This window comes from Peromyscus leucopus, unplaced genomic scaffold, assembly GCF_004664715.2.
Source record: "Peromyscus leucopus breed LL Stock unplaced genomic scaffold, UCI_PerLeu_2.1 scaffold_32, whole genome shotgun sequence".
Taxonomy (NCBI): domain Eukaryota; kingdom Metazoa; phylum Chordata; class Mammalia; order Rodentia; family Cricetidae; genus Peromyscus; species Peromyscus leucopus.
In genome coordinates this window covers 1-103,000 of record NW_023505200.1, presented here as the reverse complement: position 1 = coordinate 103,000, position 103,000 = coordinate 1, and the positions used below count along the sequence as shown (strand labels likewise).

Sequence of the window (103,000 nt, the reverse complement as noted above, 5' to 3'; positions counted from 1 at the left end):
CCATGGCCTTGCTTCAGTTCCTGCTCCTGGTTCCTGCCTTAAGCTCCCGCTCTGACTTCCTTCAGTGATGGACTATGGGATGGAAGCATAAACCTTTCTCTCCAAGATGCTTTTGGTGTTTTAGTTTTATTACAGCAATAGAAACCCAAACTAATCTCCATGAAAGGATCTAAAAAATTGTCTTAAATGTCATAGTCAAGCCACCAACAAGCTCAAAGCTGTATGTATAGCATTGGCAGTCTCTATATTTTTTTGTTTTTGTTGTTTGTTTTGTTGGGGTTTTTGTTTTGTTTTGACAGTGTCTCTCTGTGTAGCCCTGGCTGTCCTGGAACTCCTATGTAGACCAGGCTGCCCTGGGACTCACAGAAATCCACCTGTTTATCTACCCAGTGCTGGAATTAAAGGCAGGCACTGCTACACCCATCTTAGAATCATATTTAAGTGTTAGTATAGACACATTAAAGAACCCAAAATCATTTTTTGTTTCCTTTCTGAAGCAGAATGGACAGAGAAAAACAGTAATTGATTTCAAAAGCCTTGAAAGGCTGTAATTCTGCAGACTGCAGAGAGATCGTGATCTGACAGTGTTGGCTGCCCTCTGCTGGTCATTTTGATAAAGCCCAGTTACTCCGAAATAATCATCCATTTGTCAAGAAGCAACCTAAGAGAGTTTCATTGGCTCACAGTGAAATGGGCAGTGTAGAGCTGTACTTAGAATTAAGAGACTAAATTGAGTTGCGAAGTTAGTCTAACATTAGACCTCTTTTACCTGCAGATAAAACAGCCCTTCTAGCCGGGCGTTGGTGGCGCACGCCTTTAATCCCAGCACTCGGGAGGCAGAGCCAGGCGGATCGCTGTGAGTTCGAGGCCAGCCTGGGCTACCAAGTGAGCTCCAGGAAAGGCACAAAGCTACACAGAGAAACCCTGTCTCGAAAAACAAAAAAAAAAAAAAAAAAAAACAGTCCTTCTGCTGAAAAATTCGATAGTAGTAGCAAGTTGGAATCTGGAAGTGTGTGGACTGGGCGTCACTACAGGCTCCATGTGATCTCACATGCTATGCTTAGTCAGTCTGCATCAGTGCTTGTGAGGTCCCTGACCACAAAACCCCAAGGTCTGAACACTCCTGTCCCTGCCGGTCTCTCAAGGCCCTCCCAGATGGACACAGCATGGTGGTGTACACTTGGAGTTCCAGTACTCAAGAGGCTAAGGCAGGAAGATCCCAAGTTCAAAACCAACTTGGACTATATAACGAGATTAAAGCCATTGTTGTTCTAGCAGAGGACCCAGGTTCGATTCCCAGCACCCATATGGTAGCTTATAGCCATCTGTGGCTCCAGTACTAGGGGATGCAACCTCTTCTTCTGGCCTCGGTGAAACCAGGCCTGCACATGTTGTACAGGCCTGCACATCCATGTAGGCGAAACACATATACATATGGGATAAGTAAATCTAAAAAATAAATCAATTAAACAAATAAATAAACATCCCTGGGGACTGGAGTGAAGGCTTAGTGGTTAAGAGCACTTACTGCTCTTGATGGGGACCCAGGTTCAACTTCCAGCACCTGCGTGGCAGCTCACAACTGTCAGGGACTCTAGTTCTAGTTTATTCAATGTCCTCGTCTGAGCTCCTTAGGCACCAGACACATATGGGCCACACATACAAGCAACAATTCATTCACATAAAAATAAATATATGGATCTCTTCAAAAATTAAAATAAAACAACTTAAAGTGCCAGGAAGAACTGACAGATGGGATTTCATCAAATTAAAAAGTTCTGCACAGCAATGGAAACAATTACCAGAGCGAAGAGAGGACATACAAAATGGGAGAGAATATTTGTTCATCAGTCAGGGGGTTAATACCCAGAATACACAAAGAAATTAAATATCAATAGAACAAACAATCCAACCAATATATGGCCAGATGAACTGAACAGAGAAAAGTCCAAGGAATCAATAACTACAGAGGGTGGGTGCTGCATTGGGTACGTACAAATCAAAACTACAAGATTCTGCCTTAAGCCCAGCCAGCATGGTCATCATCACAAAACATCAATGCTGATGAGAGCAGGCCAGGGGGACTGGCCATAGCAGAGTTCTAAGAACGGAGATCGGTACAGCCATTATGAAAACCAGTTTGGGAGCACTCCAAAGAGCTAGAAATGGAGCTTACAGATGCCCTAACCATATCCTATCCAGGCCTGCCCCACAAAGAACCAGCAGCAGACTGTCATGGGGATGCTGGAATACACATGCTCCTCCCAGCACTACTCACAACCATCAGATTATGGAAACAGCCTGGGTGGCCATCACTGGATGAACGGATAAAGGAAATGTAGTGTCTATACACGCAACCACAAAGAACAAAATAGTATCGTTTGTGAACAGGTAGATGGAACCGGAGAAGGTCATCTGGAGGAAATGAACTGGAGTCAGGAGAACAAACAGCACATTTTCTCTCACACTCAGTAAGCAGAGTTCAAGGTAGGAAAGAAAGGGGATGACTGGAGTAGACTTCAGAAAGACCAGAGAGGGGACTAGGCTGTGAACGTGACCAAAATACACCGTGCATATGTGTGACGACAATGTTATAATGACGTCTGTTATTTTGGGTAACTACTAAACACTATTTTTCCCTTCTGACTTTTTTGTTTTGTTTTGGTTTGGTTTGGTTTGGTTTTTCGAGACAGGGTTTCTCTGTGTAGCTTTGCACCTTCCCTTCTGACTTTTTTTGGGGTCAGGATTCTACTATATGGCCTAGGCTGGACTCAAATTCACCATCCTCCTGCTCTCCCTCCTGAGTGTCCTGAGATTGCAAGCATGAACCATCACACCCAGCTCAATATACACTAGTTTTTGTTTGTTTGTTTGTTTGTTTCTTTGTTGTTTACTTTTAAAGGATGGGATCTCATGCAGCCCAGAGGTGGTCTCAAACTCCCCGTGTAGCTGAGAAGTTACTTGAACTCCTCATCTTCTTTCCTTCACTTCGAATGCTGGGACTCACAGCATGCATCACTGTGTCCATCTGATACTGGTTTAAATGCTTAACGTTCCTTACCCTTTGAGTCTAAACTAAGGATGTGCACCTTCATTTCACTGTGCCACTAAACAAACAAGCAAAAATACTCAAATGATAAGGTTAACTGATGGCAGGTATTTAAGGCGTGAGGACCAAGAACTAGAGCTGGTTAAGCTTTCAGGCTTTTGAGCAGCAGTTCAGCTGAGATCATTTGGATGAGAACTCAAAAGCTTCCAGTCTGAGGAAACAGGATCAGCTGAGGAACTGGCCAGGTGAGAAAGCTGTGGCTTTTTCTGCTTCTCTGATCTTTCAGCGTTCACCCCAATACCTGGCTCCAGCTTTGTTTTTATTAATAAGATCTTTCAAGATTCGTGCTACAGTTAACCTAATAAAACTGTTGTTTCTCTATACTCTAGAGATGAAATTCAAAGGGCAAGCATAAGGTTGGCAGTGTATATGCAACCAAAGAAGGCTAGGTGTCTAACAGAAAAGGCTTCTGTACATGCCCACTCCACAAATAGCATATGTTCACCACACACAAGAAAGACATCCTATCACAAACAAACACTGCTAATTGCAGCTTTGTTTTGGTTTAGTTTGGACTGGTTTGGTTTTGTGTTTGAGAGGAGGTCTCAAATGCAGCCTAGGCTGACAAGTGAATTCTTTTCTAATATGCTGTTTAGTTATTTGCTTTTTGAAAACCCCAAACATGAGAGTACTGTGTTTACATCATTTCCCCTTCCTTCTCTCTCTAGCTCTTCCCATGTCCCATGAATTCCTCGCAAATGCATGGCCTCTTATTCTTTAGCTATCAGTGTTACATGTGCACATACACATACACATACAACCTCAGTGTTGCTTGTGTACACGCATGTTTAGGCTGACCCCTTGGACTGCATAACCTACCAGGGAGCTCATTCCTGGAGAAGGTTGACTTGACTCTCAGTCTATAGCTCTTCATCTAGGGGTGGGATCTAGTGAGATGTCTCCTACCCATGCTGACATGTAAACTGGTGTTACCGCTGTCCAAGTCTTGCTTAGGCAGCTGTTTGGTTGAGATTTCATGGGGGCAGCTTCCTCATCATACATAGAAGACACTACCTCTCAGCAGACGTCCGGGTCCCCTGCTTCTTACGATCTTTCTCCCATTCTTCCGAGAAGCTATAGATGCATCAATCAGGTACAGTACTTCACAATCAGCTGTTCTCAAATTCTCCCCAGTTGTGGTTTGCCGTAATGGTCTCCTGCTGCAAAGCCCAGCTTCTCTGACGAGGGGTGAGAGCTACAAGCACGTATCTGGGACTGATTTTAGAGCTACACGTGTCTGGGACTGATTCTTTGGCAGGCACTGAGATTACAGATGCGTACCTCCACGCCTGGCTTAGTGATGAGGGTTTTTGTTGTTGTTAAAGATTTAGTTTTGGTGTGTGTGTGTGTGTGTGCACACGAGTGTGTATTTGAATGCCATGTGTGTATGGGTACCCCAGATGCCAGGAAAGGGTGCCCTTGAGGTTGGAGTTTTGGGAGCCACCACACATGCATGCTGGGAACCAAACTCGGCTCCTCCAGAGGTACAGCAAATGCTCCTAACCACTGAGCTTTCTCTCCAGCCCAGTTGTGAGTTGTTTGAAATCCCAATACCCTAGATAGTTTTACCATCTTATTAATATCAACTTAATGGAATCTACACCAAGGAAGAGAAACAAAAGAAATGAAGAAAAAATAAAGTTCCTATGTTCACATTTGGTCTTAGCATTGCCTCTCCTTTCCATTGCTGGGAAATGGAAAACACAAAAAGTGGGCTGTTCTCTACATCTTACCTCTGCATCTGACAAAGTTGCCAAATCCATTCATAGGTCAGGGTACCCTGGAGGCTCTGAACCATAATCCTGGGTCTCATCTTAGTTGGCTGGTAAGGGTTAGTTCAAAATCCATTGCTTCCCTAGTGCAGACTAGAAACTGGTTAATCAAGTGACATCATTCATTACTGAATGTTTTTCTCTGTCTCTCTCACCTCTCTCTCTCTCTCTTCTCTCTCTCTCTTCTCTCTCTCTCTCTCTTCTCTCCTCCCTCCCTCCCTCCTCCCTCCCTTTCTTTCTCTCTCGCTCTTTTATTGTATGTGTATGAGTGTTTTTTCTGCTTTTATGCTTATACCCATATCGTTAGGAGGATGGTTAGGAGCCATCATATGGATACTGGGAACCAAACCCCGAGTCCTGTCGGAGCAGCAGGTGCTCTTGACCACTGAGACATCTTCCAGCCCTGCTAAAGCTTTCAAGGTGACACCATAAAATAAATGAAAAGGAGATGTACAAATGGCCCGCAGCACACTGGGCTAACCTGTCTCCCTCTCCCGTGTTTTCATGTTCTGGTTTCATGTACACAATAAGAACAAGTGTAAAGACAAGGACACAGTTTTACTGCTGAGCTGTCAGCAGCCATCAAAGGCAATGATAGTAATTCCAGCAAGCCTTGATGAAAATAAGGCCATGCGCTTTGAACACCGCACATGCACCTGCCACACATTACAGCAGATCTGCTGGCTCCAGTTGCTGCCAGCTAGGGACATTTCCAGGAAGTTCTCCTTCGTGGGCCACCGAGCATTGTATCAACATCAGTAACAAAATATCTGGATCTTGTTCTTGTAGCATTAACTGGAGTAAATGGAGTCCCAGGGTTCACTTAGACAATGTGTTTACTTAAGATAATGTCCATGCAATGTCAAGGGTGAGTTGAAAACACAAAGTAGCTCTGAGCTTCCTGGGCACAACTGAGTCCAGAACTCAGGACTAGGGCTGATGAAAGCCTTAGACTTCTGGCTGCACGCAGCTGAATTTAGATGACAGTTCAGTGTGGCTAGAGATACTGCATTCCAGCTTCCTGTCCCTTATTTATCACTATCTAACTAGGCATCTAAGGCTACTTATTTAAATTACCAGAGTTTACAATTTTATAACTTAAAAGCAGCCAATTATTAATTACAAATTCCCACAAACATAAAAATCGTAATTTGAAAGTAACGACGTATAATAAGATCCACAAGAAACACCTGTGTGTTTAAGGGAAACAACAAGAAAAAACAAAAACAAAAAACAAAACAAAACAAAAACAAAAAAACCTGTCCTTGTTAACTGAAAACTGAACACCGATTGATGGCTTGTTTCTACCAACCACCAGAGGGCAGTGTTGGGCTATTTGTCTAAAACATCCGGCATGAAGGTTGAAGCACTGAGAATTCCTGGAATCATTTGCCCCATGTGTTCCGCAAGACTCTCTCACCAGTGAGATCCGGCAAAGTTAAAGAATAAAAGGCTCAAGGTCAGTCTTGCTCTGTTTTCACTGATGTCATAAGATCCTATTCTCAGTGATACCATTTTGAGTTCAATCGTCAATTCATTATTCAAATTATCTTATATAGTCTTTAAAACCTGCAATTGTTAAAAATAGGTTAAACTGCCGGGCGGTGGTGGCGCACGCCTTTAATCCCAGCACTCGGGAGGCAGAGCCAGGCGGATCTCTGTGAGTTCGAGGCCAGCCTGGGCTACCAAGTGAGTTCCAGAAAGGCGCAAAGCTACACAGAGAAACCCTGTCTCGAAAAACCAAAAAAAAAAAAAAAAAAAAAAAAAAATAGGTTAAACTGAGCCAGGCGGTGGTGACACACACTTTAATCCCAGCACTTGGGAGGCAGAGGCAGGTGGATCTCACTGAGTTCGAGGCCAGCCTGGTCTACAATGTGAGTTCCAGGACAGCCGGACTGTTACATAGAGAAACCCTGTCTCGAAAACAAACAAACAAACAATGGTAGTGTACACCTTCAATCCTGGCACTTGAGAGGCAGAGGAGGAAGATTTCTATGAGTTCAGGGTCAGCCAAGACTGCATAGTGAGACCCTCCCAAGAGACAGGACAACAAAACAGCACCCGGAAACATAGCTCCAGGAGGAAGCAGTTTAGGGGTTAAGAAAAGAAAAGTGGTACACTTACACAATGGAGCATTACTCAGCTGTTAAAAACAATGACATCATGAAATTTGCTGGCAAATGGATGGAACTAGAAAAAAAATCATCCTGAGTGAGGTAACCCAGACTCACTCATATCCACTAACATCCACACTCGGGGGCAGATATTAGCTGTAAAATAAAGGATATAACCATGCTACAATTCACAGACCCAGAGAGACTAGGTAATGAGGAGGGTTCAGGGGAACGCATGAATCTCAGTGTGAAGGGGAAATAGAATAGACATTGCTGATGGGGGGGGGGTGTTTGGATGGGGGTGTGGGATGGGAACAGAAGGGATGGGGGAGGATGGAGGGAGAGTACAGGGAGAGACCACTGGAATCAAGAGCATCTCAGGGAAAGCTAGAAACTCGAGCGCAGAAACTCCAGGAATCTATGAAGATGACCCTAGCTAAGATCCTAGCAATGGGGAATATGGGAGCCTGAACCGGCCATCTCTGGTAACCAGGCAAAACTTCCAGTGGAAGGATTGGGACCACCCAACCACAAACCCTTCAATCTACAATTTGCCCTGCCTACAAGATATATTAGGTCTGGGCGGTGGTGGCGTACCCCTTTAATCCAGCACTTGGGAGGCAGAGGCAGGCGGATCTCTGTGAGTTCCAGGCCACCTAGTCTATAGACAGAGATCCAGACAGGCACCAAAACTACACAGAGAAACCCTGTCTTGAAAAACAAAAACAAACAAGACAAAAACAAACAACAAAACCCAAGATGTATTAGGATAGAGGTGGCGCAGAAATTGTGGGAGTGGCCAATCTTGAATTGACTGGTCCAGCTTGAAATTCATACCATGAGAGGGAGCCCACCTGACACTGCCTGGAGGGCCAGGACCCATAGGCTGGACCACCAGACACCTAGGATAGAACCAACTATGACTAGCAAAAAGAAAAAAAAGTCAAAATGACTACACTCATAGACTGGTGCCTAGCCCAACTGTCATCAGAGAGGCTTCACCCAACAACTGATGGGAACAGTTGCAGACCCCAGCCAAACTTTAGGAGAAGCTCAGGGAATCCTGCCAAAGAGGAGGAGGAAAGGATTGTAGGAGTTAAGAAGGGTCAAGGACACCACAAGAAAACCACAGAATCAACTAATCTGGTCATTAAGGGCTCCCAGAGACTGAACCGACAACCAGGGAGCCTGCACGGGACTGACCTAGGTGTTGCTACATGACCGCACATGCGCCGTCCAGTAGCCAAGCAAGAGGCTTAGTCATCCCGGGGCCTTACATCCTAAATAATCCATGTGCTGCATGGTCACGTAATTTGAGCACATTGTGATCACGTAATCTATGCGCATGTATGGCACAGCTACATAAGCCCATGTGCACATATGAGGGGAAATCCATAATAATGGAGTCAGTCCTTCTCCTAGCACGACCTAAACACAACACACACACACACACACACACACACAACCACACACACAACCCTTCTTTTCCCTATTAAACTCTTATAGTGGGTTTTGTTGTGCTCATGGCTTTTCTCGCATGATGAACAGCGGCTGCTTAATGAGTAACACAGTACCACATAATAATAACGCTAGGCCCTCTGTACACATGTGACAGTTGTGTAGCGTGGTCCTTTGGTGGGACTCCTAACAGTGGGAGCTTGGGGTTGTCTCTGATTCTCTGGCTGGCTTTTGGGACCTATTCCTCCTACCTGGATTGCCTCATCCAGCCTTAATAGAAGAGGGGGCGCCTAGTCTCACTGCAACTTGATATACCGTGGCTGGCTGCTGTCCATGGGAGGCCTGCCCTTTTCTGAAGAGACATGGAGGAGGAGTGATGCTTGGCGGGGAGGAAGGGGACTGGGAGGGAAGAGGGAGGGCAAACTGTAGTTGGGATGTAAAATCAACAACAAACAAAATAAAACAAACAACAATAACAAAAAGAAGAGAGGCCTGGGGTGCAGAGACAGGAGTTCTGTGAGTCTGAGGCCAGCCTAGTCTACACAGTGAAACCCAGTCTTACACAGACAGAGGGAGTGCAGGGGAGGGAGGGAGGGAGAACAGAATGTGCAAAGAGGAGAGAGAAACGCTATGAACTGCATTGTGATGCAGTCACTCCGGACATCAGGACAGGTTAAACCTGGGATTGTGCCTTCTGCATTTCCAACAAGTACGCTTAGCTTAGCTTCCCTGAAACGTGAGCATGTGGTACACGCGATTATTATCTGATAAAAACCTTTGTGTTTTTTTTTAAAGTTGCATCTCTAAAGGGAAAAGGCGTCCCCAGTTGAGGTGGCAGGACCGATGGGGAGCTAGCTAAAACGCAGTGGCTGCATCAGAACCAGCATGGCTGGCCGCCTGTGGTGAGGAGCAGGGGAAAGGCCATGCTGCCTAGGTTGGGTGCCGGTTAATAGAGCAGCTGAAGGTATTTGCCAGAGCACAACGTGGTTGCCATGAGGGAGGCGTGCAAAGTAAGGGCACTGAACAAGAAGGACAGGTTTCTCAAGCCACGGATGGAAAAGGATTTCTCTCAACCCCTCGGGTAGATTTGATTTTTGATGCACTTTATTTTACTATTTTGTTGTATGTATTTCGTTTCAGTGCGTGTGTGGTGTGCACGTGGGAGGGAAGCATATTCATGCCATGGCATGTATGTGGTGGTAGGAGCCTTCTCCTGCCATCTGGGTTCGGGGATCAGGCTTGGTGACAAACACCTTTACCTGCAGCGTCATCTCACTAGGCAATGGGATAGATTTTAAGCATTGTGAAATAAGCTACGAAGCCCCCCGGTTTTCACAGATTCTGTTTCTAATATTCTCATCCTCAGAAGCATCCATTATTCACAGATGTTCAAGAAAGCTTGGGGTTATGATGAGAATAAACGTGTTAAAGTTTTAATTGTACAAAAGTCAGAGCATGCAGGAATATGTACTTAGGTATACTTTGTGTTACATTTTAGAGTATATAGTTTGTATAGAAGAGAAAACCAAGGCCAAATTAAATGCAACATTGCCTTCAGAGATTTCTGTCTAAGGCAAAAACAATCGTAATTGCCTTATCGGAGACACAGAACAAAAGCATGCCTGTGATATCTCTAAACACTGAAATTAGGAATTTTCCCATAGTAACCTGTCTTAAAGGATATTTTCGGCCCTTTGAAGTCTAGCAGTGACACAAACCTCTTTGTTTTTTCCTTCAATAAAACAATAGGGGTTGGTTTCTTCCTTGGAACATTTACTTTCAGTTTTATTTCATGTTTTCTGCCAATGTTTTTGTTCCCAAACACCCAGAAGTCCTGCTTTTCTGAAACAAGACCAGCGGCCTAGGCCTAAGTCATCACAGGCAGAGTCCGGACTGTCCGGGAGGCACAGGGAGACTGCATGCAGCAGTCCACTGCTGTTCTCTTAGACCAGTTACATCAACGGGGCCTCACATTCAGTCACACCAAGCGTGAAGTTAGTGTTTTGAGCAGTAGGTGAGGCAGGTGGAGGAAATGGCTTCTTTAGTTTAACATAGGTGATTGCTAACACTTGGGTTTACACGGCCACTCTCTGTCTGAAAAAAAAAAGTAATATGCAGATGCAGGTTTTATAGTTTTTAGGGCTATCCGTCATCACGATCAAATGGCTTTTATATATAGTTTTTAACTGGGATGGCAGAAAGCCACACACAACAGATGTAAACGTAGGCTCTCTGAGCCTAGAATCACAGACCACGTAGAAGGACTCTCTAGTGGGATTAATCCTTTTCCTCTGGCGCCATCCCTAAAAAACAGGAAGAGCAAGAAACCTTGACTTCTTTAGCCTGATCTCTATGACATCAAGAAATTGTGAAACGGAAATATCTCCAATATGATCTTCTGGTGGTTTCTATAAAGGAATCTGTGATGGCCACACAAACAATACACATAACCATTAACCTGACAACAAAATGCTCAAAAACAAGAGCAATTGAATTATTGAAGTTCCATTTTTTTCTAACTCCTTTACCTTTGCAATGAATTCCTCTAGTGACCTTCAGTGAAGGTCACTGGGCCCCAGGATGTCCAAGTGGGGCTCTGCTGCTGTCGGCTGGTGGCCTCTTGGCTTACTTGCTTGAATTTGCTACTCGCTGGCTTTTTGCTGACTCTAGGCTCTGCACATGGAAGAGCTGGAGAGAGGAAAGGCTCACTTCACTCTGATGGGAAACACCATTGGCACTTCATTATGTAGACCTGACTGGCTTGGCCTAGAACTTGCTAGGATACCAAACTGGTTCCAAACTCAAGAGATTTGCCTGGCTCTGCCTTCCCAGTGCTAGGACAGATGTGCACTACCTACCACACTCACCTCAGTTTTGGGTTAACTGTGTGTGTGTGTGTGTGTGGTGTGTGTGTGTGTGTGTGTGCATTATTTATCTGTACATGAGTTTTTGCTTATTGCACGTTTGTATGCGCACACCAGGAGGTGTCAGACCCTGGAAAAGCAGCAAGTACTCTCAACTATTGAACCATTCTCCAGCCCTACTTCTGTTACTTTTTGAGGGTCTCATATATCTCTGGCTGACCTCGAACTTGCTTCGGGGCTGAGGCTAGCCTTGAGATTCTGCTGTCCCTTGCCTCCAGCTCCCAAGTATGGCCACCACCTGGCTTGTGGTTAATTTGTGATGTTTCCTCCTTCTCAGAATTCACCTAGATAAAACACCTCACCAGCACTCAGTTTTGGTCTGAAGCTTGAAGCCTCTACATGCTGTCTCTACAGGGAGACCTCTACCTTGCCCCAGTTTTTTTTTGTTTTTTGTTTTTTTTTTTTTTTTTTTTTTTTTTTTTGAGACAGGGTTTCTCAGTGTAGTTTTGGTGGATCTCGCTCCATAGACCAGGCTGGCCTCAAACTCACAGAGATCCACCCATCTCTGCTTCCCAAGTGCTAGGATTAAAGGCATGTGCCACCCACCCCACCCCCGCCTGGCTTTGCCCCAGTTTTTGTTACCCACAAACAAACAAACAAACAACAAATAAATAAATTTAGTTCTTGGACTCACCCAGAATGTCAACAAGAACATTTATGATCTACAGATAAGAATTCTGGTATAATATAATAAAGTACCACAGAATGCCTGGATGTCTTAAGAACTTGCTTCTGGATCAGGGAGAGGGCTGAGTTGGTAAAGGCACCTGTTACCAAAGCACATGACCTGAGTTCAACCTCCAGGAGTCACATGGTGGAAGGAGGGACTCAACTCCTGAAAGGTGTTCTCTGTGGTATAGACAGACAGACACACAGACAGACAGACACACACACACATACACTGAATTTTTTTAAAAAATCAATAAAAAGGAACTTGCTGTTAGCCAGGACTGGGAAGGTAGAAGATGGAGGATCAGAAGTTCAAGACCATCCTCATCTACCCAGTGATTTCAAAGCTGGCTGGGGCCACATGAGACATCCACACTCCCCACACTTTTATTTTTTTTTTTATATTTTTTATTTGTTTTGGTTTTTTTGAGACAGTATTTCTCTGAGTAGCTTTGGCCTGTCCTGGCTCTCGCTCTGTAGACCAGGGTGGCCTGGAACTCACAGAGATCCGCCTGCTCTGCCTCCCAAGTGCTGGATTAAAGGCATGCGCCATCACCTCTCGGCCACTCACACACTTTTAAAATGCTGTTATTTTTATTTGTGATGATTATTTATATTTTATCAATACACACTTTTCTTCCAAGCCTAGAAGTTTAAGGAAAAGGGGGAAGACATTCATTTTAGAGTACAGTTTTTTGTTTTTTTAAATTCCAGATTCTAAGGGCAAGGGATGCTGCTCAGTCGGTACGTTTTGTCTAGTGTGTCCCACGTGCTGGACATCACGTAAGAGGGGGTAGTGGCCTCCCCAGTCATCTAGCACTGTCATCCTAGCACTCAGAAGGCAGAAACAAGGATCTGTAAATCAATGTTACCTTCAATCTAAAAAAAAAAAAAATCCAGACCTGGGTGTGGTGACACACTCCAGCACTCAGGCAGAGGCAGAGGCAGGTGCATCTCTGTGAGTTCTAGGCAGCCAGGGCTACATTGTGAGACCCTGTCTCCAAAAAAAAATAAAAATAAATAAAAATCAATCAATCAATCAATCCACACTATCAGAAGAAAATTTCATCATACAAATGACAGAGTTTGGGGGTCAGGCATGGTGGTGCTTTCCTATAAACCCTTCACTCAGGAAGCAGAGGAAAGACTGAATTCAAGGCCAGGTAAGTCATAACCTTAACACCTTAACAAAACAAACAAAATACCAATACCCTTTTTAGCCTTTTAAGCAAACAGAGACATGAAGGTGGTCTGCTTCCTGAGACCTGGCACATACCCCAAAGTAAAACTATGTGAACTTTATAAAACTAACTTATACTCTGATTGTTCTTAAAGTTCACAAGTCCAAGCATTTAATTTTTTAAAAAGCTTTTCTTGGGGTCAAAGAGATGGCTCAGTGGTTAAGAGCACTGGCTGCTCTTGCAGAGGACCTGAATTCCAGTTCCCAGCATCTACACGGTGGCTCACAACTCTGTGACCTGCAGGTCCAGGGGATCCAATGCCTCTGGCCCCTGCGGGCACTACACTCATGTCTACACACACGCACTTCAAAATAATAAAGAATAAAGATTTTAGCGGGGTGCACACCTTTATTCCCAGCACTCAGGAGGCGAGTTCCAGGACAGCCAGGACCGTTTCAGAGAATCCCCATCTCAGAAAACAAACAAACAAAAAATCACAATTTTATTACTAACACTCCGTAAATTCCAGAGGCTTACTAGTTCTGTCAGGAAAGGGAAGACCACGGACATCTTTGGCAGTAGCTAGCTACAGAACTCCTTCAGGTTTTGCACTTTGGAAAGTTACAAGTAGTAGAGAAAGGGTCGATGTCCCTCATCCTGAGAAAAATGACAGCACCAGGACCTAGTGATGTCACAGCAAGGACCGAATTGTCTGTTGCTGAGACTTGCAGCAGCCCGAGTGTTCCGCTACCCCCTCGGCTCTTTACTACACATCGCACATATTTCTGTTTCCTCGATTGCATGCAAACACAGACAGCTGCTGGTTTATAATAACTCAGCACCTGATTTTCCAATTTTGTTAAATAAAAACTGTATTTGGGATTTTTAATTTAACAGTTTTCCTAGGAAGTTGGTCTTGGATTTGTGGCAGTCCTGTGCCGGGGAATAATTCTTCTGTACACTGTGAAGAGGTGTTGCTCTCATTGTTAATAAAGAACTGAGTGGCCAATAGCTAGGCAAGAAGAAGTTAGGCAGGACAGCCAGACTGAGAAGAGTGTAATCTTCAGAGTTGCCAGGTGTAGCTAGAGTTTTCCTGCCTTGCCCACAGTCAGGACAAATCTTTGCCACCCGCCAGTCCCACAGCCGCTCAGACCCGACCAAGTAAACACAGACTTATTTTTGCTTACAAACTGTATGGCCGTGGCAGGCTTTTTGTTAACTGCTCTTATATCTTAAATTAATCCATTTTTATAAATCTTGCCACGTGGCTGGTGGCTTACCGGCATCTTCACATGCTACTGGTCATGGCAGTAGCTGGCAGTGTCTTTGGAAGATCATCAGTTATTGTGCCCTGTTCTTGTATAATATGGATGGCTGGTGACCACTCATTAGAACAATATCTTCTAATATTTCTTTCAGTAACATGTGCTAGTTTATGATTTGTTTCTGAGATTGGAGGGATGTTAATCTGAGTATTCCATTGTTGCAACAAGTCTTGACCCCACAGGTTCATAGTTATGTTAGCCACATATGGTTTTAATTTTCCTCTCTGTCCTTCTGGACCTATACATTCGAGCCATCTTGTACTCTGTTTCACCTGAGATAATGTCCCAATTCCTAACAGTTGAACGTTTACCTCCTGAAGAGGCCAAGTTGGATGCCAAAATTCTGGTGCAATTATGGTAATGTCTGCACCTGTGTCTACCAGACCAGACAACAAAACACCATTTTTTTTTCATTAACTTTGGTCTTTGTTCATTAATAGAAGTTTGTCTAAATTTTTCTTTATGTTTTCTCCTGAATTTTCTATTCTCTCTGTTTCATCATCCTGACCAGCATGATTTATTCCAATAGGCATTTTTGGTTATTTAATCGCTCAGAGCAGGGATTTCCTCTACGGCTGCAGGAAAGGTTTGAACTGGATTTGCAATGGGGGGCCTGCGAAAGGCCCCTCTGGGAGTTCCCGAAGACTGAGGCAAAGGATTACCCTGTCTGTCTTTGTTGATCTACATTCGTTGGTCCAGTTTTTTCCTTACCACACCTTCTGCATACTCCAGAAGGAAAGGGGCATTCTGTTGCCATTGTTCCTTGAAGAAACATTGTTTCTCGGAATGACCTGTCTACAGTCCCTTTTCAAATGTCCTTGCTTTCCACATCCAAACACATCTAACACTCCTCAAACCTTTTGAATTACTTCTCCTACCCACGTGTATCATCATGCCTTGCGGGGAAAGCGGACCTGCCGCCAAGCCAAGCGGTTTTTAATGGATTCTTGTCACGTTGGGGGCCAGATGTAGATGTAACCAACCATCTTATTAAATAAGAAAACAGAAAAATGTAAAAGAGAAGCCAAGAGGTCAGAACTCAGAGCTAAAATCTCACCCTTCCGCCTGCAGTGTCCCAGCTTCCCGAAAGAGGGCTACTTCCTGTCTGTACGTCTTTTTTATAGTATTGTTCTGCCTTCTCATTGGTTGTAAACCCAAACACGTGACTGCCTCGTCACTGTCTGAATGTACAGCCCCTAGGTCTTAAAGGCATATGTCTCCAATGCTGGCTGTATCCCTGAACACACAGAGATCTATGGGATTAAAGGCATGTGCCACCACCGCCACACTCTGTCTATGGCTCTAATAGCTCTGACCCCCGGGCAACTTTATTTATTAACATACAATCAAAATCACATTTCAGTACAATTAGATTACCCCCAGCCAGGAGACATGGAAGAAGCAAGATGAGCATGCTGTGCTAAAAAAAAAAGGTTGGATTCCAGGGAACCACAAGAGGAAAGGCGAGCACCACCTACTATTGCAAGCTGTCTGCTGACCTCCACATGCTTGCTGTGGCACACACATCACTAGTGCACACCCACGCACACACCGAGTCATTTTAAAAAGGGAAGTGGGGCACACAGAAGTAAGAAAAGCACAGTATCACAACCGTGAAGGAAGCATGGTCAGAACTGTGCTGAGCACCAGCTAGTTTGAATTTCACTAATTCATTGGGAAGCAGAGTCAGGTAGATCTCTGGGAGTTTCGAGGCCAGCCTGGTCTACAGAGCAAGTTCCAGGACAGCCAGGACTACACAGAGAACCCTGTCTCAAAAAACAAAAACAAAACACCCCCCCCCCAAAAAAAAAAATTCCACTAATTTATCAAGTGACTAAATTTTTTTTCACACAGTGACCTTAAAAAGTTCTATGAATGCGGACGGGGTGACACACACCTTTAATCCCAGCACTCGGAGGCAGAGGCAGGCGATCTCTGTGAGTTCGAGGCCAGCCTGGGCTACCAAGTGAGAGTTCCAGGAAAGGTGCAAAGCTACACAGAGAAAACCTGTCTCGAAAAACCAAAAAAAAAAAAAAAAAAAAAAAAAGTACTTGCTGCTTTAATGGGGCTGGAGAGATGGCTCAGTGGTTAAGAGCACTGACTGCTCTTCCAGAGGACCTGGGTTCAATCCCTAGCACCCAGATGGCAGCTCACAACTGTCTGTAACTTCAAGATCTGACGCCCTCTCACAGACATACATGCAAGCAAAAACACTAATGCACATAAAATAAAAATAAATAGTTATTTTTTAAAAAGTACTATGAATGTTGATTGGGGGACAGGAATACATTTTAGCTGCAGCAAGGTTCTAAATACAGCAATCTACAAAACGCCAGGGCTAAATGTATCTATCAACCTCCTCACATAACTAGGTAGCTGCAGAGCGTCCTGGGACACCAGGAAGGTACCGGCTGCAACCTAACACCACCTGAGGTCTAAGGGGATTTTTTTTTTAAGATTTATTTATTTATTAAGTATACAGTGTTCTGCCTGCTTGTATCCCTGCAGGCCAAACGAGTGCACCAGTTCTCATTACAGATGGTTGTGAGCCACCATGTGGTTGCTGGAATTGAACTCGGACCTCTGGAAGAACCAACTTAACCTCTGCCAGCCATCTCTCCCCCCCCCCTTTTTTTTTTTTTTTTTTTTTTTTTTTGGTTTTTCGAGACAGGGTTTCTCTGTGTAGCTTTGCGCCTTTCTGGAGCTCACTTGGTAGCCAGGCTGTTTTCTTTTTATTTTGTATGCATTGGTGTTTTGCCATGGGTGTTGGGTCCTCTGGAACTGGAGTCACAGGCAGCTCTGAGCTGCCATGTGGTTGCTGGAGTAGAACCCTGGTCCTCTGGAAGAGCAGTCAGTGCTCTTAACCACTGAGCCATCTCTCCAGCACCCAGGTCTCAGGGATCTTACAACCAGGTCTCTAATTCTAACAAGGAGAAATTCTAATTTTCTCCAATGCCCGCTGAATTTATTCCTGAATACATCAGTCACAACTGTCACCTTTCTGAACGAAACAAGCAAAGAGCTGAAGCCACCATTTATATCACCATGAACTCTTCCTGTATTAACCCCAAGAGGGCATTCGGTCCTTCCAAAGGAACAAGTTAAAAACTATCTCACAACATAGAGGCCTTTCAGGTTGCATACACACTCCAAGTGACACCTGGCGTGTGGGTCCTCTGTGAGTAGCAAGTGCTCTTAACCACTGAGGCACCTCTCCAGTCCCCCACCAAATTACTTAACTAGAACTTGCCAAAAGGACACCCTGAGTCCCATAACTTTTATGACAAAACTGTATAGACTGTTTTTAAATATGCTAACAGACCTACAATCATATCTCTCTTGGGCTGGAGAGATGGCTAACTGGCTCAGTGGTTAAGAGTAACCTCACTGGAGGGCTAGGTGACGGCTCAGTGGTGAGCACACACTGCTCTTTAGATGTCCCGAGTTCAGTTCCCAGAACCCATATTGCATTACTTCTCACTCCAGAGGGTCTGGTGCTGTTGGCCTCTATAGAAATGTGGTAATACAACTTAGGATAGAAAGGGAATTAGGCACAACACTTTGGACTCACCAAGATAGGACAGATGGAGTTTTCTCTGAATTTGTCAAATGCAAATGGACTAAACATTGTTAATATAACTCTTGCCTATAGTTATTGTACATACTGTATTAGACAAAAGACGGAACTGTATGATATTTTATTTGTGTTCTGACAAAGCTTTCCTGGAGATCAGAGGGCAGAGCTAGCCACTAGGTTAACCACAGAGGTCAGACTGGTGGCACACAATTTAATCCCAGCACTCTGGAAATGTAGACAGAAATATAAAGTGAGTAGGTACAGGATCTTGGCCCCCTTTTGCTCTGAGGATCCAGAGAGATAAGAAGTCACTAGTGGCTGCTGATCTTTCAGATTATTACCCCATTATTTGACTCCTGGATTTTATTGATAAGACTGATTAGGATCACACTTCAGGCCTCTGTGGACACTTGCACACAGGTGAACATACACCCCCCCAAACACACATACAATTTATATAAAGTCTTTTTTTAAAGGAATTATCTCACCAGAGCCTTTAATTTACAAAACTTTATTGTGTGGACCGTCAGGCACAGATCACACAGGATCTAAGCCTGTTCTCAGCAAAGTATGATTTTATGAACAAGGTCAGGCATCCGGGCTTATCTTTTACACTTTACAATTGAACATTTATTTCTAAACACGCAAAAGCTTTAACTATTATTGTCTAATACATCTGAATTACATCTTTCCCACAGGGCTTCATGATAGTTAAAGGCAATTTAAATGCTACCCTAGTCTTCTAAATTCAATACATGAAACTGACAATGACGTTTCTAATAATTTCAAAGTTACTGAAGCGTACTGTCGTCACTTTCTTGAAAGGAACTTGGCATAAAAGGCGGCGGAGAGGTCTTTGTAAGGGGTCTCTGAATCCGACTTGGTTGGTGGTATCCGGCAAAGCTGGCGGAATCCTGGGGAGCGCAGCAGCAGATTCTGGGAGGCCCATGAAGCTGGAGCACAGCCAGTAGAGAACGAGAGACTAGAGAGAGTGTATGACAGTTAGCATCTGCTCCTGTATATGCAACGTTCGCACAAGCGGTCAGTAAAAAACACCGGCATTCTGAGCAGGCTATGAGACAGGCAAGAAAGGCGGAGAAGACCAGAAAGCAGAGCGAGGCATTACACAGCAGACGTGACAGACGGCAGGTACCAGCAGGGCCAGGAAAGCACCCTCCCTTCTTTGACTAGTAGGAGTTTGTTCCCGCCACAGGTGCTGACAGGTTGATTGTACAGATGGATGGTGGGAGCCTGGGGAGGTGGTGCCTTCCCATGGCAACCTTACTAGACCTCATTCTCCTTTTATTCGTCAGTCTTTCATGATTCCCCAGTAACTCTTTTCTCCCCATCATTTAGGATGCATTTCTTATCTTCAGAGCCAGCTTATTATCAATTTTCTTTTGTGATGCAGCCGAGGCTGGTGCTGTAAACTAAGCCCTGCAACCTTTCTGTACATACGTGTGTTTCCTACACATACATGTGTCTCAAGCTTTGCATGGGCATTAGAAAGCAGTCAGGTCTCAGAAGCAAAACCATGTGGCTGGTGAGTCCTGCCTGAGATGAAGATCTCCAGGTCTGAATCCTGTCCACTATTATTTGGCTTTGTATTGGTTATTTCTCTTGCTTCAGTTTCCTATCTGTAAAACGGGACAGAAACTGTACCCACCTTAGAGGGCTTATGAGAGCATTTGTACAGAATGGTTAAGCCAAGTATGCGACCCACAGTGAGTCTCTGCAGTTGTTTACAGTGAGACCTCAAGGACAGAAGAATGGCAGACATCAAAGGCAGATTAGGCAGCAGCTACAAACAACAGCTGATCTACCTGGAATGGATCGAGAGTACCTGAGTAGTTCACAGCACAGAACCAGCTTTAACTTCCCATACTTCAGGCTCCTCATCACTAAAGCAGGAGATTGTTTTGTTGTTGTTGTTTTGTTTGTTTTCAAGACAGAGTTTCTCACTGCAGCCATGGTTGTTCTAGAATTCACTCTATAGACCAGGCTGACCTCAAACTCAGAGATCCTCCTGCCTCTGTCTCCCCAAGTGCTGGGATTAAAGGTGTGCACCACCACAGTCCGGCCCATTAAAATGAAAGATTGTAACAGTGCCTTACTCATTAAGAGTGCCTCGTGCTGGCAAGATGGGCCAGCTGGTAACGGTGCTGGCCACCAAACCAGATGGCATGGGTTGAATCCCTGGAACCCACATGGTGGAAGGAGAACTGACTCTAGGAGGCTGTCCTGTGACTTCACATGTACACCCTGACACGTGCAAGTGCCTGGCATAAAATCAGGGTGCCTGAGTATCAGGCTGGTGCATCCAGGTCATGGGATCTTTCTGTTCAGCTTCCTGAGTAGCTGCGATGAACGACATGTAGCACCCTACGCTTACACAAGGATTTTGAAATCTTTTATCTTACCACACTTCTTACAATGCATACAGACAGAACCATAAGATACCATCTACATAACAATTCCTTTCCTTGCTAGGGAACAATCCTAATTTTTAGCTGGGTATACTTGCTGTGGAATAGTCCTTTACATTGTGTGAAATATGTCACTGTGATTGGTTTAATAAAAAAGCTAAACAGTCAATAGCTAGGCAGGATTTTTGAGGCAGAGAAAACACTGGGAAGAAGGATGTCAGTCAGACACAGAGGAAGCAGCATGGGCAATACAAAGGAAAGGTAACAGAGCCACATGAAAGAACATAGACGAAAAGAAATGGGCTAATTTAAGTTATAAGAGCTAACTAGAAACAAGCCTAAGCTATCGGTCGAGCTTTTATAAATAGTAAAAAAGTCTCCATGTTGTGATTTGGGAGCTGGTTGGTAGGACAGAAAAATCTGCCTGTCTATACTGTTATCTAAAAAAACACTGTACATACTTCTAGATACTGAAACTGCTAGATGTGACCAAATATGTAAGACACAAGCACATTTATTGGTGGGACCCCTAGCAATGGTCCTTAAAGACCATGTGCACTTGAAGCACCCTCTACATTTCTGCAGTGTAACCTGCTCCGGCAGCATCATTACCACTGTGGCCATGAGGAAAATACAGAGGCTGTGTGTGACAATGCAAAAAGACAGCACAGCTGTCTTCAGGGAGTTGGCACATTGTCCCTAAACTGGACCCGTCTGGACTCCCTGTTGGAGGTAAGCTTGGGTCTGTAATACACCTTCTCAGATTTGTTACTAACTAAGCCCAATCCTTGACATCACACTGCTCTTATTTCATGGAGGTTTCTTCCACTGTACTGCTGTGGTCACACGGTGTCTTACAGCAATACTCCCCCACACACGGGAAAGTACTATAATACATACCATTTCATGCTCTCAGACATCAGGTCTACTTCAGAGATGCAGAAACTTATCTTGAACAGGTAAAAGACATTCACCCAAGTACGAGCTTAGACCTTCACTTTTGTACCAACTGCCTCAGATCCTAAGAATAGTGAGAGCTTTGTAACTGCTCATCTAACCTTAACTAGTGGCAACTGAATTCTACTTAATGGCTTCATGTTGGCTGAGTAAAGATGTACGTAACACAGCTCTTGACAACTTCTAAAGTTATCTGTGGAAAATATACAAAGGACTGAAGTAATTGTAACAATTGTTTGTTCTTTCATTTCTTACAAAGCTTACTTAGGTATCAACAGGGATAAGTGAACCAAACTCACAGCACAGGGTTAAGTAGTACTCGTGAATACGGAAGTTGTTCACTAGACTAGCTAGTCAAATAGGTAAGTACTAGAGTATTCAAGGTGCTCCGTCAGACTAAAATACAGAAGGAGAGTAAGGAGCCTCAGGAGAGAGCTGGGCACATGCAGGAGAAAGACTGATCAATCAACCCAGGGAAAATGCTCAAGCACAAGCATTCTCAACAGCCAGGACAGCGGGCAGAAGGAGCCTGAAAGCAGCAGAATGCCAGGCTGTGGAAGCTGAGCACCGGCCACATGCAAGGCTACTACTACTCACAGAAGGTACTGTTGCGGCAATCGGGATCATCAAGACGGACACAGCGCGGACAAAGTGTGTAACATACATTTGAAACCGAGACATTCCAAGTTTTTGCAGAGCGAAAATCTGAAGAAGAACACAAAAGCCATAATTACTAAAATGCACATTCAATCAGATGAACTTTAAAACACAAGCTGAAGCCCAGGCTTTGTGGCACTCTTAAAATCCTAGTGTTTGCACTGGAAGAGCAACTCAAGGTCATCTTCGGCTTTTAGATTTGTAAGGTAGGCTACATGAGACACTGTCTCAAAACAAACAAAACCAAAACAATATTTTTTTTTTAAAGATAGGGTTACACTATGTAGCCCGACCGGCCTGGAACATTATACTCTGTAGATTAGGACAGCTTCTGCTGGGATTAGAACCCACACCTTGCTAAAAGCTGATTTGTGGCCAGCTTCCACCAATACCTTAAAGGACTGGCACTGTGGCTCAATGGCAGAGCACTTGATCTTGTGTGTACAAGGCCATGGCCTCCATATCCAGCACTTAACACACCAATTTCAACACCAGTGAACTTAGGTAACTCATCATCTAGCTCCAAGGCTAGGAACAGGGAGGCTGTGTGTGTGTGTGTGTGTGTGTGTGTGTGTGTGTGTGTGTGTGCGTGTGAAGCAGGGAGCTGTGCCTGCAAAGAGCAACCCTGATGTTGCTAGCCACCAAGCTATCTCTCCAGCCCCATCTTTTCTGTTTTAAACAGGGGCACACATATCCTAGGGTAGCACAGAACTTGCTGTGGAGTTGAAAATGACCTCGAACTTCTGATTCCTCTTACAGCCAGGCCCCACTATGTCCAGTGCATCCAAGGCTGGGGCAGAGGTCCCCGGGCTTCATAAACACTAGGCAAGCATCCCACCAACTGAACTACATTCCCAGCTCCAAGGCATTAAGAAAACAGGCGGTGTCTGCTACAACAAGATGTACATTAGAATTCCCAGACAGCGCTCATTTGATGTGAGGTTTGTAAGTTTTCACCTCAAAGTCTGAGCTCTGTACAAAACTGCAAGCATGCTCTCTGTGTACTGCTGAGTGAAGCACTATGGGTAACAGAGGAGGCAACTGAAAAACCCTATTTTTCATGTACGTGTTTCTTTACATTATCTCATCAAAAATTCAAATGACTATACTAAGCCATTTATTAAGAGAATGGCAGTAAGTTACTTATGGTTCTCTACCAATAATTCACAAAAACCCCATTGTGGATTAAAACCAGACTGGCCAAGCATCTTAAATTTTTTTTTTTCTCTCTCTCTTTTTGTGACTGGTTCTCTCAACCATGTACCCCTGGCTGTCCTAGAACTCACTGTGTAGACCAAGCTGATCTTGAGCTTGCAGAGATTAAAGGAGTGCCAGCACACCCAGCTTTAGGTACGGTTCTTTTTGTTTTGCCTGGTTTTCTGAGATGGTCTTGTTAGATAGCTTAGGATGGCTTTGAGTTTGTGATTCTCCTGCCTCTGCGTCCTGAGTGCTAGGACTAGTCATGGGCAACCGTGCCTGGCTTAGTGCTCTTCTTCCTTTAATAATAAAGACTCTGCCACCTAGAGACACAAAGGACCTGGCCCAGGTCATGGGCTGATATGACGTAAGAAGAGCAGCAGCAGCAGCAGCAGCCCCAAGGCCGTAAGTGGTCAACAACCCCCATGTAAACCACTGACCTCGACTATCAGTAAATTGACGACACCAACGGAGACAGGCAGGATCCAGGTGGAGTCCACTGCAGTGAGGTCAGGAAACCACAGGGCCCCGCCAGCAGCCAGCTGTTCCTGAATAGAAACACCCGCTGAAACAGTTTAAACACAGAACAACAGATTCCTGAGGACAGCAGATAGAGAAGCACACAAACACAAGCAGCCCAACAACTCCCAACAAGCCCCTCACCCTGAAGACCATCAATGCTTATTCAAGCTATTGATAGCTGCAATTTTTCTCAAGGTATTTTTTCATTTTCTCAAGGTACTGCTGACTGTTTATGCTTAAGAGTCTAAACTCTGTAATGTAAGGCAGAAGGTAAATGGTAGTTATGAAAACTAGAATTATTAATATCATGAATGTAATTAATGAATATCATGAGTGTAAATAAATAAATAAAAACCAGAATTATTTTTTCTATTGGAATACAGCATTAAAGAATTTGAGAGATGAAGATTTCTGTAATAGTTACCTTCTGAATGTGCTGCCCCTGTGCTGAAGTTCCGGAGGGCAACGGATATGAAGATCCACATTGGAAGCTGGACCCAGACTAACACAGTGGCTTTGAAAGGATGGCAGTTGTCACGAACATACAGCTCTGAAACAAGCCTCCGCATATTCTTTAGATACGTGAGCCTAAGGTAAGGGAAGAAAGAGAAAACATCATCTGACCACTAGCAAGAGCTTCACCCTACGGCACACAGACCCCTTCTGTAGGGATGCTGGAGGGCTGAACAGGGGTTTCAACTATCATAAGCAGTTAAGGGACAGCCACTAAACAGAAGGCACACAGCCTTTTACTAAAGACTCTGTCAGACCACAACTTTAGCCTCTAATGATCTCTGGCCAATAAGATTTTTAAAAACATTTTATTATCATTCTCTGATTTATGTGTGCCTGCACGATACATGTTACACACCATCATCTCTCTAACCCTGCCAATTAAGATTTTAAAGGTGAAAAATTTACCAGCTGAGGGAGCACATACCCACCATCAGCATTTGGGGATGGAGTTTGGAATGAAAGCTTGATAGCCAGCCAGTACAAAGTGAAGTAGCACGGGAAATCCTGTGCTACTTCGTGAACTCCTGTCTCAAATTAAACAAACCCAAAATGGAGAGTGGGATTGCAACACAAGACCAACATAAGTATTACACACACATAACTAGCAACAATTACAAGCTAAAAATCTATTTTAAACTAACTCTGTATCCAGTGCAAGATAGAGTTTGACCCTCAAGTATCTACTTCCAACAAGTTATGTTAATCTGTTCTCTCTGATTTTCTTTTTTCATTAACTGATACCATGTCATAAAATAACTGCATGTCTGATATGTGCCTCACTCGCTGCTGTGGATTAATACACTCATCACCATCCAGCTCAGTACTTTTTTGTTTTTGAGACATGGCCTCAGGTCCAACCTGACTTAAACTTGGTATTCTGGTAACTTTGAGGCTCTCCCCTCTCCACCTCAAGTACCAGGATTACAGGCTGTGCAACACTGACCATCCTTCTTTCTATAAGTCTTACTTTCTAGACCATGATCTTGAGAGACAATTATTATCTTATATCTGAGACAAAGAGCATTAAGGCTGGCCTTCAATTAAGCCTCTGTGTACACTAACCTTGCTCAGGTGTCTTTAATCTCTTATATCACAGTTAGTATAAGGTAGCCTTTTCTTAATTGCTGTATTTTATTTTTTTGTCTTAACAGCTACACTCCTTAAATTCCTGTACTTTATTTTAGCATACCTGCACAAAAATTTTAGTGGTCCAACAAAATAGAGCTCCACATCAGCACACTGTTTGTGAACGACCATCTGAAACAAAAATTTCTAGGCCGTGGCACCAGGAACAGGTAACGAACGAAAATCTTACCTCACAAGCCCTCTACAAGCCAGATGAACAGCTATTCACCTGTCCTTCTGGCCCACGGCTTAGCACTCATCTTCCTTTTAATTAAATATCAAAACTACTACAGGCTTCGGTTTATCTACATTTAACAAATAAAACTTTGTTTCATGCATTAATACATATACTTCCTCTCTTTCTGAGACAGGGTCTCGGTCTACAGCCTGGATGGCCTGGAACTCATGTAAACAGGCTGGCCTTTAACTCAAGAGATATACCTGCTCTGCTCCACAGTGCTGAGATTAAAGGCTTGCCTCATCAGTCTGGCTACAAGGTTTCTCTAAATTTAAGTTTTCTGTATTGTTAAGAGATTATCAGCTAGGCAGTGGTGGTGCAAGCCTTTAGTCTCAGCACTCTGGAGGCAGAGGCAGGTGGATCTCTATGAGTTCGAGGCCAGCCTGGTCTATAAATAAGTTCCAGGACAGGCACCAAAGCTACACAGAGAGACCCTGTCTCAAAAAAACAAAAACAAAAACAAATTTATCTTATTGTTTTATGTATGATGCTTTGCTTGCACGTATTTAAATGTACCACATGCACACCTGTGTCCTGAGGTTAGAAGAGGGTGGTAGTGCCAGGTGGTGGTGGCGCACGCCTTTAATCCCAGCACTCGGGAGGCAGAGCCAGGCGGATCTCTGTGAGTTCGAGGACAGCCTGGTCTACAAAGTAATGAGAGGGAGATCCAGGACAGGCACCAAAACTACTGACAGTGGTGAGCCACCATGTGAGTGCTGGAATCCGAGTGTTCAGGAGGCAGAGGCTTGCAGATCTTAACAAGCTCAAGTTCAGCCTGGTCTACATAGTAATAAAAGTAGTAAGTGTTCTTTAAGCCAGGGATAGTGGTGAATACCTTAATCCCAGCACTGAGCAGGCAGAGGCAGGCAGATCTCTGAGTTTGAGGCAGCCTGGTCTACATAGTGAGTTCTGGGACAGCCAGGGCTACAAAGAGAAACTCTGTCTTGGATTTAAAAACAAATGCTCTTAATGGTGAGCCAACTCTTCTAATGTCAAGTTTTATGACAGAGCTCATATTAAATACAGTTTGCCAGGCATGGTGGCACATTACTATAGTGATACCATCTGAAAGGCAGGTAACTGCTAGTGCAAGGCTTAGCCTCAACTACACAAACAATTTCACAAGAATCAAAACAGGCAAGGTTGGAGGGATACAGATGGACAATATGGGACAGGACAGGACCATACAGCAATTTTGTAACTACTAACATGCATAGCGTAACTCATACGACTTACATCAAATTAATACAGTATTGAATTCACCTCCATCTTTATCTGATCATGGCTCTCTTTCAGTGGGTCCTACAGAATAGAAGCCAGATGTGGCAGCACACATCTGTAATACAAGCATTTCCGGGGATGGGGAGGGCAGGGAAGGATGAGGAGTTCAAGTTCTGGGAGGCTGAGATGGAGGGCCATTCAGCTCCTCAAGAGTTAGGGTAAAGTCTCTTTCTTCATTTATGTGCTTTCATTCCAATACATAAAACAACCATGCTTCACAGTGACTTATTAATATGAATGAATCAATCAAGCGACTATCTGAACCTGTATTCATGTACTTCATGATTACAGGCATAAAACTGCATACCTGGCAAGTCTCTTGGACCAACCAAACCGATGTGCACAAACTGCAACTTCCTGGTTAAGGCGCTTGGCGATGTCTTTTATTTCTGGTTGCAAGTTTTCCACCTAACTGAAGAAAAAGTTGTTTTTATGAGCACATAAAGATCTTTATTGGTAACGACTACTATAGTTAGCTTCAGTTGTCAACTTGCACATCTGAGGGAGAAGATTAAAGCTCAAAGAAATTTCATCCATCAGACTAGCCTAGCTTATGGGGTGTTTTTTGATTGCTACTTGACATCTAAGAACGCAGTCCACCGTGGGCCACTATCGCTGGCATGTGGGCTATACAGAAAAGCCAGAAAGCAGTTTTCCACCACGGTTTCTGCTTCAGTTCCCATCCTGTTATCCCTCCATAATGGACTCTAACCTGGAAGTATTCCTGTTCCTCCCCCATCCTGCACGGGGTCAGTGTCACACCATAGCAGCACAATCAATGGAACTCATATAGTCTCTGTCCCCTAAACTATTAACAAAGTGTTGTATCCTGATCACATTTGCAATCAGAAAAATTTTAAGCAGAAGATACTATTAGATTGCTTAAAAATCTTTAGTCACAAACTTAAATTCCAGTTTGTACACCTAACTCTGGTCAACCAAACTGATTTGCGCAAACCGCAACTTCTTGGTTAAGGGGTGCTTGGTGACGTTTTCTATTTCTGGCTGTGCATAACTTCTGAAATGGCACCTGCTTCATAGGATTTTGAGAAGTAGATGAAAACTGCATCCCAGATTTTACTGTTCCAGCCTTAGACAAGCCAGTAGTAGAGAAGACATCACTCGTGAAGTTAAAATCCCAAGGATTCCCGCTGCGACTATACTTCCTGCCTCAGTGCTACTGCAGCTTCCTTTCCTGGCAATCTTCTGTGAAATTTCACCCTCTCAAAGTAACTCATGCTGATTTCATCTCACACCACAAAGCAGCCAAGGAAAGGAAAGAGAATTCTATACCGATTCCGCATTTAAAAAAAAAAAAAAGTGAAGCCAAGTCAAGGTTACAACTCATCAGACACAGGGTCGTAGATTGTAGGTCCAGAGTGACAATCCAAGTCTGCAAATTGCTAACTTGGTGAATCCTTTCTAATGATAAAGAGCAGGAAGGATAGTTAGGGACAAATAATGCTGCAGACACTCTGTTAGAACGTTTACGTTCCTAATTTTACAGGTTCCGCCGTGCCCTTCCTTCTGCAAACTGGTCCCAATCAAAAATACAGGAAGCACTTGTATTTCAAATATAGACCTGGTAGGTCGGATGAACTGGAAGGTACTCGAGTCACCAACCATCATTTAACATATGCAATACTAACTATTTTAGCGAAGCAGTAGCCTCGATGGTTAACGCTAGCAGGAAGGCAGCAAGGGGACCGACGGCCCTCACCTTAGCCAGGATGTAGTGCTGATAGGCGGCCAGGGGCAACGTGACGGCCCCGCGCAGGGCCACGGTGCTGAGCAAGATGCTGCCCCACCAGGGGAGTCCTGTGGCGGCCTGCGAGCCGAGCAGCACTTCCTCCGCCGCACGTACGGGCGCCGACGCGGCCAGGGCCTCGTACCATCCAGCCGGAGCAGCGGCCGCCGACACCGACGCGGCCGCCCATACCGGAGGGGGGCCGGGAGCCGCGGGCTACTCCAGCCCGGCTGCAGTCCTCGTGCCCGGAGCCGCAAGGCGGGCAGTGTCCGGAACCACCCGGCACCCGGGCAGCACAGCATGGCGACACCACTGCGAGCCTGGGCTACAAGGACGGCCCGGGGAGCGCCGCGCGCGTCAGGAAGAAGTACGCATGCGCCGGCCCGCGGCCACACCTGACCCTCCCAGCCAAGGCGGTGACGTCAGGCGTCGCGCTAGAGATGACGCCACCAAGCCCCGCCTCTCCACGCGGCACTGGGGCTGGCGGCACTCACGGGATTCCTTCCCTTGCTAGGGTGGAGCTCCAAGCCTCGAACCGGAACCGCAGGGTAGGCGGGCAAGCAAACCGCCGAGTGGTGGAGTTTCGGTTTCCAACCGAAGAGGATGGTCACTTGTGAACCTTTTTGTGACCCGCCTGCTTCCGCTGAGGGCACGCGTAGAAACACCTACTTTGAGAGTAACGAGTATTTCTGGTTTGTGCAGAGTGTTAGTCTGCGTCCTTTATCCCCTAGGGGTAATTCTACCCGATACAAGATTTAATTCTTTTTTTTTTGGTTTTTCGAGACAAGGTTTTCTCTGTGTAGCTTTGCGCCTTTCCTGGAACTCACTTGGTAGCCCAGGCTGGCCTTGAACTCACAGAGATCCGCCTGCCTCTGCTCCCGAGTGCTGGGATAAAGGCGTGCGCCACCACCGCCCGGCCACAAGATTTAATTCTTTATCTGTTCCAGTCAACATTCTATTTTCTTTGTAAACCAGGAGAATGCAAGATGCCGGGCAAGGTGGAGCACGCCTTTAATCCTATCACTTAAGAGGAAGAAGTAGGAGGATCTCTTGTGTGTTCGAGGCCAGTCCACATAGCGAGCTCTAAAGCCGCCAAAGCTACACAGGAGACAAAAAAACCCACCACCACCATCATAATTAAAAGCAGGAAAAATAGCAAAATGGAATGCACGGGGCATACACGACTACCTGTTTTCCAGTTTTGAGTTCCTGGCTACAGCAAAATAATTGGGATGACATGGTATTTTCTTACAGAGGCACCCAGCCATAGAGTAATCCAAAGCGAATTGTGAGTTTTTAGAAACCTTTCCATGTTTGGTAAAGACAAACGGTAGATAATTGTCCTCTACTTACTGCATACCTACCAAGTTTTCAGATAACTTATTTTCTGGAATTCCGGTCACCTGCCTTCAAAAGTATAAATTCATATAAAAAAATTTAGAAGTTTAAGCTCCTGTTCCATAATCCCTTTTCTGAAACAGCTTACCGACCTCTTGCTAAGAAGCCAGCTGTTTCCAAACAAAACCAAAAAAGCCAGCAGTTACTGTCTACTGATTTAAAGTGAAAATCAAGTTATGTCAGGTGTAAAAAAGTGAACTGTTTCCCCATCCTCCTTCCAGAGAACTGGCAACATCAAGTTGGCACTTCCAAAGTAGCCTTAAGGTAGAGAGGGAAAACTTCTTAAAATGACACAACTCTGCCAAATTCCAAGGTTACCATGTGAGCACCTAGAATCAATTCTAACACTGGGAAAATAAGTAAATCTGTAATCCAAGAATTTCAAGCAGATATTAAAATCTTTAACACTTTTATTACAACTTCAGCTCCAGGATCTGACACCCTCTTTTGACCTCTGTGAGCACCTGCATACACGGAAGTAAATGTAATAGAAATAGACCAACTTAAAAAAATCTATTATAACATGATTGAATTAATTTATTAATATTTAATTTCTTCTAATTCTGCATATGCCTTGTGGAAGTCAGGGAACTTGGTAGTCAGTCCTCTCCATCCACTTTTACCGAGGTCACCACATTTGTACCCTGAACCATCTTTCAGACCATATTTATTTTTAAAGCTTTTTAAACTCAGGTTTATCGCATGTTCACGTGCAATGTGGAGGAGGAAACTCATGTGGGATCAGAGGGACAACTTGAAGGATCTGGTTCTCTCTTTGTAATCTGAGTCCTAAGGATTGGTTTCAGGTTGTCAGACATGGCTTTATGGTTTTTTTTTTAACCTCTTCAGGTGCATTTCCTCAATACTGTAGCCCAGGCCATCATGGAACTCACTATATAACCCAGGCTGACTTTGTGCTCTAGGCAACCTGATGTACTAGTGCTAAGACGTTAAAAAGCAGGATTACAATTCAAGGTCAGATTTCACAAGAGATGCTTTCAAAGGACCTGAAACTATAAAAGTGAGGGGCCACCACTACTTGCGGTTAACGCCCCAAAAATTATTGCAACAAATAAAGCATTTATTTTTGCAATTGTTTTAAAGATTTTAGTATTTTATGTCTATTTTGCCTGCATGTTGTTGTGTATATATATATATATATATATTTATATATTATATATATATATATATATATATATATATTGTACTACTGCAGTTCTAAAATGTTTGAGGAAGGGAATTTTTCTTAAACATAAATTATTCTTGTGAGAAACTTAAAAGTAAACCCTTGGTATTGGATTTAGGCATATTTTTTTCTTTTGGGGAAAAGGGGATGTTAAGACATGTAGCTGGAACTGTGTAGACCAGGTTAGCCTAAAACTCAGGATTCACCAGTCTCTGCCTCACAGCTGCCACCACATCCGGCTTTCTTAAAACCTTTAACAGGAGTTCCCTAATGTAAATTAGATCTTATATCTCTGTATCAAACATTGTGCCATTATGTTCCAGTCCAGAGTGGCCTGGAACCCATTTTTCTTTCTTTCTCTTTTTCTTTCTTTCCTTCTTTCTTTTTTTTTTGAGAACACAGTTTCTCTGTGTAGTTTTGGAGCCTGTCCTGGACCACACTCTGTAGACCAACCAGGTTGGTCTCCAACTCACAGAGATCCACCTGCCTCTGTCTCCTAGTGCTGGGATCAAAGACATGTGCTTCTTTGTCCTTTGTCCATCCAGCTTTTTTTTCTCATCACAGGGTGGCTTTTATTTGTAAAAAGTGTGAATTCATAAGATAGAACTATAACATGAGGCTCTCGTTAAAACTTTGTATGAGACTTGGTCCCACTGTAAAGGCATTCTGTCTGGGCCAGCAAAGTGCTGCTCTCTATGTACTTACCCCAACTTAGGTGGTGGTATTTTTGCATTCAGGATGTATAATAAAAGAAGTTGTAAGTTAAGATGCTCTCATCTGAAGGCAGCTGAGTGAGCCCAGTGCTGCAACTGTTCAGCAGTCATCAGTGAAATGTGTACTCCCAATCAATCCAGGAACACCCAAGCCCAAGTATAGAAAGCATTAACAGTCTAAGACACCTGGACAGATGAATTTACAAAAAGTCAAAATAAAGTGATTATCTTAATCATTTCAAAATCATCCTGACTCTTAAATTTTGTTACTTAGAAAATTCTGAAAACTGTAAATGTTCTTTATATCACTTCTGTGGGAATGAGTGTTCTTAAGAATTATCAGTGATGGGCGGGAAGGGAGAACAAGGGAATCCGTGGCTGATATGTAAAATTAAATTAAATTATAAAATTAAAAAAAAAATTATCAGTGAAAGACTGAGTCAGAGTCCTGAAAGGACTGTGATTCTAAGAACCTCAATGAATAAACAGTGCACAAAATCATGTTTATCCAGTACATGTTTAGGTAACTTGAGAGAAAGAAATTTTTTGTGAGATGAGACAGGGTTATTTAATATACTACTTTTGTTGTTTTCCCAGAGAACAAATGTATTATTTACTAATAAAAATTATTTTATAATAATAGGCCATAGGAGGGATTTCTCAGAGAAATGCTAAAATCAGTTCTCAATGCTATTAAAATATGCTGAAAGGCAAGAATGAGGACTTTGTCAGAAACAGTTAACAAATCTTTTTTTTCCAGGGGTGGAGTGAAAGTCTATATAGTCCGGGCAGTCCTAGAATTATGTAGACCAGGCTGGCCTCCAACTCAATGATCTCCACCTGCCTCTGGATCCCCAGTGCTGGGATTTAAAGGCGTGAGCATGAGCCGCTACACCTAACCAACAAGGTCATTTCTAAAGTGAAATAGCTGGAATACACACACACAATAATTGGGGACATTAGCTATTTGGAAATGGAAAAGTGATAGTTCTGAAAAGGTAACTCACTTCTGAAAGAGAAGCACACTATGTAGCTGCAGAGATAATCACATACTTCAAAAGGAAAAAAAAAAAGACCTGCAAGGTCTCAAAAATTGTTTTTTTATTGTTTAAATAAAAATGTTCTTTATTACATCTGAAGTATAAAAATGTATTTGGAAAATGTTCCTAGTACAAACTTCTAGTACCATGGCACTGTCCTTTTCACAGCCTGATCTCTAAGTGTAGAGATGGAGGGCTCCAATCTAATCTCATGTTCCACCTTTTAAATTCAAGAAAATAGCCAGCTTTTCACCCTCTTCCTTATAAACAGCACCACTCACATGCACAATACATGCTGAGTAATGTCTGTTCTCCACTGGGACTATTTCAGGTAGAAAATAACCCTCGTCATCAACATAAAACAACTGTGGGGGTAGAGAAGACAGACCCGTGCAAAATTCAATACAAAAGGGTAACTAACATCACACAGGTGTTTTTGTTTTAGTAAAGTGCTGCTTTTTAATCTCATGGCTATATATTTGTAGGCTGGTCTCCTAATTTGGGTGTATTTATCATAGGTGGAAAACCCAATGTCTATACTTAACATCTCCTAACTGAAAAGACAAGTGCACCATTTACAAACGGCTGGGTAGGTGTGAGAAACCAACCTTACACTCTCTACTAACGTCACTAGAGGCAAGAGATCCTCTTATGTATTTGACAACCAAGGAATGTCATTATCAACTCTAGTTGTATATCTAAGCTTTAGTTCATGTTTTACAGTGTGAAATTTGTATCTAATTAAAAATCAAACTGATATATACAGTATTTCTCATGAATGCACTGTTTTATATTTCACCACATAAGTCATTTTTCCATAGGAGACAGGGTAGGACACATATTCTTCTTGTATACATTATTGTTTATTGTTTCAAGTGGATGGAATATATAATTCCCACTGAGTAGTTAGTGTGGCCCTGAATCACATATAAACAGGTTAAATGTAGTCTTTATAATCCTTGTATTCGTGTATAGACCATAAAAATTGTCTTAATAACAAACCCAAATACTCCTTTTTTGACTTGGCCCAAGTTAGCTGTTCATCCTTTTCATTGCTACCAACAAGTGCAGAGAGCAAGGAACCTTTCAACCTAAGACATAAGATGCTTGAAAAGGAAAATTTTAATGTTGACTCTTTATGACTAGGAAACCAATGTTAAGAATCAATATTATCCAATATAAAATATGCCAAATGTTTAAAAATAAACAGTATATGCTGACTGAGAACTGTGGTGGCTTTTAATTTCTCCAAAGTCTCAAGTTTTCTGGTTAGAAGAAACCACTGAGTCACTGAAGCTCTCTCTCACCTCTGTGTAGCAGCTGCTATGGTGAAAAGCTTTCCAGGGTGCTTTTCACTACTGAGCAAGAGAATCTCACTAGTAACAGTGGCAAAGACAGTCCAAACTGAAGAGAGATGTGTGTATTAGTTTGAAAGTGTGACAAATGAATAAAGACATGGAAAAATCAGAAATTCCTTCTATATGCCTTGCTACAAACAAACCAAAAGGGAGCAAGATGGATGTTTTAAGAGCTAACACAGGGAAACATCCCGATAATCCCATCATTTTACTTTATGCTTAAATTACACAAGTAGAAAAAGTTATGCTTATTAATAGTTTTAATGTAGGAAGGAAACATCCAGATTTCTGAGTATGAAGGTACATATCTCACATTCATTCAAGTCTACATAAAAGTAGAGCTTCTATCCTGACATACTGAAGTTCACTTTCTGCTTAGCCTCTGCTGTTATGTAAACAATTGTACATTTATTTGCCATTCTAAAACTTCAGGATCAAGTTTACATAATTTTGCTAAATTTCCGTGTTTGCTCAGAAGCAGTTTACAGTACTAAAACCAACCAGCCAAAGAACAGCTTTAACAGAAAGTTATGTCCAAAGGAGAGGGGAGAAAGAAGAAAATGATAAGAAAAATGCTAACTAAGATAAAAAACGGATGACGATGGAGAATGGGCAGTCACAAATGTTCACAGAAAATAGGTCAGTTAGTAAGTTCTTCTGCAAAAAGCCTACACACTTCAGTCAAGCACATCAGTAGAATGATTTGGGAGCATAAAAAATTCTCGGCCACTTGTGATTTCCTCTGAATGAAAGGAATCTGCAGGCTAACAGGCTTATCCTCATCAGCCAAGCTGGTTCATGTGCACACTGTTCATGTGAGGTGCCCAGGGTCCGGTCCACACCTACAAATATAGAGCATGCATTTCACCAAATACAAATTAAATAGATATTTAGGTTAAATAATACTCGTAAAAAACAGTCAAGTATCTATGAACTAATTTCATTCAGTCTTAACATATAGTCAGTTTGTGAAGGAAAAGGAAATACTTGGAGTTCAAGGTCATCCTCATCTGCATAGTATATCTTAAGGACAGCAGCCGGGCTACTTGAGACCTTGGTCAAAACTGAGAGGCTGGGGGAGGAGTACAGGGAACTGGAGGATGGCTCAATAAGAGCACATATGAGCCGGGTGGTGGTGGGCACACATCTTTAATCCCAGCACTTGGGAGCAGAGCAGCGGATCTCAGTGAGTTCAAGGCCAACCTGGTCTACAGAGCGAGATCCAGGACAGGCACCAAAACTACACAGAGAAACCCTGTCAGGAAAAAAAAAAAAAGAAAGAAAAAAGAAAAAGAAAAAGAAAAAAAAAAAAGCACAGTTGCTTTTACACAGGACTTGTGTTTGATTACCAGGACCTACATGGCAGCTTTCAACTGTCTATAATTCTAGTTCTAGGATCCTCTTCTGGGTTCCAAGGGCACAAGGCATGCATATGATGTAGATATACATGCAGGCAAAACACCCATACACACAAATTACAAAGAACATTATTAGGAAACAACAGAAAAAATAGCAATGTCCCCACCCCTGACTGGGGTCTTGAGAATGCGAAGCATGTGCTCTGTCACCCAACTATAACTCAAACCTCTTTTCTTTACTTCTCTTCTCTCTTTTTGAAACACTAACCAGAAGTGATATCCAAGCAATTTTTAAAACTAGCTACTGACAATATAAAGATTGCTGTGAAAGAACAAATTGTTCAGAGATACTGAACATACACCCAAGTAACTTAAGCATGAGTCAAGTATGGTTGCTTATACCTATGATCCCAGCACATGGGAGGCTAAAGCAAGATCAGCCTGGGCTAGCTAGTGAGTGCCAGACCAAACAGAGCAAGACCCCCACCTGAGTGTATAGTCATTTCCTAAGTTTTCAGTTATATACAGTTTGGCATAACACTGTTAAAATATAAGGCTATATAGTTCTTTACACATTAATGAATTTTAATGAGAATATAAAGTTATTTACATGAAGATCACTTTGCAACTTGCCATTTTTTGTTTCTGAAACGGGGTCTTACTATGTAGCCTACATAACCTAAACTCTCTATGTAAACCAGGCTAACTCTTAAATCAGAGATCCACCTGCTGAGTGCTGGGGTTAAAGATGTGCCCTACCATGTCCAGCTCTATAATTCAAATTCTTCTACATACCATCTGCTACAGAATATAATCTATAAAATGCTTTTCTGTAATAGTTTACAAAACTGTATCATTTACAAAGGTTTCCAGCTTTAGTCAATTTCTTCTCCTGCCTATATTCACTGTGCTCTATTGCTCTATACCAAAATTCTATTTGTCTTATATTTTGTAAACACCTAAGTGACTGCTTACTGAATTATCAGCCTTACCGTTTGAGGACCCATTATTTCTGTGGAACTTGAAACCATCTTATCAGTGAATTCCAAGAAGGGTCTGCAGCATGAGGCCATTGAATATGGGTCCTCCAGTACCATCAGGGATAGTGCTACGGAGGAATCATTGCATTCCCATACACAGAAAAAGGCATACTCTTCAACAAAGGGGGAGAGGAAGAAAGAGATTAGCATCCAAGTCATTACCTTCTTTTCTTTGTCCCTCCCCACCTCTGATAAACAATCCTGCAAGGACTAAGGACAGAAAACAAAAAGGGGCCCTTGGGAGGCAAAGGCAGCCGGGGTGTAGAGTAAGTTTCAGGCCAACCAGGGACACATACGCACTCTGTCACAGAACAGAAATGAAACAAAAACAATCAAACCAACCAACCGAGGAGTCAAAAGCTCTAAAATGGTTTTTACACCTCAACTGACTTTATGAATGTGTAAGTTATTCACAAAGCCTAAAAATGATTCTGACATGAATTCATTTAGCAGAGTATAGCTGGGCATGGTGGCCCAGGGCTTCCACCTCAGCACCCAGGAGGTAGAAGCAGGTGATCTCTTGAGTTTGAGGCCAACATGGTCTATAAAGTGAGTTCCAGACCAGCCAGAACTACATGGTGAGAACCTGTCTCATGAACAAAATAAAAAACAAACACATAGTATAAAGGAGAATACCATATTCAAAGTATTTTCCAAAAAGCATTCCACTAATGGCAGACACAGTAGTGCACTCCTGTAATCCCAGCACGTGGGAAGTGGTAGAAGACCAGAAGCTAAGGTCACCCCAGTTCTGTAAGAGCTCTAAATGGACTGGAGAGACAGCTCCACAGTTAAACAGTTTGCTGCTCTTGCAGAATGCCTGAATTCAGTTCTTGGCTCTCACTTTTGATGGCTCATGATTTCTGTAATTCTAGCCCTAAGGGATCCAATACCCTCTTTTACCCCAGTGAGCGTATGATTTACGTGTACATACATACCCACATATACACATAATTAAAATAAAAATGTAAAAAAAGGAACAAACAATATACCCCAACCAAAAAACAAACCAAAGACTCCTAAAAAAAATAACCCCTAAATGACAAGGAAAACTAATTATTTCTATTTTATCCACTTTGACTTGTAGAGCACGAGCAGGACTTCACAGATGCCTATCTTTGAAATGAGAGATGACTAGAAATAAGAAAAACATTTGTAATAATGTAAATGCTTATTTAAATTACCCCAACTTTTAGGAAAGTCCATGTATCCTGCAGGAACATGCTGATGGAATGTACCAGAAGGAGTTACAATTCCTGTACTATCTCGCTCCATTGCTTGATGCTGTGAAAACACTCTGGGTCAGACATTGGCCTGTGAATCATAGGATTTCCCATCCCAGGGTTACACAGTCCACTTTGTCTGAGGGGGAAAAAAAAAACCAAACAAACAAACAAAAGTTGGTAACATTCAAAATCAATATACAATTTAAAAGGAACACTTTATAATTTCTATTTCCACTTATTGTAAGAATTGTGATAAGCAGGCTGACAGTGTAACTGGATGTATCAGTCATTTGAGAAAGAGCAAGCTTGAAAAATCTTTGACCTGATGGATGGTGAAGGATTCACGAGAGAAATCCCTTAAATAAACATGTATTCACTGACATAGCAACAGCAAGAACAGTAGCAGGAACGACGACAACAATAAAATACTACAAAAGTAAGTAAAAGCTAAGAGCCAAAAGATCTCAAAGGAAATCCCAACATCTTCATATGGTAAAATGAAATACAAGTAGGCAAGATGGCAGACAACTGTCATGGAAGTACTGTGAGGTTAGTCTCAGCTACACAGTAAGTTCAAGGCCAACCTAGTATACAAAGACTCTCAATAAAGCCCAAATTCTTTATGTGTATTGCATTATTTTCAGAGATAAGTAAGTGCAATGGGAAAGACCACATGAAACCAGAACTAAAAGATGCTGGTTAGTCTAACTGAAGAGACAGACTAATTCCTTTAAAGGAACAATGAGGGCTGGAGAGATGGCTCAGTGGTTAAGAGCACGGCAGCTCTTCAGAGGAACTGGGTTCGATTCCTAGCACCCAGATGGCAGCTCACAATTGGATGTAACCTCAGTTTCAGGGAATCCAATGCTTGCATCTGGCCTTCTCAGACACCAGGTACACCTATGTTGCACAGACATACATGCACAGAAAACACCCATGCATATAAGTGTAAATAAAATCTCAAAAAATTAAAATAATGTGAAAATGATTCAAGTATTATAGCTAAACAAATAAATGTAATTTCCAGTAATATGACAGTAAATCATACCTTGATTGCCACCAATCCCTTCAAAGGACCATGCCACTATGTCCTACTGATGTCGACAAATTACTCCCAATAACGGATGGAGCTGAAGTTCCAGTTTGCCTGATACGTGCAGAACGCTCAGTTCCAATAGGGACTGGAACTTTCCTGTCCTGAGAGACACTGCTGGGCTTTCGACCCTAAGGTACTGAGGACGGGCAGGACGGTGCACGAACGCCAGAGGCTACCGACTGTGCAGGAGACTCTGGAAAAAAACATTTTGAAATAGAATACAGGTACTCTGTAGAATATTTAATTTGGTAAAACCAAATTTCACATTTGAATCTTAAAATATACATTTTCTAAGAAAAGCTGAGATATAAGAATAATACTTAATTAGCTTTTGATTTGTATCCAAAGAAATGAAGTTCTGAGTTGTTTCACATATATCCACCACTACACTTTATTTTACTCCCATTACTTTCTTCTCCCTCTTCTCCCTCCTTGCTAGTCCCTTTCTTCCTTTGAAATAATTTCCTCTTCTGCTTTAAGAATGTTGAAGCTGAGCATGATGTAATCTGTACTCACAGCGCTCCAGAGGTTCAACCCAAAAGATTAACTGCAGCCAGGTGTGGTGCGCTCACCTTTAATCCTAGTACTCTGGAGGCAGAGACAGGAGGGTCACTGTGAGTTCAAGGGTAGACTGGTCTACATATCCAGTTCCAGGACAGCCAAGACTACATAGTGAGACGCTGTCTCAAAACAAAAATAAATAGATGGCTACAAGTTCAAGGCCAGCCTAAGCTACATAATGAGACTCTGTCTTTAAAAAGCAATATATATGTAGATGTGGTGTATTGTGTTCCCAAAATATTGTGTACTCTAATAAATTTATCTGGGGTCAGAGAACAGACAGCCACTAGATACAAAGGCTAGAAAATGGTGGCACTCACACCTTTAATCTAGCATTCCAGAGATAGAAATCCCTGGATCTCTGTGAGTCAAGGCCACATTGGAAATAGCCAAAGCATAGTGACACACACCCAGAAAGCCAGCCTTTAATCCCAGGGTGGTGGTAGAAAGCAGAAAGATATATAGGCGTGAGGACCAGAAACTAGAAGCATTTGCTGGTTAAGCATTTGGCTGAAGCTTTCAGGCTTTGGAACAACAACTTCAGCTGAGATTCATTCTGGATGAGGACTCAGAGGCTTCCAGTCTGAGGAAACAGGACCAGCTGAGGAACTGGTGAGGTGAGATAGCTGTGGCTTGTTCTGTCTCTCTGACCTTCCAGTATTCACCCCAATAACCGGCCTTGGGTTTGATTTTATTAATAAGAACTTTTAAGATTCCCGCTACATGTAGACATTAAAACCTGGTTAGGAATAGTAATTTAGTTCAATGATACAGTTGATACAGTGCTTGCCTGGCATTCATGAGGCCCTGGGCTCAACTCTCAATAACACACACACACACACACACACAATTTTGTAAAAAAAAAACCAAGGACTTTATCAAAGTGGTCAATTACTCATTTAATAAATCATTGGCTTAATTAATAATTAAGTCAATACTTGCTGCTAAAATATAAACCAAAGCAATTAAAAAAGAAAATGTTTAAATGAAGTGTGTGCCCACTTAGCCCAGGCTGATACTGAACACCCTATATAGCTTAAGAGTAATCTTGAATGTTTTGTGTGTCTGAATGTGATATATGCACTTGTTCCTGTGCAGGTGTGCATGCCACAGGAGGATGTTAGGTATCCTGCTTTACTACTCTGCCTTTGAGACAGGTTCCCTCAGTGGAGCTAGAGCTAGAGCTAGGCTGCCAGGCAGCAAGCTCTAGGGACTCCTTTCCTGCTCCAACTTAAGTTCTGGGGTTACAGGCAAGAGTATATAGGCCTCTCTGCCTTGCTTTTTACTTGGGTGCTGGGATCTGAACTCAGGTCCTTCTGTTTACAGAGCAAGTATTCTTACTCAGCAAGACAATTCTTCAGTGCTTGACCCCGAATTTCAGATCCTTCTAGCTCTACCTCCTGAGTGCTGGGTGCTGAGGTTCTAGGACCTGCTGCCATGTCTGGTTTACACAGTGCTGGAGGGCAAACCCAAGGTCTTGTTGGGGTACACAGGCACTTTACCAAATGAGCTACATCCCAAGTTCCCTCAAACTGTACTCTTTGAAAGCAACTGTTTTTGGTGTTCAGATAGTCTGTAGGCTCCTCTGTTTAAATGCTTGGTCTCCAGTTGGCACAGCTGTTTGGAAATGACTAGGTGGTGTGGTCCTGATGGAGAAGGGTATCACTGGAGATGGCCCAAGCTAACACCTTTAATCCCAGCACTCTGGAGGTAGAGGCAGGTATCTGTGAGTTCCAGTGCAGCCTGGTAAATACATACATAATATGTTTCAGGGCAGCCAGGGCTTTGTAGAGAGACTATGACTCAAAGAACAAAAACAAACAAAAAACAAAACAAAACAAAAACCATTCTGGAGTCAGAGGCAGGCAGATCTCTGAGTTCTAGGCCTGCCTAGTCTACAGAGGGAGTTCCAGGACAGCTAGGGCTCCACAGTGAAACCCAGTCTGGAAAAACAAAACAAAGAAAAAAATCCCACAACAAACAAACAACACCCCTAGCAGTTCCCAGTTAGTTCATCTCGTCCCTTTGCCTCAGGCCTATGGGAAAGATCTGCACTGTCAGCTACTCTCTTTCACAGTGCCTGCTGCCATGCTCCCCGCCATGATGCTTATTGATGCTCATCCTCTGGAATCATAAGCCCCCTATAAACTCTTCTCTAAGTTGCCTTGATTATGGTGTCTCATCACAAAAAAAAAAGTAAGCCGGGCGGTGGTGGCAGACACCTTTAATCCTAGCACTCGGGAGGCAGAGCCAGGCGGATCTCTGTGAGTTCAAGGCCAGCCTGGTCTCCAAAGCGAGTTCCAGGACAGGCTCCAAAGCTACACAGAGAAACCCTGTCTCGAAAAACAAGAAACAAAAACAAACCAACAACAACAAAAAAGTAACTAAGGCAGGAAAAAAGGTGGTATCCGGGATGGGCCATTGCTACAACAGGCCAAACCACGGTCCTTTTTTGGAAGACGTTGGGACTTTAGGAAAGTGATTGAACACTCTAAGAAGCAATGGGCCACATTAGTATGAATGAGCAAAACAGTAGTGCTGAGAGCTATGCTGACTGGAGGCCATGTTCAAGAAGTTTCAGAGGGGAAGAATATTAGCAACTTGAGTGGATACCATTCCTGTGACATTGTGACAAAGACTGCACTTGTCCTAAGAATCTGCCCGAGACTGAAAAGTTTTGGACTATTTTAATTGGCTGAAGAGATTTGAAGAAAGTACTTGACTTTGTCACTTGTTTGTTAGGAATTATTTCTTAGGCAGCTCTACAATGAAAAAGAGAAAGTTGGGCAAAGGGAAATGTAAAATGTACAGTTGGAGGAGAAAAGGGGCACCAGGAAATTTCATGCTGGACTCAAGGCTAGCGCTGAGGAAGATTAGGAAGATTAGGAGAGGCTTTTTGCGGAATGAAATGACAGGAGTGGTGTCCTCAGGGTCAGCCCACCCAGATAAGCCCCCAACCTAACAAGAAAATGGCAAGAAATTACAGGAAAGCCTGTGCCAAAACGAAGGCAACAAATCAGCTCTCATGCAAATGTAATTCAAGGAGGGGCCAGCTTCTCCCCCAAGCAAACAGAGGAATTTGCCAGCATAACTTTGTGGTTCTGGCCTTAAAGTTATTAAGATACAGGAGTTGTGGGCTCTTCATTCACTTAGGTTAAGCAGAGCACTGTCCAGTGGTGTGGACAGAGTGTAGCCAGCTCCAGAGAGAGACGGATGTAGCAGTCAGCACGGCTGGGAGGGCAGAGTCATCTAAGCTCTTTGACAACAGACAAGAGTCACAAGGTCTGGAGTTTGCCCTGCTGGGTTTCGGTCTCAGTTTGGTCCAGTATTTCCCCACTATTGCCCCTTCCGCCCTTTGGGAATGGTAATGTATATTCTCTGCCATCTAATGTTGTAGGTGAGTAATTTGCTTCTTTGTTTTATAGGGGTGTAATTAAGAGATTGCTTTGAGTCTCAGAAGAAGTCTTGGACTTTATAAATAGTCTTGGGACCAAAATACTAGGGACTTTTGAAGCTGTACTAAGTGTATTTTGTATTATGATATGGCCACAAACCTATGGGGCCAGGGAGAGGAATGTGGTTGTTTGAATATATGCCCTGAGTTGATAGAGCTGTTTGAGAAAGTCTAGGAGGTATGGTCTTGTTGAAAGAGCTGGACACTAGTGGTGAGCAGAGGTTTAGTGCTCACCCTCCTCCTCTCTCTCTCATGCTCAGACGGGATGTGAGCTTTCAGCTACCACTCCAGTGTTAGGAACGCCTGCCTGTTGCCATGCTCCTCACCATAATGGTCATGAACTCTGGAACTCTAAGTCTCCTTTAAACTCTTTCTTCTTTAAGTTGCTATGACCATGCTGCCTTCACAGCAACAGAAAAGTAATTCAGCCAGGTGCTATGATGCAAAAACAAAGGAATTCATGTAAAAAGATCTGTAGGTCTAACTTAGGGGAAAAAAAAATCAGCTGGCAGAAAGACACCAGGCTGCTCCTCCTCATCTTTGTTCTATTGTATCCTTTGATATTTCACAGTACATAATTTTGTAGAGATGCCTAACAGCCAAAAAGGCGAGACATATGATTTTGTTTGTTTTTGGTTTTTTGAAACAGGTTCTGGTACATTTTCAACTTACACTCCTCTGCCTCTACCTTACAAGCCTAGTATCAGAGGTACACACTACTACACCTAACCAAGCTGTGATCCTTAACCCTGAGTACTACATTAGAAATTCAAATGTTTTACATGTTACTAATAAATAAATTAAAAGCAACAAAAATTTGGTTTGATACAAAAAGCTGAAATATTAAGCATATAATTAAAGAAGGAAAGAGGGTGTGATAATGACTGTAAATCCAGTGACTCAGGAGGTTAAAACAGGAGAATTTTATGTTTGTGGTATGCTGGGGCCACCTGATCTACTTAGTGAGCACCTGTATCAAAAGGAAAGGCAAAAGGGCTGAAGACAGAGCTCCGGTGATTAGAGCACCGGCTGCTCTTCCAGAGGACCTAAGTCCAGTTCCCGTCACATACATGGCAGCTCACAGCTGTCTGTGACTCTAGTCCCAAATGATCTGATAGGTTACAGATCCTTCACCTGAGAGTACCATACATAAGTGTCAAATCAGTGGCACCCAATAAGGATAAAAATGAAAAGGAATTGAGACAAATCATAGAGAACCTGACTACCTTTTAAGACCTAGGTTCAATCTCCAGTACTTAATTTTTTTTTTTTTTTGGTTTTTCGTAGACAGGGTCTCTCTGAGCAACCACCCTGGCTGTTCTAAAGCTCACTCTGTAACCAGCCGGCCGTGATCCTCCTGAATGCAAGGATCAAGAATGTACGCTACCACCACCCTCCAAATGTTCACTTTCTATTTTGCTTGAAGTATTTTGGATTTCTTTTTCTTCTCTTTTTTTTAATTGTATGGAGTCTAATTTTTCAGTAATTTAATGCTTTTTAACTTTTTGTGCTTTTTTTTAAATGTTTATTTTATTATGTATACAGTGTTCTGCCTGCACATATGCCTGCAGGTCAGAAGAGGGCACCAGATCTCATTACAGATGGCTGTGAGCCACCATGCGGTTGCTGGGAATTGAATTCAGGATCTCTAGAAGAACAACAGTGTTCTTAACCACTGAGCCATCTCTCCAACCCTAGTATTTTGGATTTCTGAGTCGATTGCTGATACAGTAAGGATATAATACTGTGTACAGGTGAGCTTGTTTTGTTATGCTACTGAGGTAGATAAGATTTAAAGGTGGAGGCTGGAGAAATGGCTCAGAGTTAAGAGCACTGACTGCTCTTCCAGAGGTCCTGAGATCAATTCCTAGGGACCACACAGTAGCTCACAACCATCTGTAATGAGGTCTGGTGCCCTCTTCTGGCTTGCATGAATACATGCATGCAGGACACTGTATATAAAATAAATAAATAAATCTTTAAGAAAAAAAAAGATTTAAAGGTGGAAAAAAGGTATGTGGTACATGGTAGCTAACAACTACCTAATGAGATCTGGTGCCCTCTTCTGGCATGCAGGCATACATGCAGATAGAATACTGTATATATAATAAATAAATAAATCTTAAAAAAAAAAAAAAAGGTATGTGGTATTATACAGCAAGTGTTTGTATATGTATTTGAGAGTTTCCACATTACTGCCCAGGCTGCTTTGGAATTCGCTATATAGTTGAGGCTGATCTGAAACACAAATTCTCCTACCTTAGTCTTTAAAAGTAGTTAGAATTATGACTAAGTCTCATCATGCTAGGCTCAATAGGCACACTTTTTTATAAAGCTAGCAATCTTTCTGCTCACTACTTGTATTTAAAGAGTAAATATATTAACAGTGAATAGGACTGAGGTAGGGATGTGGTCTGGTTTCATCACCATGGACGATTAGGTAAGTAGGTTTTAAAAGCAGTTTTAGAGAGTTTTATTTTATGTGTATAACATTTTGCCTTTACGTATGTGTGTGCATCATGCGTGTGCCTGATGCCCCTGAAGGTCAGAAGAGGTGGAATGTCCTGGACTGGAATTACAGATGGTCTCACACAGGTGCTGGGAATGAAAGCTGACTCCTCCAAGAGCAGCAAGTGCTCCATCTCTCCAGTCCCACAGTTCTCCAATTGTTTTTTTTCTTTTGGTTTGTTTGAGGCAGGGTTTCCTCTGTGTAACAGCTCTAGCTGTCTTGGAACTCGCTCTATAGACCAGAATGGCCTTGAATTCACATAGATCTGCCTGCATCTGCAGAGATTAAAAGTGTGCACCACCACTTGCCCGGCCCAATAGTTTTTAAATCTTCAAATTTTATTGACATTACATACAGAAATTGTATTTTTTTAACAGCATTAAATAATTGGTGAAGTTAAAAAATCCCAAACATGGAGTGAAGCGACAGTAGAATATGCCTATAATTCCAGCTGTTGGAATTAATTCCAACTGGAAGCAGAATGATCAGATTCAAGGTCATCTTTGACTACATGGTCAATTTAAGGCTAGCCTGTCTCAAGCAACTATCCTATACTTGAAGAGCTCGAATCTCTGTTTACAAGAAAGTAACTTCTTCTTCTGCGGATACAGATCACTCACCATTTGATGCTGATGAACATGGAGTCAACAAACTAAGTGGGGAAAAATGCTGTCTGTTAAAGTTAGCAGCTGCAGGTGCTCCTCCAAGAGGTGCTCCAGGCCCATACATTTGACCTCCTGAAAGACTTGAGGCAAAGTTTCCCAAATGTGTAGAAGAAGGTGTTACAGAACCATATGGTGAGTCCATGTTGACAATACCTGTAATGTAGAAGACCACCATTATTTACTAATTATCCAAGAAGAGATCATTTTAAAAAAAATTCTTAGCAAAATACCAGTAATGCCGGCATCTGGGAGACAGAGTCAACAGGGTCAGATTAAGGTCATCTTTGGCTATATAATAAATTCAAGGCCAGCCTAGACTATAAGAGAGACAATCTGTCTCTGTCTCTCTCTCTCTCACACAAACACCTATCTTACATGGTCATAGACATCATGAGGTGGAGAATTGCCACATGACAAGTTAAAGGGGAGTCTAGGCTAAAGGAAGACCCTTTTCTCAAAACCATTCCCTCATTAAAAGATATGAACAAGTGAGTAATATGAATGAGGGAGTAGTATTTATTGCTTGGCATTTTATTCTTTTTTTTTTTTTTTTGGTTTTTCGAGACAGGGTTTCTCTGCGTAGTTTTGCGCCTTTCCTGGAGCTCACTTGGTAGCCCAGGCTGGCCTCGAACTCACAGTGATCCGCCTGCCTCTGCCTCCCTAGTGCTGGGACTAAAGGCGTGCGCCACCACCGCCCGGCTGGCATTTTATTCTTAATTTAAATTTTTTTCATTTATCTATTTATTTATTTATTTTTGAGACAGAGTCTATGTAGTTTTGGCTGTCTTGGAACTTGATATATAGACCAGGCTGGCCTTGAACTCACAAAGATCTGCACCTGCCTCTGTTTCTCTGCTGGGATTACAGGCTTGTGTCACCACTGCTTGTCTAAAAAGATTGTTTTTAGTGTGTAGGCTGGGAGCTGCAGGTGGCTCAGCAGTTAAGAAGCACTTGTTATTCTTGCAGAGACCTGATATGGGTCTCAGCACTTACACCGTAACTCAACAACTATCTGGAACCCTAGCTCCATGGGGCCAATACCTCTTCTGACCTCCCTAGCATTAGGCACTCATTGGTACACATATATTCATGCAGGAAAAAGTCTATAATTAGTGAGTTTAGGCCAGCCAGGTCTATAAAGTATAAATGTCCTTAAAAAACAAAAACCAACAACAAATAAATAAACAAAGACAGCCTCAGGTGGTTCATGCCTTTAACCGTAGCCCTGAGGCCAAGGCCTGCTGCTAAGTTCAATGGTCGTTGGGAAGTCTGAGACAAGCATGGCCTATATGGTAAACTCCAGGCCAGTCTAGCCTATAGAGGCCTTGTCACAAAAAAACACAATTCAACCCCAAATAAAACAAAATATTCTTTAAAAATAGATCAGGTCACGTAGACCACAGGCCATAGCATGCCCATCTCTCACATGGATTTTCTCAATTACTTTAACTGCTCAGGCTAATCCACAAGAATTTCTTCTCTTCTTTTTAAAAGACAGGATCTCTGCTGAGCTATGTTGGTGCACTTTTTGTTTAAAGATTTATTATTTATTATGTATACAGTGTGATGTCTGCACACCAGAAGAGGGCATCAGATCTCGTTTTAGACAGTTGTGAGCCACCATGGTTCCTGGGAATTAAATGCAAGACCTCTGCAGGAGCAGCCAGTGCTCTTAACCTCTGAGTCATCGATCCAGCCCGGTGGTGCATGTTTTTAATACCAGCACTTGGGAGGAAGCGACAGGTACATCTCTGAGTTCAGTGTCAGCCTGGATTACAGAGTGAGTACCCAGACAGCCAGGGTACACAAGAGAAACCATTTTGAATAGACGGAGTTTCTTTATATTCCTCGATAAAAATGAACTCCACATTTAGTCAAAGATCATACTGAACCCAAAGTGCTGGAGAGACAAGAGCAAAGACTACCATGTTGTTTCAAAAGTACAACAGTTCTAAATGCAATTTGGCATCCCGCATCAGATCCTAAAACAGGAAAAGTAGTTTTCTGAATACTGTAAAATCTATAGCCAATTAATTTCTTTTTGGTATATATGTCAGTCACCTAAGATATTTACACAAGAAGCATTCTTGTTTCATAAACTAAGAATTCTTGTTTTTTTTTTTTTTTTTTTTTTTTGGTTTTTTGAGACAGGGTTTCTCTGTGTAGCTTTGCGCCTTTCCTGGGACTCACTTGGTAGCCCAGGCTGGCCTCGAACTCACAGAAGAATTCTTGTTTTATAAATCTAAAAATAAGTGAAAAGTTAAAAAACCAGGAACATAATTAGAATATCTTTAGATCCCCTATAAATAACCAGTGTTGTCCAAAAGAACTTCCCTTGAAATAGAAATATTATATAATTTTGCTGTCCAACATGGCAGCCATTAGTCCACAATACTTATAGCTTGACTAAGAAGACAAAGTGTTGTTATTTTGAGACAGGGTCACATTATGTAGCCCTGGATGGCCTGTAACTCACACTGCCTCTACCTCCCAAGGCTGGATTAAAGGTGTTCATCACTATACTTGGTGAATTTTCACTGAGTTAAATAAAAATAGAAGAGATACCTAATGGCTACCACATTAGATAGTGTATTGTCTAAAATGAGAAAGATGTTCAAAAAACAGAAATGAATTCAAATTTAATAAAACTGATAGCTATTTGGTATTTGCTGGCATTTCTTTAATGTAAAAAACCCTATTTTTTCCTCCTTTTCTTTTGAGACAGGATCTCCTGTAGCTAAGGCAGTCAAGATCAGTATGCAGCTGGAAATGACTTATAACATACTGGGACTACATGCATGCATCACCATGCCCTCCCTTCATTATTTTTTTCCAAGACAGGAATTAATGAAGACTAGTCTCAAACTCAAGCTACTCTTCTTCAGCCTCTCATAATGTTCCATTCTCGGACACATCCCACAAACTTTTCTTTTTCAAAGAGGTGTGAGGGGAGATGAGACCCATTATCTTATTTATGGGAAACTCAAGATAAAATTTTACTATAGCCTTTAAAAGATTGTAAAATGAAAATAACACACTAAATGCACATGATACAATGGTGTACTAAGGAACCAGAACGATCTTGGGCTTGGGCGTAGCTCACTGGTAACTAAAGTGGTTCTAGCATGTATAAACCAATGGTTTTAACTCCTAGCACCACAAAAATAAAACCCTGTAGCAGTGGTCACCATAACCCATACCTTTAATGCTAGTGCTCAGGAAGCAGAGGTTTGAAATCAAGGCCAGTTTGATCTGCATAGTCAATTCCATGCTAGCCAGGGCTACGTAGCAAAAACCGTTTCAAAAACAGCAGCAGTGCAACAAAACCCCCTCCTCATCCATGTAGCCTACTTACAGAGCAAATACATCACAGCATAGCCAGGAATTTTCATATCATCTCTGTGAAGTAGTTACCATAGAATGTCAATAATTAACACAAACTCACCTGAGGGACTTGGAGCAGGTCTCTGTAATGGTGGCCTAAAACCGGGTGCTTTGGAAGTATCAGACTGATGTAAAGGATCTGAATTTGGCAAGTATGAGGACTTTCCAGACAGCATGGATTCTGGTGTTGACTGAGATGAAACAACAGATCCTCCCCAGAAGGCATGAGCATTCGTAGGGTTGTTTTCAAACAATGTGCTAAAGGGCCCAAACGGTAAAGGGGCACTGAAGTTGGGAGCAACAGGCTTATTTGCTGATGTACTGAATTCTGACAAGCACTTTGTGTACTTAAGGTCGAAGGTAGCTGGACAGAAGAGGAACACTATGAGGTCTTTTAATGTGATTGACATTGAGGACTGCAACAGATGAATTCTGCACTGGAGCTGGATTCTTGTGAGGGCAGCTGTGCCATGAGAAGGTGGTCTGATAGCAGGGGTTTCCATTTGAGGAGGCTGGGCACATCCCATTTGTGTTTGAGGCATAGGGTATGTCACAGGCGCAGTAGAAGGCACCACCGCTGGAGCAGAACTTGTTGCTGGAGGAGGGACAGTCATTCTCACATCCGGGGAAGGAACCTGAGACTGCTGAAGAGGGGGTCTTGGCTCCTGAGAAACAGATCCCGGAGGCTGCTGCTGAGTGGAATGACCTGATGAGCTCCCAGAAGAACTGCTGCTATGTGGAGGCCTATTGTTTGAGGTTTCTACTACTGGCGGACTACCTGCTTCCTGTTCGGAAGAAGATGCTCCTTTATTTGGGATGCTGAGCCACCATCCAAAGGGCTATTTCTAGAAAACCCCTCCTGGCTGGGCTGGCGGTGATGGGGAAGATGGGAGGATACTGGGTAGTGTTCTTTGGCAGTAGGCATAGGGTATGTGGCATTTGTGGGTGCAGTGCTGTTGTTGCTTGCTGTAGTTGTGACTGTTGTGGTTGTGGCATTGGATGTCTTCACAACTGTGACAAAAGCTGCCTTCTGACTGAAGGAGAACTTGGACTGCCGTTTGAAGATGTACCAGGCACCGCTGACGCTGATGAACTGGTTGTAGTTGTTGGACTTGAAGTTAAAGAACCTGCTGAATTCACCTGAGAACCACTGCTATTCTGATTGCTATGGCGAGGCACCATGTGAGGCTTAGGCGAGTTAGTAGCTCTGGCAGGGCTCAAAGCCTGACAGGAAAAGGACCCCAAGTGGACTGAGCTGGTGGAAAAGTACCTCCGAAGTGGGTCATGGGCAACCTTTGGTGGACGGATCTGCTGGAAAGTCTGAGCAGCAAGCAAAGCATGTGCAAAACTGTGGAGGAGGATATGCTAATGAAGAGAAACTGGGAAGCCAGGCCTGACATTATTCACGGGTTCTTAATGGTTTTGTGAGTGGATGCAGAAGAGATGGCAGGCACAGAGAGTGCTGTGGCAGTCTGAGATGTCGATGACAGAGCTACAGTCGTCATTTTAATGCCCACTAAGGAGCTATTAGCAGCAGTGGTGGTAGGTGCTGAGGACCCTATTTTGAATTTGCTGAGGAGCTTTTCAAACGATTCTTTGGAATAAGTTCATCGATTTCTTTGTCTGGATCCTTGATCAAAGCATTGATCAACTGAGTTGCTTGTCTTGTTGATTCAGTGCCACCCCTGTAACGAACAATGAACAAAAGCAAAGGCTGAGAGTTAGACTCAAGTTCAGTACTTTCTAGCAATAAAGTCACTTGTGTGCAGATAGTGTGACACACACATACACACACCCCAGATAAACCCAGTGTCCAAGGCAGGTTTCTCATCAATTTTGAGGTATTCTGGAAACAATAAATGATCTTGAATTAATGCTAAACTTCAGAAGACCAGCAATTTTTATCTTCTTTTTTGGTATGCATGTGGAAAGTGTTGGCAGGCTTTCACAAGCTTGCTAAGTTCCCTACCACTAACCTATACTACCCATCTTCACTGACGTTCCTAAAACAGACTTATTTATATTTATGTGCATAAGTGTTTAGACGGCTATAAGCCACTACGCGGATGCTAGGACCTGAACCCAAGTCTTCTGCAAGGACTGCTGAGTTACTGCTCCAGCTCCCCGCCCCACGCCTTTTTTAATGAAAACTTCACTTTCCATTGTAAAATATTTTATTGTTAGAAAATCCATTATAGACAAAAGCTTGCACAGAATACAAGATATAAAAGTTAAATAGGTCAACAACTAGGAGTGTAGTCAATGACTTTAGTACCAGCAGATAGATGATCTCTGTGAGTTCAAGGCCAACTTAAGCTACAGAGATACGGTTTTAGAGAAAAAGGTAAGCATAGAACGGTGGTACAAGCCTTTAGTTAGTTACCCCAAGGTATTTTATATTATTTGTGGCTATTGTAAAGGGTGATGTTTCTGTGACTTCTTTCTCAGCCTTTGATCATTTGTGTAGGAGGGCTACTGATTTTTTTGAGTTCATTTTGTATCCTGCCACTTTACTAAAGGTAAGAGTTCTCTGTAGAATTCTGGTGGTCAAAAATTATGTATACTATCATATCATCTACAAATAGTGAAAGTTTAACTTCTTGCTTCCCAATTTGTATCCCCTTGATGTCCTTATTGCTCTAGCTAGAACTTCAAGTAATATACTGAATAAATATGGGGAGAGTGGACAGCCTTGTCTTGTTCCTGATTTTAGTGGAATCCAAGCCTTTAATCTAAATTGTTAGGAGGCAGAGTCTGTAGGGAAGGGGGTACCTTGCAAGTTCAAAGCCAGCCTGGTACAGTGTGAATTCAGGATAGTTGGGGCTACATAGAGAGACCCTGTCTCAAAAAAACAATACTAAACCAATCTAAGAAGTTGGGAGTGGAAATTTAGGCTCAATCTTTAGCATTATAAATCAAAGAACAAAACAATGTAAGTAAACATGGAAAATTTTTACAACTGAGCAAGCAAAGAGGGATTTCTTTTTTAGTCCTGGCATCTGAGATAACACAGTTTACTACATATTCCCCAAATATCTTCTATATTATTAGTATTATAATCCCTTGGGGGAAGTTCTCTAAGAACGAGTGAGGAATCCCCAGTAATGCCAACAATGACAGCAAACTGTAATGTTGGCTCTTGAGGAAAATATTTGATTAGGCTTATGTATGGAAACCTCAGAACAAATGACCCAGACAGGATTTTCTCAGGATACGGCAGGCTGTGACAACCTAACCATTCTAGCAGAGGGAAAGCAAGAAAGGAAGAAAAGATGACTAGGAAATGGATCAAGTACCTCCTTCCTTAGAAGAAAAGAACTACCAGCTCTAGTACACTGCGACAAAGTCCCTGCTCTTCAAAACACACTTGGAGTGGCAATAGGCATAGCTTCTTATAGCCTTTGTCTTAAGCTCTCATTTTTATTCTAAGACTATTTCAGCAGACACATCTGATGAGTTTTTCAAGTTAAATATGTGTTAGATTTAACTGTATTAATTAGTTCAAATTCTAAGGCTGCCATCTCAGAAGAACAAAATCTCAAATGTAAAATTGACAAAAAATAACTCCCTGCTTAAAATGTGCTAGACATTAGCCAGTCATGTGCTCACGCCTTTAATCCCAACACCTGGATCTCTTTGAATTTGAGCCAGTCTGATCTACAAAGCAAGTACCAGGAGAGCCAGAGCTGTTATACAGAGAAACCCTGTCTCAAAAAACAAAAACAACATAAAAAGGTGTTAGAAATTTTACTACTAATGGCTTGGGACAAATTTTTAAGATTTTTTTCAAATTTCCATAATAGTACTTAAAACATGTCACAAAAATATATTCATTAGAAAAAGGACTGGAATAACTGTATTCCCAAACACCTGTTTTTTTGTTTTGTTTTGTTTTTTTTCTTAAAAGACAAGGTCTCACTACATAGCCCTGGCTGTCCTGGAATTCATTATGAAGACCAGGATGGCCTCAAAGTCACAAGAGAGCTGCCTGCCTACCTGCCTCTGCTAAGATTAAAGATGTACGGTACAATTCTCATACAATTACTATCCTTTAAAAACATAAAGGCTGGGAGATGTCTCAATGAATAAGAGTGCTTACTGCACAAAGGATTAGAACATGAATTTGAATTCCCAACACATAAAAGCTGGGTATAGCCACACATGCCTATAAACCTCAGCATTATTTATGGAAGGGTCCTGGCAACTTTCTGTTCAGTTTAGACTTACCTAAACATCAAACTTCAGGTTCACTGAATGATACTATCTCAAGGATAAGATAGACTGACAGACTATGAGGGGGAAATTCTTCTCTTGCCCCTACAGTGTCAGCACACATACACACATCACACATCCCCCACCCCCGTCGATAATTCTCTTGGTAAAAGTATTTGTCTTGAATGCACAGGAACCTGAGTTTGACTTCAGAACACAACACATTAGGTAAAAAGCTGGGCATAGTGTCTGCATGCTTGTGATCTGAATGGTGGGAAGGTGGAGACAGGCAGATCATTTGGGCTCAATAGCCAGCTATGTATACCTACATAGCAAGTTCCAGGCCATTCAGATGCTCCCTGCCACAGGAAGAAAGGGGGTGCTAGAGATGGTTTAAGGGTTAAGTGCATGTACTGTTCTTGTAGTGGACCCAAAGACAGTTTCCAAAACCCATGTCAGGTAGCCTATTACTCCAGGTCCAGGGAATGTGAGGTCTTTGGCCTCTGATGGCACACACAAATATAACTGAGAAATTAAAAGACAAAACAGACATAACAAGATAAAGTGCATCAGAGATCAGCACCAAGGCTGTCTTCTGACATTCACATGCATTTGGATATACTTGCACTGGCACTCCCAACACACACACACATACACACACACACACACACACACACACACACACACACACACACACACACACACACACACAGTGGTAGTTTAAATGTAATTGGCCCCCATAATATCATAGGGAGTGGCACTACTAGGTTTTGTTGGAACGGATGTGGCCTTGTTAGAGGAAGCCTACCACTGTGGGGGAGGCTTTGAGGTTTACTATGCTCAGGTGGTAACCCAGGCTCTGTTGACTTCCTATTGCCTGCAAGGTGTCAGACCTGCAGCTACTTCTCCAGCAGTATGCCTACCTGCATGCTGCTACATCCCGCCATGCCTAAACCTCTGAACTGTAAGTGAGCCACCCCAATTAAATGTTTTCCTTCACAAGAGCTGCCTTGGTCATGGTGTCTCTTCATAGCAAGGAAAACCCTAACACACACACACACACACACACCACACACACACACCACACACACACACACACACACAAAATCAAACACAAAATGCTACTCAAATGTTTCCATTTCATGGAATTACAATACAACAGAAAAAAAAAATGCAGAAATAGAGCTTTGCCTCTATAGTTATTATCCGATCTCCAGTCTTGTCCTTCTGCTTATCAATATCTTATGTGTGCACCAGTAAATTCCCGAAAATAGCATTTGATATTGCAGCCACCTCTTCCAATCACTCTAGATATCACAGTTGATGGAACAGATACTTTCTTTGACCTGTTTAAAAGTTGAAAGATAAATTAATAAATTAAGACAAATCATTATCAGCAGTTGCAATGAAATAAAAATTATAAGTAAGGTGTTTTAGTATAAATGGAGAAACAGACTTGCTAAATAAGCTTCTTATATTTATTTTTTTGTTTTTTAAATAGCAGTAAATACAAGATCTCACTATGTAGCTTTGGGCTAGCTTGAAAGCAATCTTGACCTGTCTCAAAAGTGCTTGGATTAAAGGGGTGCACCACCACACCCAGCTTTTTATTTATTCTTTAATCCAGACAAACAAACCAAAGGTCCCTTTAATAACATTTCTCTGAGCTCCAGGCTAGCCTGATCAACACAGTGAGATGCTGTCTTAGCCTAACTTTTCATCCTGTTGTTTGCTTTCTTGACTGTGCCACTGCAAATCCTGATACAAATTCACAGGGAAAGTTAAAGGATCTAATTTAGCCTAAAGGGTCCAAGGAAGGCTTCTTTTAGGCACCTTTCATGTTTAACTTATATTTAATGTATTATTTCAAAGAATGATGAAAATTCTTTGTTTCTCTGAATTTTTTAGAAGCATTTAATTATTATCTAGGCATACAAAAATTCAAAGTCATGTGAGGAAAAAAAAGACTACGCCAGGCAGTGGTGGCGCAAGCCTTTAATCCCGGCATTCGGGAGCAGAGGCAGGAGGATCTCTGTGACTTTGAGGCCAGCCTGGTCTATGGAGCAAGATCCAGGAAAGGCGCAAAGCTACACAGAAACCCTATCTCGAAAAATGACTACTACAATTTAAAAGAGAAAAAAAATCACCTAGGGTAGCCTGCCAGGTGCAGGGAGTTGGTGGCAGAAGATCAGTACTTATTCAAGGACAGAGTCTCATTCTACAGCCTATGTTGGGTTCCAAATCAAACAATCTTCCTGCCTCTCAAGTACTTGGATTACAGGCATGAACTATTATGCCCCACTTTGCAAAATTACAAAAGATTCTTACATTCTATTAGGGGTATGTGAATACATGTTCCGGAGTACATGTGGAGGTCACAGGACAACTTGGAAAAGCTGGTTCAATTTATGTGTATCTACATGATTGTATGCCATGTTGTGTGCAGGTGGCCTGTGGAGGTCAAAAGGGTGTCCAGTCCCCTCAAGCTAGGGTTTCATGAAGTCGAGAGCTGTCCTGTGTGGGTGCTGGCAACTGAATTCAGGTCCCTTGGAAGAGTAGCAAGCAGTGTGAATTTTATTTATTGATTTGTTTGTTATGAACAAATGGGACCTCAGACAGCCCAGGCTGGCTTTCAACTCATCGTGGAACATTAAGCTCCTGCTCCTATTGCTGGTACTTCCCTAGTGCTGGGATTACAAGCATGTGCCACCAGGGCTGGCACATTTTAATTTTAAATCTTCACATTGATAAAGGGTTCGCAGCACTTGGGAGGCACTCTTTGAGTTGGAGGCCAGCCTGGTCTACAATGAGTTCTAGCCAGAGCTACACAGAGAATTACACTGGATTAGAGTCATCTATCACTACCTCACTTCTCCTTTTAAACACTGACTTTGGGGCCATGTGATATACAGCAAGGGTGTCTCTTGACCAGATTTCGTTTTAGCACCTGAGTTTGTCTGCACCCTTGAGAATGGTGGGAGGACTTTAACTGTAACCCAAGAATCTCACCTCCTTACAACTTCCTTCCATCCTTCTTCTTTTGCCCACGCTTAGGACTTGCTACTGTTAACTTCCCATTTGGAGAAGAAAGAGGAGACCAGATTTTTACAAGTTGACAGAGAATTACTGGTTTCATTGACAGTCTCTGACAATTTTAAAAAAGGAGGGAAAGCACATTAATAATGAACAGATGCAGAAAATTAATGATAAAGGTTATAAGTGACATAATTATTGTGTAAGACCAATTAAAGAGAACACACGAGGAATTTGTTCCTACTACTTTCTCTACTAGTCCACACAGAATAACAAAGAGCCAGTTTTAAGAACAAACAACACGTGGGTAAATTTAGTGGAGTAGAATCCTAATGCTGTGAAACTACACATCAATATTTTTTTTCTTTTTGTGAGACAGGGTTTTGCAACATAGTTCAGCCTACACTCAAGTCAACATGTAGCATAACCTGGATTTCAACCTGTGATTCTCTTGCTTCAGCTTCCAAATGCTGAAATTACAGGCATGTGCCACCGTGCCCTGATTCATTTATCAATACTTTCCATAGGCTAATTTTAACAATCACAAAAAATTACATAGTAAAATAATTTATTTTCTCAGCAGAAAATCTAAACAACAGCTTAGTCTTTTTAGCATACAAAAAATATTTAATAGTTAATTTACTTGTTTCAAAAAAAAAAAAAAAAAAGAAAGAAAGATAGAAAATTAGCAACAAGGTGTTTCACATGACACCAGCAAAAGTAGAACTTGGAACTAACTTTATAGAAGCCTTGCCAGAAACGGATTTTTCTCTCCTCCTTTGGAAACGTAACAAGAACAGAAGGCTGCTTCTTGCTGGTCACAGCGGTGGTGACCACAGCTGGCGAGTGACTGTCCCTCTGCTGCTGCTGTTGCTGTTGCTGCTTTCGTCACTGCAGCTGGAAATCCTCAGGTTGTCACTGTCCCCACTCTCGCTGGTGCTGCTGCTCTTGGACTCCCCGTTCCCCTTCTCCGGCTGACTGTATGAAATCGGTAGTGGATCATCAAATATAATCTGGACATTTTTCGGGAGTAATTTTATTTTTCCTGTTTTTCCTCTTTGAACTGGTTGTAGTTATGGTATTATTTCTTTTACCATGGGAACCTGCCAGAGTAGTCCAGGTAGCAGAGATTCCTATGGTAGTGGTGGTAGTGGCACTTGGAGGCTCTGTCAAGACTTCAGGTTCTTCTGTGAAGGTAGCAATAGTGAGTTAGTCATTCACGGATGAGACTGATACAACCGACAACTGTAAGGAGGATTTGGGAACAGCTTGGGAAATATGCACATGAATCATGTATTCAGTTTTATAAAATCACTAATTTAAGTACAATAATGTTACTATGGATATATAAAATAATGTAACTTTCTGAGAAAATACTCAATTATGTCATTATACATAATATATACATTTACATGTAAACTTTAAAAAAAAAAAAAAGGAGAGAGACAAAGCAAATGTACTCAAAAGTTTTAAAAATCAAGAATGGAAGAAAATGTCCATAATCTAGACCACATGAAAGGCCTGAAAGGTTGGGGTAGGAGGATGTAGAGTGTAAGGCTAGCATGAGCTAAATACAGCAAAAGTATCTCAAAATCAAAGAAAAAACTACAAAACAATACAAAACCCAAACCCAAAATGAAAATCTAAACAGTGAGGTGGGAAATTAATCAATAAATCAAATAACCACTTATCACCTTTGGTCCTCAAATAGTTAAAACCATTTCTAAATTGACTGCCTGGTATTTAAATAAAAACAAGACATGAGACAGCGTTTTACTACACAGTCAAGGCTAGCCTTGACTTTTCAGTAATCGACCTACCTCAGTCTCTGAATGCTAGGATTTATAAATATGTGCCACGACATCCAACTTAGAAGTAAATCTAGTCACATTTACAATGAGCAGGAACAGTTGTATTATGCAGCCCAGTTAGCCTGTGACTGACTGGATGACCCTGAAGTGCTTGCTGACGCTCTTGCTCTCCACTTCCCAAATACTGGGATTACCATGGTACACCACACCATGCCTATCCTAAGCTAATTTTTTTTTGTTTGTTGTTATTGTTTAGTACAAAGGACTCAGCACATGGTAGGCACATGTTTGCAGAGCTACCTGCCTGGCACTCTTTTAAAGTCTTGAGACAATCTGACCAAGTCCTATATTCTGGCCTTGAACTCACTGTATAATCCATATGTCTTGATCTTGCAATCCTTTTACCTCAGCCTACTAAGCAACTGGAATTACAGCTACTAGGTGCAGCTAAGTATATGATTTTGACTGCAGTCTCAAACTGGATGCTTGTCTGGAAAAAAAATACCTTCCACTTTAAGTTTTTCTTTTTCTTGGGCGGCTTGGAGTTCAAAGTTCTCCTTATTTTTGGCTTCAATTTCTTCTAATTTTCTTCTTTGTTCTTCCTTTTTTCTTCCTTCTCTTCTCTTTTCGCTTTTCTCTTTTTGCAGCCAAAGCCAGCCTTCGACTTTCTTCCCTTAACTGTTTAAAAACAACAAAACAAAACCACAACACTAGAGCGTACTTCAAATAAAAGTGGGCATATAATGCCACTTATTACAAGGCAATTAAGAAATCTTTAAATTCAAAGTCATTGGATCCAACTTATTGCTAGTGCTAGATGATACTGCAACCACACTTAAGACACTAATAGGACAGTATCTGTTAGCTCTAGAACATTTTTTAAATATCAAGCTGCAATCAAGTTTTTTTCTTTAAAAGGTTTATTTATTTATTATGTATATAGTGTATGTATGCCTGCATGCCAGAAAAGGGCACCAGATCTCTCTATAGACGGTTGTGAACCACCATGTGGTTCCTGGGAATTGAACTCAGGACTCAGGAAGAACAAGCAGCCAGTGCTCTTAACCTCTGAGCCATCTCTCCAGCCCAAGTTTTTTCTTAAATGCAAAAATAGAAGGATCTGGAGAAAGGAATTAGAAGAGAGTAATGAATAGGGATTAGGGGATCATAATTCAAGTACATTATTATTTACATGTATAAAACTGCATGACTTAAAAGACTTATTTTGTGCCGGGCGGTGGTGGCGCACGCCTTTAATCCCGGCACTTGGGAAGCAGAGGCAGGCGGATCTCTGTGAGTTCGAGGCCAGCCTGGGCTACCAAATGAGTTCCAGGAAAAGGCACAAAGCTACACAGAGAAACCCTGTCTCGAAAAACCAAAAAAAAAAAAAAAGACTATTTTGTAAATAAAACTTTTTATTTTTTATTTTTTTTTGGAAACAGCATCTCATTAAGTAGCCTTGGCTTGGCTAGAACTCATTATGTAGAATAAAAAGGCCTTAAATTCAGAAAGATCCACCTGTTTCTCGCTTCTTGAGTGTCGGAATTGAAGATATGCGCCACCACACCTGACTTATTTTTAAGCTAGATATGACTGATTATGTATACTCTAATGTCAACATTCAGCAGGCTGAGGCAGTAAGATCTTGAATTCAAGGATTGCTACGGTTACACAGTGAGTCTGATGCTGGTATAGGCTACACCATAAGTCCTGTCTTAAAAGAAAAGCCTAGGACATAGCTCAGTGATGGAATACTCACCTACCATGCACAAGGCCCCAAATTCAATCCCTATTATCATAAAAAACTAAAGAAAAGCTTATCTTATTTTAATGAGTAAATGAAAAAGACACATGATTTCTATAATCACTTATAATTTTTAAATTAGGGTTGGAGAAAGTTCAGTGGTGACAGCTTTTACTGCTCTGGCAAAAGACCTGAAATTCGTTCCAAGGACCCTTGTTTGGTGGTTCAATCACCTCTAACTTGAGCTCCAGGGGGATCCAACACATCCAGCCTCCTCAGATACTAACAGAGCCCCACGCCCACCCGTGCACAGATAGTCTTGTTTCCTGCCCATAAGCATTCTCATTTTTTAAAACAATGGCACTTAGTGTGTATATACATATATATAAAGTCACAGTATCCTACTAGTGAGACTGAGGCAAAACAGAAAGATAAGGGAGAATTTTGTTTTTGTTTTTTTCCGAGACAAGGTTTCTCTGTGTAGCTTTGTGCCTTTCCTGGATCTCGCTCTGTGAGTTCAAGGCCAGGCTGGGCTACCGAGTGAGTTCCAGGAAAAAGGCGCAAAGCTACACAGAGAAACCCTGTCTCGAAAAACAAAAACAAACAAACAAACAAACAAAAAAACAAAAAAGGTGAATAGCAGAATTTAGACCTCAAACTAATTTTCCTGCTACAATGACTATCTCTGAGACAGCCTGGTCATAAGGTAGTGAGGATGAGCTGTCGAAAGAGAGAGCACAGAAAGAGCCAGGGACTGCCCAAGTAGTTTACTGTTTAGAAAAGAAACATGTAAGCTAAGTTTGTCACTTGAAACAAACAACTTGATGAACAAGTTAGCATGTCTGTAATTCTGAGACAGTGGAGGCTGAGTCAGGATAATCTATAGTTTGAAATCAGCCTAGGATACATATATACCAAGTTCAAGGTTGGCCTGGGATCCACATCTTTCTTAAACAAAAACAAAATCATCAACCACCTAATTACTCCAAATCCAACACACACATGAAATGCTCTGAGTGACTGTGTTTCACTAGTCAATTGTGTCTTGCAGTAGATGTGGTATCTCTGATCAATTTATTGGTAATAAACTCTAGGGCTGTGGTTGAGGATTAAGAGAACTTTAACTGAAATAACACTAACTTCTAGATAGAATGTATGCTTCCTTTCAGATCCACATGATCCCTGTAATAACATTTTATTAAGATTTTTTTTTTTTTTTTTTTTTTTTGGTTTTTCGAGACAGGGTTTCTCTGTGTAGCTTTGCGCCTTTCCTGGAGCTCACTTGGTAGCCCAGGCTGGCCTCGAACTCACAGAGATCCGCCTGGCTCTGCCTCCCGAGTGCTGGGATTAAAGGCGTGCGCCACCACCGCCCGGCCATTTTATTAAGATTACAAAAAACAATGTCTACTGCCCCTGTGGTACTCAAAATCAAACTTGGTGAGTACTTGATCACTATGATAAACAATGCACACTGATAGAGAAGAACAAAGTTAAACAGCATGGACAGACTTAAGTTTAGAGGACAGACAGTGAATGATAAAATATGGTCTCCATGTACCACTGCTTCCATTACCTTTTCCAGGTCCAGTTCCTCCAGCAGTATGCTGGCATTCTTATTTGCTTCAGCAGCCTGTCTGTCTTTGGCTTGTACTATTGACTCCATGCAAAGATGACACTTCTTCAGCATCTCCTGCAATGAAAAATTTGAGACATTTCCAGCCTTAAAGGACAATTCAAATTTAGTCAGATTCCTAAAAACATGACCTTCATTACAGTACTTAAAAATGAACATTAGGCCAGGATGGGGGTGAGGGTTGTTGGGGAGGGAGTGATGTGTAGATATCAAACTATACATTTCCAAAACAACCACAAGAAAGAGCTTCCCGTTTTCAAAATACACACCCAGAAACTAACTTAAGCCTATATTTTGAGTAAAAAAATTAAACATATTACATATGCACATAGTATACAGTGTACATAAATACATGTAAGCAAGCACTCATGAGTAATATAAAATCTAAAAATAAAAAAACCATATATACCATAACAATGATAATTTTTCCTATAAATGGGGTCAATATAAATAACAAACAGATGTAAAGCATGTTCAGGAGCATTAATTTAGTGATTTCATTCTCAAAAACAACTTAAGAACAACAAAGGAATATATATTCCTTATATTACTATTAGTAAAAACATTAGCTGGGCATGGCGCCGCACACCTTAATTCCAGCAGTCAGGAGGCAGAGGCAGGCAGATCTCTAAGTTTGAGGACAGCCAGGAATATACAGAGAAACTCTGTATTGAAAAACAAAAAAACAAATGAAATTTTCAAAATATCTATTTACTCCAGATGTGGTAGTGCAATGCCTTTAATCCCAGCACTCAGGAGGCAGATGCAGGCAGATTTCTGATTTCAAGACCAGGCCAGTATACAGAGTGAGTTACAAAACAACAAGTCCTATACAGAGAAACCCTGTCTTGAAAATCCAAAATAAAACAAAATAAATTTTAGTTTAACTCAACTCCCAACAACAACAACAACAAAAACCTAATATTCAATAATGTGAACTGCCATACTCCAACTTCTTGGTATTGAAGGTTTCAAGGTATTCTTGTTCTCAGAATACATTACAAATCTAGGTAAATCCTTTAAAAGTTCATAAATATTACAGAAACAAAACTGCTCTATAGTATATTTTATTGCTCACAATGAGTTTACTGGCACGAAAACTGTATTAACCAAAAGTAATTCCGGCTCATACATAAGGTAAATTTAAATAATACGTTACCTTATCAGTGATGGTTGCTATATACCGCATGCATTCAGAATCTGATGGAAATTGATTGACTTCTTTGACCAAGTAGCGTACTACCTTCACATGACCCTAAAAACAGATATCACTGTCAGATCAAAAAAGGTGCCAACGGAGATCAATAAATCTATACACTGTCTGAAAGAACATTAACACTAGTAAATATTAAGGGCACAAATTAAAGACTTAACTGTGTATATATACTAAAAGGAAAAGCAGAGCTTTTTCTTCTAATGAGTTACAACTACATCGTTCATTTCACCTTCTCACAAAATACAGAACAATGTGGCCTAAAATTCTAAATAAATGAATAAATATCAGCATGAAGAAAAGTGAGCGAGACATCCAATGAGAAAATAGTCTACAAACGTCAACCTTTCCCCTGCTCTCATTTGTTTTTTAATTCTAAGTAGTAAAAGTAAAAATAATTGCCAGGCTTGGTGTCACATGCCTTTAATCCCCAGCAGAGAGGCAGGGGGACTACTGTGAGTTCAAGGCCAGTCTGGCTGGCATATCAAGTCTAGGACAGCCAGAACTACAGTGTATGCCACTGCCTCAAAAAGAAAAAGAAAAAGGTAAAAACTATTTCCAAACAGGTGTGATGGCCCATACCTATAATCCCAGTACAAAAGGTCCAAGATAGCCTAAACTACACAGAGAGAAACCACATACACACACACACACACTCAAACACACACAAAACTGTTGTTTATACTTATGATTACAAGCTGCTATCCTTTTAGATAATAAGGATATTAAGTCTTTGTATAGAGGTTTGCACATGTGTGTATATATGTGCATACTTCTACACACATGCATGTATTTCTGTCATGCGTGGATTCAGTTATCTTCTTCCACCTCTATGTGGGTTTGGGGAACCAAACTCAAGTTGCCGGTCTTGCATGGCAAATACCTTTACCTGATAAGCCTTTTGCCCCTCTTTTTTGAGACAGCATCTCATTTTGTAGTCCTAACTGTTTTGGAAGTCACTACAGATAGACCAGTCTGTCTTTTAGCACATCTCTGTAAGCTTCTTTCTCCCCAGTGCTGAAATTAAGGTACTCACTATGTCGAGGCGAGTATTGAACCTGTTCTGTGAGGCACTACCCCAGCCTCCAAAAGGCTGGAATTACAGGTGTGAGAAAATTGGGCTCTTTACCTTTAATCTGTATTTATCTGTTTGATCTTTTAAAGGCTTTAAATGAATACTTACAGTCCGTAAAATACTTCTATGCACAAACTCATATAACACCTCCCCATTAGCATTCATTTAAAAGAAACAGGGAGAGAAGGAATATAGGTAGCCAAGCTGTATACTTGGTAATCTATTCCTGTAACTCTGGTACTTGTAAAAACAAACAAAAAATGACAAAAATAAGAAAGGACTGCAATAGGATTATAGAACTTCTAAAACCTCTATATGAAATCTAACAAAATGGGAACAGTTTGTGACAGCGAGATTTAAACTACCCAAAAAACGAATAACTAGAAAAAGAGGAGGGACATGAGCATTCTAGTTGATGACAGAGGTCAGCAGATAGGAGGTAACACAAAGATCAAGCAACAACATGATTCTTCCATTAGGGATTCACAATGGAAGGTGAGATCTACAAGACAGTACATTGTGGTGGCTTTGAAGAGCAAACCAGTCAAGAGAATACTAACACAGTGGAGTGTGGTGATATATTGTGTGCCCTAATAAACTTATGTGGGGATCAGAGGACAGAGCCAGTCACTAGAATAGACACAGAGGCCAGACAGTGGTGGCACACATCCTTAATACTATCACTTGGAAGGGAGAGATCCAGTCTGGATCTTTGTGAGTTCAAGGCCACACTGGGAACAAAGTCAGGCAGTGGTGGCACACGCCTTTAATCCCAGCACTTGAGATCTCATGCCTTTGCTTGAAAAGCACACACGCCTTTAATCCCAGGAAGGATGGCTAGATGGAGACAGGAATTAAGCAGCAGTTCAACTGAGACCCTCTGGGTTGAGGACTGAGAGGCTTTCAGTCTGAGGATTCGTGGAAACAGGATCAGTTGAGGAATTAGTGAGGTAAGTTTGGCTATGCCTTGTTTCTCCTCTGACCTTTCAGCTTTCACCCCGATATCTGGCTCCGGATTTTTTCTATTAATAAGACCGTTTAGCAATGCATGTTACAGTGGAGAGGGAAGGAAGGTTAACTTGGTGATTCAGCCAATATACTTAGAGAAGAAGACACTAGGAAAGAGTAGACTTGAATGTGAAAGGGAAAAAGTAAGTGACTGTGCAGTACATAAGAATCAGCGCCGGGCGGTGGTGTCGCACGCCTTTAGTCCCAGCACTAGGGAGGCAGAGGCAGGCGGATCTCTTGTGAGTTCGAGGCCAGCCTGGTCTACCCAAGTGAGTTCCAGGAAAGGCGCAAAACTGCACAGAGAAACCCTGTCTCGAAAAACCAAAAAAAAAAAAAAAAAAAAAAAAATCAGCAAAGTGACTGGGCTGCAGTGGGGCATGCCTTTAATTCCAGCACTCGGAGGCAGAGGCAGGAGGATCTCTGTGAGTTTGAGGTCAGCCTCAGGTACAGAGTAAGATCCAGGACAGGCACCAAAACTACACAGAGCAGAGAAACCCTGTCTCAAAAAACTGAAAAAAAAAAAAAAAAATTAAAAAAAAAAATCAGCAATGTGAAGTAAAGAACAAGAGTCAGTAATTGGGAGTGCTGGGTGTGGTGGTATATACCTTTAGTTCCAGCACAGGAAGACCCTGTCTGGGGAGGGGGAGCAGAGGAGAAAGAAAAGGAAAAAAAATGAAAAGAAAAAGCTAAACCCCAACCATCATCAACAACAAAATAAGATCAAGAGTCAGAAAGAATGAGAGAAAGATGATGTCTTGAAACTTATGTACTAAAAATAGTCCATGCATTAGTATCTACAAAGTACTTTTATGAATGCTAGGTTTTTGTGGTGTTAAAATTAAGTCCACTGCATCATGCACACCAGACAAGTACTCTCTCGTTAAGCTATATCCCGAATAAGGGATTTTTTAAAAGTAATACAATCTAAAATGCTTCAAATCAATTTTTTAAAAATACAATTTATATAGATGTGTCTCTACCAGAAAGGCTGAAGCAGAGTGTCTGAAGTTCAAGCCCTATCTTAAACTCTATTATTTTTAAATTATTTATTTTGTCTGCCTGCATGTCTATGTGAGGGTATCAGATCTTGGAGTTACAGACAGTTGTTAGCTGCCATGTGGGTGCTGGGAATTGAACTCAGGTCCCTCCTGAAGAGCAGTCGGTGCTCTTAACCACTGAGCCATCTCTCCAGCCCCCCAAGCTCTATCTTATATAGTAAGATTCAAGCCAGCTTATGACAAAACATACTCTTTTTTTTTTTTTTTTTGAGCTGAGGATTGAACCCAGGGCCTTGAAGTGCTCTAACACTGAGCTAAATCCCCAACCCAAAACTGTATCTCAAAGTAAACAAATGTAGTTCCTGAAATAATGATCTTGTTTTTCTAAGAAACAAATTGGGCTAAAACCATTAAGTTATCAGTGGTATATTTTAAAGCAAATGATTTCATCAAAACACACACAGCTCTGTGCAATAGCACTACGTAGAGAAAAGGCTGCTTTTGCTTCATTAAAATTCTAACTTTAGTGAGGTTTTCACTGATTTTTTCCCCCTAATATTTAAAACCAACAATTAAGGCCATGCTCATTGTGTGTACCTTTAGTCCTAGTACTCCAGAGGCAGAGGCAAGCCTACGAGTTCAAGGCCAACCTGGTATAAGAGCATGTTCCAAGCCAGTCAAAGCTACACAGTGAGATCCTGTCTTAAAGCCAAACTAAAACACAAGACAAAACACTGAAACCAAGCAACAACCAAACAACCCCAATAAACAAATAAATAAAATCAATGATAAAATAAAACTTAGTTTATTTTACAATGGTAATGTAAAGCATCTAAATATTAATATTATAACTAGATTTTGAATGTGCAACTTAGAATATCTGTGCAGTTTGAATGTAATTGGTCCCCATAAACCCATAGGGAGTGACACTATTAGGAGGTGTGGTCTTGTTAGAGGAAGTGTGTCACCTTGGAGGTGGGCTTTGAAGTTTCATATATGTTCAAGCCATACCCAGTGTCACAGTTCACTTCCTGTTGCCTGCAGATAAAGATGCAGAATTCTCAGCTCCTTCTCCCAGCACCAACCATGTCTGCCTGCATACCATCATGTTCCACCACGATGACTATGGACTGAACCTCTGAACTGTAAGCAAGCCAATTAAATGTTTTCCTTTATAAGAGTTGCCATGGTCATGGTATCTCTTCACAGCAATAGAAACCCCAATAAACTCTCTGTTTTACTTATTACTAAGTATGCATATACCCATGACTTATGAATGTGGGTGCCTATGTCAAGGCATGCATGTAGAGGTTAGAGGACAACTTTGTGGAGTTGGTTTTCTTTTTACCATTATGTAAGCTCCAGGATTCACTCGCAAGTTGCCAGGCTTGCATGTCAGGCACCTTTACCCACTGGATCATCTGGCTGGCCAGTCTAGATTATCTTCTTACAAGTATCCTTAGTTTTGATGTCTAGTATAAATCACATTCACAGCATTTCTGAAATACTAGATCTATTTGGTTTGCCAGTAGAGCATTTCATTTGCACATAGTATTATTGCTTTCATCAAAGCTATTACGTCATAAAAATAAGTCTAGAACAATCACTATCCAAGCTCTCCCTAGCACAGACCACCATGTGCAATGCAAGTGAATGAGGATGAGATGTGCTACCTTTCTAAATGCAGCCATGAGAGGTGTTATCTTGCGGTTATCTGCTGCATCTACATCTGCACCTGCTTGCACCAATAGCTGAACCACATCTAGGTGTCCACCATTTGCTGCTAGCCACAGCGGAGTGTTCCCCTTCTTGTTACGCACATCGATATGAGCTCCCTGGAAATGAATGACAGACAGCACTTTCTTACTAGCAAAAAAAAAAAAAATCAACTGTGAAAATTTAAAGAGGAAAATAAATACTCAAGGATGAATGGATTTTTAAAGAATTGTATCACAGAGAATTTCTAACTATCAAATTAAATATCCATGTGTTCAATATATGCTTCCCTTACTTTAAAAATGACTATATAACTCTAAATTCTGCAAATAAATAAATATTATCTTGGAGACAAACAGTATCCTATGAGGCAATACCCATCTCAGATTATTTGTATCCATGTATTTACAGTACATAGAGGAAAAAAAAAAAACCAACTTTAGGGTCCTGCTAACATCAAGGTAGGTAAGACTCACGGTACTGTTAATAACAGTTAAGAATACTCAGAACCAAATATGTAGGATGCCACACAAAGGTCTTTAAGATTTTATTTGTTTTATTTATTAAGATAGGGTCTCTTACATAACCCTGGCTGTCCTGGAATTCACTATGTAGACCAGGCCAGTCTCTAAATCACAGATATCCACCTGCCTCTGTCTCCCAAGAGCTGGAATTAAAGGTGTGTGCCACTATAGCTAGCTGGTCTTTGACAAGCATTTTTCTTGAAACCTGGCAGGAAGCTTCTAGCAACTCCCCTTCACCTTGTCTGATACTGAATAGTTACTGTCAACTAAAACAGTGTAAGAGTGAGGAAAATGTAAGTTACAGAAGTAATTACATTTGATTGTTTACACAGTGACACTGCCCAGAGAATTCTAACATTTACATAGGATACGTTCATAACATACCTGCCAATGAGAAGTTCACAAAATTTATAAATGCCCTTTATCTGCGGCTATGGTTAAAGCTGTATCTCTTGAGGAGGGCACTGGAGGGCATTAACATCAGCACCTTTATCCAAAAGAACTCGGCCCACCTCTGCATACCCACCAGAGGCCGCTTCCATTAGTGGTGTGAGGCCAGTCTAGGTTTAATGGAAAATAAATAAATGAAAAAAAAAAAACAATAAAAAAAAAAAAAACTATGGAAGAGACCAGAAATAGCCAAAATGTTAACAATCTGAGGAGCAATATGATATAGTTTCTACAGATTCATAAATTTATACTGACAGTTGTTTGAGGTATATTTAATAAAAAATTAATTTTACCTAAAATCAGTATGGGAAAAAGGATTTGAATGAGATCCAAGTCCAATGATATGAATGACACTACATGTTTCCTGTCCTTTCAAAATTGCATTGTTTTCAGCTATTGAACCTATCAATAATGCCTATAAAAATGTATGCGCAAGTATTTTCCTAAGTGAATTTTAACTATATATAGTAGACTAATGTAATAAAGTAATAAAACCGTAACTTCTACAATAAACCTGTTTTTCCATTTCTAAAATGATTTCTCAGGTATTTTGTTATCATAACAAAGATCTGACAAAGTTCCAGCATCTTCCTTACCTTAGCTCTGTGTTCAACGTTTGCTTTTCTATCAAGCAGAAGACTAACCACTTCCGTTCTTCCTTGGAAGCAGGCTAAGGTAAGGGCAGTGTTCCGATTGGTTTCTATCTGGGCGTTTATGTCAGAGCCCATGTCTAAGAGGAGCTTAACTGCAGCTGTGTGCCCATTCATAGCTGCTAACATCAGTGGAGAAATGCCCAGTTTGCTACCAGTTCTGGGGGGAACAATATGGGGAAACAAAAGCAAACTTTTATCACAGCAGAGATACAGCAATGACTAAAAGAAACTTTGAATATAAAATTCTGTTTTTTGAGAAAAGAGTATCCTGTAGTCCAGGCTTGCTTCTAACTGGCCATTGGTGGCTAAGAATGATCCTGAATTCATGATCAACCTCCCAAGCACTTCAATTATAGCAGTGGACCACCTACCAAGTCTGGCTGAAACTCTTTGTTTCTGTAGGATTATTTAAAATTTTAACTATATTTCTCAGACCTTGAATCTTCTGAGATACTACTAAAACTTTCTCAGAGACCTACAAGCTAGGGCGTGAATTCTCCATCCTATGATGAAGCAAATATTTGACTATTTAATAAACACTAGGAAAGATATTGCCATTAGTTCCCTAAGAAACAGTAGTTTGCATTTTTCAGTTACATAAAACATTTTAAATTCTCAACTTAAATTTTTAAAATTAATAAAAGTTTTTATAACACTAAAATAACATTTCCAAATATCTACAGCACAATATTCTTAATAACATGTCTACTTGTCTACATGTCTTAATAACATGTCTAACTTGCCTCGAATTGATCTCGGCTCCTGCATTTAGCAGTATTTTGATGATGTTCACATAGCCACCAGAAGCAGCCAGGCTTAGAGGTGTGTAATCAGAAACATTCCTGTGTTCTTTATTTGCCCCGAGCTAACAACAACTCCACCACCTGGTAGGAAAAAAAAAAGGTAAGAAATATGCTTTCTAAAGTCAAGACAATTTCAAAGGTATATTTGTCATTTTTTCTCTGGTATGTAACAAAATGAGATTCTTTCATCTTTACAGCCTTAGACAATAAGGTTTTTTTTAAGTCAACAGAGAGCTCTCAAGCTGAAAAAAAAAAAAAAAGCTTAGAAATCTAATGAATGTTCACAGAAGATTCAGACCTCAGATGTTGTGGCAGGCTATTCAGAAATGAATATTTTTTTTTTTTATCACTTTTACCATATAGTTACAAGGAAAGCATTAGATAAGATTTATTTTATATGTACATATGAATGCATTAAAATTTTATATTTTATTTTCATTAAAAATTTTCCACCCATTTTACACACCAATCAAAGATCTCCCTCTTCCCTCCTCCCATCCTACCCCCCATTCCTCCCCACAAGAAGGCAAGGCCTCCCATGGGGAGGCACATCCAGTAGAGGCAAGTACAAGGCCCTCTCCTGCCTCAAGGCTGCTGGAGGTGTCCCATCATAGGCAGTGGGCTCAAAAAAGCCTGCTCATGCCAGGGAGAGATTCTGATTCTACTGCCAGGGGCCCCCCAAGCAGATCAGGCTACACAACTGTCTGATCATGAATGCATTAAAATTTTAAAATCTTCAATCACCCCCACTCCCAGACAGGGTCTCAAATATGTAAATAAGGCTGGTGGCAAACTCCAAGATCTGACTACCTCCCTCCCAAGGCACTAGGATTAATGGTGTGTGTCACAACATCTGGCAATCAGTATTTTTTTTGCTATTAAACTAACAGAAGAGTTGAAATGTTTTTCCATGTTTTAACTACCTTAACAACCTTAATAATATTTTGTGCCTGTGGGCACAGCATTAAATCTTACCCGGTAAAAGAATCTTGGTGCATAATTTTTTAAGACACTATCAGACTGATCCAAAGAACAGCTGTACTAGTTATACCTCACCAACAGTGCAGGAGTTCTGGCTGATTCTACTTCTCAAGACCATTTCTCTGAGAGCTAAATTACTTCGCATTAAGTGCTTTTTGGCCACTCAGAGATAAACCAGTTAAAACTCCTTATTTGTTTAGATAAAGCTATAGGTTACTTTCATTAAAGCTAGCCATACTAAGTGGCTTTACTTTTTAATTTATTATAAATCTGTATGCATGCAGGCCCATATGGAATGCGGTGGGAAGGTAGAGGACAACGTTCACAAGTTAGCTATCACCATCCACCTCACCAAGGCAGTCTCTTGTGTACTTTGACACAAGGAGCCACCTACCTTACTTGTTTTTTTCCCCTCTTCTTACATTTATTAATTAGCCATGTGTATAGAAAATCAAAGTCAGACTGTCAGGCTAGGTGGCACAATTATCTCTACATGCTGGACCATCTGTTGGCCTATTTTGTATTGTTTGTTGAATGGCAGTGTCTTACTATACAGTCATGACTGACCTTGATAGAGGACAAGCTTGCAACAATCCTTCTGCCTTTGACTCCCAAGTACGGGGGCATTGGCACAAGCCAGTAACAGGAATGAGCTAGCATATCTGTTTTAAATGGCTTGAGTGTTTTTATAGCATCTGTCACATAATAAAGTCAAAATAAATGCTTACAAATTTCATTTTTTTCTAAATTTATTATGTAATTTTATGTTGAATTGATTTTCCCAATCATACCAATTATTTCTCTATACCTGTTTTAATGACACCAAATGAAAGCAATGTGTTTATAGGTAAAGTTTTGTAGCAGAAAGGAAAATCTTAAGTTGTCACGGCTTGGTTAGTTTCTTGTGGGGTCAAGGATGATGAAACCCTTAAAATATGCTGGACAATCATATTTACTAATGACTATTATCTCCAGCCCACCTATTTTATTTTAGTTATGAATAACTCACAAAAGTGGGGCTTAGTGTTTTTAAATAAGGATGTTACTGTATTTCTTTGATTTAAAACTAAAATATTTGATATGAGCTCAGGACCTCTGGGAGAGCAGCCAGTGCTCTTTCTTGAGCCATCTCCCCAGCCCCGTGACTAAAAATTTAAAATTGTATTTTGCCTCAAAAATTTCTCTCATCAAGTTTTAATCTGGAATCAGTAGGAACCTAATGTGGTGATTTTAATAGAATGGTCCCCAACAGGCTCATATATTTGAATGCTTGGCCATGATGAGTGGTGTTATTTGAGAGGAGTTAGAAGGTGTGGCCTTGTTGGATAAAGTGTGTCGCTGGGGGTGGGCTTTGAGGTTTCAGAAGCCCAGAATCTCTTCTTCTTGCTGCCTCTCCAGCACTAGGTCTGCCTGCATGCCATTATGCTCCTGCTGTGACCATAAAACTAAATTTCTGAAACTGTAAGCAAGCCTACAATTAAATGCTTTTTTTTTTTATAAGAGCTGCTGTGGTCATGATGTCTCTTCACAGCAATAGAACAGTGATTAAGAAAGAAGTTTTTTTTTTTTTTTTTTTTTTCTTGTTGAGGGCACTGTCTCCCTGGCTGGACTGGAGCTCTCTATGAAGAACAAGTTGGTCTCCAACTAAGAGAGAGATCCGTCTGCCTCCGCCTACAGAATGCAGAGATTAAAAGCATGGGCTAACACACCCTGCTAATTTTTTAAGACCCTCTCCACCTCCACTGTGAATTACAAATGAAACCCAGAAGGAAGAAGCAATACACCAGAACAGGGGCTGCTATCATCACAAGCATGAACCTTTGTATATACTCTATCAGCAAGGGGAAAAAGCCATAGAAGTAGCCTAAATAAAAAGCTACCAAAAAAACACTCCATGTGTGTATCATGCTTTATTTTTAATCTATAATACAAAAGAGTATACTACCTTTTATGTATTTGTGCCATTTTTTACTACATTTCTCACTCTTGGATAGGAATTCTAAACATTTCTTTTACTAGTTTGCTTTGAAAAACCTAGCGAGCTTATCTGATTAGTTAGAAGGAAGGGATAGGGAAAAAGATGAATTTTTAAGACTGTTTTGATTTTTATTGTGTGTTATATGGGACCAAATACCACAGTGAACATGTGGGGATCAAAGGACTACTTTATAAAGTCCTTTCCCTCATTCCATGTGGAGCTCCTGAGTTGTTAGGCTTGTTCAACAAGCCCTTTCCCAGCTGAACAGGAAACTAACATAGATGACAGAGTGACTTCTAAAACTAGTCTAACTAGCTAACCATTAAATGCTATCAGACACAAAACTGATTGCACGGTTCGATTTTCTTGTGCCTATATGATCAACTCCTATCCTCTGGTCTGTTTGAAGAAGAGGAAGGATGAGTAGACATAAGCACTGCACATCTCATCTGGAATGGCTTCATCTTTCTCTTAACACAAATGTAATACACAGGATTCTTACGGCAGGAAACTATTTTCAGATGAACAGGACTGTATACATTATATGACTTTTGTTGGAATATTATACTAACCCTATTCTTGCTAATATGTAGTAATGTGAGTTACTTTGATAAGTCTAATGGGCAAAATGTTCATATATGGAAAACAAATACATGAGTACATATTTGCTAAACAGAAAGAGAAATTACACTAAGAGGAAATGTTACCTCCTGTCTGCCCCCTGAACATGCCAAGGACAGTGGTGTATCCTTGGTTCTTTCTGATTGGGCTTCAATGTCTGCACCATTATCCAGCAATATTTCTACAACCCCAACATGACCAGCTGTAGCAGCCAAGATGAGTGGAGTAAAACCTAGGGGAAAAAAATCTGCTTACAACATGCTAAGCAAAGAAACAGTAACAATTGCTTTCCAATATACCAAACACCAATATGTGGCTATAAACTAATTATTTCTAGAGTCATACTTCCCACAAACCTTGCATGAAGTAAAACCAACAAAAATAAGGGCTACCTTTCTTGTCTCGGTGTTCAATACTAGCTCCTCTTTCCAGTAGTGTTTGTACCAGTTCCTCGTGGCCACCAGCACAGGCAAGCGTTAGTGCAGTATCATGATTACTCTCGGTCTGTGAAGAGAAGGAAAGAGAAGCCGTTAGGTTTAATTAGTTTATTTAAATAACTTTCCAGTGTTAATGTCAAAAACACAGATACATATGTGCTCCTCTATTACATCAAGACACCAAGCTATGTGGCCCAAGCTTAGCTAGAATGCACCATCTTCCTGCCTCAGGCCTCCTTCCTGAGTGCATGCCACCAGGCTTATAAGAAGCATTTGTATGGTATATGGTTTACTGCCGACCCTTACACCAATAAGAAGCCAATTCATAGTTTGTTTTTTCCTTTGTCTTTTTTGGTGGTGGTAGTTCTGAAACTTCCTAGCTTAGGACTGCCTTAGCTGAGGATGACCTTGAACTGTTTGTTCCTCATTGCCACACCACTAGAGCACTGAAAACACAAGCCTATTCCATATGCCTAGCTTCAGTGACCTTTCTAGGCTAGAGTTACACATAACACTCAAACTTTATAAGCAATTATTAATGGCACCAAAGGATAAAAGAATGGGCTTCTATCATATGCTAATTTCAAGCATAAAATTGATAAAAGATAGTGTGAATTCAATTTTGCTGCCATATATTAACAGAGTAACAGATTAGATTTATGTTTCTATTTCAAATAACTTTGTTTACATTTTTGAGATAGAATCTCACTGTACCTCAGGCTGGCCTTGAACTTGTATTGTTCCTTCAACCTCTACCTCTATTGCTTTTTTTTTTTTTTGAGAGACAAGATCTTTTTCTCCCTCTCTCTCTTAAAGATTTATTTATTATTATGTATATAGTGTTCTGCCTGCCTACACTCCAGAAGAGGGCACCAGATCTCATTGCAGATGGTTGTGAGCCACCATGTGTTTGCTGGGAATTGAACTCAGGACCTCTGGAAGAATAAAGCAGTGCTCTTAACCTCTGAGCCATCTCCCCAGCCCCCTCTATTGCTATTATAAGCATGTGTCACCATGCCTGACCTAATACATTCACGCTCTCATTCTCTCTCTCTCTCTCTCTCTCTCTCTCTCTCTCTCTCTCTCTCTCTGAAAATGTGTGTTAACAGGCAGTACAGAACAGTGATTCCTAAGGACAAAAACATAGGAATGCAAATGTAGGAATAGCAGGTGCCCAGCCTAGCTGAGGACAGAGTTTAAAGAGGAAGGACTACAGAGCATTCTGGAGATGAGCAGAGAATCCCTCTGGTGTCTTCAGCTGATGTTCACCAGCCCATGTACATGAGGAAATTATCAGAGGGCAAAAAACAGACCAGGTACAACACCAAGAGCAGGAACACGGGGCCAGGGATACAAGTCCTACCAGCTAGAGCAAAAAAAAAAAAACGTTTACAACATGCAGAAAATCAATAGAATCTTCTGTATACAGACCAAATTAGTTGTGCTGGACCCATAAAAATCACACTGAAATTTTTTTATTTAGCCTTAAATTTAAAAAATTGTGTGCTGAGCATAGTTTTGAAAACCCTTAATCCCAGCACTCAGGAGGCAGAGGCAGGAGGATCTCTGAGTTTTTGGCCAGCCTGGTCTACAAAGCCAGTTCCAGGGCAGCCAGGGCTACTACACAGAGAAACCCAGCCTCAAACCAAAAAACAACCTGAAAACAAATAATAAACCATTGTTTTCAGTAACTTGGCTGTGTTTAAAAATAAAGGCCCCAAATTCTTTAAGGACTAAAACATCGGATACACTATGTTTTGAAAACTACTCAAGATTGTAATTGTGATATGATGCTGCAGAGCTGAACTTCTCGAGTAATATATGACTAGCATGGCTAGTGGGGTGCTTCTTTTGGAGAGGGGTCCCACTATAAAGCTCAGGAGGGTGGGTCTCTCACTCCTTCAGATAGTTACGGGTACTGGGAATGCATGAGAACATGGCCCTGCCTGGCTTTTGAGACAGACTCCCACTACACAGCTCTGGCTGACCTGAAGCACTTTATGTAGTCCAGGTTGACTTTACACTCAGAAATCTGCCTGCTTCCATTTTAAAATTATTTTTAAGTTAATAAATAGATAGTCTGAGAAAATGAACATGTGAATGTGTTTTTCAACTATGTAGCAAAATTTAAATATAAATAAAAGTATTTCCAATATAAACTCATATTAAAATTGAGAAGTACTGTACCAAACAAGCTGACAGAACTCTGTGGGAAAAGCCACTGTAAAAAGGGACTTTGAATACTAAAACCATTCTTAGTTAAAGCAAAATGATGGGATCACTATTAACTACAAACTCAACATATACACCAATTTTCAAGACGTAACCTATGACATAAAATTTCGGGGAAAAAAAAACAGCTTTATGACTCATTCCTTTTATAGTGGGGTTCCTTGCTTTCTTTTTTTTGATTTTGAGCCTGGGTCTCTGCAATCCTGTCTTGGAGCTCTCTATGTACACCAAGCTGGCCTTGAATTAATAGAGATCCACCTGCTTCTGCCCCTGCCTCTGCAGGTATTAGGGTGAGTTTCCTTCTTTGGGGTAGGGAGAGGTCTCACTCTGAAGCCTTGACTACCCTAGAACTTCCTATGTAGACCATAGAGGTCCACCTGCCTCCTGAGTACTGAGATTAAAGGAGTGTGACATCATACTCTGCTCTTTTTACTTTTTAATGTGGTAACTAAAACTGTTCTAAAACATGCCTCTATTTTTCCTTTGTGGTTTGTTTTGAAATCTGTCTCACTATGTAGCTGCAGCTGGCCTGGAAACTCAATCCCACCTGAACTTACTGAGAGTACAAGTATCGGGCAAACTCTATTGTTCTCTTTGATAATATGTTTATATCTCTATTACAATCCACACCATTTTCTTTGTCTTCAGAAGACTTAAAAAAAAAAAAAACCAAAAACCAAAAATCTTTCTTTTTTGAGATAGGCTCATACTATATAGATCAGGTGGGCCTTGAGAGGTCCACCTGCCTCTGCCTCTCAAGCACTGAGATGAAATATTTGGTGCACCATGGCCAGCCCACTAAACTTTTGAAAACCTAATGAACATGTACTATATTTTCATTCTCAACCTACCATTTAATATTTTGTCCAGAATACATTAACTGAATGTTGAATGAATGACAACAGCTGTAAACCTTCACATATTCAAAGACTATTAACAGGCTTAAATATTTATAGTGTTCTTATACAGTAATATTTACATAATACAAGTCATACCCTCCCAATAACTGTAAAAGCCAAACTCCATTACAAAAAACTAAAATCAAGACAAAAAGTGAAACTGATCAAGAGTCAAGAAATGAGAAAAAGCCTACTAGTCAGTGATGGAGAGGGAGCCGCACTAGCTGCTCTGCAGAAGAGCCACTGACTGCAGAGATCAGGGATGGCCACAAGGGAGAGATGCACCAACTACAACAATGGAGAAGGACATGAAACTTCAATGAGTGACAGTTCTGTGCTTCAACATATGATCTTCATTTCAAGTTTTTATTTTGAAAAAGGAATGAAAAGAAACCTTGTCTGATTTTAGAAAAAGGCAACCAATGCTCAGAGAAACAATTTCTGATGGGCACACTGAACTGGTAACTACTAGAGATGGGCTTTCAAAGACCAAGAAGGACATTTCAGACAGCAAACTCCTCCAACTGCATCCCAAAGCCTATCTAACATAGTCTGCGTGAGGCTGTTAAACACCCACGTCCTGTGTCCTCTCTGTTAACTGTATGTAGTCCACCAATAGATTTTGGTTTAAAAGTTTTAAAAATTCTTTGAGACTAAAGGGTAAATTTATATATTCATGTCTAACTGAAAGACACAAAAATATACAAAATTTGAAAAAGACAACAATGAAAAAATTTCAAGTGATCAATAATATATAGTGTCCCTCATTTCAAAGCATAAATTAAGCTAATATTAATTTTAAGCATCATTTTTCCCAAGTGCTCTATTCCAGAATCTCAGGTTTACAAAGTAAATATGGGTCTTTCTACAGGATCTAGTTAAATACTGTACAGAGTCGATTTGAAATTAAGTTCAAACTATTTTTAAAAAGCTTATTAAACTATACATTTTGAGAAGTGAAAAAAAATTTAAAGCTGAGCAAAGAGAGCTGTTAAATTCTTTAAGGAACTAAAGTTAGTTACAAAAACGAGAAGGTCCACTCCATTTTCATATTGTGAAGAACAAAAACAAAACTTTTTTTTGTTATTTATTTTTATTTTTAGGTTTTCCGAGACAGGTTTTCTCTGTGTAGCTTTGCACCTGTCCTGGAACTCACAGGTAGGCTTTGCCTCCCGAGTGCTGGGATTAAAGTCGTGTGCCACCACCGCCCAGCTTGAAACAAATATTTTTAAGATAACATGAGAACTTAAAGTTCAGAAAGATTGCTTCTATTCCCCAAACAGTAACATAATTCCAAATTGATAGTACCTGGCTTTACAACCCATAAGTAAAAATAACTGAAATAGTTTGATATATTAACAATGACTGACAGTGAACAGAAATAATTAAGTGTCAGAGAGGGAAAAGTACAGGAAGGATCCTTTAGGACTTAACATCACACACTGGCCAAGCAGTTACTTTCTTCCTTATCAAGTACCCAAAGTAAAAGTCTCAAACATGGAAAGAAAAGGGGATTGGGAGGAACGGGTGTGTGTAAAAAAAAAAAAAAAAAAAAAAAAAAAAAAAAAAAAAAAAAAAAAAAAAAAAAAAATGTATGTATGATTTATAAAACAGGGCAGGGTGGCGACACTCAGATTGAATGTGAGTATGGGGTGAATCTGAGTTTGAGGCCAGCCTGTCTACACAGGTGAGACAGCCAAGGTTATACAGTGAGAAACCGTCTCAAAAACAATCAATCAAACAAATACCTTATGAATTATTTACAAGAATTAAGTGAGAGAAGAAATGTGCAGGTAACATTATGGCCATACATGTGATATAATGCAAAGGATCAAGAATATGTGAGAGTGCTGTACAAAATGAAACCTTTAATGAGCTAATTATTGCACAGGTTGAAAAACTCTTATAGGAAATACATTTGTTATTATTAAATTAATTATGTTTAAAACCAGGCAAGACTGAAATAGCTCAACATTTTTATATACCTACAAAAAAAAATCTTTACAATTTCAAATATTTCATCTTTTTATACTGCCAGATTATGTGTAAGTTTAAGGAATAAACTAACATTTCAGGATATCAAATAAATGAAAATAATCAGTAAAACTAAACTTAGTAAGTTTTCTAAAAGTAGTTCATATGAAGCAGCAGTTGAATGCATATCACTTTTCTATGAGACAGTGTCATTATGAATGTAGGCTGCCCTCAGGACCTCTCTGTCTTGAGTGCTGAAGAGGCCAAAAAAGGTATGAATTCTCCTGGAATCTGAGTTAGAGGCAGTTTGTGAGGGCCATGTGGGTGCTGGAAACCAGCTTAAACTCTGAACCATCTCTCCAACTGCTATAAGCTACAATTTGAAAGGAAACAACTTTTTATTTTGAGGCAGGGTCTTGTTATACATGCCAGGCTAGTTAGCTTCCAACTCCCTGTCCTCCAGCCTCAGACTTCCAAATGCTGGGATTATAGGCACATGAACATACCCAGAACATAGAAGGCCTTAATGTATATTACACGTAATTCTTCACTTCCTCAATTATTTACTATATCATTACAGTGAAACTTTTCTCTAGACTCTAAACCTGGTAAGAATGTAGAAAACATCTAACTAACATTTACATGATTGAAGGTCAAACACGGTCTCACATACTTCCCAATCTTGTTTGACTTTTTAGGAGTTGGGGAGGCAGTATTCAGGCAGTCTCACTCTGTAGTCCACTTAAGATAATTCTCCTATTTCAACCTTCTAAGTTTTAGGCTCACAGGGATGAACTGCTATGCCTAAATATAATTTACATTTAGCTATAATTTAAGTCTTGATGTATGAGAAGTTAAACTTAATAGCTCATGTAACCCAGGCTAATCTCAAATATGCTATGTACCAATGGATGACACTGAACTTTTAGTTTTCCTCACTCAACCTGTATGCTGGCATTAGAGGTACCAACAAACATATCAGGTTTTATATGGTGCTGAGGAATCATACCCAGGATTCCGTGTATGCTACATGCAAGCACTCTACCAACTGAGCCACATTCCCAGCCCACACCAACAATAATAATAATAATAACAATAATAAGGGATGGAAATAATGTATAACTAACTTTTTATTCGTTTTTCTCACATTACTACTTCTAATTTTAAGAAAAGCTCATAACAGTTTGAGAATAACAAAGCTAAGAGGCTTACACAAGTGTTAAAACACCATAAACAAAATAACTAGTCCTCTCCTATAGTTACTTAATGCTTATGAGAGTCAATCAAATTTCATAAAATCAAAAAAAAAATTAATTCAGGGGTACCCAAGTTTAATCTCCATCTTATTTACTGCTTCATGAAACCTTTTGCTCAGTTTATGCTAGGGATCAAATATACCGCTTCACCTCTGAATAACATCAACAGAATCAGACTCTATCCCATTAGAAAGTGTTTAATCTCTCACAGGAGCTCGACACTCTATTTTACAGTTTTTTTTTTTTTTTTTTTTTTTTTTTTTTTTTTGGATTTTGAGACTTTTCAGTATTTCATTTGTGTGTTCCAGCAAAGTCTGGTCATACAAACAAAAATATTCACGACATCAGAGTCCATGGGATTTTTATTCTAGTATCAAATATTTTTAGAAGAATGTGCCAAAAAAAAAAAAAGAAAAAAAGAAAAGGATTCTTAAAAAAGTTTATTGAAGTATCTGCTTGACACAGAAGCAAATTCCTTAAATTAACTTCAATAATTAAGTCAAGAAGAAGTGTCATAATTATAATTTTGGCTGTTTTTTCCCACCAGATTAAAAAAATTTTCTGTATTTAGATAACCACTCAAACTTAACTCATGTTAGACAAAAATGCAACAGAAGTTTTAAAAAGCCTCAAAATAGGAACCAGATAATAAAATTTTTTATATTCATGTATTTTAGGCCTCCATGCTTTGCTTTGCCTACATTTATGTGCACCACATGCATGCCTGGTGCCCTTAGAGGCCAGAGGAGAACTGGATCATCTGGAACCAGAGTTAAGGATAGTTGTCAATGACCATGTGGGCGTAAGAACTGAACCCTTGTAAGAGCAACAGGTGTTCTTAACTGCTGAGCCATATTTCTAAGGAGCCATAGTGAAATCTTTATATGTAAACAAAAGTCTATTTTAATTTATGTAAATTCTCAGTTAACTTACAGGATTGTTGGTTAAACAGTAACATGAGTGAATTGCATCATCAGTAACTTAATTCAGTAAAATCACATTCAAACTTGGACACATAGTTTTAGACCCATTTTATATGAAAATGTTTTGAAAACATGAGTTAACTTTTATAAGGACTCATTCTTGGTCCCCTAAAAATCAAAACATACTTCTTGTCAAATGCAATAGTCTCAAGATAAAATCTCAAAGGAAATAATGTACATCTAATGCCAAGTTTTACTGAATTCCACAATTTGATCAACAATAAATATAAATGAATGTGGGTTTCATAGTTTTAAAAGAGGCTATGCAGCATGACTGGTATCTTATTGAATTCAATAGTGCTGCACACTTGTAATTCTACCTACCCAGAAGACATGAGTCCAAGAAGCAAGCTAGGACAAGACTCATAGCTATCAAACACATAAAACAAACAACAATTACAGCTATGAGTCTGGCTCCTAGCCTTCGTCCTCCTTAGGCAATGTGACAAATAAACAAAATGATTAATCTCATTTCAGGACAGTAATGGCAGTGACTTGATCCAAGGATTAGGTAATTTCTTTAAAATATTCCCCAGCAATTTTTTTTAGGGCTAGAAAGAGGGTTCAGTGATTAAGTGAACTTGCTGCTCTTGTAGAAAACCTTGGTTCAATTCCCAGCACCCAGATAGCAGCTCATAGCTATCTGTTCCAAGGAATTCAAATGCCCTCTTATGGCTTCCACAGAGACCAGGCACATTTGTGGTACGTGTACGTACACACACACACACACACACACACACAAAACCACGCAGTTCAAACACTCACACATAAAACAAACACATAAGCAAAAAAGCAAAACAAAATAAGCCTGGGCATGGTAGTACACACCTTTAATCTCAGCACTCAAGAGGCAGAGGCATGGATCTCTGTAGTTTCAGTGCAGCTTGGTCTACAGAGTGAGACCCTGTCTAAGGATAAACAAACCCATTGGGGAATATTATTTTAAGGTGTTACTTTTGTTTTATGTTTCATTTGTTTAACTCTGTGAAGCTGTGCCTGTCTAAAACACCCAATGGCCTAATAGCTGAACAGCCAATAGCAAGGCAGGAGAAAGGATACCTGGGCCGTCAGGCAGAGAGAACAAAAGGAGAAATCTGGGAAGAGGAGATCTAGGAGGGAGAAAAGGAGGACATCAGGGGTCAGTCACCCAGCTACACAATCAGCATTGGAGTAAGAAAGTAAGGTTACAGAAGAAAGGGAAAAGCCAGAGGCAAAAAACCAGACACAATACTTTTAAGTTAAGGAAATCTGGCAAAAAGCCAAGATAAGGTTGGGCATTTTTATAAGAATAAGCCTCTGTGTGTGAGATTTGGGAGCAAAAACACAAAAGAGCAAAAAACAAAAAAGCAAAAACAAAAACAACACAAACCCACATATAAAACAATATGAAAAATTTTAATAAAAAGGAACGCTCATAGCTTGGAAGTACATGGTTTTAATGGTATATACAGTTTCTTGAAATTAAAATTTATAAAATCTGGAAGTTTTAATAGAATATACTTCCCTTACCCCAGGCATTAATCAAAATACTACAAATATACCCTGCAAACATTTTCTTATTCTTACCTTTTACAATAGTCTCTCCTAACTTACACTTCTTAGCCTTTCCTTCCTTTCTTTTTAATTTCACTTCATTCATTATTATGTAGCATAGAAGGAACCCCTTGGTCCTCCTGCCTTTACTCTGCAAGGGCTGGGATTTTAGACTTTGTGACATCATGCCTGCCACCTTTTGGCCTTTTTCAAGAAAAACAAGCTAAATTTGCCAATCCCATCTTGCCCTGGGAATTCGTGCTCATCTTAAAATGTACGTGTGTTGTGTGGAACACATGATGCATATAGGTCAGGGGACAGCTGGTAGGAGGTGGTTCTTCTTCCAGTGTGTGAGTTACAATCAAACTGAGTAACCTTGCCGTCCTGCATCAACAATTTTCTTTATTTATTTAGTGAGACAAACTCACAGAAATTCACTGCCTCTGCCTGGGAATCAACTAATTTTTAATAGAGCTGCTTACTTAACAGATCTCAAGCTTTCTAAACCATAACACAGTATCATTCTTCACTCATACACATATTCCTTCAGATAATCCCAAGAAATAAGTGTTTCTATCTCCTCCATGCAATCTGTTACCAGCTAAATTGCATAAACTATGTATTTTCATACCATACATAATTTCTCATAATCTTTAAAAGCGATAATAAGGGCTGGAAGTTTCCTGTGTTACACAGCCCTGAGGTCCCACAGCCACTTATAAAATAATCACTCCACAGCTTATAGTAATTACTGTATGTTATGGCAGGCTTTCTCGCTAGCTAGCTCTTTCTTAAATTAACCCATTTCTACTAATCTATTATCACCATGTTCCATGGCTTTACCTGGTGCTGCCATTACATTGGACGGCAGTTTGGCTTCTCTCCATCCCACCTTTCTCTTTCCTCTCTGCTTGGATTTCTTGCCTGCCTCTAAGCTGCCTTGCCATAGGCCAAAGTAGCTTATTAGCCAACCAGAGCAACACATTCACAGTGTACAGAAAATATCCCACAGCAATGGTGATTCATGCCTGTAACTCCAGCACTGAGGAGGCTTAAGCAGGGAGGATTGCCGGGATTGAGCCAGCCTAGGCTATAGGGAGACCTATCTCAAGGGGAAAAGTAAGAATATAATTGTATAGAAACATATAGTTCATGAAGTTCAGTATCACCTTTGTGAGGCTAGGGACTCCCCAGGACTTTAAGTACTCCGTAAGTTCTCTACACTCCCAGCATTTTTGAAAATACCTATTTAGAAATAACACAGCAATCCATATTTGTTTACTGACACAGACGTCAACACTTTCACACAGCTGAGGCCAACCCTTATCGGAACTCATGATCTCTTGACCTACTTCCCAACGGCTACACCGTGGTTTTAATCTTACATATTTTAACTTACATATATTCTAGTACTTTCTAAACTAAATTTAATCCTTAGCTCAGCGTGGCCTGGCATTAACTATGAAGGCCCAGGCTGGCCTTAAACTCAAATAATTCTGTCATAGCCTTCTAAATGCTAGGATTGGGTGTGAGCCACCATGCCTGAACTGGTAATATTTTTAAATTGGATTTTAATTTTTAACTGTATCTGTAGTCTTCGTAAGGTGTTAAGACGGTTACCATTTAAAGGTGTGTAATTCCAGGGAAACCATCTCTCCTATTGTGGAGCTTACCTGTGCATCAATATCAATGGCAGGGTAGATAGGTAGCATGGCTGAAGGAGAGATGATAGGACTTGGAGTTGGAGTCTGAGGTTGGGAAATAGAAGCAGCGATACTGTGGGTAGGAGTGTTTGACATTGCAGATGCTCTTCCACTGACTGCTGTTGAACAAAATAACTGCACTTAATAAGGACGAAACATTGTTAAAAAAGAGTAAGAAATACTTCTTTAAAAATGTCTATAAGAGATTATTATAACATTAATAACTAATTTTCTGATGATTTTTGATTGGTGACAGCCCCAAATTAGAACGTATATTGAATGATACACTTCCTATTCAATAATCCTCCTGAAAGACACATTCTTTTTTAAATGAAGTAACCATAAAAATCTTAATTCAAAATAATCCTGAAAACAAAATATTTTGCGTACTAAAATTACACAGAAAAGGAATAAATGATAAAATAGTCAAGAATAAAAGAAAGAAAGGTGATTTTTTTTTTAAACTTCCAAACTTCACACCTTGTATTGTAGAGTAAATAAAAGTTACTTCACCGTTGGAATGGAAGATCCCAGAAGTCCAACTATTTCAAACACCACATATTTACTAAGCACTACAGGGCAATGGTAACTTTGAAGGCCCTGGTGTTTCAAGTATGTTTTCAACTATGTATTTTCTCACATTAAAAATCATTCTGAGAGGAATAAAATATCCCACCTGGCAATCACACTGACTTAGGACAAAATTAAGATTAGGCTACAAATAAGTATATTTACACAATCATCCTCCCAATATGGATTCTTGTTTTTTCTATGTAGGATTCCACTGTAATCTTATTTCACCCACATATATGATTTAAATAATGTCTAGTTAGATCTGTACTTAGGGTGGGAGAATAATGCTAAAGACAAAGGCAGAGAATAAACTGAAAATTAGCTTAAGGGACTTTGTTCTCTCAACAATCAATTCTGTAGTTCATGTGTGAACATCTTCCTCTTCACCCACAGTAAGAATGCTGCTGCCCTGGTATTTAATCATGAATAGTAATCTCTGAAGAGAGTGCAGATGTGTATTCCCAAGTACTAAACTCCATCAGACACAAACAGAGAGTCACAACTGAGTCTCAAACCAGGCAAAAAATTTATCTTGCCAAGAATAGTGAAATTGATCTTGTAACAGTTAAACACGACTATCAATTAAGAAATCTACTTTACACAAAATCTTTAGGTCAGGCACAAACATACACTGTACATTATAGCAACACATTCTATAGTTTTACATTTTTAGTCCACTTAAAAGTCAAAAGAAAAACAAAGAACAACAAAAAAAAACAACAACAACAACAAAACATCTGAATCATTAAGGAACCAGATCAAGAGGAAGGAGCATGTGCTACTACTAATGATCTAATGACTTTGATAGTCTTAGTGATTTCTTTATAGATAATGTTTAATCTTGCAATCCTGATCTCCTGAGTCTACTTCAGACTGCTAAATTACAGGCTCATGAGCACACACAGATTTAAGAATCAAATAATTTCATTGAAAGTTCCTATCCTATACATAAATTTCAAAATCACATATAATCTACAGCTCTTAAGATAGGTTCCATGTTGAAGATGACCTTGAATTTTGCTACTGCTACCTCCGCCCTACTAAGTGTTGGGATTATAGGAGTGCACCACTGGTTTTATGGAGTCCTAGGATCAACCCAGGATGCTTCATGGATGCTATTCAAGCACTCTATCAACTAAGCTAGATATCCTTAGCCCTCACTGACTTTTTATTCTATTAATTTAAATGGGTTGAAAGATAGGTAAATGTCTAAATTTCAATCCCATTCAACTAGAATAATATATTTTTAAAGAACCTACTAAAACCTAGTTTTCTTGTTGTGGGCTGTTTTAAATTGGTTGTTTTCATCTTCTCATCTAAAGTTGGTAAGAAAGAAGCCTCATTTCCTTCAAACTGTTTTATCAAGTAAGAGTAAGTTAACTATTCATCATTCAACCATTTACTATACAGATAAGAGGAAAAACCTTAAATTCTAAGAATTTTTCTTTTTTCTTTAGATTTTAAAATTCAATTTAGAGAGGGAAAACTGCATGCTTGAAAGGTTTTAACAGCAGAAATGAAACAGTGTCATCAAGACAAAACAGGGGCACGTGTTAAGAGAGGTTAAACAAGTGCCTAGTTTTGATCTGGTGAGTATGAGGAATAAGGAGGGTTGAAGACTTGGCCAGCTCAGCACCCGAAGGAGAAACGTCCTAGGAGAAACCTAACAAGTGAGAACTAAGAAATAGAGGGACAGTGCTTAGGGAAAGAAGGCCCAGGTGAGGTTGTGTTACTCAAGAAGCCCAAATAAGGAATGGAAAGGATCCTTAGTCAGCTGAAAGGACAAGTATGATCAGAAGTTATTCAAACAAGGAGAATATAGAAAAAAAAGTTGTGGTGCTTGTACGTGCACATATGTGCGCAGACCATGTGAATATGATTGAGATACTAGTAGGGATCATCTGCAGGTAGACAGTAAGATTATTTTTAATTCTGTTCTTTTTCTGCTGGGTATGTCTCTTTACCCACATGAAGAGCATGATACAGATGCCTTTTTAGAAAATAGTAAAATGGTCATAATCCCTAAAATCTTATGTTCATTGAAAAGAAAAAAGGAAAAAAAAAGCAAAGAAAAAATTTTATGAAGGAACAACCTTGAACACAGAAATTTTGGGAATAAATGAATTAATAAAAAGCTATTTTACAAACATCTGATAATTCTCATCAGAATTAAAAAATTTTACAATCACCAAATTGTTGACAACTATGCTCAAGTACATCAGGTAAAGTCTCATAGTGCATTCAAAACCAACTTTCCAACAGTCATTGGTATAGAACGTCCAAATTTTCATTTCATTAACACTTAATTCTATAATCCTTCAGTAAACTGATACAATAGAGAATTATAATCTAAGTTAATGGCCATGAACATGGTATCAATTTGGATTTATAACTACTGTGAGCTAATTGTCATACAATGTTAAAGTCTTTCAAGTTTATTAGGTAACATAACCAGTTAGTGATGATTAATAGGACTATAGGTCTCAAAAATCTATACTTGTATTAAGATTGTTACAATTCTTATTATTAGTTACTACTAACAATTATCCTGATATAGGTTTATATTACTCTAAGACTAGCAGAGGTTTTCATACACATATTGCTGAGAAGATTAAAAAAAAAAGGACTGGGAAAACTATACCAATTTTTGAAATGCAAAATCTACCTCATTACCTGTTTCGGTTTCTGTATTATCTCAACTAAAATAGCTAAACACTACAAAGTATATTTCCTTTAAAAAAAAAAATGAACCTATATATTAATGTATGACTTCATCATAATAAATGTTCTCAAATAGTTTCAAAATTAGAAATAGTAAATTATCCAGGTAAAGACAAATAAAAAGTAGGAAGAAATCAAAAGAAAATTATCAAAATTCAACAACTATTTATTTCCTTATTCTCCCCTTCCTCCTATCAAGTTTCCTTCCTGAAGAAGGAAAATTATTTTAGGTAGCAGAGCATTCTTTATGACCTATAGCCCTATGAAATCTCATTCTAACTGTTACACAATTCACAAAATCAGTCCAAATAAGCAGCATTAAAACTCTTAAGTTGCAATCCTCATTAGAATAGAAGACAAACTCTCTGCTCCACATTTAAAACATGTTTTTTCCATACTGTCAGGGAAACATACCTTTCCATAATACAGTCAGAAACAGACTATACATTAGCATTCACAGGGGAAAAACACTGACATACAGTAGAATCGGACTCTACTCGGTTGGTACTTTATTAATGTTGTAAAGGTGTTTGTTTTGATTGTTGTTTGCTTGTTTTTAAATAGCCATCATCAAGTTTGGTACATTAATAAGTTAAGTATTTCTTTTTATCACAAATAGAGTTCCTAATATACCCTAATACTTTTGTACTTCAACTTTTATCAATTTTTCTTTTATTGGTGTGAATACAGAAGCAAAAATGCCAAAAATCCAACCCCAGTGTTCTGAACTTAAAAGTGAAAAGGATAACCAAAAGTAAAAACCCAAGACTCAATCCACTTACTGAAAAACCTGGATTCCCAGCCTATTGATCTACGACAGACAGATCTGGTCATGTCTTGTATAAACTAGTCTTTAATTTGACCTGTAGCCATTTGAGAACTTCTTAACACTAATATTTCTAAAGACATAATGGGTCAAGAGTCCAAAAATAGTTCTCAAGTTGAGTAATGGTTAAAAAAAAAATTCTGGCACACTCTTACTCGCCTTAAGCAAATCATATTTGATACCTGCTCATAACAATATAAACCACCTGCCATGATGTCATCCAGCGTGTCATTGAGGGTCTGAGCAGGGCTGGCTACCATTAACCCTTGTTGTGTTTCAGTGAGAATTCCTTGCCCCAGCCCTGCCAACTGTGCTTGGCCCAGTACTGGCTGTCCAACTATCACTCCTTGAAGTTCTGTAAGATTTGCGATGGACCCTGGAGGCAAGGGACCCGTTGCCAGAGGCAAAGCTTGAGGCATCGCCAGAGGCTGGATTGGTGCAAACCCATCTGAGCAGCAGTCTGCTGGGGTTCATCTTTAAGCAAAACAGGATCCACTTGTTGTAAGCGTGCATAGTCTCCCTCGGAAAGCTGCTCTCCAACCCCAACAGGAGTAAGAAGTCCCAGGTGTTGGCAAGACTGCTGCTGTTGCTGCTGAAGTTGAATTCTTTGAGCTTTAACTTCTAGATACTGTTTTTTCACTGCTGCTGAGTTTTCAGCTGTAACTCTCGCTCTACTTTCTGCAGTTCCTCCAGAATTTTGTTTTTCTGAATTTGCTCCTCCCTTGTTTTGTTCAGCTCCTCGATCTTCTCCTTGGTAAGTTGGTCGGCATGAGCCAGCTCCAAGGACTGCAGCTGTGCATTTTTTCTATGGCTTCTTTTATCCTCTGTTCCAGTTCTGTTAACTTTCCCTGAGCCTCTTCTACAATGCTCTCTGGAGACTGATTGGTGATGTAACCCTGTACATCCTGGCTGTTTGCTGGCAAATGGCTGTTGGACTTTTGTTTAGAAGCAGCTGTGTGAAAAGAAACCCCCTCAGAAGTGCACATGAATGGCATCCTCATTACAGAGTTACTGTTGGGAGTTTAGTGCCCACAGTTATGCACCAAGGTATCATATCCACGAAGGTGAAATGTACTTTTAAGTAGTTAAACGCAAGTCCACCTTCTCTATCATAAATACAAAATGTATGTGTTTTATGTGCATAGAGTCATCTCTGAAAGTAGAGTTTAGAATTTATCAATATCTAATTTAAAAATTAGACAACAGAGGGATGAAAGCTTGTGACACTTAAGTGGTGCAGTTTAAGTCAAATCTAAGGCTATGTGTAGGTATTTCATATGGTCAGAATGTAAATATTCATCATAAGAGCAGAAAAATTAAGCTAAATTATTAAGGTGTAGAGAAAATTTAGATGTCTATATTAAGATTTTCCACACTTCATAAATGTCTGTGCCTTTGATAAACACACACACATACACACAGAGAGTGCCCAAACCACTGAGATGCACCAAGAAATTAAAATCCAACTAAAAATATATGTATTTTTTAGGACCTACCATCTTCAAGACTGACAAAGGAAAGAGATAGAACTCACATAGTCACACAGCTACACGGCCAATAGAGAATTGGGATTTAGTTTCCCTGAAAGAAAAGATGCTGGCCTACGCACCCTCTGTATCTTCTGACAGCCAGGAAACAGACTGCTCTGGCCAACGGGTTTAGCAACCAACTGAAAAGGATGCCAAGACAACAGGGTGGTGGTGACCGGAAACAACTGCTGGAATGCTTAGCATACTTGTTGCTAAAAGAATACAGGTAGCCAAAACCAAGATGCCAAAATCACAGTTTCTTTAAGTAAAACTTTTCAAAAGAAAAAAGTGATTCAAACTGGTAGGTGTCATGTTTGGGGACATACTTAAGAACAGGCATGGTATGACATATACAAGTCAAAAAATGGACCTTGGAATTCTAAGAAAGTGTATCTTATGTATCTTTGAATTATTAGTTGAGGAAAAAGTGTCCTAGATATAAATCTATGTTAAACCAGTTCTTTAAATTGAATTTTAATATTTGATCCAACTTCTTAATCTTTATGCTCGTGTCACTACAGACTTAGGAATGGTAAATAAAAAATGATCAGAATTGTCATGCAATTGTATCCGGCTTAACATGAATAAAAATGACTACTCATTGGAGGAAATTGTGGATATCAGAATTCCATCAGAAAGAGAACCTGAGTCTCTTCTGAGTCTCTCAGTCCCTGTCTTCTCTCCCAGAAAGTTTGTTTTTCATTAGTTTAAAACAAACAACAAACAAACAAAAAAGCTTTAATGATACCAACTTAGTAAATTCATTGTTGGTGAAAAATAATTTTGAAGGGCTAGTTTTTGTATTCTAATTTGACCTGGACATGTAAGAAAGTCTTTAGAAGTATAACTGACCTTTGTTCCTAACGGGCAGAGTGGCAGCAACGTTGGCAGGGGTTGTCAGGCTCCTGGGGGGTGACAACCATGGCAGTGCTTGAACTGGTACCGGGGGCCTACGGAAGAGGGTGATAACAGTCATTTCTCTTTAGTACACACGTCATCAGCTCTCGAATAACTTGCAGAGTTGCTATGGTATACTTAATATGCCATTTCAGACAATGACATATTATATCAATTATTTTAAAAGTGGCTATGTATTCCAGTTATTCTGACCATAATTTTAAAAAGGAAATCATAATTCCATCAATCTAGAACACAAATGTTATACCAAATAACAATAGCCTTGGCATAATTATACAGAGCTTCATCTTAACAAAGATAATCTCATTTAAATGAAAATTATAGCTAAAAAGAAATATAAAATGCTTTAACTTTGAATCTTACCCTATTTAAAATCGTGGATGGGGCGTTAGCTGAGTGACATCTGGTGGAGGGGCTGAAAGAAGATTATTAGGATAGTCTAAAAGATAGCAAACAACACTTGTATGGCCACCTTTTGCTGCTTCTATCAACATGGTTGAGCCATCCTAAAAGAACAAATATAGAAGGGGAAAAAAGTTAGTACATTAAGAAAGCTATCAGGTCTCAGATACATTCAAGTTATATATCTAATAGGAAAGTTTTTTTTTTTTTGTTTTTTGTTTTTTTTTTAATATATTAATGCTGTGGATGTTCTGTATGTCCTGTGGAGCCCTTCTTGGGTTCTTTGTGGCGTTACCCAGCAGGTCCGCATAGAGGATGATTAGACCATGGGCCTGAGTGCAGGTGTTTGAGATGGTCTGCACTTGCTGTGCTGGGGATGGTCTGTATGTCAAGCTTTCTGATTGATCAATAAATAAAACCTGATCGGCTGTGGCTAGGCAGGAAGGATAGGCGGGACTAACAGAGAGGAGAAATAAAAGGACAGGAAGGCAGAAGGACTGACTGCCAGATGCCGACAGCACAAGACGCATTGTAAGATGTGGTAAGCACGAGCCACGTGGCAAGGTATAGATTTCTAGAAATGGGTTACTTTAAGATATAAGACAGTTAGCAAGAAGCCTGCCACGGCCATACAGTTTGTAAGCATATAAGTCTCTGTGTTTACTTGTTGGGTCTGAGCGGCTGGGACTGGCGGGTGACAGGGATTTGTCCTGACTGTGGCAAGGCAGGAAACTGTAGCTACATATTAGGCCAGATAACTAATACTCAGAATGTCATTACAAATACAACTTACATGTGGCAATTTTATAATGTTCAAGATGAGAATTCATAATGCTGCCTTAACCACTCGAGTTACCTACTTTTAAACGGTGAGTAGGGTCTGCCCCATGAGCCAAAAAGTTCTACCACTGCCAGATGACCTCCTGCACAAGCCAGGGACAGTACAGTATGGTCATTATTAGCTGTGGTTCGATTCACATTTGCTCCTAAAACAGACATGGAAAAACTATATTAGTAGAGTGATAAAAAAAATTTAAGAATTATTCATTTTTAATTTATATGTATATGTGTAGATCTGTGTGAGTTTATGCCCCATGTACGTGTAGATGCTCTTGGAGCCAGACATTGATCCCCAGAACTAGAGTTACAGTAGGCTGTGGGCTACTGATGTGGATGCTGTGAACTGAACCCAGGTCTTCTGGAAGAATGCCAAGTGTTCTTAACCACTGATCCATTTCCCAGCCCCAATTATGGCAAAATTCTACAAATCATTTAGTTTTATGCACACAAGCATATATGTGTGTGTGTGTGTGTGTGTGTGTGTGTGTGCATGTGTAACATGGTATGCACGTGAGGTCAAAGGTTCATTTTCTCCTTTCTACCATGTGAGTTCTAAGCCTTAAACTCAGGTCATTAGGCTAAGCAGAAAGTATCTTTACCCAGTGATACTCACTGACTCATTTCATTGGCTCAAAATTATGGAAAATTTAAAAATCATAAAGAGTAAAGCCAACAGTGCAATAAAACCTCACATACCCATTATCCAGTTCCACTGATTATAAACAGCCTCTCATTTCACATAATCCTCATTTTCATGAAAATTCTCCTATACAGAATTATTCTAAAGCAAATCCCACAGAATATGATATATTTTTCTTATAAAATTTTTAGTATATATCAGTAAAGATAATACAAGGTTGTATCATACCTAAGGCAATCATTGTATTAATAAAGTAAAATACAGGGGAAAGAAAGATGGTTAAATCAATGGCTAAGAATATTTGAAACTCTTCGGAGGCAATCCAAGTTTGGTTCCCAACCCCACACAGATCTCACAAGCACAGGTACCATTGTTCTAGGGATCTGATGCCCTCCTTCTGGCACCTGTGCATTGCATGCATGAAATGGTGTTCTTCTATGACTGAAATACATTTAATATATTAATAATTACATTAATACATTTAAATACTTAAATTTTAAAAAATTACAAGGAATAGAAAAATCTAGTAATGTTCCTTTAACCCCAGGACTTGAGATCTCATGCTTTGCTTGAAAAGCACACACGCCTTTAATCCCAGGAAGGACATGGCTGGATGGAGACAGGAATTAAAGCAGCAGTTCAACTGAGACCCTCAGGGTGAGACTGAGAGGCTTTCAGTCTGAGATTCGTGGAAACAGGATAGCTGAGGAGTTAGTGAGGTAAGTTTGGCTGTGCCTTGTTCTGCTTCTCTGACCTTTCAGCTTTCACCACCATGTCTGGCTCTGGATTTTTTATTAATAAGACCCTTTACAATTCATTATAGAAGGTAGAATATAATTATTCAACCAAAGAAAAGGCAGGGCAGTGGTGGTGTATGTGTTTCACCCCAGCACATGGGAGGCAGAGGCAGTAGATCTCTGTGTATTTGAGGCCAGCTTGGTCTACAGGCAAGTTCTACAATAGCCAGTGCTACACAGAGAAACCCTGTCTCAGAAAAAAAAAAAAAAAAAAAGAGTGTGGGGAGGGAGGGCAGTAATTATGGACTTAAATCCAGTCTTGAAGTGTGTCAACATCATGCATTTTTCACCAATCTGTACCAACTTGTCCTGGAATAATTTGTTCAATTTATTTCTGATTTTTTAATCTATAAGAAGTTTGAAGACTACTGAACAAGAGTAACATTTCCAAGGTGCATATGGCCCTTCACTTATCAATCATTTCTGTCCTATTATTTGCTTTAGAAGTAGTATATTTAATCTGTTATGAAGAGTAAAACCAATTCTTGAAAAAGATTTAACAGATTATATAGTAAATACTGAAGAAATAATTTAAAGTTTTGTGTTTATTTGGTCAGTAAAAAATGCAAAAGAATAACTGCAGATTATGAATAAAAATCTTCATGTAACTTGACACGTATCACAGTTTAATTCTGAATACTTTCTTCATTCAATTTAAAATTATTCACTATCTTTTAAAAAGAGGACAACGTAAGGTAGGAAAGGTGCTTGCCCCAAGTTCTTCAGGGGAACAAACAAAAACCCATGTTGGAAAACAATGCAGTAGTACACAAACAGAATAGGACTTCAACATAACACTAGCTTACACAGAAGACATTTTCTTTGTGTTTCTTTTCAAGAGTGCTACTTGGTGTAATAGTCTTTTGTAGCTCACAGATATTATATTATGAGATGTTTATTACTAATGTTAGGAGCATCCCTTCTCCATATCATATAATAACCACAAAATGTTCTTTACCCTTCAAAGGTCAAAATGCCTTAGCATAGTTCTGGATAGATAGTTAAGAAAAAAAAAAAACTTCTCTATAAGATTACCTTTACTAATTAAGAACTGAACTGTGCAAACATGACCAGCTCTGGCAGCTTTCATTAAGGAGTTCTTCCACCTTCAGATTCATGTTCCTGTTTAAAACAAAACAAGAAACAAAAAAAACCTCACTGTTGTATAACTCATATTTAATTGCAAGGGAATACTTAATCTTTTCATTAAAAAAAAAAAGGAAAAGTAAACTTAATTCTGAACCCAAGCATATTAAATATCACATAATGAGCAAAGAAAATAATACTTTCAATTAAAAAAAAAAAAAGATCTGCACTTTATTGTAATAATCTGAAACCTAAAGTAGGGGATTAGTAGCACGCACCTGCACTTCTGGTTACCAGAAGCTGCAGCAATAGATACAGCCTGGCATGCTGGCACCCAGGCTTCAGAAGAAGACTGAAACAACACTTCATCTAACTCAAGCTGGGAAATGTCCTTTCTCTAAAAAAGTGATTGTAGAACTCCAACATTGGACAGTCAATCTGCTCCCCCTTTTTAATGGTGAGATCCTGCTACATATCTCAGACTCACATAGAACAGTGATCCTCCCACTTCAGTCTTCTGAATGATAGGATTATAATCTATACGACTCTCCTCAAACTCTTGTCATTTTCTGAAAGTCGCATATAGCACAGGTTAGACACAAACCTCACTCTGTTGCGTACTCCCAGTCTCCCGAGTACTACGGTGAGACTAGATCTTCCCTCCACAGATACTTTACACCTTTCAAGCACTCAGACAACTCCTGCAATTTCAATTATATAGCTCTTTCTGTCCAGGCCTCCCTTTCCAAACCCCATCCAGCCAATGAACTAGTATCTCAAATGACTAGTTACATCTTTTGACCTTTATCACTCTCTGTACATTCCCTGTGACATCTCTTAATACCCTGCACTGAATGCACTTAAGATCCATTTTACCCTCTTGACTACTTTATGTACTACCTATGGGACAAAATTATTAAATACTTATGTTTTAACACTTTAATTGATAATGCTTAAAACATAGTAGGCAACTTTTCCCCCAACCTACAAAAGAATGCTTCTAAACAACATTTACCTTAGGTAAACAACTAAGGAAGGAAAATTTAATTTGTAATTCCATCTCTAAGCAGAAAACATTTGTTTGTAAGGGCATGGGATTAGTGAACTGAATATTACAAAAATAAGAACAAAAAACTAAATAATGTAAAAACAAACAAAACAAACAAAACAAAACAACAACAAAAAACCAAACCTGACTATGACTTTAAATAAAAAGAGGAAAGAAAAAAAAAAAAAAAAAACACCAACAAAGTGAGAAGATATGCCTTTGATTTAATTTTAATTTCCTGCCTTTGTTTGCAGAGGCGGGATCTCACCATGGATTCCAGGAAGGCCTTGGGACTCTGGACTCAAGTAGCCTAGTGGCCTTAAACTCTTAAACTCTTAGGTACCTTTCTGCTTCAGCCTCCCAGGTGCACAAGCATGTGCTAAAATGTCTAATTCATCTTCTTTATATAAATAAAGATTTAAGTGATACAGCTTACCAGATCTGCACCTGCCTGAAGTAAGACATCTGCTACATCCGTATGGCCATTTTCACAGGCGTATGTTAAAGCTGTATCTCCTGTTGCTGTCGTGGCATGGACATTAGCTCCTGTAACAGTTAAAAATAATCACTGTTAAAAAATCATTTTACAAAGTCAACATAAACCTGTTTTCAAGATAGCCCACATCTCCTAAAATCAGACAAAATATCCGTATCTATTTCTAGAATGAGTACATTGACAACATCTTTAAAAGAGGGAGAAGTCTGCAACAACTGCTCAGGACGTCAAGGTTAACTACCATCAAGCCTGACTGCGCAAGTTCAGTCCCCAAGACCAACGTGTAGAAAGAGAGAAACGGACTTCTACAAGCTGTCCTCTGCCTGTGAACACATGCACTGTGGCATGTTTGCATGTACCATACACAAATTTTGAAAAAATATGAATATGAATAAATGTACTTGAAGCTAAAATTGCATTACTTACTATGACAGCTAATTTATTCAGAACACACACAAAAGTATATCCTATCTTTTCACCACATATTGTGTGCCATAACAAAAAATACTTGTACTGTGATCCATATATCATGCAATATATTCCCAAATGCAAAAAGGCATACCTGCAGCTAGTAAGTATTTAACTAACTCCAGGTGGCCCTCTTGAGCAGCTTCCATTAGAGGGGTAGAACACCCGAGTTTATGTCAGCTCCAGCCTTAATCAGAAAGTCTGCCACTTCCAGAAAGCCTCCACAGCAAGCCAGGGTCAAGGCAGTTTCTTGAGTTTCTTCTGTCTGTGCATTGATATTTGCTCCTAAAAGAAAGATTCTACTTAAAGGAAGTTCAGGAATTTATTCAGACAAACAAAACACAACTGTTTTCTAATGAACTATATCTAAAGTGAATAGAAGTATCTCTTCCCTATTCTTGGCAGTCAAAAGTAAATGGGAAAAAAACCCACATCCACAAGTGGGTATCTACTATATGTAGTAGAGTGTTTAAAAAGGTACTAGTTATGAATAAAAGGAGTCATAAAATTACCTAATTCCCGCCTATAAAGATTCAAAATGGAGGATAAATGTACTAATGACATTAGCTAACATTTAATAAGCTGTTACTATTTCCCAGGCAGTATTAACAGTCCAGACTGTTAAGGTACACTGATGTACATAATCAAATTGAGGTAGGGCAATGCTGGAGACGAAACATCCATGGCCTATTGGATTAGTGATTGTGTGGTGCTGGACAGAGATCAAACCAAGTCTTGGGAACACTGAGTAAATATCCTAACCAATGAGCAGCATATTTCTAAGGCCTTACGTTGGTATTATTTTCAGCACCATTTTACAAAAGCTGAACAAGCTGAGGTTAATTCATTTAATTCACTTGCCCTAGCAACATTACAACCATTACTATTACTTTCACCATGGCTGATTGACCATTGCACCACCTTCCACCCCTCCCTCCCACTAGAAACCAAACCGTCATGCAGTGTAAATGATTCACATTTCAGTAAGTTCTGCCAGGCTGTGTGGCACATGCCTTTAATTGGAGCATTTGGAGGCAGAGCAGTTGGATCTCTGTGAGTTCAAGGCCAGCCTGGTCTACAAAGCTAGTTCCAGGACAGACAGAGCCACACACAGGGAGACCCTGTCTCAAAAAAAAAACAAACAACAAAAAAAAGAACTACTTCAAAACCTGTACGTTTAAAGTTCCCAGTCATAGACCTCTACAGAAAAACAAGTAATGTGCCACTTGTGTTAAATGTTAAACTTGTGTTAAATTTGTTAAACAGAATAACACTATAATGTAATGGGAGATTATTATCTAAATGTAGATATTTAAACTACTATATCATTTCACCGTTTCCAGAAATTCCTTCTGTTCTGGCCTGAGCTCAACAGTTTCTGATGTATATGCACCTAGATTTGTTGGTCTCGAGTGTTCTTCTGTTTTCCTCAGACAGTGTCTCCACATGTAGGACTGGATGGCCTCAGCTCCTAAGCACTGTGATTACAAGTGTCTAGTCCCTACTTGGCTGCTGCATACTTTCAAGCTAAGTTTCACAGAAGTGTTTCCATGTCGTTCCATTACACACTTATATTCATGAGTAATGTCTAACTCCAAAGAATTCCCTCACTGTATTAGGCTTGGAGAATTGTGATTTTGTTTTTGTTTTTGTTTTATTTTCTCACAGCATATACTTTCAAAGTACTACATTGAAGAAATTCTACTGAGCCATTTTACAGCATACAATGTAGAAGTTTGGGAGCAACAGCTCAGTGTAAATTTACTGAGGAGGTGATGTGCTGAAATTCAGCCTTAACAAAGACTTCTGTTTTACCCATTTATGGTTTAGTATTTACTACAAGTGCTTACCTTGGCCTAGAAGTAATGCCACCATTCTTCATGTCCTTCACGGGCTGCTTCCATCAAAGGTGTATAGCCTTCATCATTGACCTCTTCCAGGCTAGCTCCTCTTCAATAAGTAAGGCTGCAAGTTCCACATGTCCCCACATGCAGCCAAAGTCAATGGTGACTCAAATGAATCAGCTGGCATGTTCACTTGAGCACCACTGTCCAGAAGCAACCTAGCTACTTCAACATGGCCATCCTATTCACAAGCAATTAAAAAAATTCAATCAGCACCATAAAAACTTGAAAGAAAAAAAAACACACAAAAAAAACTTCTCAATTATCACACAATGACAGTTGCTGACCTTTACTCAAAAGAATAAATATACACCTGACAGCTTGGTAACGCATGTCATTGTTGCCTGTATTCTTTATCCTACAGAAGTTCAAGGATTTAAAGCAAAGAGATGAAAAATAGTCTCTCTAATCAAGAAGCTTATCAGCCACACAAAGAGAAGAAGGAAAAGAACGGGAGACAAACTTAAGGCCACAGAGAATAAGCAGAGCATGGCAGACATTTGAATGACAAGTGATAAAGCTCAGGTACTGAGAAGGCAAATTTTTTTAACATCTTTAGAGTGAGCAAACTTTTGATCTAGCAGGAAACTAGATGCCATGGAGAAAAAGCCTCCTGTGTTAAAGGACAAAGTGAATACATGATGCTTTCTTTGTTGTTCCGTGTAAGCCCAGGGAAATGACAAAAGACAGGAGCTATCTTACTATGCAACTACTCAACAATCTCCATTCTGTCTTCCTTTCAAGGAATAGTTTCTTTTAACCCTTTATGTACTTCCCCCACACATAAGGCCACCTGCTCTGAATGTCTTATTTTCATGGTTACATTGTTATTTTTGCCGTTTTGAAATGCTTCCCCATTATGTCAAAGACCAACTTAGAGCTTCAACATTTTAGCAAGACCTCCTAAGTGCCTGGCCTCTATTCATATACCTTTTAATTACATCTAACTATCCATCCATCTACCCATCTATTTATTATTTATTGAAACCAAGTACTGTGATTAAAGGTCGTCTATCTATCTATCTATCTATCTATCTATCTATCTATCTATCCATCCATCCATCCATCCATCCATCCATCCATCCATCCATCCATCCATCCATCCACCCACCCACCCACCATCCATCCATCCATCTACCTACCTACCTATCAATCAATCAATCAAATCAATCATTTATTTATTTAGACTGAGTACTGGGGTCTGGCATATATCTCCATGCCCAGCTATTTGCATTTATTTATTACATTTCTAGTGCATATGATTGGCCTATCCGAATATTCCTCCTTAATTTATCTGTCTAAATACAAGTTATTTTCATAGCACAAGGTAGCAAAAGTGACTGAATTTCCTTTATCAGAGAGATTGCTGAATTGGTCATTACTATTGCTGTTCAAGAATCTCATTTAATCCTCATGAGAACACCAGAACAAACATACAAAAATCATTTTACAGACAAAGAACACAAAACTCCAAAAAAACGTACACATGTTCAAAGAGGAAACTTTTAGTAAAACAAACACAGGGATGACAATAAAGAAAGCAATATATAATTCAAGTAGTAAATGATGATCATCTACCATTTCTCATAAATCTTTCCTAGTTTTTTCAGATACCTCCTTTTTGTAGATTATAAATTAAAATACAAAGCTTAAGAGTACTAATATAATTAATTTCAAGAACAAACTCTAAAATAGAATTCTTTTTATATTTTGTTTTTACAGACTTTGTGTGTTATGTGTATATCTGAGTGCTTTCTCTGCTTTTAAGTGTACCGCGTGCAGGCAGATACCCACAGAGGCCAGAAGGAAAGTGTCAGATCCCCTTGAGCTATAGTCACAAGCAGTTGCAAACTCTACCACGTGAGTGCTGGGACCAAGTGCACAGCCGCGTGTGAGTGCACGTGCACATACACACATTTGATTTTTTTTTGAGAAAGGGTCTCTCTACATAGCCTGGCTGTCCTGACTCATTTTTAGACCAGGCTGTCCTGAAACTCATGGAGACCCATTGTCTCTGCCTCCCTAGTGCTGAGATTAAAGGCATGCATTCATTATCGTGTCTGGCAGCTCCTTATATTTTGACAGGTCTTGCTATGTAGCCATGGTTGAGCCAGTACTCACTATGTAACATAACTTTGCCTCAAATCAACAGCAATCCTCCTCTTTCAACCTCCAAATGCTGTGATTACATGTGATCACCACCAAGGGCAGCTTAAAAATAATAGTTCAGCTAAGGTTCTGTTCTACAATAAAGTAAAGAAAAAGAGAGCTTTTACACCAAGAAAAGGCTCTTTATTTACAGCAGCTCTACTTCTCCCCACCTACTATGGAAATATATTTCATATATTCATTCACCCATCTTACCATGCAAGCCTCCATTAGAGCAGTGTGCATTTCATCTGTTTTATGCTCTTGATCGGCGCCTGCTTCCAAAAGAAATCGCACCATCTCTAGATGTCCTAAATCAAAAGTGTATTGGATTACTTACATTTATTTTCAAAAACTATTTTTAAAGTCAGTGATATATAATTTTTAGTGCATGTTGTAGAATATTTGATCACTGTGGACCCTAAGATTGCATTATTTACTGGAAAAAAAATCTGTTTCTAGTCATGGTGTGGCTCAGGCCTAGCACACACCTTTAATCCAAGAACTTTCTTCTTGAATATTGTAAACAGGATTAAATAGTCACCCACAGGTCAAGAGGCAGAGTAAGCAACCAGCTGACAGGAACTGAACATAGTATTATTAAGAATAAACCACAAAAAGAGTCAGGAAGATGGATAGAGAGGTACAACAGGAAGTAGAAGGGAGTTTAAAGAGATTGGTTTTCAGACATTAGGAAAGGGAGAGGCTTCAGGACTTCAGGAAGGAGAAAGATCAGCTGGGTGCTTCCTCGGTCTCTGAGCTAGCAGGCTTTCACCCCAGCATCCGGTTTATTGGTCCTTATTGGTATGAGTCCCTTTTGGTAAAATTGAATGATTGAAGTTTTGTTAAAAACAACAGGTACAGGGCTGGAGAGATGGCTCAAAGGTTAAGAGCACTGACTGCTTTTCCTAGGTCTTGAGTTCAATTCCCAGCAACCACATGGCGGCTCACAAACAACTGTAATGAGATCTGGTCCCTCTTCAGGCCTGCAGGGACGCAGGCAGAATACTGTATACATAATAAATAAATAAATAAATAAATAAATAAATAAATAAATAAATAAATAAATAAATAAATCTTTAAAAAAACCAAAACAAACAAACAAAAAAAAAAACCAGGTGCAGGTAAATAAAACAAAACAAACAAAAAAACAGGTGCAGGTCTGTATGTAAATTTTTATGAACCTAATTCAGCACACTAAATTTTTTTTGTTTTTAGATTTTTGTTATTTTTAATTATGTCTCTGTACATGTGAGTGCAGTGCCCATGGAAACCTAAAGAGGCTATCAGATCCCCTGGAGCTGAACTTGAGAGCTTCCATGAGGGTGCTTGCAAAATGAATTCAGGTCCT

The 103,000-nt window shown here is 40.2% G+C and overlaps 1 protein-coding gene and 1 pseudogene across 1 annotated transcript; both read right to left on the bottom strand.

Moving 5' to 3' along the window:
* Window positions 1-18,774: 18,774 nt before the first annotated feature.
* Window positions 18,775-29,166, bottom strand: LOC114705825 (cytochrome c oxidase assembly protein COX18, mitochondrial). The gene is given in 8 exon segments (XM_028887972.2): window positions 18,775-19,072; window positions 19,074-19,111; window positions 22,110-22,217; window positions 23,807-23,931; window positions 24,313-24,476; window positions 27,356-27,456; window positions 28,769-28,993; window positions 28,996-29,166. Coding segments are annotated over 8 exon segments (996 nt in total). The 5' UTR covers window positions 29,098-29,166; the 3' UTR covers window positions 18,775-18,939.
* Window positions 29,167-39,182: 10,016 nt separating this feature from the next.
* LOC114688138 lies at window positions 39,183-101,984 on the bottom strand (annotated as a pseudogene).
* Between the last annotated feature and the right edge of the window lie 1,016 nt (window positions 101,985-103,000).